Consider the following 143,636-nt stretch of genomic DNA (forward strand, 5'->3'; position numbering starts at 1 on the left):
GTGAGTGGCCTTCGCAGCTCTTGCTCAGGGGTGAGAGCTGCAGGTTCGCTGTAGCACGTGGGTGTCTCCAACCATCAGATGCTTTACAAGAGCCGCCCTAAGGCTTGGTTTACGTGCCTGGTACTGAGGGAAAACCTGTAAGGAACCTGCTGCGATTAGCACCGTTTCTGCACGGGACCAGACGCCCAGCTCCTTGCTGGAGGCGGGCGGAACGCCAGTGCGCGGAACGCTCGGCTCAGCTCCTGTTCCCAGCCGGCAGCGCGGAGGGGACGGCGCAGAGGGACGGACCGGCGCGGGCTGCCGCGCCGCGGTCACGATGTGGAGCCGTGTCCGTGGTTGGGGCGGCGTGGCTGGGGGTTCCTGTCGCTTCGCTGCGCGGCTCCTCACCGGGCCGGCGAGCGGCCGGGAGGCGGCGGGGGTAGCGCGGCAGGAGGGGAGGCCTCACAGGTACCGGTGCCTCCCGTGAATCCTTCACCCAGGGGGAGCGGGCGCTTTGCGGCGCGGGGAGGCGGCAGGGAAAGGCACAGGGTTTGCCCAGCTCCCCGGGGGAAGCTGCTCCTGCTCGCCCCACGTGGGGCCGGCCCGCCCGTCGTGGGTGGGAGTTGCCTCGCCGCGGCCTGTGCCCCGAGGGCAGGTTGCTGCCCTTGGTCTTCGCGTTAAACAGGGGCATCGGGTTCTGCTGAGGCCGGCCCGCCCTGGCCCCGAGTGCCTGGGGATTTAAAGCCCCTTGGGCAGTAAGGAGGCCAAGCCCGAGTCCGTGGGTCCCGCTAGGGCCGGGTGCTCTCGACACCCGTGGGCAGATGCCACCGGGCAAATGAAGTCGGGTGCAGGGGAGGGGCTGGGTTGTGATTTCTCGTTGCTTTCTTTGTTGGCGTCCTGCTCGTCCTTGGGCGGTGTGAAGGGGGTGTGTGTGACCCGAGCGCAGCTGTACAGTGGGTGTATCACAGAGCTGGGCTGCCTCTTAGCAGAGGTTCGTGCCCAAAGCTCTGGCTGAAAGGGGTATTTGGAAGTTCGTTTTCATTTTCTTAAAAGATTTTAATTGCTTTCAAGGAAAAGCCAGTTGTGTGTTTATTTTCTATCTTTCTTTCAGTTTCAAAGCTCAAGAGTTTTTGAAGGAGCTTCACAAAATCACAGAATCGTAGGGGTTGGAAGGGGCCTCGAGATGTCATTGAGTCCAACCCCCCTGCCAAATCAGCTCCCTAGCTCATATTGCACAGATAGGTGTCCAGATAGGTCTTGAATATCTCCAGAGAAGGAGACTCCACAACCCCTCTGGGCAGCCTGTCCCAGTGCTCTGTCACCCTCACTGTGTAAAAGTTCTTCTGCAAAGAGTACTGTGGTAGTCTCATGTATAAAGCAGCTCGGGTTCTTTCCCCACTGTGTTTGCTTTCTGAGGCCAGGCTTCCAGGCAGAAGGCAAAACTGGTGGTAGGTAAAACACAGTTATGCAGATTGCGATCTGCTACTGGCTTAAAATGCTTAAGGTGTGCAGTCTTGCTGGGTTTCTCTGACCCTGTAAGCAAAGATCTCCAAATGGATAAATAGTTTTAAGGAGCATGCAGCCTGAGTTAATGAAAATATCCATGGAGAATAGCTCTGTGTAAAGCAGCCTACTGTCTTCTCAGTTGTATAATTTAAAAACCCACCCTTAGAATTAAGTATTTATTTTGATTCAACATCCTAAAAGAAATTTGATAACTCAAAGGGTTTGTTTTTTTTTTAAAAAAAAGTAGTTGTGGATTTAAAAACTTAAACATTTCATTTCAGAATGTTAAAGAGTTCTTTGAATGCTATGGTAGTTTTTCCAGAGAATGCAGTTCTGTCTGTGTTGCAGCAATATCCTAAGCATTCCCTGGTATCTCTGGCTTCACATCCTCACCTGCACTGTGACAGGTTTAGCACCTTTGTAGTGATGTGGTAAATGAGGTAGAGGAGCTGTTCCAGAGAGAAGAATAACCAAAGTAACTCTTTTCTTGGTCACTGGCTTGTCTTGCGGCAGGATCCATTTCCTCACAAGGCTGCACACATGCTTGGCTGCTGTATTGCAGGACACAGGGAAGGTCTGTGATCCATAGTAGTGCCATAAGTGTAAAACAGTGTGAAGCTAAATATGTGTGTACAGTGTTTTTTCAGAGTGCTCTCTTTGTTGCTCTGCTTTAAGAGTTACAGTGAGTTTTCTACAGTACGAGTACATTTTAAGTATCGGGTACCAGTAGATTCAAACTCATCTGCTACATAATGCACAGAATCACAGAATCATTAAGGATGGAAAAGACCTCCAAGATCATCTAGTTCAACTGTCCCCTGACTACCTATATTACTAACTAAACCATGTTCTCAGGTACCTCATCCAACCTTTCCTTTAACACCCTGAGGGATGGTGACTCCACCACCTCCCTGGGCAATCCGTTCCAATGCTTAACCACTCTTTCTGAGAAGAAATTTCTCCTAATTTCTAACCTGAACCTCCCCTGGTGCCACTTGCAGCCATTCCCTCTTGTCCTGTCACTACTTATCTGCGAGAAGATGCTGACCCCCAGCTCACCACAACCTCCTTTCAGAGCTGTAGAGAGTCTCCCCTGAGCATCCTCTTCTCCAGGCTAAACAGTCCCAGTTCTCTCAGCCACTCCTTGTAATACTGGTGTTCCAGCCCCTTCCCCAGCTTCATTGCCTGTCTCTGGACATGCTCCAGGGCCTTGATGTGTTTCTTGTAGTGAGGGACCCAAAACTGAACACAGTATTGGAGGTTCAGCCTCACCAGAGCTGAGTACAGGGGGATGATCACCTCCCTGGTCCTGCTGGCTGTGCTATTCCTGATACAAGCCAGGATGCTGTTTGCCTTGGCCACCTGGGCACACTGCTGGCTTGTGTTCAGGCGAGTGTCAACCAGCACCCCCAGCTCCTTTTCCTCTGTACAGCTTTCCAGCCACCATGCAGGGATACTTTAAAAGTTTTAAGTTCCAAGATTAAACACAGCTTATTTGTAGAGGAAATAGTTGTATGTGTGACTTTTTATTTTGTGATGAAGAAACCATAAATAACCAAGAGTTTTAGATAGTGCCCTAACCCTTCTCAAAAGTCAGAAGGTACATATTTGACATTCACTTAACAGACTCAGTTTGCACTTAGGTCTAGACAGTTGTAATTAGTGGGTTTTTTGTTAGGCTTACAAAATTCAGCCTATTTGTAACTTCTGATTTTTAATATATTTATTTTTTTAAAAACTTGGTGTATCTTCTAGCAAAACACAGAAACTCTTCAGCACAAGCAGTGTGCTTTCCACTGAAAAAGATGAATCTGCTGCTTCCAAAGACGGCACCACTGAAGTGGCATCGAAGAGTCAGGAGGGTACAGCAGAAACACCAAAGCAGAAGTTGTTAGACATTATTGGCAACATGAAAGTGGAAGTGAGCTACAGGAAGAAACTCCAACAGTTAAAAGCACGTGAGACCAAAAAGCTGGAAGGCCCGGGCAGTGGAGGTAGCGTGTTTCAGAAGACTACAGAAGGCGCCCAGCGGTAAAGTGTAACAAACTTTCCTTAGCCTGTTCTCTCCTCCTTTTTTTTTCTTTCTTCCCCAAATTATTTTCTTTTTTCATTATCTAGGCCAAGATTAAGCATCAAATGCCGTTTCCAAGTGTGGAAGAGAGTCTTATGGGGGAATGTAGCATAGCTGTAGATTGCAGTAGGCCACAGGGGAGAATCTGGATACAAGATGTGTGCCTCCTGCAATAGGTTACCTTTTTCTGCACTGAGACTCTTGAAAGGTGGCACTGGCAGTTGGCTACGGGATGTTATTCTAATGGGAGGGAGGAAATATTGTTCAGATAAAATACAGAAAAGCAGAGGAAAAAGCGGGGGGAGGAGGAAGAAAAAAAAGGCCAAACTCAAAATTAAGAACAGCACCATGATTGTTGAGACACACAGATGATTGCCCCCCGCTCATGTTTATAATCTTGTGGGGTCTCTGCTGCATGTAGTCTTGGGACAGATAAGTACAAAAACTTGTCAGTGTCATTTGGCAACTGATACTTAATGCAACCCAGGGCAGACCTAGCTTTCCCACCTTCACCCAAGCTTGGGATAAAGTGGATCTGTAGCTTCTGAGTTAATAAACAGAAATGTCAATTGAAATATAATATAGCTTGTTTGTTTGTTTGTTTTTATTTCTTCTATTACCATATCTGTTGTGTCTCTTAGAGGCAAGCCTTTAGATCCAGAACTGGTGGAGGCTGCTTCTGCAGTTGCATCTTCTCTACCACACAACAAGAGGCGGACAGAATCAGAACTACTTGCACAACTCAGGCGACATGAAGAAACCACAGATAAACAGAGGAAGGGAGGAACTCTTAACATACGGTCTGTATATTGAATGTTTTTCTCAGCAATGTCCGAAATTCTGGGGTTTGGGGTTTTTTTGGAGGTTTTTTTTGCAGTGTCATCTTGAAGGTGCCTTGGTGTCGGAAAGATGGCTCTACAAGATATGTTTGGACAGGTTATACTTGGAATTAGTGAAAAGTGGGAACATCGTTGGTCCAGTTGTACCAAACTCCCTGAATTTTCCCATCCTCATTCTAAAATGGTTTTGAAGAAATGAAATTGTTTTCCTGCCCAGGATGATTTCTTTCTTGGACAGGCTAGCAAAATAGTAGCTCTGTTTGTTGGTGTGTGTTTTTGGTTGTTGTTGGTTCCCTCCCTGTCCCCCTCCCCCAAGCTTCTGAAATTCTCACACAATGGATGGATTTGTAAATGTTGCAGACGTTCTGTCTGGACTGGTGAATTTTCATGACATCTCTGCAGAATTGACCTAGAGCAGCTCTATTTATAGCCCCACCCTTCCTTTCAAAACTTTCCAGTCAACCCAAGAAACTCATCTCTTGGCTTAACTCGGTTTCCAGTGTGGCTTTCAAACAGATGAGAAACATTTGTCTGGAAACTCACACAGTTGCGCATACCGCTCTTCTGGATTCTGGCTGAAGATGGATTTTTCTTTCCTCTTTTTCTTCAGCTAGTATTCAGATAACTGCTCTGAAAATAAGGCATTAAATCCAGGTGAAATGCTGAACTAAAGAATAAATTGATCTTCCGCAAAACAAGGACATGAAACCTTTATTTGTGGATGTTTGTGGTGTGAACTGCAAGCTGCTTGTTATCTTGGATTGAATTTATTCTGTGAAAATGAATTTGTCCCAAACCAGGATTTAAGTTTGACCCAGTAACTATTTGTAGGTTGCTCTTGAGATCAGTAAAGGGTCTACTTTGTATGGGTATCAGTGAACAGAGTAGCCAACAAATTAATGATGTTTGTGGCTGACGTCCACCCTTTATGCAAGTGAAAACGTGACAGATGCTTACAAATAGATGGAGTTAAATGGTTGCAAATAGATTGGGAAGCAAAGTGCTCAGTGAATAACTTTATTAAACAAAATGCACATTCTTCAGAGGTTGTGAAGGGAAAAATGAGAAACTCTGCAAGTTTCCTTTTTAACCTGTGTTCATGATGCTCTCTACCAAGAGTGGTAATGGTGGTTATGGAGAGCAGAATGAAATTCTCTCTGAACAAGTGAAGTCTGTGCTATGGGAGGAGGGATCATGGCATTAGGTAGTGTGCACAAGCATCTCCAGAGGCTGCATGTGCACTTTGTTTTCATAATGTCCTCTCACCCTGCATACAGAAGATCTCAAGAACTTGACAGTAGCTTATCTCTCCATAAGCTTTTGAAGCCAAAATGAATAGCATTAAAGGTTAGAGGTCTGGCTATTTTATGTAAAACTCATGTGATTTGGCTTTTTTTGTGTGTGTGTGTGTGTGAAGGATTACCAAACCACTAAGATTCTCACATAAGGAAAATAAATAATGAATATTTTATATAAATATTATGTTCATTAAACCACTAATTACCAGCGAGGCTGTTAAATTTCTTGTCACTGAGGTTTTTAGAAAAGGAGAGCACACAAATGTCTTAATAATGGCAATGTCTGTGGGTGGCCAACTTAAAATGTCATTGGAACCTACTTCAGTTCCTGCTAAGATGTTGGAGGACCGTACTGCTGCTGACTGAACTAGTATATGCTGTGGGTAACCTCATATGGACCTGCATCTGTTTCTTAATGTATGCATACTCTTCTCTAAATGTGGTTGGTCTGCCTACAGGATACAAGGTCTTCGTCTCCTCACCACCCTTTGTAGCTTCCATGAAGCACTTTGCCCACCTGTGGCTTGCTAGGAAGAAGGAAGCAATCTAAGGAAGTTATAGTCTAAGCAAAAAGGCTTTTTTCCATTGAAAGGGAGTTTAAATTCTTTAGAAATTTAAAAGCTGAAGTTCCTACAAGTCTTTATAGTTAGTCAGTTGGTTAAGATGTGCTATAACAATATTTTATAACATGCTTGTGGATGGATCCCTATGCTTAGAAAAATGCATTTTCCTCAACCCAAACCAGCCTTTTTGGTTGGTTAGGAATGTTGTAGCTGGCTTGCTCTGATTTGAGTTGGCAAGTTCTACTCCCTGAGGCAGCTTTGTGACCTACCTTACTTCTACCTATATATGTTAATGTTGTTTGTTATATGCTGAAAAGAATCATAGAATAGTTTGAGTTGGAAGGGATCTTTAAGGGCCAGCTAGGCCAACGTCCCTGCAACTGGATCAGGTTGGATGGAGCTCCAAGGGGTAGGAGTAGGGCATGTACCACCTCTCTGGGGAACCTGTTCCAGTGTTTCAGCACCCTGATTGCAAAAAATTTCTTCCTTATACCTAGTATGAATCAGAGACTCTCTTTTGGATTAAGACCATTACCCCTTGTCCTGTTGCAAGAGGTCATGCTAAAAAGTCTATCCTCATCTTTCTTATAACCCTTTTAATGATGGGAAGGCTGCAATGAAGTCTCCCTGGAGCCTTCTCTTCTCCCAGCTGAACAAGCCCAACTCTCTCAGCCTGTGTTCATTGGAGAGGTGCTCCAGCCCTCTGGTCACCTTTGTGGCCCTCCTCTGGGCTCACTCTAACAGCTCCATATCATTCATGCACTGAGGACTGCAGACGTGGATGCAGTACTCCAGATGGGGTCTCATGAGAGTGGAGTAGAGGGGCAGAATTCACCTCCCTCATCCTGCTGGTCACATTTGTTTTGAGGTAGATCATGATACACTTGGCTTTCTGGGCTGTGAGTGCACATTGCTGGCTCGTGTCCAGCTTTTCACCCACCAATATCCCCAAGGGATGCTCTCAATCCCTTCACCTCCAGCCCATTTCGATGTTGGAGTTGGCCCATCCTGCCTTGTTCTTGTTGAACCTCACAATGTTCCTTCCTGTGGGTCCACTTCTTGAGCTTGTCCAGGTCCCCCTGGATGGTATCCTGTCCCCCAGGCATGTCAACCGCACTGCTCAGCTTGGTGGTACCTGCAGATCTGCTGAGGGTGTACTATCTGTGTCATAGCTGAAGATATTAAACAATAAGAATTCTGTTTTCTCCTTAATAGTAAGGTAACAGTTTGAAACTCTTATCAGTGGATGGATTTTCTAGAAATACCAGCAACTCCTGCTGATTTTCACATATGAAAACTTGGTTACTATTAACTTTTCACAGACTGAGATGAAGTTGGTACTTTCAGCTTCCTGATTGTTGTTAAAACTGATTTAAAAAGTCCAGTGGAAGGCATTAAAGTACTTTTAATGTATAGAAAGCAGATGCTTTTATTCGTACACGATTATTTTGTGTTGGTTTGTGTTTGACGATGAGACAATATGGGGAGTGCAACTTCGCATTTCTTTCCCATAAAGTTTTTGCCTTCTACATACTGACACATTTTGAAAGCTGATGTGTATCGAGCACCTCCCCTATGAAGAGAGGCTGAGGGAGCTGGGCTTGTCCAGCCTGGAGAAGAGAAGGCTGTGGGGGGACCTCATTGCAGCCTTCCAGTCCCTGAAAGGAGCAAAGAAACCGGAGGGGAATCAACTTTTTAAAAGGGTAGACACTGGCAGGACAAGGGGGAATGGACTAAAGCTAAAGGAGGGAAGGTTTAGATTAGGTATTAGGGGGAAGTTCTTTACGGAGAGAGTGGTGAGGTGCTGAAACAGGCTGCCCAGAGAGGTGGTGGATGCCCCGTCCCTGGAGGTGTTCAAGGCCAGGTTGGATGGGGCCCTGGGCAACCTTGTGTAGATCCAGGCCTGGAGGTTGGTTGCCCTGCCTGTGGCAGGGGGGTTGGAGCTCTCTGATCCTTGGGGTCTCTTCCAACCCAGACCAGTCTATGATTCTATGATTATTTAAAACTATTAAAAAAATTATACCTTGACAAGCAGTAGAGCTATATAATGCTGAAAACAAATGGGATGCTGCTGCTGAGATTTAGGAGGGTGTGAAATAAATTATACATTGTGTAGGTCTTTTGGTTTGTATTATTTTTACTTCCAGGATTGTGGCATGTCCTCTGGAGGTCACTGTTGCACACAGTCATCTCATTGCCTTGTTTTGTAGACAGCGTAAGGACAGCGTGTTCACTAGGAAGGGAAAATATTAACGATACAGGAATTTATTTTTCTCAGTGTGGGATGAAGTTTCACTGAGTGGAAATTACAACAGTGTTACACCAAAATAGAACCAGCAGCATTGCAGGTTGAAATTTCAGCTCCTGTTTTGGGTGAAGAAAGTAATTGAGGGCTTGGGCTAAACCTTATCCAAAGCTCCTTGGGTATCTCTTTTTACTGTTGTGATTACTCATTGGTGGTCAGGAAGGAGAAAAATTCTACCTCTTCCTGTCTCTGGAAGGTAGAAGTGTCTAGGAGCTTATTTTTTTTGACCATGAGGTAATATGTACTATCTAACCACTATAGGTACACTGGGATTGGAGTATGAATTTGTAATCTGATGTTTTTCATTACAAAAGACACTGGAAATGTCATTTTGGTTTTATCTTTTATTAATACAGGGGCGCTTTTAACAATGAAGGGATGAGTATTGCTGTCAGAAATATAACAACAATGGGGTGCCATTAGGACTTTCCAGTCAGAAGATAATACCATTGATTTGCCTGTTCTGATAGCTTGGTCTCCCAGACTGTCCAGACCTACTGTGCAAAACCACAAGTAAATTAAGGTTGGCTGTGGGAAGAGCTTCCTCAAAGAAGCCTGATCCCCCAGTAGCACGGGAGCGCTCCAGCCTTGTAGGTCGCAGCCAAGCAGTTGGGCTGGGCCGTGTGTGACTGACCTTAGGAATTATATCACCTTGGCCCTCAGAAGTGTGTCAGGCCTCTGACCCAACACCAGTTCAGTAGGTGCTTCATAGAGTAATTTATAGTGTGAGGTGCACAACTGATCTGAGATTGTTTTTTCTTTAAGGTTAAAATGAAGTTACTGAAAACTTCTTTTCAGATGCCTTTCTTTCAGAGTAGGTGCTTGAAGTGCTATACTGGTCTTGGTCTGCCATTTGAAACCACACCAAAGACTGAAGAAAAAATCCTACCCTGTTTCTGTGGCAGTTACCTTTTACAGTTCTCCAGAAGTATTCCTTCCTTGTTAACAAAATCCCTTTTCACTTAACCTACCAAAACCATAGTTTGAACTTCATTCAGATTTTCATGAAGTGGGTAATGCAGTATTTTTGACTTGGTCTAATTTTGGTTGAGACTGTGTTTTTGTCTTAAAACTTAAGCACTGTAAGTCTGGATGACTCTGTGCTACTGGAGGCGGGTGGTGGAGAAGATGATTGCTGTGAGGAAGAATTACCAGCTTGGTCTTTACCAACAAACAAACGTACCAGTTAAGGGGACTAATCAGTGGAGGCAAACTTTTGCCCTTTGCATTCAGAATGGGTTGCAAACCACGCTGAAAGAGATCAGAGATTTTGTTCTTCACGTGTGATTTTGGCTACAGAACGACAAAGGAAGATGTGGTCTGTTAATGCTGTAATATGATAACGCAACACAACAGATTGTAGTGGATCAGGAAAGGTGACCTAGTTATTAGGGTGGCATGTTTGACCCATGTCAGGCTTGCTTTAGTTCTACAGCAACACAGTGTTGGTTCCTGTCCAAAAGCCCTGGTGATTTTTATCTCCCTGTTTCAATGTATTCCTTGTGTCCAGAGAAATTCCTCATTTACTTACTCAGTATGCACCTGGAACGCTCTGTGAATATTGGTATGCAGATATATGAAAACTTTCTTTAGTTGAAAGCTAAATAATTTAAAAGAAAATATTAATAGGCTAAAATAGCACTTTTCATTTAGTCTGTATAGAATGTAACAACTGAGTGGGTTTAAAAAGTAATACTTGAATGTTTGTGAACTTAAAAAATGGGTGTATTTTATGACACATCTCTCAATAATTCTGTCTTATTGTGGCTTTTGAAACCAATTGAGAGTAGAGTTCCTGGTTAATACATGTGACAGACTTTCTTGCCTTGTCTATTTGTTTGAGTTCTTACATTCTTATTTTTAATTTCAGCAACGTTATTTCAGAAATGGCATTTAAGAGGCAGTCCCCAGCTCAGAGAGGTGTGAGGATATCCAGTCTCATTTCCTTGGAGCTGGACGAGGATGGTCAAAGAACCAAGCGTGAAAGATTTTCAGCTCAGTCTTTTGAATCCAAAAGGTATTTTTGTTGTGTTTCCTTCCAACAGGAGTGTGCAAAAAAGGAACTAATAGATAATACTTTAAAATGTAGCCATTCATACTCATGTTACCATAATAATTCAGAGCTTAAAGAAAAGTATTTTTTGAGAAAAGTGCTTTTAGCATTGAATGTGAGAACACATTAGTTAGTGTTAAACAGCTAATCAAGTAATGTGCACTTTTCTAATATTTAATATTAGATAATTAAAAATACTTAGTGCTAAAATGTGATTGTATTTGTTTTAACTAGTTTAAATTATTCTTGCTTATGCATAATACGATTTTATATCACTGTCTTAACTTTTGGGGAAATGGAGATTTTGAAGGCTTACTAAATGTTCCACGCTTAGAAAAGCTGCATCCAATCTACTGGTGTTTTAAGGAGATTTGTGAAGTGGGGTTTTTTTTAGTCTTTACCACCGTGTTGCAACTGAGAAGTCATTGTGTAATTGATTTCTCTATTGTCTGTGACATTATAGTCTATGAAATTGACTTTATAATTTACATGATTATTTCACTATACTCCTTAAATTTATCTTGCTGATGGTTTATGTGGACAGTGATTTATGTGGCAAAAAAAGATGGTTTATGTGGCCTTAATGAACTTTTCCCATTGAAATCTGTGCTTCTTGCTTGTGGTCTCTTGATTTTTTCATGGAACTTCATCGTCACATACCTTCTCAGTATATTAATTCTTTCTCTAGCAGCTGCATTTTAGTTAAGATTAACTTATCTAATCATTCATTTAATCTTCAAATGAATCTCCTTGGGGTTAGGGGCTGGAAGTCGAGGGAATAATTTGTGTTTAGATAGATAATGCTGAAGACACAATTTTGGTAACTAAAAAAAAGCACAATTTTATGGGTGAGCAGATAGCCAATATTCTGCCCTCTTTGGTCGTGGCATCACAGGATGTTAGGTGTTGGAAGGGACCTTTAATAGTTATCTAGTCCAACCCCCTGCACTAAGCAGGGACACCTTTAGATCAGGTTGCTCAAAGCTCCGTCAAGCCTGGCCTTGAATGTCTCCAGGAATGGGGCCTCCACCTCCTCCCTGGGCAACCTGTGCCAGTGAAAAAACTCAAAAGAAGTGGCTGTAGCCACTCTGTGGAAGAAATTCCCCTGCATGCTGAAATGCTTCAGAGTAACGTCCTTGTTCTTGGACTACAGTTAAGGTGTGTTAAGGAAGTGTCTCCTGGACCTTTTCAATGATAGAAGGCTGGTAAGCAGCGTTTTCCTGATGCAGAGCTCATAGGGCGTGCCAGAGTGTCTTCTTGTAATGGGAGTTGAAGGGAAGAAGTGAAACAAGGTTCTAGACCAAGCCCTCCTGACTTAGGTATTCCTGACCTGGTATTTTCACTTGCCTATAAGCTGCTGGTTTGAGGAGCAAGGGAATTGATTTCATTATCAGTTGCTGAATAGCTCTGTAGATATTTTTAATCTGGGGATAAATGCTGGACAGAGTTGGTAGTCACATGAAAGTAATTTTGTTATTAGGCTATGAGTCTTCACTGACTATGAGAAATACTTTCAAGTGTTAGATTAAAAGTTTTCCAAAGTTTGAAAGAATGTAACTAATTCTATTTAGATATATACATTGAAAACCTGTAAAAAGGAAAGTGAATTTTGCTGGTCTTTGAAAAATTTCTAAAACTTCTGATACCTGGGAAAGCTGCCTTTCCCTCTCTGTGTAATGAAACTGTACTTAGCATATAACTTAAGGAACAGTATCTTAAAATAATCTAAAATCCAGGTAATGAGCAAACGGTCTCTAGTTTCAGTCCTAAATTTCCTCCTGCATCCCTGGAAATCTAATAGATATATATTGATAATATGAAAAGAATGGGTTAGAAAGAATATAAAAGCATAAATAGAGTTAGTCGATTCCAATTAAATGAGTGGTGTTGCTTTATAGTAGTTTGAACTAGTCATTTTAAAGTAAATGTTCTTCCAAGTCATGCTTGTACCTTTGGCCAATGTTATTGGGAGTTACACAAAGAGAGGAAAATACAATCCTAAATCAACATTCTTTTAAGGCTCTGTAATTAGATTGTTCTGTGCTGAAATAGATTCAGGGTAGTTACATCAGTAAAATGTAATATGACAAGTTTGCAGAAGTAGTTGGCGGCCATCTGAAATCTGTGGTAAATCCAGAGAGGTGAAATTTTAAGGTCAAGAAAGGCAAGTATTGCCAGCATAACAGTAATAACACAAAGTAGAAACCATTGGCATTTCAGTGGAAACATTGAAGATTGTATGATTAAAAGAATCATTTGTTCTAAAGTTCAGTGTGTTTTACAGTAAAGACATTGGGGTTTTGTTTCCATTTATATGAAGAATTGTTTTGATTACATGTTGAACTCTTGGATTTAAAACCTTTTTTTATTATAGGCTTATGCTAAAGATAAACAAGATTAAAATAGAAGGTCAGAGTGAAATAGTTCTATATTCGGAAGAGAGCATCAGGGTGATGCTTTTTAAAATATATCATACAGATATTCTTTGAGTGTTTGCCATATGGCAGAGAAGGTGGCTGTGTAATCTTCCAAAAAGGCTATTTATGTCATAGAGCAGGAATTGTTTGATTTAGCTGTTGCCTTTTCTCTTCCTGGATTGTGCAATATTTTTTACAGGGGAAAAAACCCAAATCACCACGTTCACTTTTTAGTTGCAACTTTGTAAAAGTGCTTGAGTACTGTGGTTTGATACTGTTTGGATTTGTTCGGATTCTTAAATATTTCAGTAGCAAATGACTCCAAAACCAATGTTGGAGTTATGCTCGTTCTTTCACACGGAAGTGTTCTGGGAAGGTGTGTTACAGACAAATAATAAAATCATAAATGCTTTCTCTGTTTAAAAGCTGAAGATTTGGTGAGAGTGGCTATCTTTCTTTTTTTCTTTTTTTTTTCTTTTCCCCTCCAGAGATCTGTTAGTTCATGAGAATATTTTGTGCTTTTAAATGAGTTATCTGGCAATGCTGTGAAGTGTTGTGAAATACTAAATATCGTTTTTCTTTTTTTGTTTATAGAAGTCTCAAAGTAGGAAAAAGGCTTAATATATTCACTAAGGCTTCTACAGAAACTGAAAACGCAGTGGAAGCAGGTCAGTGGAAATTCAGTAATGAAAAAAATGTAGTGAAGCCAAGTTCTGAATTTTTAGAGTATCAAGAAGTTCACTGTTGCAGAGACATGACCTGTTAACTTCCTGCTTTCAGACCTATTAAAAAGTGAATAGTTTAATGCAATTCTGATTTTTACTAAGCAAAACTTCCATGCAGTGTAATAGATAAATGTTTTCTATACTAGTCAGGACCCTGAGTTACTGAACTTGAAGAGTAAAACTGGCTTTTTGTCACTAAGGCCAGTCGTCTCTGAGTGTATAACCAGCTTGGAGAATGGGTATGTTGGCTCCAGCAGCTTATTTGGTCAAGTTGCAAACTTGCTGAATTCTTTTTATGGCAAAGAAACAGAAGGCTGTGATCCCAGGGAAACAAGTGTGCTCTACAGGTGACTAAGCATAAGCAGGTTAGAAAAAAAACAAGACCACACATTCCATTGCTGTGTGGTCTGCTCTTGTTTAGTGTTGCATATGTAGCTTTCAAGGTCCTGTAAGTGGCTGACAAACAGTGTCAGGATCTTGTAAAGCTCTTCATGTATGTTTAGGATCATAGAATGGTTTGAGTTGGAAGGGATCTTTAGAGGTTGTCTAGTCCAACTCCCCCTGCAACTAGATCAAGTTGCTCAGAGCGCCATCCAACCTGACCTTGAATGTCTCCAGGGATGGATCATCTACCAGCTCTCTCAGCTTGTGTTCACAGGAGAGGTGCTCCAGCCCTCTGATCACCTTCGTGGCCCCCCTCTGGACTCCCTCCAACAGTTCCATGTCAACCACACTGCTAGGCTTGGTGATGTCTGGAGATTTGCTGAGGGTGCACTCAGTTCTACCGTCCATGTCATTGATGAAGACCTTGAACTGTACTGGTCCCAGTATGGACCCCTGAGTGACACCGGTGGTTCACTGCTCTCCATCCTGACATTGACCTGTTGACCACTCCTCTCTGAACACAAGCATCCAGCCAGTTCTTTACCCACCAAATACACATTCCCAAACTCATGTAAGATAAAACCAAAGAACAATGGCAGAACAGGTGTGACCCACATTCACATTCGCTGAATGACACAGCTCTACAGAGACAGTCTCAATGCCATGTAACGGGGGTTAGCTGCCCCGCATGAAGACTGAGCGTTACCACAGACTGGAATTTGGCTAAGAGTGTGTGCATATGGACCAGTCATTTAAAGAACTCCCTCGCTTTTCTTTCTGAACAGCAAAACTCTGCATTGTTACTGCTGATTTAGAATTAATAATATATTAATACAGTGATTTCCCTAAGCTGTTCTGAGACCCTTCGGGGGAAAAAAGGCTTTATTCCAGTGTAGTGACTTAGGAACAGCTGCAGAAGAAATAGCACTCCTCTATGATGTCTTAGAAAAGGATAGGTGTTTGTTTCCATATCAAGAGTAGAAGAGTTAGTTTTTTGCCAGACTCACTTGAAACTGCAGGGAGAAATTAATTTGCTTCCAGAATTTCTTTAGCAAAAAGTCAGATAGTGCTACTTGTGTTTTTTCAAGGAGCTGTGAACTCTCTGAATGCAGCCACCTCTGTGGTAGGATATGCAACCTGCTTATGAGTATGGAATTCAATTTGCTGTTTCTAAGAATGACTGTTTCCTGAAATTTGGTCCATGTTACATATAAAACCATGATATCATAATAAACCAGTGCTCATTTTTGCCTATCTTGACAAATGTCAGTTTCAAGTAACTGGTGTTTGAGTTGAATCAGATCTACTGGGGTAAATGTGAGAACGTAACCTTTCTCTTTCACATGAGCACAATGCCGACATAACGGCCCATCATAGGCACCCTAGATAAAATATAAGATAGACTATTTTTTTAAACACAAGACTGGAATGTGCACAAATTGTGTAAGAGAGCACATAGATTTTATTTGACTTGTAATTAAATATTAAGAAATAAGCTTCGTTCAGCTTTTGATGTATTGTTTCCATGTTTGATTGCAGGTAGCCTTAAGGAAAGCCACAATATACTCTAAGCCAGGAAGCTTATTACTTGGCTTACTGACTAAGCCTGATGACAAAATGTATTTTTTTCATTATTCTTGGGAAATACCAGTGTGGTATTTGATACCTTGATTAACTTGCTTTCACTTTGTTGGCTCACATTAAAGGAGATAATGAGTTAAAATATTGTTTGTACATGACAGAAAAGCAAGTTGCATTATGTAGCGAATATTTATTTTGAAAACCTGAGTGCGAACTGGAGAATAAACTGGCCCCCTGATTGATAACTGTTAACATAAAGTATCAGTCATTGTTACTGTAAAATAGCATTATTTTCTGTTTCACGGTGTTGAAAATGTTTATCACCTTTACTACAAGCTTGTTAAAAATAGTGTCTGCTCTCTTCTAGTAGAAGATTTATTAATAACTCATTATTAGAAGCTATTCTTTTAAGATGTGAACAATAATTTAATGCTGGTATGATTTCTTATGCTGTCTTTTATCTGTCTTTTATTCCTGCCTCCAGCCCTCAATTCAGAGTGGGTAGCTAGGGAATAGAGTTCCCTGCTAAGAAAGAAACAATTTGAAAAAGTATCTTCTGATTTAACACAAAAACTGAAAACACTTTTCAGTAGGTAAAAAATACTGTTTGCCCTTTCTTCTTGGTTTTTCTTAAAGGGAAGGAGAATTGAATTTTAAGCCAGTGAGCCAAAGCTGAAATGATATCTTAGTTTCAAATACTTTCAGTTGTGAGTAATAAAATAATAGCCAATTGGCCAGGATCCACTTCAAATGGAGTGTGATATTTGAATTCACATCAAGATCTCAGCCCCATGGAGCTTAGGGGTGAACTGATAACCGGGGAAGACAAGAAAACAAAGGGGAGCCCGATTTACGCCAGCTCATGAGACTGCAGCCCAAGGCACTCCCAGGGTTCCTCCCTGTCCTGTGGTAACAGCTTGTTCCCTTCCCTTCAGTGATGCGGTTCAGTCTGGGCTCATGACCAGTTCTCCTGGGTGGAGGGGCAGGAACTCCGTGAGAGTAATTCTGCCACTATATGAGTGCATGTTGATTAAAAAAAATACATCATTACATGCATTAGGAAAGATTAATCCCTGAAAGGGCTGTATGACATTGGGAGAAGAATAGGAAATCAGGATTTCTCAAGCCCAAGACATAAAAACTGTGACACTTAACGAGGGTTAGGGAAGAATTGCCATTGCTTGTAGATAGAGTTGTCTCCGTGAAGTAGAGTACAGTTGTGAAGTACCTGAAAACTCCTGTGGTACGTAAGACTCCTTCAGCAGAGCACAGCAGCCAAGTTCAGAGTTTTTCATAGGCAGTTTTTGAAAGATGAAAAAAAGATTGGAAAAATTAAATTCCTGCTGTGCATGGAAATAAACTGTCCCCTAGGACTTCAGAATACAATTTCATGTATTCTGACATTTGAGACTTTAATGGACTTTGATTTCATCAGCGAATTCTCACTTGAGAGAGGTGATGCTGGCATCTAAGGTAAAAAAATCTGCACAGCTGGAAGCATTAGTCTCTGTAAAGGGTAACGTTAAATGGCTTTGTTTTAGCTAGTGAGAAATGTGTGGTGTGCTGACAGATCTTTGCAAAATTACTTTTTCAGTGTCCTCGCCAACAATTTGGGATGTGGAATTTGCGAAGCAGATTGCTGCAGTAACCGCGCAGCCTCCCCGGAACGGTTTTGAGGAGATGATCCAGTGGACAAAAGAAGGAATAATGTGGGAGTTCCCAATCGACAATGAAGCTGGTATGTGCACTGTTAACTTTTATTATCTGTCTGTATTTATCTTTTTTGAATTAGAACATGTTATGACCTTTGGATGTTTTAACGTAGTGTTTGAGCTGAGTCATGCATGTGATAGTAAACAAATAGAACTTTCCAAGTGTCCCAAGTCAAAGCTGCTTCAGGTGACCTCATTCTGGCATTCTTCAGGTGAAGTCCTGCAGGTGGTGTGGCTGATGGTGGTTGTCAAAAAGGGGGGAGAGCTCCCTCAGCCATGATAGTTTTACACCAAAAGGCCATTCACGTCTATTACATAATACCTTTTACTATGTAACTTCTTTAAAGAAGCTTCTAGCAGAGTGTGAGGAATCTCCGAACTGACATGTGTGTTTTATAATGCTGATTCTGCTATTTGGTGTGGCTCGCAGACTGAGAGGCTAGCTGGATCCTCATCAGCTGTCTGCCAGTTCCATATCTGCACTGGCCAAGAGTTATGCAGTTGTTTGCGCCCTTTGTTCTAACTGTGTCATAAGAAAGAACAGTCACGACATTCACTCATTCACTCTGGGCATCTATCTGAGCTAGACATCTTTGTGCATTGTGTTTATTTTTATTACCATTTAAAAAACCCCCAACCAGCTCTGAGTGAAGTTAAGCCAGCAGATAGAGAGGGTGAATGTTAAGGAAGGGAAGGAGAACTACACAAAGCAAGTGTACGCTTTAGGAATGGGGACTTCATAACTTCAAGGAGAGTTTGGCTGTGGGGTTTTGTTTTTTGGGGTTGGGGTTTTTTTTCAAAGACTTTAAAGACATCAAACAGAAATACTTAACTGCTTTAGAATGATTCAGTCACTGAAAGCAAAACAGGTTAGCATCTGAAGCTGGGAGTCTTTGAAAATCCGTCCTATACCGAGTTGCAAATTGCATAATGTCGCTCATTGTTTCTTAATGTTTATTCTCATCCTATTTTGGCAGTTTCTTCACAGAATTTAATCACTGCTCTCAGAATTGATTTGTTCCATCATGTAGAAATCCCAAGTATGTTCTAGTCGTGTTTTTGCAAGCTTAAAACCACTGCAGCCAATGGTTTTTCTGTTGTTGTAATGTGGCTGGAACCCTGCTGTCTGGGGCCCTAAGTGGACCAGGCGGCTTTGGCGGCCAGTGTTTGTTGCAGCAATGTGGCCGGAACCACGATGTCTGAGGTAGGGTGGCAAATGGACAAAGAGTCTTTACATATACTTGAACGAGAATCTTTACTGTTTTGTCCACAAATACTAGTCATGTGGAAAATTCCAGTGGAGCGTTCCAAAATCTATCACCTCTCAGGTTGAAATATCAAGTCAGTTAATTCCATCCTATCAGCTGCCAGCCGCAAGCTGTTAATCAGGTCAGGTATGTCAAAGCACAGTTAAAAGCTTGAGAAACCTTGCTCCAATTACTTCAACACACTGTACTTTCAGCAGCCCTGCAAAAGGAAGATGCCCCTTCTAGATGTTTGTTTTAGAGTTTGTAAGTCTTCTCTCTCAATAGGACATTACCTCAGCTTGTTCTACGGCAAGAAATGTGTGGGTTTTCTTTTACACCACATGCACGTGGCTTTAAAAACATACATGTAATTAAATTCTGTATTTTGAAAGCACATATACTCAACTTTAAGACCTGTTAATCTTTTAAATATAAAAAGGACCGATAAGAAGTGTGTTTCTTGGCTCCAGAGCATCTCTGGTGGTCTTGTTGGAGCCCTTTACCAAGGCGCTGTGCTCTGCTTTGAAGCACTGGGGCAAAGCTGCGGGTTTTGGGGTTTGTTGGTTGGGGTTTTTTTTTTAACTTTCTCTGGCTCTGATGCAAACATCTGGAGATGTAGCTAGCTGTACTGCCTTGCTGCAGTGGCCAGTAGCAGTCTTGCCCCCACCGGTGTCCTGGTGTCTGCTCCTGCCTGCATGTCCTTTCCATTCTCTGATGCAGCTGAAATCAGGCAGAAAACTACCTTGTTTTTTCCCTCCATCTTTGTGGCCTCTGATTAATTTTTACCAGATTAGCAAACCATTAGTATAGCTTGCATAACTGTTCTCTCTCCTCCTCCTCTTTGCTTGCCTCTTCCAGTAGCTTTAGATCTGCTCCATGACTTGCAGTAGCAAAAAGTTGGGCAAAAAACTGGTATCTGCCCCTTTTTAAAATTATTTCTATGCATTTTATGCTATAAAGCCTCGGATCCTGAAGAGTGCAGTTGTTAAAGACAGTGCAGATTCTTGGTGCTACTTCTGCTTTAGCACCTCGTTCTGAGCAGTGAGCTCATTCCAAGCTGAGCACCATGCTTCTGGTCGGCTAGAAATTGTCAGGGAAGAAGTGATATCCTTAATGGAAGTCTCAAAATTGTTGCCTCAGTTGCCCCTGAGGGTCTGGAGGGGAAGAGTTGTGGCTGTTTTGCCAAGATGTTCTTTGCAGCAGAGAAGCATTGACTGAGTTTTCCAGGAGAGGTGGCAAATGTTACATGGTAGTTTAAGGTTATTTTACTGATTCTGGGTCTATTCTAGGGACCTACTTTAAGGACATGATTTTTCTCCTAAAAATCCTAGAAACAGAATGGTTTGAGTTGGAAGGGGCCTTTAAAGATCACCTGTCCAAGAGCCCTGCCTGGGCAGGGATGTTTTTAACTACATCAGGTTGCCTTCTCATCTTTTACTAGATCAGGATACTTGGTCCTTGTTATGTACTACAAGCATGTCAGCAAGATTCCCTATAAGGATGGACACCAGCATTTGAGATGTCATCCCTAAGTTGTAACCTCTTGGAAGGGTCAGTGTTTTTAGATAGAGAAATTTCCTCAGACTCCATTTCGTCGTACAAAGGGAATTGGAAATAGAGTATTCAGAGTGGGTAACTTCTTGCTTTGGGCTTGATTAAGAAAATTTTCTCCTTTGGTCTCCCACCATCCATGTTCTTTAAAATTAGATTTCAGAGGACAGTGCAAAAGAGGCTGTGGGACAGGCCTCTTCTTCCCCACCCCCAGCAAGCCATAACTCCTGCTGCATGGGGAGTTGTACAGTCAAGTCTCATCTAATGAGTAACCACCAAAGGTCTCATTCTCTGGTGCTTTGGGCAGTTGTGGTCTCTTTGTGATGCACACTTTACCTTTTGAGAACTGAAATATGTGTCCTAACTGAAAGTTTTGAACTTAGCGCTTCACCCTCAAGCCATATATCATGTCTTAGGCAAATGGGACATCAAAATACATGATGTAAAAGTTCCTTCTTACCTGAATGTTCATGTGAGACTACAAATGGTTTAATTTCTTTGGGGTTAAAGACAATAAATGGAGAAATTAATAATTAACCGTGTTCTCTATCCCCTAAAGAAGACCATCCAAAAGGCAAGATTTTACTGACAGTGTTACTCAGATTTTTTCATTACTGGGTTCATTGCTTTGTTTTTCCTGAATTTTTGTGACCAGCAGAAGTATGGAAATCTGGAAAGGATGTTAGCTTGCAAAAGCAACCAGCAGCATCTAGGAACGGTGAAATTCTACCATAGTTGTTGTGGGTGCCATGGTAAAAGGATCATCCCTGAGCTTCTCTAACTGGATGTAGGTTTCCAAGCACAGTAGAAATACACCTTCTGAAGATGATGTGACTTTTTTTTTTTTTCTTCTAACATAAAGGAAAAAGAAGGGAGCTGATGGTGAAGGAATTGTGCTTTGTTTTTCAAGGTGCAAGACTCTACACTTGCTTTTATTAAAGATTCTCAGAGTGTTAGGAAAACAGTTTTCCTGTGGCAGTTTGATAGCAATAGGATGTTAAACCATGGCTCGCAGTAAACATGCAAGTGTGTGTTGGTGGTTAGTAGCATTAGGTGCTGCAGGAGATTGCCTTGTTTGTTCAAGAGTAGCTTTTATGCTTTAAACCTCCACAGAATTTAGGAAATTGGTGATTTCTTAAGGAACTTGTTAAGAAAGTGCCCAAAATCTAAAAGGTAGTACCTGTGATGAATCAAAACTTTCATATATTGAACAAATAGGTTTAAGCAGGAAGATTATTTTTTTCTCCAATTATTTTTTCCCTGGCATCAGCTTTCAGTGAGATTACCAGCCTGAAAGTTGATTTAAATATTAGATATATACTTATAAATGAGAGCACAAAATGGAAGTAGTATGGTGCACAGGACTATGACATATGCTGACATTTTTTATGTGGAGGGAGAAATTAATGTCTTAAAACTCTGCAGTTTCTTCCACTTCTGTGTTGGTTGGCTTAACTGCAAAAGTATTAAACGACACAGAACCAATACTTTTACTAATGTCAGGTTTATTTGCAAGATACATCCTTTTTTTTTACTTGTTAAATTTGCAGATTCTCTGTTACATTGGGATAATCACTTTATCTTTTTGTGTGTCTCCCCTGTTAGGGATGGAGGATGATGCTGAATTTTATGAACATATCTTTCTGGAGAAGCACCTCGAAGGCTTCCCCAAGCAAGGACCTATTCGCCACTTCATGGAACTAGTCATCTGTGGGCTATCGAAAAACCCATACCTCAGTGTGAAACAGAAGGTTGAACATATTGAGTGGTTTCAGAATTATTTTGAGGAAAAGAAGGAATATCTTCAAGAGATTTGAGAGGGTGCTTAATCTTGAAATGAAGAATCATTATGTCAAAATTGATTTCTTACAATGGTAATACTCTCAGTGCGCAGTAATTGTATGACTCCAAAGTTGTATTTTAAATAATAAACTGAAAGGCCATACAGTCATCTGTGTATGTCCATGTGTACCTAGATGGTTTTTAACAACAAAAGAAGGAATAGAAAAGAGTGGCTTTTGTATAACGTGCGGTTAAAACTTCATTTATCAGAATCGTTCTTTTAAATTTGAAAAGTAATCCTTTGACCATACAAAATACTCGGTCTGATTCCACTTCCTACACCTTTCACGCTTGGTGAGTATCTTGACAGGTTTGCTCACCTTTCCCATTCTGGAAAACTTGCACTGCTTTCAGTTTTAGAAACTCCTGCTACAGCTCTAATTGTCAAAAGCTGTTACCGAGATAGTAGCAGTTCATTTTGCTGATGTGTTAAATACACAGGTGTTGGTGTGGTATTAACCCTTTCTAACCTCCTCTCACCAATCACTTTTGTTGGTTCATTTTAAAATTTTTGATAACACCCAAGTCGTTTGAAGTAAGTGGTTGTTAGTTCATCTGCTCAGTGAAAGGTCATCATGTTCTAAAACATGTGCACAGCATCGTACCGGTGAGCTGTATGGAATGGTACCAGAAGTCTCTCCTGCCAGATGTTCATCCATTCTGAAGTGTTTGACCAACTGCTCGTCAGTATTTGTTGTTCAAAAATGCCTCTGGTTGTCGAGTAAGCCATAGAGCTCTGTTCAGTCAGAGCAAGCAGCTGTGTGATTACTGCTGTGTTGGGGGCTGAGGCCTTGCTTCCCCAGTCTGCAGGGCTGGGAAGGGGACTTGTCCTGGCTGGCAAGGAGAGTTGTCGCCTGCAGATTGCTGTCATGTGATGCCTCTCCTGGTCTCTAGATGGTCTTTATTCTGATTAAATGTGCCTGATCCTTTGTCTTCATGAAGCAATCGCAGTTGCTTAAGCAATGATTCAGTGTTTCATTGAGAATCCTGGGTTATGTCTTGCTGCTTGTCCAGGACATTGCCAGTTGCATATTGTATTCCTCCTTGTTCTTTCGTGGTCACTCCAATCACTTCAGCAGATACCAGCTCCCCTATAAGAGGAGGAAGTTAACAAGTGAAGGCTGCTTATACAAACCGATTTTTGAATCAGAATGTCAAGAAAGCAAATGAAAAGTAAGAGTTGGCCTTTTCTCTGTGGGGTAGGAGTTGCTGTGTTCTGCTCATCCGCAGTACGTGTGTTTGTCTGGCACAGGGCAGGACTCAGGCCTCAGGAAGGGAAAAGCATCTCTTTGACTTTCTAGCCGTGGGAACAGCAGGGTTCAAATTCTGCAGAAATTTTCAGAGACTTCATGGCTTTGGAAGGGGAGACACTGAGAATTGTATCACAGTCTCTCCATTTAGTATTAGGATAGGTTTAATTTTCAGCTCAACTCCCAGATATGTCTTAACTTCAAAACTCCCGAATTTCCATCGAGCTCTGGTGCACAGGCTGCACGCTGCTCTCCTTCAAATCTTTTATAAAGCAATGTATGGTGACTTTGAACTCACCAAGGGCTTTTAGAAATATCTCTTCTGCATATTTGCAGCTAACCTGCATTTTTATGTGAAAGGCAGGACACCTGGGAGCTCAGCTCTGGCTGGAAGAGGTTTGGGAGCTTTTGCTGTCTATGAAGGTGCTGAATTTCACTGCGCTGGGAGCAAGGCGAATGTTAGTGTTTAAACAGATGCATTAGGAGGTCGGTACTTGGACAAGCTCTTAACAAGAGCTCTTGGTGCTTAGGATCTTTGGAAAGCTGTAGTAATTCCTACTTAGGTGCTTAAATATAGATTTGAGAGTTAATACTAGGCAACAGGATTTGAATAATCAGACCTAGCTGGGCATGTGTATGGATGCTTACTGGGACTGCTGGAGGCATGTTTAGAGCCCAAGTGGCAGGCTTTTATGTTTGAGGGGGCGTGGTGGTGGTGGTGTTCTTGAATGTAGGCTTCTTGGTGGTCCCAGGGTTTGCAGGCATTGAAAACAGTGCTTATGAATTAGTCAGAAGCATAAAAATTGTCCCTTTGCAGCCCAAAGTATAAGAGCCACCTGCTGCTCTTTGGCCAGTGTTGTAGCTGGTGATTCCCACTTGGATTTTTCTTATGACGGCTGGTTTTCTCCCCCTCTTGTAACTGGTCAGGTGGTATTGCCTGTAATTTAATGGACTCTGCGTTAGACAAATATTAAAAGAAATCAAATATACATTTGTCCCAGGCAAAACAGTGTTTATTACATTCTGGGGTCTCAAATTTCCTTCTTTATGCACAAAACATAGGTGTCTCTGCTCATCTTATACCCCTGTGACATCCACATCAGAAATTTTTCTGGCTTTGGGGGAGTCTGAGGCAGTTGATGCAACCCTGAGAAGAGAGGGGAGATGGAGCAGACTGACCTGGGGCTGTAATTGCAGGGAATATTGTCTATGTGTGATTTTTAACTGTCTTGTTTCTCTTCTGGAGCAGCTACAGCAGGTATGTAGCAGAAGGAGAATGTCTTGTAGAGTGGAGGTTGCTGAGGCACTGCAGAGTTGTGTACAGAGGCTCACTGTTGGTGATAGAGGTAGTTGATGGCACTGTGAATGGTGGTCGTGTCTTCCCCAGCTTGGCTGCTACACTGTGAAGAAGTCCAGTTCCTTTTCCCTTTTTCTGCTTCCTAAGGGCCAATCTTGCCCCACCAATGGTCAAACTGATTATTGAAGTTAAGTTAAATCCAAATCACTTGCTCACAGCCAGGTTTAAACATGGCTCCATGTGTCTCCTTTCTAACTGGACAGGTCAGAAATTAGGCTGGAAAACCCCCCAGACTTCTCAGGGATGGTCCCTTGCCCCAAGAGTCAGTAGGGTGTAAACCCCATGAAGGGCTGAACAATTATATTAACACAGGGGGGTCTCAGTGGGGTCTAAATGCCAGTCCCTTGGTTTGTACGCCAGCCCAAACCTTGTCTCTGATACCTGGTGACACTCTCAGATGTTTCAAAGCTCTTTGACATGAATGATTTGCTAGAAATCAGACTTGATGAAGCCCTTCCCTTCCTCACCTCCTTTATGGAGCAAGCATAAGTGTTCAGTCCCCAGCACTGCATTAGCAGAAAGCTGGAGGAGTGATTGTGTGGTTTGGTTGCAAGACCAATTGTGCTGGGATTTCAGCTCTTGGTGTTAACCCCTGCCAAGGGATTAGACAATGATGCTGAGGCAGTGTGCCTAACGGTGGGGTGCGTGTGTGTTGTACTCCTTGAACACTCCCCAAGCACTGGAAGGCAGGGAGCAGTGGCTTAATGTAACCCTTCTTCAGGGCAACTGTAGGGTCTTGCATCTAGGGAAGAACAACCTCAAGTACCAGCATAGGTTGGGGACTGGCCTGTTGGAGAGCAGCGTAGGTGAGAGGGTCCTGGGGGACAACAGGATGACCATGAGCCAGGGATATGCCTTCCTGGCTGAGAAAGTCAATATCATCCTGGGGTGTACAAGAAGGCGTGTGCTTAGTAGATCAAGAGAGGTCCTTCTCCTCCTCTACTCTGCCCTAGTGAGACCCCACCTGGAATATTATGTCCAGTTCTGGGCCCCTCACCTCAAGGAGGACACAGAACCCTTTGAAAGAGGCCAGCACAGGGCCACCAAGATGATGGAGTGGAACACCTTCCTTATGAGGAGAGGCTGAGGGAGCTGGGCCTCTTTAGCTTGGTCCTTATTAATGTTTGTAAATATGTAAAGGGTGAGAGTCAGTAGGATGGAGGCAGACTCTTCTCAGTGATGGCCAGTGATAGGACAAGGGGCAACGGGTGCAAGCTGGAGCACAGGAAGTTCCATGTGAATATAAGGAGAAACCTTTTCAGTGTGAGGGTGACAGAGCACTGGCTGGCACAGGCTGCCCAGAGATTGTGGAGTCTCCTTCCCTGGAGACATTCAAAACCTGCCTGGACCCGTTCCTGTGTGATTTAGTCTGTGTGATCCTGCTCTGGCAGAGGGGTTGGACTAGGTGATCTTTCGAGGTCCCTTCCAACTCCTCATGTTCTGTGATTCTGTAATTCTGACCCCACAGAGGAGTTAAAATGATGGAGTGATTAAGGAAGAAAATCTTGTGCATGTTCCCAAACTGCAGGCAGTTTTTTGCTTAAAGTGTGTATTTTTAGATGAAAAGAGTTAAAGGACTCCTGGAGTGCTGCTCAGGTCCATTTCCTTCCAGCACTTACAGAGATAATGAAATTCAGGCATGAAAGTAGCTCCTCATCAAAAGTTTGGGCTTTGATGAAAAACGTGAAGGATCCTGGCATTTAAGAGAGAGGGATCCATGGTTGCTTTCAGAGTGGATTTCAATGAAGTACTCTCATTTTGGTGTGCTGGCTTTGGCAAGGTAGAGTTAATTTTCTTCATAATACAGCTAGTATGGGGCTGTGCCTTGGATTTGTGCTGGAAATGGTGTTGATAATGCAGAGATGTTTTTGTTATTGCTGAGCAGCGCTTACACAGAGCCAAGCAGGGACTTTCCTGCTCCTCTCCCCACCCCACTAGCAAGGAGGTTGGGGCTGAACAAGGAGTTGGCAGGGGACACAGCCAGGACAGCTGACCCCAAATGACCACAGGGATATTCTGTGCCACATGACATCATGCTTAATATATAAATCTGGGGGAAGGAGGAAAAGGTGGGGTGTTCAGAGTGACGGTGTTTGTTTTCCCAAGTCACCATGTGATGGGAGCCCTGCTTTCCTGGAGATCGCTGAACACCTGCCTGCCCATGGGAAGTGCTGAATGAATTCCATGTCTTGCTTTTGCTTGCGTGTGCGGCTGTTGCTTTTCCTCCCAGGCCTGTCTTTATCTCAACTCATGGGTTCTCTCACCTTTACTCTTTTGATTTTCTCCTCCACCCTGCTGAGGGGGGAGCGAGTGACTGGCTGCGTGGTGCTCAGCTGCTGGCTGGGGTGAAACCACGTTGGTGAGGGTCACTTAATTAAACAGTGATTGTGGATGCAGAACAGTGAATTCAGAGCCCCCAGGGCCTGGTTTTCACCCCGGGTGCACCTGCCTCGGAAAGTCTGGGTGCTGCTGGGACCATGTCCCGCAGGACCCGGCGAGGGTGTAAATCCCACCTGGCTCTGGAGGTGGCATTCTGGTCTCATGATCTCCACAAGGTGTCAGTGTAGATTTATTGGATTAGATATAAAAATCTGTGTGCTGGTTCCCCGGCAGATTAAAGAAAAAGCTGTTTTAGAGCTGCACAATAGGTTTGATTGTGCTCTGGAATGTGTCGCCCATGGAGGAGCCATGTGGCGAGCGCTGATGCCCCGGGAGGGGTGTGAGTGACACCCTGAAATTGGAGCTGAGCTCCTGGCAATAAAGGGCAATTAATGCTTTGCTCGTATCAAGGTGCTGTTACCACCTTGGGAACGAGTTGCACATGTGTGATGTGCAGTATTGCACTTGTGCAATAAAGGGCTCTATCTTTTACTCAAAGAAAAGCTGGAAGCCTGACAACGAGCTAGAAGGGCCAGCCTGGGTGGCAGGAAGGATCTGAGGGCAATTTGGATCAAGTCAAGTACAGAAGCAGCTTAGCTGCTGGCAGGGGGTATCCAAAGCTTACTTTGTTTCTTTAAATACCAAAAGTAATCCTGCAAGGTTGAGTAATGGGACCCTGCAAAGAAACCAGGAGGGACATAGTGTTCAACCCAAGGAGCTTCACCTTTTAGCTCTTTTGGACAGCAGTCCCTGCCTGTCAGAGAAACTTGTCAATAGCGTGGAAGAAGATGCTCTGAAGCACTGGCAGTGGGTGGTGGAGATGCTGACCCAAGCCCAGGCCTGGCCCTGTGCAGGTTGGAGGCTCCCCAGCGAGGCTGAGCTTCTCTGTACCCTTGCACTGCCTTGCTTCTCATCGCTGGGCCAGCTGAGGTTCCTCTGGGCCACTGGCTGCTGCCACCATGGCAGTGTGGACAGCAGCCACGGGGGTGTTTCATAGCCAGCTTCCTTCCCCCGCTCCCTTTCAGCCCCTGCTATTTAGCCCCATGTTCCCAATAAAAGCCAAATGCAACGCAGGACACCCCCGTCCCAGCTGTCCTTGCAGCTGGGGCTGTGGTCCCCCCGCCTCAGAGTGCTGGTCTGGCGTGGGTGGCCCTGCTCCCACGGCCGTGCTCGAGAGTGCCGCGGGTGCTGGAGGGATGATTCATTTATGGTACCCGGTGCTGCACCCTGTCACCCGCGAGGGAGGGGAGGGAGCGAAAGGTGATGGTATTTGTCAGCGGTGGCAGAAATAGCCACGTTTCGGATTTCGCTGGGGAAGTGGGAAGGCAGGGAGGGACAGCAGACCAATGCCGTGCTCAGCCCCGTTCCCAGGCCTGCCTCGAAGCTGGGAGGGAAAAGCAATGCCCTGTACTCTTTAGCGGTTGCCCATGTAAATGTGCCTGGGTGGATCCCAGCTGTTCCTCCGTGTTTGGGTGTGTAGATCAGCTAGATTTGGGGATGGAAACTCCCTCTTCCCTTGGTGCGTTGCATACCGGCTGACCCTGGGGACAGATGAGAAGACTTTCTGGGGTCAAGGGGTGCATGTTTTTCAGCCCTCCTTGCCATGGCAGCTGATGGGCTTCGCTTGACTGGTGGCCACGCTAGAAACTTATTTTTCTGCTGGCAAAGGGGTTTTTCCTGCTCAAAGGCTGGACTCTGCCAGCACGCTTGCCACTGGTGCAGGCCAGTGGCTGGGATGTGCTCCTGGGCTGCCCCAGGCAGGGAATGCTCTGCAAAGCCAGTTTTCAAAAGTAAGGGATAATCTTATCTTTAAAGCTGTGGGTTTGTTTTTGGGTTTTTTTTTAAATAAAATGAATCCTGATGCCCAGGATGCTACACAGCCACACTGGATAAGGGAAAAGGTGCAAACAAAACAGCTGCCCGTATTTAAGGGCAAAGCTGTGAGCTTGTTCCTCAGGTTAGCGATTACCCCCTGAAATCAATGGGGTTGCTCAAGCAAATTGCCTTTTTGGATCTAGGAAGGCTTTACTGTGAACTCGCCCTAAGCCTCCCTGGTGAGGAGATGTTTGCTTAGGGCTTTCCGAGGGGAAAATGAAACTGGAGGCACATACCAACCAGCTGCTCTGAAAAACCACCCGGTCCCTTAGGCCAGGGTTGATTCCCGTATCTGTGTTAGATACGACAATCGTACCACAGCAGCAAATGCAAAATTGTTTTATAAAACTGGATTTTGTGGAGCTGGATTTGTAAACCCACCAGGTATGGGGCAAAAAAAAAAAGGGGGAAAATAAAGCATGAATACCTTGATTTTAGCTCAATTTTAAGCTGAAACTAAATGTTTCAGCAGCATTGTTGTGTTTTGCTTAAAAGGCCTTGGGATCGTTGAGTTTAAATTTCTGGGAAACATTGCTCTAATTAAATTATTAGAAGTTACTTCTTCCTCCATCCCCCCCAAGCAACTTAATAATGCAAATTTTTGCAAAGGGATAGTAACAAGCAGCTGAGAGGGATGAAGGCTGCCTAAAGCCACTCAAGATATGCCCATGGCAGTGGGGAGGAGTGGGAGATTCCCAGTGCACACAGAGGCCAGCTGTCCTACCCGCTGTGAAGTTTCCACTTTGCCTTCTCCCAGATCTGCAATACCTCCTGTTAGCACCTTCTGCAGATGTTTTAAAAGCGACTGGTGAGCTTCCCTGCTGTGGGGAGCTGCTCAGCTTCTATCCTCCCCCTCCATGGAGAAAAGACCCTCACCTGAGGAGCATTTGCAAGAGTGGAAAGTGAAGTTAAGACTCCTTTCCCTATCTAGTAGTTTTTAAAGGTGTGGTGAAGCAAGCTTTGTGGTTTTTAGGTGCATGCCATGCCTCTTCTGCCTGCCCAGAGCCTGGTGCTGCTGGTTGTATCTGACTTGCAGGAGCAGTGGAGGCCTAACCCTGTGCACTGACTTCAGTGGGAGCTTTGCCATTGATGTTACTGTTCCCAGCACCAACGCTCACATGAGGCAAGGCCGGTACCCTCGTTTGGGGTGTCAGGCTGGAGGCTTCATGGCTATCTGCCAGATGTTGGAGGGGATGTGCATCAGCTCCCCGGGTACGTGTGTACCATACAGTTGGTTTGGTTTCAGCATAACCGCCGCCCGAGGCAGTTTTTCTGCACTGTGATGATAATAGGACTGACCAAGACTGTAGCTAAAGCACCCAACCCTGATATTTTGCCAATGTGAACCCAGGGGCAGGGAATGGACACTTTTCCAAAGCTTCACCCTGTGCTGGGTTGCACCCTGTTTTGTTTTCTGTGTGGAAAAGTGATGGCAGAGAGGGGAGGGTAACAGGCCTTGTGCTTTGGAAGGGGCCTGTTTCAGTTTGGCACTGGGCAGTAAATCAGGTGGGCTTGGGTAGGTTGATGCCCTTCCCGCAGTCTTCTCCGGTCCTCAAGCCACAGCATATCCAGCTGCTCTCACTGGTTCAAGGCTGTAGCTCCTGTGGCTCCTCAAGCCCCAGATTTCACAAAATTTTAAAAGAAATCTGGGTTTCTGTCTTGACAGTGGTGCTGTTTGGAGGTTGGAAGGGGCCGTGTGAGACTTGTTCCCAATTGACAGCCATTGATGATAACTTCTTGTCTCATTTTCTGTAGCACATCCCCCAAATGGGCATTTACTCAGATGCCAGCACAGGAAGCAGACAGCTTTCACCTGTCTGATCACCACCTCTGAAAAGTTTTAACTACACCATGGTGCGTGTGGGGACTCTGCATCCCTCCCCAAGCCCTCCTGCCATCTCCTTTGGTTGCCAAAGTGCTGTGTCACTAATAGGAGCAGGTTTGGGCATGGACAAGGAGGCAAAAGCTGGAGCTAGTGGCTGGTCAGGGAGCACTAGGGGGGATATTCCCACTTTTCTCCAGTATCTCCAATGCCTCAAGACCCAGCAGCATCAGTTCTGACCATCAGCCAGAGCTGAGGGGTGAGTGCTGTGGTTTGCCATCTCACCCAGCCCTGGCAAAAAGGCTGAGACCTGTTAATCACATCTTGTCCCTCCTCCCACTGTGTGGAAATGGAGAAGGGAAAACCTGCTCCTCTCCTGGCTGGGATGGGAAATAGAAGCTGTATTTATTTTCTGCTGCCTCATAGCATGAAGGAGGAGGAGAAAAGAAGATGTGGAAAAGGAGAAAGGAGAGGCTCAAGGGCATGACCATCGATGACCACACTGGGGTCCACCAAAACCTGAAATGGGCACACAAGGTGAGCGGTCTGTGGTGTGGTACCTCTATTTGTAGAGAAAACTTTTGCTGAGTCATAGAGTAACAGTGCAGGGCAAACTGGGAAGGTTATCCAGAGGAAAATCTGTCCCATCCTTCTTTGTGTCACGGGTGTTTCTGGATGCTATTTGTATAATGTATTGATATTATTATTATTATTATTAGCCCAGTTCTTCCCAGCCAGAGAAGGCCGCTTAAGCCACTGCTCAGTAGAGAAATGGCATTAAGCTGAGAAAAAAAGAGGGAAACCCCCGAGTTCAATTTTCTTCCTTTCATAATTTTACCATTCTTACTGAAGTGGGGGCTGAGATTTCCTGCAAGGCTGACCTGAATGAGAGCTGGACAGGCCAGTTAAAAAAGACAAGGAAGGGGCAGAGATAGGGAAGTGAGGCTGGATTAGTGTTTGCCAAATAAAAACCCCATGGACAAAACACCAGCAGTTTTTGTCAGGGTGGTGGGTGCTGGGGCTGTGGGAGGGGGCAGGCAGCCAGGCGAGGGGGGAAGCTGGCAGAGGGAGCACAGCCCCTGCCTGTCCCTGACTGCAGGGGCTATGTGATGAGCTCTATATAGAGCTTCTTGGAGAAAGAAAAAACAGCCCTTCCACTCAGACTGGATCTGGGTGCCAGGTGGGACACATTACTCCTGGAGAAGGTCACTTGTGGCAGCAGGTCTGGAGGCAGCTCTAGGGTTATGGCCGTGGCTTGCCTCTGTGGTGTGTGGGAATGATGAAAGAGCACCCCACGTGTCCAAGTGTGGCCTGTGGCTGCCAGCATCATGTATCTGAGTCAGGAGGAGTTGTTACTGCTGCAAGAGGAGGTTGAATCAGGTATAACATGTGAACCATGGGAAGAAATTAACATCTTCCCATGGACAATTTCCCCATACTTTTTTTGCTTTCCCTACACTTAAAGAAGAGGAGCTCTGGGACTTAGAACCTTCCACAAGCAATTACCTTGGGCTGTTGGCTCCAAGCCTACCCTATTTTGAGCATAAACTCCCTACTTTGCTGTTGTCTGGTCTAACGGTGTCATGTGGGCTGAGTGTGACCCTGCCCAGGAGTAAATGACCACAGCAGCTGTCAAGTAACTATACTAAAAATTAAACATTGCTGTGAACACGCTTCTCCTCACTCTGCTTCTCATAATTAGGCCAGATAGAGCAGCTACAAATACAAATAGTTCCCTCAGATAGCCTTTGCAGCAGCAGTCCTTTATTACCTTTGGGCTACTACCCTTCTCTGAACCATTTACTAGACCTGCTCACCCCCATAGAGGGTGACACGTGATTTTACTGCACAGAAGCCAAACATAACAAGCCAACAAATAAACCCATGGTATCTGATAATCCAGGTGACGTGGGTGAATCTTCCCTAGAAACTTACAGAAAGGCACTTGAATGCTGGGGGGGCGGGTTGGGAGTGGGTTTGATGGTGACGAGCTGCGAGTGTCAGGTTGCATGCTTTGGCTTTTCGCAGGAATGGAGATAAAGATTTGAGTCCAGGACATCTAGGGCTAAGTTGGTTCAAAGGTCCCTGACAAAGGTTTGTCTATGGGAGGGACGTGCTTCACCCCCTGTTAAAACAGTCCCATGTGGAGATAGCTGCACTGTGCCAAGGTGCTCTTGCTGAGGGTGAGGCAGTGTCCCTGGCATCCTACGCCACCCTAGAGATCCCAAATCCCCTGTGTGAACAAGATCCATCATTTATGGATTGTGAAGTGGGGCAAGGTAACCCTCTAATCCAGTACCATGTAAGGCACAACACTGGGTGGTGTATTCATTTAGAACATTTTTTTTTTTTTATTTCCCCCCCCCAAAAAAATACCCAAGCAAACCAGCCAAACATTTGGGACTTAATTTCCACCAATAGAGTCCACAGCTTCACTGGCTAAGCTGCCGCTGCAGTGGTTTAATTATGCTGATGAAGTCAATGGAGTTACTGTAAACTCAAAAGTTCTACCAGAGTGACTGAATACAAAATTTGGCCTAGTTACCCGAAAGGAGCAGCACTTTGAAGTCTCTGTATGTCTTTAAATAAAATTATTCTCCAGCGGAAGATGCGGAAGCGCAAGGCTCTTCCTCTGAAGCACTACAGCAGTCACTCACTCCCAGTACACTGCTGGAATATTAATACCAAACCCAAATCGTGCCCATGCTTAAGACAGTTAATTGGACTGGCTTTATACCTAAGCCTGCCTGTCGTCGTTAGAGCTATATTGCTGCTGGCTGTGATAACATTTTTATCTGTTAACTTCCAAGCTGCTGCGACTAACACCAGCTACTCATGAAATGAGTCAGCTAACTTTCCTTTTAACCGTTTGTTCTTCTCCCTGAAGGTGTTATGAATGTTTTGGTATGACAAGCTGGTCGACACTCATTCCTTTTAAGCTTATGTAGCAATTTTATTGTCACATATTTATTTTCTAGAAAAAAAAAAAACACAAAACGGGGTCAGAGTTTTGCAGCAGCTGGGGGCAAGGAACAGTTCCAGGCCCAGTGTGAAGACCTGAGGAAAAACAATTGTTTTGATTTATTTAAAAAGCATCTTACAATGGGAATCGGTGTTACAAGAGCCATGTTCTTGCTTCCACAGGAAGAAAATTCTTACAGGCTGTCTGAATTACCCAGAGACTGCCAAGGCAGTTTTATACTTAAATGGGATTATAAGGAAATACATCACAACAGATCATTACTAATCACAATCAATCGGAGTGATTAAAGCTCTGAAACCTCTCCCAAAGTTACGCTGGTGAATAAGAAATTGCATGCAAATGGCACAGTGGTTCTTGATCCCAGACAGACATTGTCCCTCTCATCCCCCTCTTGCCATATGTGCTGGAAGGTTTGCTCTTGAGCCAAGGTCCCAAAAAATGGCTTTTCCATCCCAGGTGAAATCTCCATGGGATGACTGGGGACACTTATCCCAGAGAAAGAATGAACACTGTAACTTGCTGCACCTTAAAAAGATGTTGATTCCTATAGACTAGTCACACCCTTACTCAGGTAGAATATTTTCAGACCAGCTAACTTATCTCTTCGCATGTAAAATGTCTGTGGTATCCTTCTTAACTTCCTGTGCTTAACTGCTGGTGCTATGGTTGCTCTACAAGGCCAAGAAACTGTGCTGTCTCACTTGAGAAATGAACAGACAGCTCCAGCATATATATATATAGAGAGAGATATAGATAGACAGACAGACTGATAGATAGATTATTTTTTTCATATTTCACGAATATTTTGAAGCTTAACAAGTCCCTTGGATTATGCTTCTTCGGTGCTTCAATAACCTCCTGTGAAAATGTTCATAAAGGATTATTCTTCTCTCTGGTCCATGATGATTTACTTACTTCTCCAACTCAATGTTTGCTTCGTGCTGATTATAAGGGCCATAAAGCCATGACGCTGAAACACATCATTTCCAGAAGCTGCTTGCTTTTGTTGCTGGGAGAGAATGAGGAATCACACCCTGGAGGATGCTTCCTGGACAGAGGATGGAACCTGCTTTCCTGGGGCTGCAGAGTAGGGTGACAAGATGCGGCCATGCCTAAAGCACTGTCACCAGCACTGGTGGGAGTGGAAGGTAATGGATGTCCCTGGGGTCTATTCGTGGCTGACAACATAGAATCATAGAATGTGTTTGGTTGGAAGGGACCTTTAAAGGTCATTTAGTCCAACCCCCCTGCAGTAAGCAGGGACACCTCAAGCTAGATCAGGTTTCTCAGAACTTCATAAAACCTGACCTTGAATGTCTCCAGGGATGGGGCCTCCACCACCTCTCTGGGCAACCTGTTCCATTGTCTCTACACTGTCACAGTTGAGAAGTTCTTCCTCAAGTCTAATCTAAACCTACCCTAGTTTAAACCCATTGCCCCTCATCCTATCACTCCATGCTCTTGCAAACAGCCCCTCCCCAGCTTTCCTGTAGGCCCCTTCAGTGGCCTTCCAGCACCTGTAAGGTCTCTACTGAGCCTTCTCTTCTCTAGGCTAAACAAGCTCAACTCTCTCAGCCTGTCTTCACTGGAGAGGTGCTCCAGCCCTCTGATCATCCTTGTGGCCCTCCTCTGGACTTGTTCAGAGACGTCCATGTCCTTCTTTTGTTGAGAGCTCCAGAGCTGGAGGCAGTACTCCAGACAGGGTCTCACCAGAGCAGAGTAGGGGGGGAGAATCATCTCTCTGGCCATGCTTCTTTTGATGCAGCCCAGGATGCAATTGCTTTCTGGACTGTGAGTGCACATTATTGGCTCATGTCCAGCATTTCATCCATCTGTATGTCCCAAGCTCTTTTCTGCAGGGCTGCTCTCTATCACATCATCCCCCAGCCTGTATTGTTAGCAAGGATCGTCCTGACCCAAGTGCAGGACCTTGCATTTGTCTTTATTGAACTTCATGAGGGTTGCATGGGCCCACCTCTCTAGCTTATCCAGGTCTTCTGGATGGCATCTTGTCCCTCTGGCATGTGGACTGCACCACTGAACTTGGTGTCATCTGCAAACTTGCTGAGGGTGCACTCCATCCCAATGTCTATGTCACTAATGAAGATAATAACACCACTGGTCCCATTATGGATCCTTGAGGGATACCACTTGTCACCCCTCTCCATCTGGACATTGAGCCATTGACCATTACCCTCAGGATATGACGATCCAGACAATTCCTTATCCACCAGACAGTCCACCCATCAAATCTGTACTCCTTTAGCTTAGAGAGAAGGATGTTGTGGGGGACGGTGTCAAAGGCCTTGTAGAAATCCAGATAGATGACAACCATTGCTATTCCTTTGTCCACTTATGCAGTCACTCCATTGTAGAAGGGCACTAGGCTGGTCAGGCAGGACTTGTTTCAAATCACCTTCCTGTCCTCCATGTGCTTTAGCATAGCTTCTAGAAGGATCTGTTACATGGTATTTCAGGGCACAGAGGTGAGGCTGACAGGTTGGTAGTTCCCAAGGTCCTCCTTTCTACCCTTTTTAAAGATGGGTGTAATTTTTTTCCTTCTTCCAGTCACCAGGGTCTTCACCTGACTGCCATGAGCATCTGAGGAAGGTCCTTAATACATCTCCTTGGGAGCCCAGAAAGGATGATGTAGTTGGTGGGATGTACCCAAATTTGAGCTCTTTGAAGACAGAAGAGGGCAACAGTTCCTCTATGCTTACTGCATTGGTGTGAACACGGTCTGCACAACAGAAACCATTTATAATATGTTTTATCCTCACCCAAATAATCCAAAATAATAAAAAAAACAAGTCCATGATTGCCCAGCGCCTGCCTACCCGTGCCCCCTGGGAGACTGATGTGAACATCTGCTGCCCACCTCAGCAGGAGGCAGAAGATATGCCTACAGGCTGTGGTGTACGTGCCTGGGAGAGCCACAGCGTAATTGCTGAGTGGTGAATAGCAGTTTATCATGTTCTGGGATCCTTCCCCACATACACCTACTGTGTATGATCCTTTCCTGTTTAGAGGGGAGATTATCTCAGCCCACAAACACCCCCCATAGCAAGATAGCTTTGTGCATCTCTCCTCTGTGTGGCAGAGGTAACGATGAGGATGCCTGATGTAAGGAAACCACCACTGGATCTGTCCTTGGGGCTGCTCAGCTGATGGGCGCCCTTTTTGAGGCCGTCTCTCTCAGCTACTGCAAGGCAGTAAAACCATGTCCGCACCACATCTGCAGCACTGACAGCACCATCAGCTCTGTGGGGTTTTGCAGCTGCTGGAAGAGGAAATTCTGGGAAGAGATGTCAATATCTGCTTTAGGATGCTCCCATGGCATAGCATAACATAGCATAGCATAGCAGGGATGTCCCTCAGAGGCTGGGAGAGGTGACCCAGATCCAGTGCATCATATCTCCCAAAGGGCGTTGCTGCAAAGTGCTGCTTCTTGACGCAATTGCTCCTTAGTGACAGGAATGAGGTAGGTGTGTTTTAATGAAGAGTGGCTTTAGATTCACCGCGAGTCCCTGTGTGGGAGGATTGCACTGCTGTGGGTCAGTGCTGTGGGTGGTTCCCCCCTCTCCTTTGCATGGCCACTGGCCCCAGGCATTGCAAGATCACCCCTGTGGCTCTGGCCAAAAGTCATCAGAAATCTCTCCTTGCTGGTGGTGCCCGTGGTGGTGAAGGAGGCGATGAGCTGGACTGATAATTGTGTCTTCTGTAGAGCAATAGATAAGCAAACATTTGAGGAGGAAGAAACTGGTAAGGGGAGAAGAAGAACCTGTATTTCTCACGGTATCAGGACACTAGTGCTTGACTAACAGGACAGTGTGAGCTGGGACTGTTTCAAACCAGGCTCTTTTGACATGGCAAAAGGACCATCTGAGCTTGGAGGCTGATGATTTCCCTCCTTTTGTAAAAGTCAAAGGGCTGTCTTCCTGGTAGATCTGCTTTGATCTAATACTCACCTGAAAGGAATTGGGAATGCTGCCACAGCACCTAATGCTTTGAGATCCTACAGTTCATCCCTACAAACTTGCACATGGTTCTGTGTGTGCCAGAAATTCAGCTCATGGGATGTTGCAGAGCACTTTCTGCTTTGTTTTTTTTTTTTTTTTTCATAGCCTTTGTAAGAATTCATGATTTTTACCCTCAACTGTTATTTACTGAGTCAACAGGATGCACTTGCAGAGGATATTCATCCCAGGTTACCTGGATGGCTGCCTGAGAGGCTCCATGTTCTCACCTTCATGAGTCCTTGTCCTGTGGTATAATTTCTCTCTGAGAAACCTGGCATCTGACCCTAGCATTGCTCCTCTGTTTCTGTGAACAGTTTTATGGTTTACACATTCGAGACTCTGATCTTCTGCTTTATCTATCTAGGTCACAAATACCACTGAAATGATCCCCTGACTCTGAGCTGACCACAAGATGCTGGGCTCACCAAAAGCAGGCTGGCTCTTCAAAACCTTTCCTGTTGCCCCTTGGTGTGTGGCATCACTTTGTGGTGTTTCAGTTCTAATGGTAAAGAGTCCCATCCACGTTCATGATGATGTTTCTGGCACTGAACACAGCTGTCTTCTGAAAACTCTCTCCAGCTCCCCTTTAGTCTTTCCCTTTCTCACAGTGAGGGTTGTGCATGCTCCACTTCTGGATAGGGACTGGAAGCCCTTGTCTGAAGACTCTTGCAAGAAGGTTTTACTTCTTTTAAGTGACACAGATCCTTGGAGAGCCAGACACTGCTACTGTGTGTTTCTTTCTAGCCTTCAGACATCTTCCCACGCCCTTTTCTGTGAGTTCCTTCTCGGTGCTTCTTGCTGGCATCTCCCTGGCACTTGCTGGCACTGTCAGTTCGTATCCACTTTCTGCACACGTTGCTTTACAGTAGCTCTTTCTACCTTCATGAAAGCACCAAACCCCCCACCTCTTGCCATGGTCAGTGCATTCCCGGGATGCTTTGACGCTCTGGAATCCCCAGTTGCTGCCACGAGTTTCCTGCTTCGCTGGTCACCCTGCCTCCCCACTGCTCTTTGTCCTGCCTCTGCTTCTGATACGAAATCAGCCTTCTCTGCTGGTAGATAAGGTGAGCCCTGCGGCAGAGCAGCTAACGAGGGCATGTCCTTGTTATAATAACAGGTGAATGGAGCAGTCTGAGAGGGGGAAACCTACCTTACCCTGTAGTACCGGTACCAGCTTGCTCCATCTGCAGCTCTTCCAAACAAAAGCATTCTGGTCTCCTAAAGGCCATTGGTAATTCTGACTACAATCCATGCCGGGACAGCAGACTTTAAAGTCCTTATCAGTCTTCTCTCCTCCTCCACTGACAGCAGCCCATTTTCAGGTCAGCATACCAGTTTTTAAGTTGCTATTACCTCTACAACACTGGCCTGCCATTTTATAGTCAATTGTATCAGTAGCAGAGGTTGAACAATGCTCACAGATCACTAATTTATGTAGCTTTTATCAAAGCAAAGGACAAGGATGTCTTTTATTAATACTACTATTATTGCATGATACTGTTGAACATACAATTTCATGTTTAGCTGTGAATTTATTTTACAGAAGAGAAGGTGGTTTGCAGTTCCAGGTGAAGATCTGTCTGGTTAAGGAATGATGTTGTATATAGCATGGCCGCTGCCTTTGATTTCTTCTATGGAATGATGCAATTCGTCTTTGTATAAAGAAAATACCTGTTGTCTCAAGCTTCGCTACTGTTGGATACCTGTAAGTCATCTCAAAACTTAGCAATATGTGAAGGTTTTCCATCCAAAACTGAAGCAACATAACTAGCCAACACGCTGTCTGCGAACACAGAAATGGCCTCAAAAGTATCAGTTGATATTTGACGTAGATTGGATCAAGCATCTGACAGGCCTTAAAAAAAGAAAGGGGGGAGGGGGGCAGTTGATTGACAACTGTGAAGTCAGATTTCTTTTTTTTAAATACTGCTTTGAGGGAGGACTTTCTCGGTCAACATACCGTCAGTGCTGTGACTGTAAAATCTGAGCCAGAGCCAAAGCTTACCAACTCTTGCTCGTTGACGTGCTCCGATATCTGAGTCTGGGAGGGTTGGGATTGCCCTTGGAGAATGAGCATGGGCTATTGAGGCAGCTGCAGAGGAAGGGTGGGTTTTGCAACCAGCTGTAGAAATGTGAAGGCAACCTGTGTCCAGGTCAGTAGCTCCTCTATGCTGATCCCATCAAGTCAAAACAGAGGACCGCTCAGCTCTCCTGGCTTTCAGGTCAGGCTTTGGCTAAGTAAGAGAATTCTCTCTGCCTGTTTTTCTTCCTTAGATACAGATGGAGCCAAAAGTGGTTGGCAAGGACCTAAAAATGGTTTAGATGCCTGAGTCATGGCAGGTGAATCTTACCCACACGTTGAACTGCTAAACGAAGCTGCACACAAGCTCTTAAATGCCTGTCTCCCCAGAAGCCTTGGCCAACACAAAAAAGACTTGAAAGCTGCTCTTCCACCTTACGACTGGGAAGATTGCAGGTACTTTCCCCTTTGCCTGGAGATATTGTTAGAAGGCAACAGAGTCCCGTTTTACTGCCATAACAAGTTAATTAACTCCATTTTCCCCCAGCGAGGCTGAGCAAAGGTTTTGTGGAAGCCACATGCCATATACTGAGAAACAGGGCTTTTCTCCCACGATCTTGCTGCGCCCGTAGTGATACGGCTGGAAAAAGCCGTTGTCTTCTCAAAAGGAAAATCGCATTTCTGAGCTGTTTCCAACGGCCAGGGTTGCTCTTTTGGATTCAAGCTAAACTTGCTGCGTTGGAAGCAATCCCCGTCGCGAGTCGCCTGCTTCCCTCCTGAAGCCCTTGTGAATCATCCATGAGGGAACAGCACGGTGCCGCTACCGTGCTGAGCACAGCAGCTGCCGGGCCGCTCTCCTCGTCTGCTCCAAGACGAGGCCCAACATGAGCATTCCACCGCTTTCATGGGCCCTTCATGCGACTTTGAAAATTTCTGGCCTTCCCTCCCCAAACCCCAGTATTGATTTAAACGAGATACACCACCAAGGTTTTGCAAAAGAGTTTCCAGGGCCTTTCTCACAGTCGGGTTGCCTGCGACGAGAAGCAAATCAGGCAACTTACTCCGTGGCGCAGTCGGCACAGGAATAACACACGTTCCCTTGCCGCTCCTCGCGCTTGGCTCCGCTGGTGCCGATTCAACATCTCGCAGCTTCGGTTCCTGCGAAGCGCTCTCAAAATATTTGTCACAGCCTGCTCTCGCTCGGCACCGGCGGGAGCAGAGCAAGCTGTGCAGCGCCGCATGCCAGCGGGCTCGAGAAGGATCCCTTCTGGACGCCTGTCGCTGCTCTGCTGAGCGCTTACTTCTGCTCTCGCTAAAGCCATCTTCTTGACCTCGCATTTACCTCCATGGCACTTACCCACTTCCTTGCTCAGCTGCAGATCTCTCTGGCTGGCTCAGACATTGCTGCACATGCAGCAATCTGTCAGCTAAACAGTAACCCCGCTGAGGAAGAGACGTGCTGATTTCATCTGACATTGGCACATGAATTTGATTAAAATATCAGAGAAAGAAGCCGTTGACGTAGGTGCTCCTGAAGGCCCGTTTGCACGGCTTCGGAGACGTTACTTGACTAGAGGTTTTTTTCCAGCCATCATAAGAAAATCTTGGGTTTGATGATGGAGGAGGAATCACTACCCATGATATAACAGCAGTGCTTGGGATGACGAGTTGAGTAATCGATGTGCCAGTGCTCCACAGCTGATGTTTTGCAAACCACCCATCTGGCTGCTGAGCTACTCGGGTTGCTGATTTCACAGCACTGGCAACCACCGAGTCTCCTTTCTCACCTGCAGCTGGATCAGGCTGAAAACCAAGGAGTGGGTGAAGGTTGTCCGGGTGACCGCTTCTGCAGGGACCTTCCTCTGGGTTGTGTTAGGCCACAGAGTGCTGTCTTGTCCCTGGAGAAACAAGAATTGAAGGGAAAGATTATAATGCAAACCTGTGATGCTGTATAACTGCAGTCGGGTAAAGACATGTTCCTGAAGATGCTATGTCAGAAAAGCAAGCAAAAATGAAAGCTGTTCTGGTGAGTCACAAATACTTGGCCATCACTGTCTGGAAACTAAAACCTTTGATAACCAATCAGCTACTGAGAAATTTGACATAATCAGTGAGTTTTACACCATCTTGGCTCTCAGCTACCGGATATTGATAGCTTTTATAGGAACATGGTGACATCTTTTTTGGCTTCCTTGTCCTTCCTTGCCTTCTCCTTTTCTTATATCAGCAGTTAGGCCCATAGCTATCTTCCCACCCTTCACAGAGACTGTGAAGCCATAAGACGGCTGTACACCCACTTCATCACTCTTTCTACCTCTCTTCAAGCTGCCAGATATTCAGCACTGGTTGAAGTCGGTGCCTTGGAGGGATGTGGATGATGTAGATACCAACACTGCAAGATAGGAGGTGTAAAATGCAGTTATTGTCCACTGGTCAGTCTCTGGGGTGACAAAACTGGAGACTGTTGGTGACAAACTGAGTCATCTCCACAGCCTTGGGACTCTGGGGAGGGTATGTCCTTTCCTCACCTCTGTGCTTTTTGGCAGGCTGAGGCATAGAGCCTGCCTGGTTTGGGGAACTGATTTTGAGCGGGTCACATGCTGCTGTGCTGGATTTCAAGTGTTGCTGTGGAGGAGATTGTACATCTGCTTCAAAGCCCCAGAGCCCCTCTGCTAACAGGGTGCTGGGGAGGAAGGGTCTAGACAGGGTCAGACTGGTGCCTGTATTGGCACTCATGATTTAGTTCTGATATTAAAAAAACACCTTCATTAGATTCACATGACGGAGCAGCAAAGAAAGTGTCTATTTATGGAGGCTGAGGAGAATCCACAGAGATGTGGGTTGCTGTTATTTGTCTGAATGGCGCCTCCTGACATCACGAGTGGCTGGAAAGGCTTGTTCAGGAGGAACAATGGAGAAGGCAGTGCTGCCTGGCTGTGCTAAAGCCTTAACACAACACTTTCAGCACCTAGAATTGCATTTCTTGACTTTTGTTACAGAAGTCTTATTTTGCAGGTAATTTCACGAGCAGAGAGGGTCTTGTGAGTCTTGTGAGACTCTTGTGAGTCTGAGATGAGAAGTGTGCTCCTTGTTCAGTTGCAAAGTGACTTTTCAACCACACCGTGGCGATTCCTCAGAGTAAGATATGTGTGTGTGTGTGTGTGTGTGTGTGTGTAAGCTGTAAGAAGAGGTTCCACTAAAAAAAAACCCCACCAAAATTAGGAAGGTATCAATTGAAAGCAAGACACACCTGGCAGATCTGGAAAAGTAGTATGCAGTCCTGCTTTTCTGCACCGAATTTCCTGTAGTTTTAAAAATGTAGTTTTGCACCAAAACTGTACCGTGCTCAGGTTTTGAAGAAACCAACATACATTAAAGAATTCTTTAAAAAATATTTTTGTCCCTCGTCCATTTTTTTTTGACTCCTGGGTGCTTCTTCAAATGTGTATCCAAACCCTCGGTGGCCATCATTGCTGGGTCCTACTGGGCAAAACACCAGCAAGAGGTGCCGAGGGTGCTTTGGCATTTATTTATTCAGGTGGGTCAAGGAGGGAGCAGCTAGCTGCCTGATGAACTTCAAAAGCCATCAGTCCCTGGCATCCCTGAGCCCATCAGTGGATGCATTGTGCCTGGCTGTTCAGGACAGAACAATGCTGGAAAGGGCTTCTTTGCTGAGTAACTCCAAATCTCGTGAGGGTTTTTTTTGCAGCACTGCTTGGCTTTTCTGGAAACACTGCAGGGAAGTGCAGCGCAACTTCAGGCATGCCCCAGGGTTGGACCCGATGATCTCTTGAGGTCCCTTCCAACTGCTATGTTTCTATGATTCTATGATTCAAGGGAGAGGAAATGCTGACTGGCTGACACAGAAAGTGAGGCACAGGACCAGCTTTGCTCAACCCAGTGAACTTCACAGCAGCGTAAACTATGGAGAAGTAAATTTACTTCTGACTGCTCCGGAGGCAGGAGCACTGGATCTGTCCTCCCGTTAAACCTCTGCAAGGCACACTGTGGTGGGGACGTGAATGTGGCCAGGGTGAGCCCTTTGGGAGACACCCGCACAGACCTGCCCTGGAGAGCTGCAGAGGGTGCCCATTGCTGCTTGGAGGTACACTCCTTCAGTGCCTTTTAAACAGGTTCTTTGCTTTGCAAAAGCTCCACTTCGGGGTGCTTTGATATATGTCCTCTGTCTTCAGACCCTGGCCAAGTCTTATTTCTCTCCTTGTTTCATGGTCTTTTGCTGCAAGGGGTCTATTTTACCCCTTTGCTTTCTTGCTGGGTTTTCCCTCGTTGTGACTTTGTTTTACACTAGCTCCAGTTTGGGGTGCTTTGATACATGCCCTCTTTCTTCATAACCTGGACAAATCTTACTTCTCTCTGTGTTTCATGCTCACTTTCCTCCTTTCTAGTTTTCCCCTTTCCTTTCTTGCTGTTTTTTTCCCTTGTGACTTCTTTTTGTGATTTCCTTCTCTCTCCCATCCTGTCCTTCTTGCCTTTTTTTCTCTCTGTGCTCCCTCTGGCCCTCCACTGCATTTTTTCTCTCTGTGCTCTCTCTGGCCCTTCATTGCATTTCCCATTCTCCAGCAGCTCTGACACCACTGGAGAGGACAGGGTGTCTCAATGTCTCTGTGCATCAGTGAACTGATCCCTACCCCAGGGACAATCAAGTTGCTGTCTGAGACTTTGTTTTATGTTTGCTTAGGGGTTTGGGGGTTTTTTGTGTGTGTGTGTGTGTGGGGGGGGGTTTGTTTGTTCTTGGGTTTGGTTTTTTTGTTGCAAACTTCTTCACCAGCCAGCAAGGTTGGTAGCCACACTGGAGCAAAGAGTGAAAGTGGGTGGCTGTCAGGGAGCCACTGCTGATTTCTTTGCAGCTGCAGCAGCATTTCTCTAACGTGTGGGTGGATGGATCCGAACAGCCCCACCGTTTACCCCTTTGCACCCAATGCTTTTCTCCACTTCAAGCCCCCTTCTAAATCTCCTCGGAGATGGATGGGATAAGAGAAGCAGTCAACCTTCCTCCTGCCATTTGCCTTCCTATTACCAATCATGCGGCACGAGCTCATCTGATCCCGGTCGAGGTTCACTACCTTGGGGGGGTTGGCAGGCTCAAGTGCAAAATTGAAACTACTGGTTGCTCTTCTTATCTGTGCCTCTGTCTTTAGGCAGAACCTTCTGCTGGGACCTTGCTGGTTTCAGTTTCATCAGTATAATCTCCCCGCAGGCCAGGCGCAAGCAAGGTTTGCAGCACCAGGTCTCACAGCACTTAAACTTTTAACTTACATGGTTGCAGACATTTTTTATGCCCATTTTACAGAGAGGTAAAAGAAACAAACCCAACCCCAAACAAGCAGGGTTACTGTGTTTCACAGGGAGAGCGTGTAGCTGCCTGGGGTCATTGTCCTTCTCCTGTGGACCTTTATGCGGTGGACAGTATTTGTACACGGTAACCCTTACCTATTGAGCATCCTGCCCAAACACTTCCTTCTCTAAGTGTCAGTCACCAGCAGCGCAGGCATACATGCATATATGTCAAAATACTGTCTTAGCGTTGTTGTCTAGCCACGTTTGCATCCATATAAATCTAGTGTAAAATGTATATAACGACACCATGCATATACATTTGTCTAGCTTATGCATAATGCCCTCATTTGTATGTAAATACAGTTGTATACACATATAAATACGCTTTTCAACCCTGACTTCAAGAGTGGAAAAAAACTCCTATTTGTTTTTAAAAGCCAGCCTTTATTATGCCACAGCCTCTGTGCTGATTCTGGCTATACATTATGTTTCTTGTTGATGACAGGTAGCTATCAGTTTTCCAGTGAAACAAAGGCAAAGAAGATGAAATAGTTGTCAAGCGTTGCCTTGTACCAGGCCATGAATTTTTCCTTCCTACAGGCTGAAGAGAAACCACTGAATGATACCGTAACTGTCAAGCGCCCTGTTTTTAGTTTGTTGCTCAAACACAATAAAATTATTTAATATACAAAAGCTATCATGCGAAGCCAGTCAGTTTTTCCTCCAGCAATATATCAAGGGAAACAAGAAATGAGAAACGCACCTGAAAATGTTGAAACATTGACCGTAGGATGTCGGGGAATATTGTAGTAGATCATATTTACAACAAAACAGAAACCCAACACCCTGGAAAACATACACACCACTTGAACTGTGTTTACTTCCAGGCACGTTGGCCTTTGCATAGGGGTGGGCCGGGTGATTCAGCTGAATCTGAAACCTGATAAACTCCTGCCTTCTGTTTTTACATCACAGCCAGTGATTGCACATGACACATTAAAAACAGATATCCCTATGTAGACATTGCCTTTAATATTTAGTGTGTCAGTCCTGGTAAGGATAATTTCTTGGGTTTATTTTACAACGGTCTTTCCCCTATGGATGTGTACACATGGGCGTGAGAGGATCTATGTTCAAATGGAGGTCTTGAGCCTGGACTGTGAGAGAGTCAAGAGATGAATTTGTGTCAAATATTTTCTTCAGCTTACCTTACTTTTCTATTATGGACGTGGCAGCAGGCTGAGGTTCCCAGTAATGTACGCCTCACTTGAGCTTATAGAGTGAGTATGGCTTTGCTCAGATACTAAGAGCCACACTTAGCAGGAATTTGAGCTACATTAATTACACTGACCAGCGAAGTCCCTTTTTTTTTCTTTCCTTTGACTGGAAAAAACATACAAGGGCTTCTGACATGCATAAGGAAATTAAAAATTTAAAGTCTGATTCCTTCAAATAGTGTGACTTAGCAATAGTTTCTGTGAAACCTTGCCCTGAAATCTTAACTATTCACATTTTTGCAGATGGTGAGGATAAATGAGGTATGAACAGTATCAAAGGAAATTGTCCAGTAAATATTTGTGCTATTTTTTTTAAACCAAATCCTTAAAAAAAATTGTTTCTAAGTATTTATTGTGGAATTTTTTTTAGGCCAGGGTGGTCCAACCTCAGCAGCTACTAGATCTTCATGGAGATTTTGGGAGCCCATCCCCACAGCAGCTCCCCCTCCCACTCTGGAGAGCACAACCCCACCTTTGCCCTTTTTGCTGGCTCCCTTTTGCTCCTGGCAGCAGCGCCTGCAGAGCCCTGTGGACAATCTCTGCCACTAAAGCTGCTATAGAGAAATTTGTGATGGAGGAGGTGATGGCCTGTGGGTTGTTGCTGTGAAGTCTGGAGACTCGCTGCTGATGGAGAGAAGGAGGAGGAAGAGGTGGTCATGGCTGTCCTGAGGATGTAGCAACTGTGAGAATCCTGGTTGCAGCAGACTGACTACCCATGGCTGGCAGCAAGAAGGTGAAGGACATGGTGTCTGGATGTTTGAGCAGCTCTCCTGGCATCAACCATGGCTCCCCTTCTCCTCTGAGAAAAAGGGGTGGGCTTCCTGGAGGCTTTCTGAAACTGGAGCTGCACCATTCTGTGTGAGGATCTGGCTGTTCTCAACACTGAAATATGTCCATTGAGGTGGGCAGGCTGCACAGCCAGCATTTCCAAAGCTCTCCTGGGCCAAATTTCAGCCACAAAGACATAAATCCGGAAGGGCCTTCTTGCATTTAGGATTTTCACCTGTGGGTTGCAGGAGGAGGAGCTGATGGGGCAACTTCAAATCCCATGCCAGCAAGTGACCTGAATTGTTTTAAGCTTAAGGACTGGCATTTGGTAGACCTGGCTTCAAAAATCTGTCTATGTTTGTGTCCTCTGTAAGTTCCTCTGCATATTTTGCGAGTCCACGGGTGGCCCAATTTCCCCACTGCAAAGTAGGACTAAATAATTTCCCCTTTGTTTTTGCCACCTCTCCACAGTGCCTGGTTAGCCTGATAATTCTGACGCTGTGTGGCATGGCCTCTTTCTTATTGATGAGCTCAGGAGGGCTGCAGACCTCCTGAGGTGTAGAGGTGTCATCATAAAATAGATACGAAGAAATAACACGAAAGTTTGTGCCAGGCAAGACTGAGTGTCACTTGCTTTGCTCAAGCAAGTTGTCTCTTGAGGTCAGCATCATCCTGGCTTGCACCAAGCTACCAGACACTTCTGGAGTCTCAAAAATCCTGGGGACACGATGGCAGGGGACTCGTTGATTCTACATTTTCCACACATTATGAAATGGGATGCGTGGGATTTGCCGGCCTGAAGGTAGCTGGGTGAAAGTGAGTGTGAACTTCTTGGAGAGCCTGGCATCTCAGTCAGCTCTGCTGTCTGGGGTGGTGAATCACCCATGGGGTTGTTTGTGTGTGTGTTTCCCTCCACTGACTGCAGAGGGACCCTAAATATGACACCCACATCTCCCTGGTCCAAGTGGCCCTCCACCTGCATAGGGGTGCTGCTGGGGGAGGCGAGAGACGAAGGGCAGGTTGGAAAACCAGTGGGAGCATTAGCACCACTAAATCCTTGTGAGTGATTAGCAGATCCTTATATTCCCTCCACGTTCCTGTGGTTGATGGGGAAGAGATGTGCACTCCCACGAGGTAATGCACAGCAGTGAAATTAAGCTCCTCCTCTGAAAGGTGCTCCAGAGGGGTTTGGGAGAGCTTCAGGCACCTTGAACTCCCTCAGCTAGGCAACGTGAATTGTCCCTCCACCCAGGACATATCCAAACCCTGCTGTGTAGGGAGTCTCTCAGAGACCCCAGGTTAGGAGGGGATGTGATTGAAGTGCCATGCCACCCCTCTGGTACCCAAGGCTCCTCAGAAACGCAGACTGCAAACCAAAGTCAATCCCTTCTGAGAGACGTGGGAGGAAACTGGAGGTGCTGAACTCCCCCATCCTTCCTCAGAAAATAAGCTTTCTCCCATCTCTCATGATACCAGGTGCAAAGTGGTATTTCGTCGTTGCTTTTGTTCTGTCGAAATGTTTGTACTCTCACCGTGCACATACACGTAGAAAAAAGGAGCTGTACATAGAGTGCGAGCGCTTTCAACTTCACCCAATCTCCTGCTGAATTTGATCAAAACTTCAGAGAGTGCATTATACAGACAGTAGTAAAAAGACAGTATGGATCCTTTATTTTGGCTGCCTCAAACCCAGAATATGAATATAAGGCTATGCTTTATTCCAGTGATGATAAAAGGCAATCTTCGGGTCTTTAATTTGAAAAAAATAATACAAGTTGATGCTAAGGATGATAGGAGATATTGTATTGTAGAGGAGTAGAAAACTGGAGCAGGAGTAGGAGTAGAGAAATGAAAAGGTGGAGTGTAGGAGGAGGGCCGTGGGAGTAGAAAATGAATTGTGGTGCATCCATCAGCATTTCGGCATTGTGGGAGATGAGATAAACTTAACGCTGTCATTTGTAGATGCAGTAGATTTCTTTTTTGTACTGAACCATCACTGTGCTGAGCTGGTTTAGGAGGAGGAAGCCCCCCTTCAGCAGCCAAATGGGTGGTTTTGTTCACGTCAGTGTGTCCTAAGGGTGGCCAGTATTGTTGGGGTGCAGCGGGAGAGCAGTGCAGGTGAGATGACAGCACGCAGCTCCCCAGATTGTGGGGGACTCTTGTATTGTGGATGGCACGCGTGTCACTCGGTTGCTTTGACTCTAGAATTGGTTGACGTGAAAGGATTCAGTACCCAAATATTCAACAGAGAGAAGAAATCCTATGAGGAGAGGAGAGGCTCACGTGAGGGCGGATGGGGGCCTTGCAGAAGGACTCACTCACTCAGGCGGTTCTGCTGAAGTCAGAGCAGGTTGCCTGGATTACTCATCCCAGGAAAGTGCTCAGAATCGTCTCATCAGCCTTTGTCCTTCCTCCAACCCTTGGCAGACCCGGGCACAGCCGATAGCATGCAGTAGTCAAAACCCCCACAGCAGAGCTAAGCTAAGCTCTGCCTGTTGCGTTGTGAGTCACAGGGCCCCGCTTGCCGAGCGAATGCAGCATTCTGAAGGCTCTTGTTGTACGGGGCTCTACCTCCACGTCCCTCACCCCTCGCTGCAAACTGCTCCCTGCATTCACCACTCAGTTCTGAGCTGTGAGAACATCAGTGACACGGGGCACAAATGTGGCAGAGCCCCGCCAAGAAGGTGAGGTCATCAACGGCATGTGGGTCCGAGAAAGGGCAGTACAACCCTCATCCTGCAGAACAAACTGGGCTGATCGACGAAAACACCAGGACTCTCTAAATCCCCCAGCAGTAGCTTTCTTCCCATTTTTCAGCATTGGCATCTGAAAAAGGAAAGTTTCTTCCCTCCCCCGCCCCCCCCCCCCCCCCCAACATCTCCGTATACCGACAGCGGTCAGGGAATAACATCTCTACTTTTGACAAAATAAAAAAAGCAAGAGGTTCAAGACTTAAAAAAAGACCTTAGAAGAAAGCCTGGGCAATAAATCAATTTCTTCTAGTGGGATGGGTGCCAGGCTGGCTCTTAGATGTTTGGGGTTTTTTTCAGACCCCAAGGAAAGAAAAAGAAACCATTTCAGGGTTCTTGGGCACTTCTTTTGTTTTGGCTCCCATTTAAACACATCCATTTGCTGGGTGTCCCTGGCTGCTTCTCACCATTATATAATCTCTGCTTCTCCAAGGCAGGGTGCTCACCCTTATTGCAGGGCAACTACTGTAGCCGAGTTGTGTAATGCTGCTGGATAAAGCTGTTCCAAGCTGAAACGTGGCATGCAAGTTATTAGGTTGAATGGGGACTATTTTGCTGTCTCTCTCTCTCTTTTTTTTTTTTTAAACTGAAAATAAAAAGAGATTTTCTAAAATCCGTAGGCTAAACTATATAAACTTGTGGGTTGAATCCTTTGCAGGATTCGGGAAAGGTAAAATTACTTAAAAGCAAAGCAACGCTGAAATTTGACGAGCGGCCAACCTACAGTAAGGTATAATCACCTTTGGCATTTGAGAAAATAAACACGACAGGAACAGTGATCTAAACTTTGGTCAGTTACTATGCGCTTATGGGTACGTTGCACTAACTGTATAGTTCAGTGTTGCTGCACGTCTTAAAAGCAAGTGCTTTCATAAGAGATAGCATGTGTGTATAGGCATATGTGTGATCTGTCCCTAAATTCCATGCTGTGGGCCTAAGTCCAGTTTTCTACTCTCTCCCCTTCCTTCTTGTTACTCATTTTCAGAAAATATTTTTCTAGGGAGAATGAAGCCCATTTAAGTAACGTTAATGCTCTCTGCCCGGACGTGAAGAGGTGGGGAGTGCAACAGGTCTGCAGGCTCCGAGGGGACAGTTAGCTGCTCTGGTGGTTCTCTGACAGCCAGCATCGAATGCCGTGGCTGGTGGCGAGTTTTGGGACTTACCATGCCCGAACCCTGGTTTTCAAAAGCACTCCTCCTACTGAAAACAAAACTGAAAAATTTTCTGAAAAGGGAGAAAATTTTGAAAAAAATAGGATTTGCCTGTTGGAACAAGGTGTTGAGTTGTGCCCCATCCCTGGGATCACTTCCCTAGCTTAAGCAAACGTCTTCCTTTTAATTTAAACAGAATAACAGGGCTGTGCTGTATCTCTCTGTGTTTTTATGGGCTCGGGGCAGAGGTGGCACGTCCTGGAACTGCTGCCTCTGTGGAAGGGGGGGAACAGGAGCCTTACTAAATTTGATGGCCTTGGGGTTTGCCGGGAAAAATACAAGCTATGTTTAATAGCTGACTTAAAACGAAGCTGTTCCGAGCGCCCGTGCCCGCCCGCGGAATAAAACACCAGCTCACGGTATGAAAACACGCTCGGGCGAAGGGAGGTTTATCACTTCGGGAGGCGCAGGCACTTTCTGGCGAGGAGCCGGCCTGGAGAGAGGGAGGGAAGGAGGGAGTGAGGGAAGGAGGGAGGCAGGCAGGGCAGCTGTCGCAGCCCCCGGTCCCGTCTGCCCTCCCACTCCCCCCCGGCGCGGGGTCTGTCAGGGACCCCCGGGGCGGACAGACGGGCGGCAGCGACGGTCCCCACGGAGCCAGCGCCTCCGGGCTGCTGCTGGGCGCAGGGAGTCGACCGGACCTCCACCCCCCACCGCGCACCCAGCCTCCCCGCTGCGGCCGGGGCATGCCCCCAGACCCCGCCGATCTCCCGTAGCGGCAGGCGCCGGGGCGGTCGGTGCGGCCGGTGGGACCCAAGCAGGAACACCCGCAGGGGTGTTTTCTGTGGCAATCCCCAGGCAGCTCGCCGTGCGAGCAGAGTTACTTCCTTCGCACCCCGGCGGGCCACGGGAGCTTCGGCACCGCCCGCGCAGCCCCTCCGCGGCGCAGAGCCCAGGTCTGCGGGGTGCACCGCCGGCCGCCCGCCGCTTCTCACCCCCCCCTCCGCCGCCGGAAAACAAAAACCACCCAGAAACAGCACGGGGGCACCGGCACCCTCCTGCCAAACCGGCCCCGCGGCGGGAGGCGGGCGGGCGGCGCGGCGCTGCCATTGGCGCGGGGCGGGCCGTCCCTCCCCGCCGGGAGGAGGAGGAGGAAGGCTGGAGGCGGGACCGTGCGGGGCGGTCGCTCCAGTCGGTACGCGCCGGGCGGTCGGGTTGCTGCCGTTGCTGCCGCCGCGGAGGACGGGGAGTCGGGAACCGGGAGGGTCGGCGGGGCCGGAGCCGCGAAGGGAGTTGGCGGCCGCGCCGTCGGGGCCGCGCCGGTGCGCGCCCGAAGCCTGCATGGGGCGGCGGCGCTGAGCCCAGCCGCCCCGCTGCTGCTGCCGCTGCCGCCGCGCTCCCGCCCCGGCCCCGCCATGGCCGAGGCACCGCAGCTGGTGGACATCGACCCCGACTTCGAACCGCTGCCGCGGCCCCGCTCCTGCACCTGGCCCTTGCCGCGGCCGGAGTTCAACCCCCCAAGCTCGGCCACCTCCAGCCCGGCGCCGTCGTGCGGCGGGCAGCCCGAGGGGGCGGCCGGAGCCGCTGCCGGGACTGGTGCCGCCGCCTCCGGAGCGCTCGGCGCCGACTTCATCAGCAACCTCAGTCTGCTAGAGGAGAGCGAGGACTTCGCGCCTCTGCCCCCCGCTGCCGCCCCTCCGGAGGCGGCCGCCTGCCGCTGCGGGGACTTCCCGGCACCCGAGGCCGGCTGCCGCCTCCACCCGCCGGGACCGCCGCCGGTGCCGCCCGTACCGCCGCCCGTGGCCGGTCTGTCGCCGGGCCCCGTGGCCGGGCAGCCCCGCAAGAGCAGTTCGTCGCGCCGCAACGCCTGGGGCAACCTGTCCTACGCGGACCTCATCACTGAGGCCATCGAGAGCTCCCCCGAGAAGCGGCTCACCCTCTCTCAGATCTACGAATGGATGGTCAAGAGCGTCCCCTACTTCAAGGATAAGGGCGACAGCAACAGCTCGGCCGGCTGGAAGGTGAGAGAAGCGGGGTGGTGGTGGGGACCCCGGCAGAAGGGGGTCCCGGGAGGCTCTGAGGGCTGCGGGAGCCGTGCTCGGCGCTGCACACGCTGCCGCCCGGACCGGGAGCCGCGTCGCTGCCAGCGGCTGGGCACGCTGCCCTGCCCCGGGCCGCCCGCTGCCCGCCGCGCAGTTCGCAGCGCTCCGGCTCCGTGCTTTCTTCTCTCTTTTTTTTTTTTTTTTTTAAATCCCTTACAATGTTACTTTTTCCACCCTTCCTACGGGAAAAATCCTAAGGGGGTGGGGAGTTTTCTGCCCTCCCCCCGGTGGGGCGCAGGAGGGGCCGGGGCCGCCCCCGCTTCTCCGCCTTCCCCCCCCCCCCCCCCCCCTTCCCGCCCCCCCTTCGCCCTGCCCCGCCGAAAGCAAAAGTTCACGTCGTGTCACGGCGCCGTCCCCAGGCAAACCCGGCGGGAGCGCCGCCGCTCCCGCACTCACGGGGCGCCCGGCCGGGATGGGGGTTCAGTATTTGTGTTGTGAGGGTGGGAGGCACCTCCGCGTCCCCTGGGGCTGCCCGGCCCCGGAGGTGGGGGGGCGGGGAGGGTGCCGGCAGACGCCCCGGCGCGGAGGGGTTTGCCGTCGGGCGGCGGAGAGGGGGCTGAAGCAGACAGGGATGGGGAAAGAGCGGAGGCAGGACAAGGGTTGCAGAAATGCCGTGCGTTTAATGAGTAAGCCGCTGCGTTTGTCTCGATGGCTTTGTGAAACTTGGGCTGCCGGAGCGTCTTTGTCCGAAGAAGTAGTAGGACAAGCGTTTCTCCTGCAGCCGCAGCAGTAACCTGGGGGAGGAGGGGGGGGGGATTTGTGTTCAGCCCCTCGCGGGCTGAAGCCGAGCGGCCGTTGCTGTTCAGAGCTGCTCCAGCAAGCCGGAGCAGAGCCCCGTCCCCAAGTCCCCGGGGAGGGGGTCCCACGGGCACTGGCCGCTCTGCCCGGGCAGGTGGCCCTGAGCCTGGCATTGCTTTGCATACGGAGGCCGTGTGGCTGCGCTGTCCCTTGCTTGCTGCGCTGGTGGCTGCAGGAGGCCCGCGGCATCTGTCCTCCAGCTGTGCATCCCCGTGGGTGTCCAGTGCTTAATTCTGCTGCCATCAAACCCTCTTCATCCGTGGGCTCCGTCGAGAAAGCATCACCCCTGCTTGTGGCGGAGGTAGAGTGCATAGTTTCGTGACACTGTTGCGTGAGAGAGCGCTGTCAGAGTGAGTTTTAGCTGCCTGCGTAAAGGCAGAGCCTCCTCCGCCCTGCGAGGGATTAAATGATGGCAATAAATGCATGAGGTGCACGTACCTAGCTCCATATCAGCATGTCCTGGTGTGCTTGTGACTTTGGCCCAGCTGGGGCCAGCCAAACTCTTTGCTTCACTTTCTAGTATCTGTATTATTCGCCTTTTCAAAAAAAGGGCATCCACTCGAATTGTGTATTTATGGGTTTTTAACTGCCCAGCTAGGAATGTTTGTTACATCAGCTTTCTATAAAATTTGTCTTTAGAAGTAAGTAACATCCTGCCGAGGAAATGCAGATTAATCTTAAACTAGTTTTTAGCTGAAGGCTTTTAAGGCTTTTAAAAGTAATTTATTAGTTTCTTTCGATGTGTTTGACTAAAAAATTAAAAGGATAATTGTCTGAAGACATCTTTCATGAAAGCCCTTAATAGAAGCGAAGTGATTGATAGCTGACAACTTTTAAATAAGGTAACTTGTCACTTCAGAGCGCTGGGATTTTTCCAGAGGTATTTTGGTTTCCTTAAAAAAAAAAAAAAAAAAAAAAAAGAGTAAGATGCGTCCATTCCAGAATGAGTTAGAAGAGAGCTGAAAAACCAAACCAACCAAAATAAAATCAAAGCAAAGAGCTCCCAAATTCAAGCAAGAAAGTAAGAAGCTCTGCTGAGCTGCGCAACTTTACTAGGTGCTTCCTATTTTATTGCCGCTCTTCCCGTGGTGCCTCAGCAAGTAAGAAGCCATGCACTCCTCCTTCCCACAGCGTCAGCTCTCCCTATGCCCACACACCTCCGCTGTGGCAGGGACACAGCCGTTACCAGTACGGGGTGCTTTTTTGGCTGTGGTCCCCTCTGGTAGAGGTGCAGTAGGTACCCTGCCGCTGCTAGCGGGTAAACACACACGCAGTCTCCTACCGTAATTAAGTAGTTACTGTGTTCCGCGTTGGATGCGTGCTGCCCTAATCCTTGCCTGGCTGCTCGGCCAGCTGCGTGCGCTTGCAGGTTTTAACCACTTCAGCCGGATGAACGCAGCCTTCCTGAGACACCTTTTCAGGCTGAATTACCGCCAGCCCCTCCGTTTCACTGCTCTCGCTGATCTGGTCGAGGCGTGCAGCCCGTTTGCCTCGATTTATCACCATTTACCTACAGCTCAGCTTGAGGATGGGGTTGGGTTTATTTTTCAGTTTGGGGATGTGTGTGTGGGGGGAACTCTTGGTTTGTTGGTGCTCTGGGAGCCGTAGGTGTGGGCGCGGGGCTGGGAGCGAAGCGTGCGTCAGCCAGGGCCCTGGCCGAGGAGCATCGCTCTGGCTGTGAGCACGCGTTAGCGGCGGGTTTTTCTGCTGACAGAGGGAGCGCGGGTTCGCGTTAGAGGCTGGCACTGACTTAAAGCCAGGAGTACATCGTGGGTGGGTGTTTGCCGTCTGAGAAAGAGAGGGTGGGGTTTTTCTTTCCCCTTTAAAAGCTTCAAGACGCTCCACCTTGATGGAGCTTGCGTATTTGTGAGTGCAAGCAAGGCATCTTTCCAATTATACGCAAAATCTGTGAAATGCAGAAGAAACTAAAAAGAACGTGCCCTTTCTGCACAGGGTTTCCCAGCCAGAAGACAAGGGGTGACTGCTCTACGGCTTGGGAATGTGTACTGCCCCGATTGAATATCTGATGCTGAGCTGCTTTTTTTCATTTTTCACTGAACAGAAAAGTTCAACACTGTCAACGTTATCCATTAGGAGCTCAAAATAGCATCCAAGTTCTGAATAAAAGCATTCACATAAAAATGGCTTTCTAAGTAAGAGTAGAAGCTAAAGGTAGTAACATAAAATTGTTAATAGTGGTGTATTAAACTAGGTAAAATTGTTCTCAGTTGTGCATACAAAGCAGTTTATTCCAGCCTTTCCTAGCACAATCTCTGCTTTATAAATAACCCCTGCTCCCTTGAACTCCAAGGGAGCAAAGTCTGTCCAACCCCCCCGTGCAGTGGCTACCTTGAATGAAGCGCCTGGGACGGGCTCTGCCAGACCTGCTGTGTTACTGACTCTGAACAAGTGCCGGTAGTGACTGGCGTTGCTCAGAGAAAGCTGAAGCAAGAACAAGATCTGTTTCAGAGATAACAGAGAAGTTATGAAAGCTGCATGGAAGAATGAAACTTTTCTCCTAGTAGTGGTCAAGTGAAAGCAATGCTTGGTTTTAGTGTGCTAGTGGGAGATGTGGGGCTCAAGACAGTCTGTAGTCCTCCAAGAACTTCAGTGCAGCTTGTAGATAACTTTTCCTTTACTCAAATCTGATAGCATTTTGGCCAACTGTAAAATATAAAACATCTCTGTGATGTGCATATTTCATTATGTCTTTGTTTTATGGCAAAACTGTTGAGATTTGTCATGAAGGAGCTATCGAAGTTAAGCTTCCTGGAATGATCTCATCCTTTTAAGCCTGCTTTTGAAAATGGGTTCAAATCAAAACCTGTAATTTTCCTTAAAACAGAGTTTTTGGCAGCACTCATCTGCAGGTAGGTGGGTTGTTTATTTTTCATGGTGGCAGGTGTTAAGGTCACATGGGTATTTACACCTCCTCGACTTCTAGTCCCAAGGAAACTTGATCGCCTACATTTATTTGTTGCCGTCAGCCAAGGACTGAGAATAGATGGTACCTAGCTGCAGAAGGATGAATGGATGTAATCCTGAAAGCCCGAGGACAAACCAGGCATGGGACAAGTGCTTTGGGTGGTCTTATCGGAGGAATACTCTGTGGTCATGATTTTGTTGTGTAGGGAATGCAAAATACATCCTGCGTTGTGGTGTCTTTGATTCGAGAGCCACAGGTTGTATGAAGTGTTTGAAAGACGTTGGGAAATCGAGAATAATCTTCATGGAAGGTGCCCAGAGCTTTTGATTCTAGATTAGTGAGCAATGTAAATCGTGGAAACTTATAGTATTCATTTAAAGTGAAACGAGTACATCTGCGTGAGGTTTTCATCGTACATTTCCTTTTCTACATGGAGATGACACAACCGAAGATCTCCTTGGAGGATTGCTGTGTGTTCCTGCAACGCTGGTTGAATACCTGTAGGCATTTACCTCTGTCCCTTCCCCAGGTGATTTGTGGACCCCCTAGCATATCGCATTAGACATCCATACAGCACAGGTGGGTGTACAGAAGTGTTCGTGTTTGGTTTTCTGCCTCTGGAGTCCTCCAAGGTAGATGCGGTGGCAGTCGTACCTTCTAACACGTGGTGCTAGTAATGGCCTCGGCAGCTGGAAGCTGTAGGTGAATCCGCTTTATCACATCGCCAGGTCGCAGTGGAGTCCCGTTCAGACAAGCAGCCAGACCAGCCCCAGCCTCCGTGCACCCCGCTGTGAGTTTTGCTATTCAGTGGCTCCTGTGTTCTTGCTCACCGCCACTAAAACGTCCTTTTGCAGCAGCCAGCATTGTCTGTCCGTGAGTCACCAGCTTGTGTTTCGCTTAGTAAGCGAGAGGCATTCAGGTATGAAAGTTCAGCTTCATCTTTGCAGGTGCAAGGTGCTTTCCTCCCCTGCGCCGGCGTAACTCAGGGCAAAGCTGTATTGCAATACCTGGTTCCTTTTAAACTTAACTTTGTTTCTCCTTTTATGCCTGCCCTTTTGACCTCAGCCCTTGATTGGAGCACCAAAAAAAAAAAAAAGCCCATTCTGGCCTTAAACCTGTGTGTTCCTGACCAGCTTTCTGGGGCTGCGTGCAAACTTCCCTTGCCCCATCCCATGGCGCAGCAGGCAGGATGCGGCTGGGAGGGACTGTGCTGTCTTCTCAGCATCCAGGATGCTCTACGTGCACCCAATGGCTTGTCTTGCCCAGTGTGATGTGTCCCTGCATTCGTGAGTGGTCTTGAGCTTTGCAGCAGGACCTTGAATGGTGTGTTGGAAATACTCTTAGTTCTCTTCGCCCATTCTCTGTTTGCTGTGATCTCTGTTCGGTTAATTGTATAATTATAGGCGAGATTAAACAGCAAAACAAAATGCCTGAGTGGCTTTGTATACAGACTTAATGAACTAAACCTCCCATAAGCGCTGATTTTTTATTTTATTTTTTATTTTTTTAAGAATCTCAATATAAAAATGAGGTAACTTCTTGCTCTGCCACCGTATTCCTTATGCCACAGCTGCTTCCTTAGTATCATTATTTTTGTGTCACTTAGGCTGTTTCACAAGTTGTCAGTGAAATCGGTGGTTTAGGGAACTGGGGATTTTGCTGCCTGTGATGGAAAGGGGAAGCAGTGTGATACAAGGGGATAAAGATATTTAGGTAAGGTATGTGAGTTTTGGTTTGGGTTTGCTTTGGTTTGTTTTGGTTTGGGTTTTTAATACCATGATCAACAATAAAATAGGTGATATTTTTGGTGGTTTAGTTCTGTTTTTGTTTTTGTTTTGTTTTATTTTTTTTTAAGTAAGACTCCAGAAATGATGTTACTCTTGAGATGTTTGCTCAGACTTTTTTTTTTTTCCCTTTCCAGTTTCCAAAGCATAATACTCTGCAAATATATGCTCCTCTGTTGACACAACTGGTGAATATTTTGTAAAGCGAGTGCTTGGCTTTTGGAACAAAAATGCTGATACATTTTGGAGCCACAGATTTGTGAAATACCTAGGGCTGTGGCTACGGAGATTTGACCTTCAGCCCTTTCTGTTTTGTTGGTGTTTGAAAGGAGGATTTCAGACAGAAATGATTTTATAACCTTGAGCGATGACTATGGGTATCCTCCTTGCGAAGACACAAGGAGGATACCCAGTATTGTTTTCCTTTTTCAGAAATATTTACTTTAGTGTCAACTGTTGTGAAAAAAGAACTTCAGATTCACTGCTGCGGGCTGCAGCTAGTCGGGGTTAAGCACACGGTAGGGCAGTCTGATATTTTAATGGGCTTTGTAGCAATTTTGTTTGCAAGTCTAGATGCCAAAATGAGGTTTAAATATTGGGGAAACGCAGCTCTTGATAATGATAGGCTGCACTTCAGAAATGAAGTGCGCTGGGAAGAGTCACGTTTGGAAGAACGGCATCTCTGCTGCTCCATAGAGAGCTTCAGCATGAATGAAACTGATCTCTGAGGACAAGTGCTTGTCACACTTAAGTATTATTTCCAAATATACTCAGTAAATGTTACTAATCTGTGTTCATCATGACTCTACTGTGGTTCGTGATGTGCAGAAGTCTTAAGTGAGCAGAGCAGCAGCTGCATCACAAAGTTTCTCGAGAGGTCTCCATTCTTAACGCAGGAGGTGGAGCAGTAAAACAGAACAATGTCAGCTGCTCTTGCTGGATTGGTGATCATCTGCTAAAAACTTTGTTTGGCCTTGTGCTAGATTTCCACAGCGGATAACGGCCTTTACCAGATCACTCAAAATAATACCTAAAAGGAGGCAAATGCATTTCGTTTTGATGCATTTCTGCAGTAAATGGTAAAGGTTTAGCAAAGCTTTGCTTTGTGGTATGTGGCACCAGAAGGGGTGAGGTTTAAAAATGTAGTCACTGAAAACCTCCTGGGACTCCGACAGCTGCCGCATCGGACAGAGTTTGGGAATTTGCTGGCGGAGCGGAGGGCAGCACTCAATTTGCTCAGACAACTTACTGTTGTTAAAGGCATCTTGCATCATTGCACAGTATCAATGATGTTATAGTTCTGTTTGAAAATACATCTTATTCTAGAGTTAATTAAACTTAAAGGTACAAGTCTTCTCTTGTTCTAGCCTTAGAAACCTAATTTTTGGGAATGCTAGGAATCCTTGCAGCTGGAAGTGCGTTCAGTCCCGGCGCCGCTTCAAGCCAGCGTGCCAGGGATAACTGTGACTGCATTTCTAAGCAGCCCGTGTTTCTCCCAGTGCTTTGCTGGTGTGGTGACTGCAGTCCAGACTCACGTTGGTGTGAACATGTGGGGCTCCTTTTTTCCTTCTTTCAAGGCTGGTTTTGTTGCGTAGCTCTGAGGGGTGTAGGTTCTGAAGCCTGGCATGAGTGTACTTGAGAGAACCTACTGTGTACGTGTGTGACACTGTCTCTGAAATAATAATAGCAAAAAGAAAAAGGTTTCAAGCAGAGGTGTCCTTAATCCATAGTATATGCCAACTAAATTATGTCTCCTAGCTATGCTTTGTAATATGTAAGAGCTCTTATTTAATTAGCATGTTCATTTGTTTTTTTTTAAATACTGTTCAGAGGCCACTTCGTGCCTGGCCTCCGAGCTTCTCCTCCGTCAGGATGTGAGGAGGTGAAGTAGCTGCCCTCTGCTTCTTGGGTGTTTTAGTTGGTAGGCAAATGAAATCAGGTGCAGAAATCAGGATAGTAACCCTTTTATTTGTTGTTGTTTAAATGAAATGAGTGATGTGCATACCTGAAGGAGCCATGCAGCCTTTGTGCTCTTCATGGAAACTGCAGTTTCTGGGAAAGTTGAAGGCTCACAGTGGTCAGGCTAGTCTGCAGCCAGTTACCCGTGCAGCGGGGCATCGCTCTCTTGCTCTGTTGTTGGTGTTGCAGAGGAGGAGGGCAGCACATGAGCAGAAGTGCTCTATCTGTCTGGGCCCTACCCTGCTGCTCTTTGCCTGGTGCTGGTCTTAAATCTCCGTGCTGGAGCTGGCTGTGAGTGGATGGGCAGCAGCCGCTACGTGCCGGCTGTGTCCCTGGCTGCCCCTTCTGCTGGCAGATCTGGCTTCTGGGGAATCCCTGTTCCCGCTGATGGTCTCTCCTTTAATGCTGCAGTTATATGTGCCTGCTGGTGTAGGCAGAACTTGTGGCTGGGTGGTTTTTAAATATTTTTTTTAATATGCTGAGCTATTTAAATTTATACAGCTTAATACAAGTTTGAGTTGTTTGCCATTTGTTTGGGTTTTTTTCTTTTCTTTTTTTTTGCTTTTTGGCAGTTGCCGTGAGTGGGCAGCAGAGGGTCTTTGATTTTTGCCTTTCTCTGTTTGTTTGTTTGTTTTGTTTTGAAAGGGAAGCTCTGGATCACTGGGATGCAGGCATTTAGTTTGTAGAAGAAAATTGGAGTGAAAAATGCATGCTTCATCCCCCTCCTCCCCTTCCTAAAGAAGGGCTGAGTGTGTAGTTCAGAATACCGACTCTAATCGTCCAAATACTGTTGGCAGCGTTGCTTGCAGTGAGAGGGTAGCAACTTCTCCAGTTTTCTTGTGCTTAGGTCCAGAAGCTGTGACGTGGGCGGAGTTTCACTTACCCATCACTGACTTTTCAAACTATGCAGTTAGATAAGGCTGAAGCAACTTGCTATAAATGTGGTGACTTGTTAGACCACATTTATTGTGCAAATGAGCTTACGTCCTGCAAGATCAGCAGAAACTCTTCATGTTTGCCTGGATGGAAATTAATTAAAATTTGGCGACTGAAATTAAAGGCATGGATTTGTTGCCCGTTGTGTTACACGAAGCTGCCTTTCAGTTCCCACAGTGGGAATTAGTGCAGTTGCAGATGTTTTTTTTGGCATGTGTGAGTTTCAAGTCCGAGTTGGTGCTGGGCTCTGGCATCTGTAGCCTTCTCAGATTTAGGCAAAACTTGTTTCACTTTGTCTGCTGCCCTTTAAAATACATTAAATGTATTTGAAGCCGCTAGCAGGAGTAAGGCAACTTAACGATCCAAAAATACAGTGTTGTGGTGGTGGAAGCTGATTTGCTTGTAGCTTGCATTTGCTTAAAACTGATTCAAGTTAATCTACTAATTTGAATGTAATTGTTAGAATAAAAAAAAAAAAGTACCTATGCCATACGTATCTTGGATATATATCCAGATTTAAATTTTGATTGCCAAAAGCATACTTACAGACTGAGAGATCTTTAGTGTTTGCCAACTTAATTATATCTTATAGCGATGCTTTGCAATATATAGAAACTCCTAATTAGATATTCAAAAAATGAAGATGCTGTTATTCAGAGATGCTTCATAGCAGGCCTCCGCAGTTCTCCCCTGTCAGGACGTGAAAGGATTGTGTGCTCTGTGCTCCTGCTCACTGTTTCTCTTTCCAAAAATACTCCCTTCCAATGTGAGCCTTCAAACTGAATGTAATTGTTTGCAACCCCCACCACCCCTTCTCCCATAAAACCTGGCTCTGAAGGCATGCTGGTGTCGCACCGAGGGAAGAGGGATTATTCCCACTGTTGGCTCCCCTCTGGAAATGCGTGATTAGCAGGTGTAATTTGTAATTGTTTGATTAGTCCCCTGTCCTTTCCTTGCCCTGTTATCCCCAGTGTTGCCGTGGGAGGCTCCAGCATTGGGGTGCTGCGGGACCGGGGCGAAGGCTGCTCCCAGCTGCGCCTCCAACAGCAGTTCTCCAGGATGCTGTCTCCTCTTGGAAGGCGTGAAGAGGTGGGGAGGCATGAGCAGAAATCTGGAGCCTGGCTTCTGCCCGGGCACTGGCAGGGTGCCCCTGTGCAGGTTTCTCGGGGTGTTGGAGGTGTGACCCAGTGGCTGCTCTGCGTTGGGGTCCTGCTGCAACGCTGCTGTCTGCTGGGCCGGTCTGTGGGTACTTCTGTCTGCTGCTCAGGTGTGGGGCATGTCCAGGAAAGGAATCCCATTTTCTCTTACAGGTTTAAATACAGGGATGCACCGCGTAGGCTGTTGAGGTGCATCCCTTGGCCGGGCTGCTGATGTCATTCTTCCTCCGCAGGGTGTTTCAGCCTGTCCAGGGGTTTGATGCAGGGGAAGCAATGCTTGTGCAACTGAGGGATTCACAGTGGAAGTGTTGTCCGTAGATAAGTGTTTAAGGATTAGTTTATTTAATGCTATTGCTAATTTTTATTTCTATTTTTTAAATGAGTTTTGTGGTGATTCTGAGGAAGGTTGAGCTGCCAGAGCCAGATCTGGTTCAGGTATTTGCAGTCGCTGTTTTCACCTGTCACCACCGCTGCGCTTGTCCTACTTCAGCCCTGCCTCTCCAAGCTGAGCACCGCCTGGCTGATGGATCCGCAGCTCAAACCAGGAGCTATTTGAAATTCAGGGTGAAGGTACAGCCTCATGCTTGATCTGATCAAATTGTGTTATATAATTCAGGCATAAATAAAAAAAGCACCTCATATTTTTATCTAGCTAGATATATTTAGATCTTAATTATTATTTCGAAAGCCATAGTGCAGGAAGCAACACCAAAAAACTAACTTATTTGCATGTTTAACTCGGAGCAGCTTCACTTTTTCATAGTCATTACAGTACCTTGGCCCTGCCCTCCTTGGGCTGATATTAAGGCAGAGCTGGAAGGTACTTCTGCCTCTTAAATGCAGGTGGAATGATGCTTAGACACCTCGGAGGGGGGTGGAGAGGGCTAATCCAGGAGCTTTCTCTTCCGACTCAAATTGGGGAATTAAATTCTTGTGCTTTATTTCCTCATTTTCCTTGATGAATATACACAGCATCTGAGTAGAACACTGGTGTTGGATCTTTATGGCTGAGGATTTGCCTTTGCTGCAAGAGCTGGGATTTCTCCTACCACTGAGTGAACATATATTCTAGCTGGTGGAGTATTAATGCTGGTCTAGGGTCTGGCTCCTGGGGCTATTGGTGTGTGGTGCCTTTATCCACAAAGGAAGTAAATGCCAGAAATGTCACCTTGAAATAAAAAAGAGGACGTGAATTTGATTGCAGCCAGTTGAAATTTAAGAGAATAAAAGAAAATAAAGAGACGCTATCTTAATGCAGGCTTTCCATGCTTGTTAGGAAACCTGAGTCGCTGTTGGATAATCCAGTTTGTTCAGTCTATGAAAACTTGATACTGCAGTCTTGCCTATTTCTCCTTTACAGTTCTGTGGCAATGACATAGTAATAAGTATTAAGGGAGAAACCATAATCTTCTCGGCTTGCAGTCCAAGCCAACACTAGTCATTCCCTGATGCTATGAAGTCATCCTTTGCTTTGAGGTTTCTAACTAAGACTTCTCTCCAAATGTCTGCTCTGGGTGAGCGGTAAGTGGCAGTAGCGAGGGAGTCCTGGCACCTTCCCGCTGCCCCTGACCCCTCTTCAAGACCATCCTCCTGTGGCTGAGGAGACCAGTTCTGCAGAGTCTGCCCCATCCTTGGACAGCAATTCTTCCTTCCCTGTTGTGGAGCTGTGGAATAAAAATGAAGATGTAAATGAATTTGCAATGATTGCACAACCCGGTTATGCAACGAGGCTGACGTGGTAGCGTATACGTATGTAGAAAACGCCTTTTTGAAGAGATGACATTGAGCACAGTTTCACCACCTTCTCCCCAAAGATGAGGGTACATGCGTTGCTGGGTACATGCGTTGCTGGCTCCATGCTTGGTTGGTTAACCTGGGCATTAAGGCACACCAAATAGACAGCTTCTGTTGACCAAGGATTACTGTTGATGGTGGGGGGGTAAAAAAAAAAAGGAGATTGTTTAGCTTGGAGCCTGGAGTCAAGGCAACTAATGTTACAGTAGTTATTCCTGGGGTCGTATCCTGCACTGTAGTGAGTTTTTGTTCTGTCAGCATCATCTAAAACGTCTTTTACATGTGTTGGCTTTTTTGTTTAGTTTTTTTTTTTTTTGGTTTTGTTTCTTTAGATGAGCAATGGAGTTTCAGTTGGAAGTACCATGTGCTAGTCCAGCAGGTCCCTGAGCAAGTGCTCAGTGTTCCTTGCAGTGGGTAACCCAGTTCCCTACCCAGTTCCTTACTTCCTGTAGTTTCTCTGGAAAAAGCTGTGTGGCACCATTGACTCCTGTCTTTTGTGTGAAGGATGGGTGTCACGGTGCTCTAACTGCATTTTTGGGGCATGCTGAATGGGAAGGCTGCCTTGACACTGAATGTGATGCAGCCATTTAATTTTTTTTCGGCCAGTTCCCTGGTGAGGTGCCCTGTAGGATGTGGGGCCTGGTGGCCAGTGCCTCCTGGGAAGCCCAGGTGAGGTGAACCTCACTGAGGAGGTGTTTTCTGGCTAACCGTGTCCTCTGTGGACTTGAGTGAGTTGGAGGGCGGTGACTGGGGTTGGAGGTGGTTCCTTTGGCGGATGTTATTACCAGGCAGCGACTTGTGTCCTTCTTGGACTTAACTGCTGATGCCTTGGGGCAGGGAATAGACTTCCTGAGGTCCCTTCCATGGTGTCAACTGAGCAGATTTACATTCAGCTACTGGGCCTGTGGGAAGTTGCTCTCCCAGCTGAGGTGTGCTGTCTCTAGAAACTGAGTCTGTCCCATGTCTCCAGAAGTGTCTGGTGCTGTCATTAACATGATGTGCTGTGGCTCTTGGCCTGACTTTGGCTGGTACTTTTCTACTGATGTGTGGGAAAATAAAACCCTTTTGTCCCTCAGTTGCCTCCCTTCTTGCTTCTGCATCAAATTGTGGTTGGTAGGAGAAAAAAAATGATGATATCAGTGTACGTAATGCGTATTGCTGGTTTAAAGAAAAATTCTGCGCAGTAAGCAAGTAGACTGACCTGATGACTCCTGATGACAACTGCTTAGTTTAAGTTAACATTCAGAATATTTTTATCCTAGTTTACTCCTTAGAGGCTAATAGAGTGCTGCTAGAGTAATTTTCAGATGAATCATGCCATCTGCCATGCATGCTTTGCTGTTTCAGCAGTAGGGGAGGAGAGTGAATATATACATACAGCAGTCCCAAACAGAACGTTTGCATTCACTGTCAAACTCATTTGTTTAGGCTTTTTTCCTTTTCTTTCTTCCCCTAGCAGTCAATTTATATTTCTTGCTTTGGTTATCGGTCTTAACATGTGGCTCCAGTGCTGATATTACTCTGCTGGGTTGTCAGCGTCAAACTTTGTGGAGGCTCACGAGGCACGCTTGGTCTTCTGGCCTGCTAGGGAGTCAGAGCAGAGCATTGCAAAAGCCCTGTTTTGAAAACACAGATCAAATGTTGACCCTTGGAATTGACAAACTGAGCCAGCTGTAATTTGCATTCTCCCCACCCCCCCTTCAAAAAAACCCCAGTAAAAAGTTGTAGATAAATGAAACTGGAGCAGTGTGGAGGGAAAGGTCATTTATGGAGTGAGTTCTGTGGAGCTGATGTTCAAGATTTGTTCTTCCTGGAGCTCTCCTGAGCCAGGGGAGGAGCTCTTACCTGTGGGAAAGAGCAAGCTGCCATTTGAAACATAAAGTTCACAACCACAGTGGAGTGTTGGACGTGTTGTGTCCCATCTTGTGCTTTCTCCAGAAGCAATTATTTGGGAGACTAGCCAATCTGTTAGTAAGGTTCATGAGTTTGGATTTGGGTTTGGAGAGGGCTGGAATCATAATCTTGAGGAGTCTGTACTTCAGCCCCATCCCATCTTTGAGAACAGGCTATGATATTAGATAATGCTTTAATTATTACCAAGCAGAGTTAAGTTCTTCTGTTCTAATATATTTAACATCTTCCCTTGCTGCTTGTCCTAAAGATCTAATTTTCTCATAAACTCATTTGGCTGGCGAACTGTTGCACCGAAAAGTACTAATAGATTTTGGGCTTTGTTCTCGTCTTTAAGCTCTTTATGAGAATTTTATCTCATGTGCTTGGTTTTACTGCCCTGAAAAACCATATTTGAAGAAACTGAGAACAGAATATTAATGTGTGGAGCAATTAAACTGTTTTCCTTCCTTTTCATGCATTTTACCCCCACCCCTCAAGGGAATGATATATCTGGTAAACTCCAGAATTCATTATGTGAGGTCAGTTGAAGGCCTGAACAATAGCATGCTCTCTTTTCAGGCAAAAAAGACAATTTCTAAATGCCAGGAATTAAAACCAAAGACTGCTTGCCTATGAAGAGGAGTTGTTGCACCAGATATTGAGCTGACATGCAGGCAGATCTCTGCTACCCTTAGATGAGGATTAGTTTATGCCCTGAAGCAAATGGGTTATTAACTCTTGTAATTTTATTTTAGCATGTTTAACAGCAGATACTGTTGTTTATAAAACCTGTTTAATCCCTTTTTAATCACTGCATGTTATTTTCCAATAGTTATCCTGCAGCCATGGGTTCCAATGGTTAGTTATTTACTGAGCGTAACGTGGCCTTTTCTCTTTATGTGGTGGTTTTTTTTTTTTTGTTGTTTTTTCCCAAAGTCATTCTTTAATGCCTGTTACCTTCTACTCACTCTTCATTCCCCAACTCTTCCAATACCTGCAGCAGCCCCTTGGTTTTGCCCTGTCCTCTTTGGACTCTCTCTGCTACATCCTCATTTCCTTTTGCTTTTCCCTGGCTGCTGCTGTTGCTGATGTGAAACACCAGAAGATAATCCTGGTAGATTTTTATTAGCTTGGGCTTTGCCCTGTACCTCAAGGCATTTATTGATAAATAGGGGCCTTGTATTATGTGATGTATGAACAGGAACATGTGACTGCCCTCTGCATTGGATTTTGAGAACGTAGGGAAAAGCAGTGATGATGGTGTGTTGTCATGATGCTCTTAAAGGAGGCAGTGCCTTTTCTTAGCACCATGGGTACCGTGGGGTGAAGGCTGGCAAGCTTTCGGGAGTGGAGGAGGTTCTTCATATGTGAAATAAAAGCCATTGACTTGAAAACTATGTACAGCTGAGAAGAAATATTTTCATTTTCAAAGATGATCAGACCAAAAGCATCATTGGTAGGTGGAGGTATGAGTGCCTCTCCCAAGGGATAGATGGAAGCTGTTGGAGCTTGAAGAGATCAATGAGAGGGAAGAAAGAGAGCAACCCATCCTAGTTATTGGCATCATTGCTTGATCTTTTCCCATCTATTCCTGGGGCAAGAGCTGGCATTTGCTGTGTTTTTTCACTGCCAGCCAGCAGCTGTGCCATGTAGTGCAGATACCCAGCAGTCAAACTGCTGCTGTAGCCTGACCTTTGGGAATGTCTTAATTTTCTAGTTATAATCTGGATTGAGACAGAGGTAAGAAATATTTACACCGAAAATCACACTAGGTTAGGTGTCTTTATTTAGGCACATTGTGTAAAAGTAGCAGCAAACGATGTTTACAGTATGCCTCCTACCAAGGTCTTTGGGCCTTTCACATTATGCCATCTGTGACCCAGGGCTGTGCCGTGGCTGAGGAGATTTATTGAGGTAGAAGTTTCCAAACCACTCCAGTTGTTCTGCTGAACAACAGGGTTTAGTAACACACCAGCTGAATTTGCAGCTGTGGCCCAGGGCTGCGTTTCGTTTTCACGAGCCAGCTTTCGGGGCAGCATCCCTGCAGTGGCCTGGCGGCTGCTGTGCCTGCCCAACGGCAGCGTGCCGGCTTCACGGAGGAGCTTGCTGTGCTGCCCGTGCTATACTTTTGGGGTGACTGACTCAAGTCCTGTCTCCCGTTCTCTCTTGGAAGTCAAGGAAACAGAATTTGGCTCTTCTGGACTATGCTTGGATACACGTGGATGGCCCATCTGCACAGGATGAGGGGGTGGAGAGCCTCAAGCCTTTCGACTTTGGCAGCCACTGTGCCAGGATCTTTCAGCATCTTGCAAAAATATGTCCTCTGTGTACCAGTCACTGGGACACAGTGTAGCAACGCTGCCTTGCACGTGGGGTAATTTTATGCTCTGTCAAGTGTGTGTCTGGAAAAAAAAAAAGATATATATATATATACACACACACCCTATAAACTACTTTCCAATGCAGTGTGAAGATGAGGAATGAGAATAAGAAAGTGATAACATTTATGTCTTTTGGGCTGTAGGAACTTTGCCTCTTGGCTCTAATTAAGCCAGTGTTTTGCCCATGATTCCTCCCCCCTCATGTTGGGAGATTTCTATTACAAGACGTTTTGCCATCGGGGCAGGATGGCATAAAGTGAATACCTGACTGACTTGAAATAATTTGATTAGTGTGTCTTTCTCTGGGAGAATCCCTTGCTCAGGCCTATCCCACGGATAAATGAATCATGCGAAGGAGAAATTGAAATTGTCAACCGAGGCTCTGAGTTTGTTGCTGTTAAGTGACTGTTAAATGAGCTTTGCTGTAGGAAACGTGTGTTTTCCTGGAAATGTCTTTAATGTGGTCTGAATTATACTGAAATGTGAAACTTCTTTCCAAATCTAAGACCCGCCCCCCCCCCCCCCCCACCGGAGGGCAAAATATGCTTTTATTATCAGAAACTTGTGATCTGGTTTATTGCTTGTCCTCCTGATTTGCTAAAGTACCTTTTACACTGAGCTTTATTACATGAGGAATAGAAATAGAGTAGCAAAACGTTATCTGTACTGACCGGAATATTCCCTCTGCCCATTAACACCTTTTTCCCCCCCGCCATGTAAATACCACATTAACGTTCACATAGCACCAGAAGAAGAGTAGGCCTCGTTTACCTTCTAATATTTGACTTTTCATTTTGTACTGGCAGCCTAAGGATCAAGCGTGTAATTGCTGATGGGAACAGGTTGTGCGAGAGTCGGATGAGGTTCTGAGGTTCCTCTGTAGCAAGGAAGCTTCAAAGAAAGAAAGAGGTTTCTCTTTTGTCCCTGACTGGTTAGCCCGTGTGTAGACCACAGTCTTGAACTCAGCATGAGGTTGCCTGAAGTTAGAAAGCCTAATGGTTGCCTTTAGTTAAGCCCAGTGGTTCCTTTCCCTGTGTTGACTTTTGTGATTCAAAGTAGCTCTTGGTGTTGCAAGAAGAGCCCTTGGGTAAGGGGAGGAGGGAGAGAAGACGGCTAGATATGAAGAGGGTTAGAAGAGGGTTACATAGTCTGCTTTTAGCTTAGGAGGCTGGTCTGGTTGGGATAGGTAGCTGGTGGAGGAGAGTAGGTGCCTGGTCTAACTGTTCACAACTTCGTCAGGCATGGCGAATAACTCCCTAGAAATGAGGCAGCCCTCAGGAACAGCCCCAGAAGTCCTTTTAGCTCAAGATATGGGTTGCCATCAGTTCAGGGAAAAGGCCAAGGGACAGTCATATTCAAGCCAGCAGTTCTGAGCGCATAGCACTAAGAAGGTATCTCAAACAATGTTGTTTCCAGCTCCTTGAAGGACAGACCCAGTTTGCCTGGCCATGCAGATGCTGAGAGTTTAGGAACTTCTGGGTTTCTCTCTATACGAGCTGTATTTTGGCCAGTTGATTTGGAAACCAAACTCTAGGCATCTTCTGGTCCATCCTGCTGTGACTGAAGGACTGGGAAAAGGTTCTTTAAGAAGGATTAAAAAAGCAAAAATCTCCTGGTCTGTAGAGAAGTCACAGATGTCACAGGCAATAGTAGCATCAGTCTGGTCCTCCAAGGAGGTGGAAAGGTGACTGTCTTACACGGGGTTTAACTGGTGCCTGACTCCCTGCTTGCCAGCACTGGGAACTCTTAACTCTGGTCTCTTGAAGACTGAGCACCACTGCACAGGTCACACATAGTATATGATTTTGTGGGGTTTTTGTTTATTTGTTTATTCAGACAAGTAATGTAACTTCCATGCATGGGCAGCCTGAGAGGGCTCTCCGGTTTTTGGAAGTCAGACAGGGGATGTGGAGCAGTATGCCACACATCCCAGTTGCCTATGATGAAATATGCTCTTTGAGCCAGAGGTGGCTGTGACGTCTGTCAGTCTCAGGCTCATCTGCTCCCAGGACAGACGTAAGAAATATCTCAAGTGCAAGTTGTTTTGTGCTTCCTAGAAAGTCTGCAAAGGTTTCGATATAGGGACAAAGGCTGTAACATGCCGGTAACCTCAGTGGGTTTGCAGAGAAATTTCCTCATATTTGGGAGTAGTAGTGTTTTAAAAATCAAAGCAAACAAATGTGTTTTGGTTGTGGTGTTTATAAGAAAAGGCGAGAGAGGAAATGAGAAGGCTTTGAAATGTGACTTAAATCGGGAGTGCCACCAGTTGTTGTGCTTGTCTCGTTTTTTGCTTTGTAAAATCCTGGTTTCTCTTGCTGAGGCTGAGAAAAGGAATTATCTCAAAAGATACACAACCTGCTACGTAATGGAAGGGTTTGTTATGGAGAAAAGTGGCAGCATTATTTTGCTTTGTAAAATCGCGCTTTCTCTTACTGAGGCTTAGAAAAGGAATATCTTAAAGATACACAACCATCAACGTCATGGAAGGGTTTGTTGTGGAGAAAAACAGCAGCATGAAAACTCTATAGGATTTCCTATTAGTTCAAAAAAGACAGTCTTTGTTTGGAAGCATGAACTCAACAACACTGTAAATGAGATGAGAATAAAAGACACAGAATTAAATGCATGAGATAAAAAGAGCAAGCTACAATTAAAAAGGAAGATGAATTTGGAGGTTGGACTTGATGATCTCTGGAGGTGTCTTCCAACCCTTACAATTCTGTGAATCTGTGAATTGTATTTATGAAAATGTCTATTCCCATGAAGAAAATGAAAATAATAAAGAGTCAAAGGAAGAGCTTGTGTACTTCAAAGCTTGTCTGCTTTTTCCAACTTTGTCCAGTGCAGGGTATGACGTCTGTCTGTAAGTTTTGTCTTTAGACATAGATATTATTTTTTGTGATCTTTGGGTCAGAAGGAAGAGGGTTTTTTTGCTGGTATAGGATAGAAAAGAACTGACTTTTACTTCCCAAAGCAGTGGTGTGTAATGTCACTGAATGAATCTCTTCACATCACAGGTCAAAATGATAATAAATAAATAAATAACCCCCAGAAATTTTAAATGAACCATTCTTTCCATGCTTTTTTTTTTTTAAGGTTGGAAATGCAAATTGTGAGAGGGATTAAAAATTATAAATGTAGCAGTAGGATATTTATAAATCCTAATTTCTTGCCATTCCAGATCCTCTGTACTTGTGCTTCCCTGTAGTGTTGTCATCAAAATTGTTTTGATTTGTAAAGCTTTTTTTGAAGCGTAGCTCTGATGTGAAATGTGGCCCCAAAATGATGGAAATTTTACTCACTTTAGAAAAAAAACCTTTAATGAGTCACAAGGCAGTAATGAATCCAGCTTCTATGCTCATCACTGTAATATTCATTATTATGGCTAACTGCCATAAAGCAAATGAAAAAAAAGAAAGTTCAGTTCAAGAGAGATAAGGCCTTGCTTGGGACCTCCTGTTTTGTTCCTGGTGGGTAGCAACTTGCTGGCCAGTCCAAGCTCTGTCGTGGACCTGGTAGACGTCCCAAGAGATGGGCTGAAGGGTTCTGTGGGGTTTGGGTGGTATGTACTGGGGACTTGAAGTATTTTGGAGGAAGAGGGGTGTCTGTAAAAGGTAAAGGAGTGAAAGTGGTTGAGTTGGAAAGGGGGGTGCAGACTGTGGAGCTGAGGTTCTACCCATGGGAAGCTGTGTGGGACACAGGTGGGAGTGTGGATTCCTGGGAAGCGAGGAAACTTGTTGTTCCTGCACAGCTTTAGTCTATGAACTTTTCACATGCCAGTATTTTCATTTATTTTGACATGTATTTGTATTGAAGACAACAGAGAGGAACAACTGCAAGCAAAGGCAAGCCTGAATATATAGAAAACCTCCACAAAACAGTCCAAAGCCTAGAATGGCCCCAGAGGAGAGGGGGTTTTGGTGTCCCCACTGACAGTGGTGGGGCAGCTGAGAAGGACCATGGACCAAAGAAGGGGGCTGGAGCTGCATGGGGACGGGTCGAGGAACCTGGAGCCGAGTCTGGGACTGTGAGTCAAAGTCCCATGACTCCATTGCAAGACCATCAGTCCTTTTAAGTAGCTGCCTTAAGGCCTGCCAAGAATTAGGGCTGATGGATAGCACCAGAACAGAACTCATATTATTCGGGGTTTAAGGCTAGAAAGCAATGGGTTGGAAACCGGCGCTACAGTGTGTCTCACAGGCAAACTCTGGCACTGTAAAAACATGCATGGGAAGAAGTCGTCTGTTCTGCTGCAGTTGTATCTGGGTCCTGACCACTGTTACCAAAGAATCTTGAGGTTTTAAAGGTCATGATAAATTTGAGTTACTGAAGTGTGTGTAAAAAACTGCAGGAAGGGTATGTGAGAAATGAAATCTCGTTTGTACATGTAAACTGTGTGATAAAGAACAGCAGTCAAGAGGCATGACTTTAAATACACTTTGTACTTTTATCGGCATTTTTTTGCCAGTATTAGACTTTCGGTCATAAATAGCTTAGTAGTTATTAATTACCGGTATATTAGCGGTAGTACTCTGGGAATCAACATTTGCTTTTCATCCTCCAGTCCAAAGCATTAGTTTGCAATTTGTTATTCCACATATAATGCAGAAAAATGTGGGTTTTGTTTTTTTTTTTTTTCTCCTGCAATGACGTAGTGGAGAAATCTTGTAATCTCAATACATTTTATTTTAATTCCAAGAATTTTGCATTCTTCAGGAAGTCTGATGCCAGTTACTGTATATTTCAGATATGCAGAGTCATAGAGCTTGCAGTTCTTTGAAACAGATATTTCCCCTGGAAACAATCAGGGCTGGCTTTGTGATATTCACTCCCTTTTTTTTTCCTTTCCTTTCACAGTTTGCATAAATACTGGTCTATCTGTGTTTTCTACTAACTTAGGTATTTTTCTCTCTTTTTAAAATGTATGCTACTTATGACTTTTCTATAAAACAAGCTGCTATTTTTTTCCTCTCTCTTGTTCTACCTTATTATTCTGTCGGTTTAAGTCTTCTATGTATATGGGCCACTGTGTATAAAAATATAAGCACTATAAATGGGAGCTTGAAATAGCCACTTTAATATGTCGAAGTCCATAAAAATAACGATGCTTAATTTCTTCCACTTGTTATGGTTCTTTCAGTTGGCAAATGGTGTAAGGACAGATTGCACCCTGCTTGCAATACTCCTGCTGTTGGGTATTTCTGTGTTAGGTAAAGGATGAGCATTTTGGGGATGCCAGTGTTTCACCTGTCTCTTGATGCTTTTCAGCAGTACAATTTGTGTGGTTTGTGCGTGGTGTTTGGGCAGACCAACCAGAAGCAGGATGCTGTTCGCTTGCTGGTAGTGCACGAAGCAAGAGGATAGCACCTCTCTTCTGGAGATTACAACTGGAGGTTCTGAGTGTACAAAAGCATAACTGGGCAGAGGTGAGCACTGGGACCTGAGTAAAAGGCAGGCAGCAAGAGTGCAGGGGAGGTTAGAGCCTAGACCTTTACCTCAGCTCCAGGCAACCCGGTGTTTACAGGAGCAAAGTGGTGGAATCTGTTTGGCAAAGAGACTATTTGTAACAAATTTCATATTCTTTGGCTGTTTGTGCAGTCATTTTCTCATCTGTATTTTTTCCTAAGGTATTGTTTTTGCAGACTGTATTGAAAACATGTTGCTTTTTCTTTTCTAATTTGATTGTAATAAGGGCTTTGTTAATCAAAAATAAGTGCAATAAGAGAGAATGACTTGGTTATTTTTACATTTTCCTGTTTAAAAAAAAAGGCAAAAAAAAAAAAAGCAAAGCCTCAGTAAGTGAGCCACAATGAGCCGTGATGTATTTCCTCCATCAGGATGGAAAATAAGCCATTTATTATTTCAGCTCTGACTCACAGTGAACCTGCTGACACTGAGACATTTTATAATCATAAGGAACAGGTTAGGGCAGTAACTTGGACGCCAGGCTGGGGATTACCTACTTATTACAGTGTTTTACAACCTGGATGCTTTAGGTTTTCTGGCAGAATGTCCTAAACCTCACACTAAACACCACGTTGTTATTGTACAATTACTGCTTGCAGGTCTTGCTGTAGGTGGTGCCAGCTAGACAGATGCCTTCATTATAATTATCCTTTTTACTATATATAAAGATTTCATCCCTTTAATCCATGTAAATTTTACTGCTCTTGAAAGTGACACTAATAGTTATACTTTTCGCCCTTCCTCCTTGTCCTGTGTTGTTCCCAAACAGACCAGGGCTGGGCTTGCTCAATACAGAAATGGGAGATTTCCAAGGAGAACCTGGGTTCTGCGGGAATGATGACTCAGTAGGCAGCGCTGGTGGTCATTGCATAGTCCCCCGACAACAGTCTGCAAGAACAGCAGTGCTAACTCCAGTGCCTTGGCCAAACTCCAGCTGAATAATTACTTTCTGCCTGCCTCAAATTCCTCTGCAGCTTCAGCTGGAGAAGTTGAGCTTAGTTTCCCATTTTATAAACAATCCTGTAGTGCTCAAGCAGTGGCTGCTTCGTCACACCGTGGGGGTAACTATATTTTGACATCATGGGAATGACTTTACCTCACACTTCTGTGTATAGCCTGGGAAATGCTCTGGTGCGTTTCTGGATGGTGAGCCCTGGGTTTCATTCTTTGCATTTGTGAAAGCATCTGTCCCATTGTGTTCAGCACTTTTATAAAACAACTTCAAAACACATGGTCTGGGAGTAAAAATAACCAGAGTTTGAGTGTTGTCTTGGCCAAGCCAACTCCTAAAATGCCCCTGTTACTATGAAATGTGTGAGAGATCATGTTGTGCTGTACTCAGTAGCAGCCTGTGAATACCATTGCATTTACTGATAAATGAGGACACCTGTGAAATTCATGGTCTTTTGATAGCTAAATGTTGAAAGATGACTGGGAAAGGGATCTTCATTAGAGGATAAGCTAAGATGACTCTTCCCATGTAGTAATTTAAGCATAGTAGGTGATCTCTTGCTCTTTGATAAGCAGCACAGTGGGCAACCTGTGACTGGATGTCTCTAGTCTACTCAAAACTGCAGCTCCATGTATATAGTGAATCAGAGAAGTAGGAAGGTAAGTCAGGAAATCACGTCTACTTTGAGAGTGCCTTCAAAATTAAGAGCATAGCCAGTGCTCTGACCCGGGTCTTGGTGGTCAGACAACATCATCCCACCATGTTGGGAGGAAGGCTGGCTTGCTCCAGTGTGTGCTGCAATCCCCTTCCATAAGTGGGGGCTTTGCCAATATTTCATTGCTCTTCCCTGTAACAGTATTGACTCGAGGCTGGGTGCTACCTGGGGAGTAGGTGACAGGCATTCCAAGAGTTTGGGTTTTGCTGGTCAGTTGGTTTAATCTGGTATCTGGCTAATGCGTTCCTTGAGCAGTGTAGCAGAAAGACTTGATTTTTGTCAGTGGGTGACAAGTGGAATGTGATTCAGGTGTGCCCTTACCCATTTACTGAGAAGAAATGGACTGCAGGTAGAAGAGCTAGTTGACATGGCTGAAGATCTCAGCCCCTTGACTTTGTGCTGAAGCTCGTGTGCACAAAAGCTTGAATTGCTCTCTTGTGAGGAAGATGTTGAGGTTAACCTCAGAGCTAAGCTGATGCCGATATGAGCTGCTGAGGTCATCCGACAAACTGTATAAATTTTTTGCTTGCCAGGTACTGAGTACATGTTTGAGTACAAATAGAAAATCAGGATTCAATGAGATTTCCTATGCATATAAGTACTATCTTTTTGCCATTTATTCTCCTGAAGAAGTTAGGCTTTGCATGATCCACTCTTAAACTGCCCTTTAATTGCTTCATGCCATCTCTTCTTGATGAGGAGTCTACTCATGTTGACTTGAAGCCTGCTACTTACTGACATTCTGCAGTCAACCATCAAATCCTCTATTCAACACACGTTTTACTGTTTTGTCTTTTCCCTCCTTGGGTGCTCAGAAGGTACACCAGTGTTGCAGTATTTGTCTCGCATATTGGATATATGCAATAGTGGATATTTAAGAGTCAAAATAATTGGTTGCTTAACCAATGCAGGTTGCCCACTTAGCTGTGCAGGGTAATTTGAGCAAGGCATCAAAAAGACTGCTTGGTAGGTTTCCACAGAACATTCTGCTTGCCAGTTTGGTTTGAAATAATCTATAGGGAGTATGTGGTACTTAATGCATTGTCAAAATCAGGATAGAAGAAAACACATGTATTAAAACTTAGGAGAGAGAGTCTGATACCTTCAGGCTCCTTGGAAATGGCAAAATGGGAGATACATGCAGTTCATCATAGTAGCCCAGGAACTTTCACTAGCTGTGTTGAAGGTCTCATGTGTAGGAATGTGCAGCAGTTGAGGGCAGAGACTTCCTGAGGAAGAAAAAAAAAATCAAATTGTGACCAGGCAGTTTTCTTAATAAGTAAATGTTAATGCCAGATTTCGTAGCTTATTGTATGATAGAGGAGACAAAGTTATCAGTCTCTTTGCTTTCCTTCTTTTCTTTTTTTTTATGGAGGCAGGGCAGCTCTGTCTATGAAGCCTGGTTTTCAGCTGCTTCATAAAAATTCATAGAAGAATAATCTCTGCATATTTGCATGCAGAAGAAACTGAAGTCTGCAACCAGTACAGTTCTCAAATTGTCCAAGGATCCCAAAAGCCTTACCTGGTTTTCCGTAAGCTTGTCAGCTCCCAGTGCCATGGGTTTGTATAGATCTTTCAAGGTGAAGAGGAGATACTAGATTCTAGGCTAAAATACCAGCATACCTAGTCTGAAAAATCACAGTGTAGGAAGAGGTTGTAGGAAGTAGGCACGTTGAAAGGTGGTGTGGGCCTGAAGGGAAAATTTATATTCTAACCCCTTTATTTATCACATGAACCATGGCAGAGGGGTTGGAACTAGATGATCTTTGAGGTCCCATCCAACCCAGACCATTGTATGGTTCTATGATACGTAAAGGTCTTTAACTTTGTCAGGGGTAAAAATTTCTGTAGGTACAAGGAAGAGAAGTTTCTGCTTGACAGTCCCTTTAAACTTCAAAAAAGACAGATGCAAAAAATCATTTATGAAATTGGAAAGATGTTGCTGCACATATGTTGGGAGAAAGTGTTGAGATAAAAAAATGGGGGCAACTTAGAGTTGTAAGACTAAATACTAGGTACTTAAAACCAAGTTAGTAAAGAAAAATATAGGGGTTACATCTTCCCTTAGATGCAGAGTGTAGGATAATGAGCAGCTTCATAATCATAAAGCAGGAATGTACTGATGATTAACTCTACTCTACACATGCCAAGCATCTTTCTACTACTACTGTTATTTGATATGATTAGCTTCACACTTACTATGAAAGACTGGTTTGAGGCTAAGAATGAATTAAATCCTACCAGCCCCATCTTCCCATCAGTTCGCAAAGCTAGAGTTGTATGAAGCTGAAGTACATGGGCCTTTCTCAAGCCATTTGATTAACGTTAAGAAATGTTGAGAAACTATAGCTGAACATCTATGTATATTTTACCCTATGTTTCTGGGGAAAACTTTTGAGAGCATTCGTTGACGAAAGTGTGATATTTTGGTTTTTTTCTTCTAAGAATATTAATCTGTTAGAGTACTTCTGCACTTGTCCTACGTAGAGACTGAAAAAGATCTGTGAGCAGTATTTTGGGAGTGCCCATGTGTGGTAGTTATCCCAAATATTTAATAGAAAGAGTCTTCCTAGGAGAATATTATTTTGTCAAAAAGAATGCAGCGAGAGCGCTGGGCTCACAGTGCTGAGAAAACACAAACTATAACATGTCAGAAACCACGGTGTGATTCTTGTTGCTCCTGGGTGTCCACCCACTTCACTTCCTTGAGCTTGCTCTGTGAACCCACCCCTGAATATCCTGCTAAGAAGCCTCTGCGCATCGAGAGGATATCCATGGAAAATTTGTGAAGGCAGCAAAGAAGTCTTAAGCGGTTGCATTACAGGAAGTATTGTATTTAGGTGTGGTTTTGAGTCTTTCAGGGACATGGAAACAATCCTTGTGTGGTGCCTGCACATGGTGGCTTTCTTGGGATGGATGGAACATTGCTTTATGCAACTGTATCACCTAGCCTCCCCATCCTCCCACCTTCCCCCCCCCTTTTTTTTTAATGGCTTGCTCTTCATTCCTACAGCATTCCTATTAACTTTTCCTCTGTTATAAAAAAGACAATCTGGAAAAGCTGCTTCCAGAAGGAGGTTGCCACAGTTGGCGGCATTTTACAAAGCCAGGAGGGAGGAAAAACCTCCCTGTTTCCCCCAACCACCAGCATTTGTGCAAAGTCATAGAGGACTGGAGGCTGCAAAGACCAGCCTGATGCCCAGATAATTTATTTTACTGTTCCTCCACACAGCCCTCTGCTGCATTAGGAGGCCCAGCTTACACTTTGGTGGGAGGAAAGCCCTCTTCAGCAACATCAGTTATCACCCCATCTTCATCAAACCGCAAAAGAAAGTAAAAGAAGAAAGCCTGACTCTCAGTCCTGGTGCTTTTGTCCTATCCCACTGCCCACTTCCCTCAAGACAAAGCAACCACCAGTTTGGTGCTTCCTTCCCTGATGTGGCAGCCTGAAAGTTGTCTGACCATGATTAGGGGTTGCAGTAGGGCAAGGTGGAGGATGAATGGCTTCCATAGAAGGAATGATGTCTGTACAGATGTGGTTAGTTGAATTTGGGTTAGAGAAGATATAGGATGGGCATGCTGGAGTGGGATGTATCTGAGGTGGGTGGAGGATGCCGTGCTGCAGGGAATGGAAAACACCTTTTGGGGCTGTTCTCAGCTTCCCACTTACAAACCTGGTAATGCCACAAGATAAAATTTTGCATACACTATTGGGATACATTAAGCTGGTCCCAGGCAAGTATCAGTCACACATATTTTGCCTGGGCGAGGGTTTGATGGCAGATTTGCTAATTGGATCAGGAAGACTGGGTATGCTTTTCTCTACAGCAACATGTGGGCAAAGCCCTGTGCCTCCCGCTCTCGTGGGTGATTGAACTTGCTGGGTTTTATAGCTTTGAGACTTTGACCTCTATCACATGTATCAGCATGAAAGTGGTGCCAGGCTAGAGCTTCTCAAAGAGGCGTTTATGTGGGGAGGCCAAGTTCAAAATCACCCTTGGAGTCACTGGCTGCAGTCACACGCTAGAGGGGCTGTAAAACATAAGGGAGGCTGTTACCAGTGGTATGAGAATATGCACGGCCAAAGCCCAGTGCTTCTGCTGTGAATGATTTCTGTAAGCAGAGGTTTTTGACTAAAATGGGATAAAGACAAGCAAGAGCTGTGGTTCTATTCCAGTATATACAGATTCCAGTATATTCCAGTATAAACAGATCACAAACTGCTGTTGGCAGAACGGGCAGCTTTTAGGGGACTCTGAAATTCCAATATAAGCATAAATTTAAAACCTGTAAATATATGTCATGAAGTTAGAAATGTGGAAAACAGGATAGACACATGACTGAGTGTTTATGAACATCTATCCCGTCCCAGACCTGCAGCACAGCACGTGATGTTGTTGTTTCTCACAGCAGAAGGTGAAGGGGGAGAGAGAACACGGTCACCAGACAGGAGCGAGCAGAACTTGGTTTAGTGTAATCTGAAATCCTCTCACAAGGATATTTTTAATTTAGAGCACGCAGTACTCTGAATCATCTAAAATAAACGTATGTATTTTTCAAAGATCCTTTTCGGTTTGTTCCTTACTGCACGATTTCTGCCGTAACCAGTGTTTAGCGGTGCTGGAGCCTGCCGCAGCTCTCCTGTGCACCAGAGTCCCCTGGAAGCCGCAAGTCTGCGTTTTAGTTTGGCAGATGCTTTTCTTTAAAGGACTAACTTGTTGCTACTGCTGGAAGTCCTCTTGGGAGCCCGATAAGTCCTTCCTCGACCGGAGGCGGTGCTGACATTTCTCCGCGCTGGAGCAAGACACCCGAACTCCTCTTGCCGCCAGAACGCTGCGGCGCAGAGCCTGCTGCAGGCTGAGCAGAGCCTGCCGCCAGCTCTGCAGCAGCGTGGAGCCAAGCAGAGAGGACTCACAAGTGACAATCCTGAAGATCTTCTGTAAACACAAACGACTTGCAGATGCATACTGCCATGTGCTTTGATACCTTTAAATTGCTACAGAGCAAAATACATTTCTTTCTCCTCTCAGCCCCGTGAAATTTGTAGCCTGGAGAGGCCCGTTGCCGGCCAGGGCAGGGTCCTGGTCTCAGGATCGTTTCCTGTGTGAGTGAACCTCTGCCCTCCAATCTCAGGGCACCATAACTCCATGGCCAGACTGTCACAAGCTCTCTTCCTGCGATTGTTATCCTGACATCTCCTCTCCAGCTTGTTTTACAGCACAATGATAGAGAATGCAGGGAGGAAGGAGCGGGGAGGAGCTCTGGTCGTAAAAAGATTTCTCTCCCTTAGTAGTGCTGTCTGTCCAGGGGAAGCTGTGCCTGGCTTTCTCAACCTCTGGGGAAAGACTGATGTATGGGAGGAGGCAGGCAGTACCCCATGACAGGGGTTTGTCAGGTAGAGCTAGTGGGAACGGACACATTTGATCCATGAGGCCTCATGTCACGACTAAAACCAGTTCACTTGTGTGCAATTACCACGGTCTGCCTGCCTACCATGGTGTACTGCCTGACTGTGGGCAAATGATATTTTAAAAGTGAATTTCAGAACATAAAAATGGCCTTTAGTGAATTAGGCCAAAGATTCTTCTACTCTGTTCTTTTCTTTGCCTGAGACCTATTGTATTTAGACTTCAAGATCAAGGCATGCATCTATCCAGTGAAACACCTTCACATTCGAGCAAGGGCTCTGAATTTATTTTGTGGAAAGAACCGAATTATAACTTAAAGTAGATGGATAGCCAGAAGGTGCTGAATTTTCATGTTACACATGTATCTTCATAATTATTATATTTTCATTTTCTTAATTTGTCATATTAGGTTAAACAACGATTAATGGTGTCACATTGGGCTGCCAAAAGGTGATGTAGTCTTACTGTCATTGGTGTGCATAAAATGTTTGTTAAATTTTAGAAGCTGAGAATCTTCATCAAGAGGGTACTGCTTGCTGATGAAGTTTTCAGTTGTATTTTTGTTGCAAAAAAAGCACAAAAATATTATATAAAAAAGTGAATCCTATTGGCTATCTAAAGAAACCCAAAATAAATGCAGTCTCTGGGTCTCTGGTGTTTTAGAATAACTTTCACTAAAACCTTTATAACTTTCTTAGAAATGATGTCTTGTGAGTATTACCTCAAGTCCTAGAAGCAGGAAGGCAGAATAAGGCTGACTTGCATGTACAGACGTGTCTGTAAATAGCAATAAGCTGTGAATAGGGCTTAAGGAACACTAAAATACTATGGGTTACTTAATTTAAACCTTTGGCTAAATATGAAAATATGATGTACAAAAAGCAATTGAAAACACACACCAGGCAAGAAATATTCTAGAATTTGTGTGTTGGTATGAACCTTAGATGAAAGTAAGGTATTCCTTTGGAAGCAGAGAAGGGGAAAATAAGGTCTTATCAGCTGTTGTGCAATGTGAGTCTGCAGGATGTGTCATCTCAGCATCTAAGAATATATATGCACACACATATAAGGAAATATATTTAAAAAATACGTATGTCTACTCTTTATGTATAAAAAATACTGGTTTGTTGCTCAATTGTGTATGATGTGTTTATATTTAAAAACCCCAACAAACAAACCAAAACCGTGTAGAATGGCCAATACACAAATAATGATGTTGCTTCAAAGGAGGCTGCTTTAATTGAATGCAGCCTTTAGGAGACCTGTAACATCTATGTGCTAAAATCGTGTTTCTGCAGCAGTTCATTTCGTGTCGTGGATGAAGAAGTGGAGGAAATGCGTTGTGTTATTACCTAAAGATTAAGGTGAATCAAACTTGAGACATTTGTCCTGGTGATGAGGTTTGTCAATTTTGTAGTCTTACTACTAAGTTTCCACATTAACAGTTCCTTTTTGAATAGAAACTTTTGTTGCTCTCCTCTTTTCTCTGGGTCATAGTTATTTTCAGTCTCCTGGCACATGGTTTAATAAAGTCCATTTTCATAGGAAGTCCCTGAGTATGCAATACTGTTTGAAGGGTGAGACTTAACCAGCTGTGCTATACAGGGGGTGGTTTTCTGTTCTTATGGGGCTGCCACTGGATTTAATGCAAAACCTGGGAGAACTACATTCAGTAATGTCTACGTAATTAACCTGGCTTTAGTAGCGTGAAAGGAATGCAGATATCCCAGGACGCAATTTCATGCTTAATCTGTTTCCTCTATTCACTTTTTACTTGGTCATTAAGGATGGAAGATATTCTGGAAACGAACAAAAAGTTCATATTCATCAAATTGGAGGGAGGAAGAGGGATTTTCACTGGATCATGGGCCGTAAATAAGGGAACACTATCAATTTTGCAGGCAGAATGATCTGCAGAACCAGAGCAATGTTCACGAGCAGCATTTTAAAGGGAACTTTGTAGGAAACAAAGCTTTGGTGCATGTTACTGTTAGTGAAGCCACTAGCTGTTACATCCAGAAAATGAATACTCTTTTCGATTTTGCCTTTGCATTGTGGTTTTCCAATGCATAAAGAAGAAAGTGTCGTGAAGATAAACCAGTCCTCTCTCCTATGGAAGTCATTGTGGTTTCTCAGCACAATGGGAGGTTAGCACAGAGCAGATCCTTCAATTTTTTTGTCTCCAGATCAAATATGAGGAAGGCTCGTTTCCAGTGTAGTACATGCAGTACATACCCTCCTCAGTCTCTTCTTGTAGCCAGGTTGTCCTGGGCTGTCAGCTTTTTGGGTCACTGACTCCGTAAGCCTCTTGTGCCTGGCACAATGAGGCCTCTTTCTGCTCAAGGTCTCTGGGTGCTACTGCAGTACAAATATTTAATGATAAAACATGCTTATGTCCCGCCAAAAATCTGGCAACATCCTTATCGAGATATTATTAAATTGTCAGTTCAACCATATGCCGAGCATTTTAGGCGAACAAATGTTCGTGCTGGCTCTTGCACAATACGTGCAGGCTCGGAGGGAGACAGGTGGCCATGTTTACACCATTGAGTACTGCCTGGTGCCTTACAAACAAAAAGTTGCATTAAGTGACTCTTGCTTTATAGCAGCTTAAAAATTATGGACTTGATAATGCTTGAGACAATGTTAATTTGATTACACTTAAAACGTTAAGTGTACGTTGGTGGAGCCTGTGTAGTTCCCGTATTAAAGAGGTCTCTCTCTGTCGCCCGTGACAAAGAAATGGGAGAAGTAAATTTATTAGACCCTCCCTGCAAAAAAACCCCAAAAAACAACCCACCTTTGGCAATGAAAGTATGATTTGAAGTTTAAAAGTATTTTTTCCTCCTGAGTAATTAATAGAAAAAGACCTTCGTCCATAAATTTCATTACTTCTAGTGTTTGCCATTGAAAAATAACTTGGGGAAAATCCTGGTGCTTTTTTACACACTCTGTTCTGCCTTTTCATCTGCTTTCTCCGGATGATATCACTTATTATCACACCCTGGTTCTTGGAATACATGAGCTCTAAGATACACCAAGTAATTGTCAACTCTTTCATTTTATCTTCACTTTGTCTCTTTTTTTAGGAGTGAGAAGTGTGAACGTTGTTCTGTTACTGTACTAGCATTTTTTCCCACACTTTCATTCTTGGAAGGTAGCCTCTCTGGCAAAAAATCAAAATAGTCTGATTTTGTGAACATGCTTAGAATTTTCTTTCAGAAATCTGTAGCAATACTTCACAGTCGCAGTTGTGGTTAATCAAAACGATATTTTGATTCATTTTAGTGTTGAAGGGGTTTTTTCCTCTCCTATGGTCTAGCTTTAAAAATAAATTAATAAATTGTTGTGAAAGCTATCTACTATGACAGCTATTTGAATTTCTTTCATTAAGAATTGTATTCCATTTTGGGTGTCTGCTACAGTGCTACAGCTTGTGGGATTTGATTCCTCCTCTTTTTTTCTTTCTCTCTTTTTTCTTTTTCCTTTTTTTTTCTTTTTTTTGGTAAGTGTAGACTTTGTACCAAACTTCTGTAATGATAAATGAGAGAAGAGGGAGATGGTATTTCTTCTTTCTTGTCTGTTGATGGCATTTGAATGCATCAGGAGGTAATGAGCTGAAAGGGAATTAGAATATATACTGAACATTTTCTTCAGAAAAAGAAATGCTTTCAGAATGCTTAATGCAAATGAATTTGAAGGAAGTTGCTGATCTGTCTATATTGATGGATATCACTTTGTAATAATTCTTGTTCTGCCTGTGTAATTTCTTTGGGAGAAAGAAATTCACATGCCAAAAAGAAGCACTTTGCCAATGTCTTGATTATTTTCCTGACCCATATATTACTTGTTCTTCAGTCTTTCTTTTGCCCAGGTGACAGCCTGTGACCATAAAGCTCTATTTCAAAGGGTTGTGTAGCGTACATTGGAGCAGAGTGACATGGCTTTGGAAGGCTTGGATAATGATGAGTCCATTTCCAAGATGGTTTGGGAACATGAGGCCCCTTGTAATTCTCTATTTAAGTATTTGAAAGTCTTCTATGCTTTTCATAAAATACAGAAAGTCCAATTCCTTTGGCATTGCTGTGGGCCAAGTTGTCAAAAGAGCAAAAAGTCCTGTTTGAGGCAGAGTATGTGGCCATCTCTCCTATGGCAGTGCTAGAGACTCCAGAGTATGTAAGACCACCATCAGTAGAGAGAGGCTAAGGGAGAGATCACAGAGTTGCAGGGTGGCTGAGGCAGGAGGGTACCTGTAAGAGATGGTCTGGCCCAGCCCCTTGCTTACAGCTGGATCTGCTAGGGCTGTGCTCAAAACCAGGTCTGGTTGGGTTTTGTGGATCTCCAAAGGTGGAGACTCCACAGCCTCTCTGGGCAGCTTCTGCCACTCTGATCATCGTTGCAGTAAAGGTGGTGGTTCTTAAAGTAGGGAAATGGTGATCCCTAGCTAAAACATGGAATAGTGCCAGGGACATGAAGTACTGTAACAAAAGCAAATGGTCACTTTCAGCTTTGCTAAAGGATCTGAAGCATATTTAAAAAAAAACAGATTGGAGATCACTGTTGAATCTTCAGCCAGAAGCTGCTCTCTCTTTTCACTGTGTCTTCTAGCCATGAGCAAAGCACCTTTGCCATGCTTGTGTCCATTCATGGTGTGATTGCACTCCATATCCCTTAGTGGGCCATGCTGCATCCTGCCTAACCACCTCCTCTCCCGCCCCTCTGTCTGTTGCTTCAGATCTGAGTGTCTCATCTTCACTTTCAGGGCCTCATTTAACCTACTGTTATTTTCCCTTCCACTTTTACTCACTCCTGTGATGTTCACAAAAGCCTCTAGTTTGCGTGTGGTACCTGTCTCCATTGTCTACTTGATGCATCTGTACAAAACCTATTTTGGTGGCCTCTTTTGTTGGAGAGAAACCTTCCACAAAACGGCTTCATTATCATTCAAAAGCCCATTTCAAGTCTTTGTAGTGTTTTAAAGAGCTTGGTAACAGGCTGGGTTGCTGGTGTACTCCTGCTATTGCCCTGCAGATGTTGTATGTTTCCTCCTTGATTATGCTCCCTCCTGTTATGCTGCTCCTGTATCACTGGTTGTCTTTTGCTGTAGTCTCCTACCTCAGGTTGTAACTCCTTGCCCAGGAGGCCACTGGTTTTCTCCCTCTGCAGAAGGCCCACTAGAATGGGATGCAAATCCTGTTGATGGGATAATCCAAACTGCAAGAAAATAGTGGTAGATCTATGATGCAGTGACCTGAATTTTTATCTAGGTGAACTTGGATGAACAGCTCCCTTGTGTAGAGAGCACTGCGATCTGTAAGGTACTCAGGATTAAAGTGAAAATGTGTAAAATTGGCAACAGAAGAAAATCTGGTCTTGTAGAGTGACCCCTCTCAGATGAGGAGTCTGAACTCAAAAATGTTGCAGCCTGGCCTTGGTTTGAGTGGGAAGGGGAATATTTGTGGGGTTGATTTGATCTCTGCAAAGCTGCTCTGGATCAGTTTGGGCAGGATTATTGAGGAAGATCAACCAGATGAAGCCCACAGAAAACAAAATAGAGCAAGGTTGTTTGCTGGGGATTTTGGCATAAAACCATCTTTCTGGTGTACTCCATCCCTGGCTTTTGGGCAAGACTCATCCCACATCATTCTTGTGCTTGTGGGGGCAAGAAGCTACCTGCGGTTGGGCTGGAGGCAGGGAGAAGGAATGAAGTTGCTGACAGGTTGATGTGGTCCTGTTGGCCTCAGTGTCATGACCAGCTGAATTTGGGGAGCATTGATGGTAGCCTGTCTTGTCTGTGGTTGTGTTTGTAATAAAAAGCTCCCACCAGTTGGCATGAATGCGGGACTCTGGTGACTGCTGCAACAGAAGTTTCTAGAAGATGTTTTCTTCCCTTTTGAGAAGTGTAATACAGGTAACATCACTATACAGAGAAAGTGAGTGGTCTTGTCACATTAATATAGAAAATGATTTTTCTTTCTTCCTACTTATAATGTATCATCAATCTGTGGTCTAAAGCACAAATGTGTTCTTGTGTGTGGTGATTGAGATACTACAGAAGTAAATGACACTGAAATTAAATGGATCAATTTAAACTTACCTTTCCAGTTAGATGCAGAAAGTTGTTTCATCACAGGACTGCTTAAGAGTTTTACTAGCAGTACATTTAACTTAAGGTTATCTTAGTAGTCAGACAGACACAGCGACAGCTAAATGTTGCCTTCGAATATCTGAGCTCATTTCAAGTGTCACTCTCCATTGTGAAATGACTTCTGACTGAACTGAGGGTTAGTAGTGCTTTAGCATTAAGATCACTGTTACACTGGTGGCTCTAGAACAGTAGTTTAATATACTTAATGTTTTTAGAAGGTTGGAATTTCTAAGAAATATATGTGCTCCTGTTATTTTTTTGTTCTTGTTGCAATGCCCACAAGGTGATTCTTTTGCTGTCAGAAGCGAAGCGGATAGGAGCTCACATGATTGTCTTCAGCCGCATTATGGACAGGAGGTTTCAGGATGAGTGTGAAGCTACTGGAGCCCTTGTATTTGCATGTGCGTGTATGCTTCAGGGGTCTGTCTGCTGCTTTTCCCCATATCAGAGGAAGCCATCTTCAGTTTAGCAGTTTTTAAGATCATCCAGTTCTGCTGAACTTCAGCCCAAGGTGAGATAGGAAGGGAGCAGTATGCAATAAGGTCTTGATTGCGTTGCCCCTTTCCTTTTTGGCAGGGAACCTTCTTTTCACCTCCCTTGAAATTCAGAGCTTCTGAAGCAGAGTTTGTGTCTCCAAGGGGTCCAGCAGGACTGCAGACTTGTCATTTCATTTTTTATTTGTCAATGAAGGGCCTTTTTCATGCTTCTCTTCAAAGAAAAAATGCCAGGTTAAGTTAGGCTGCTTGTTTATCACTGGCCTTTGAGTCCCTGTTGATTTTCTTGTGTTTATGTAGGTAGCATATTATTCCTTATTTGAACCTTGCAAAGCTGCATGTTTAATTGGTTTTGTTTGTTTGTTTTTCTCATTTAACTTGATTTTTCAAGAAAGAAAAGAGAAGATCTTCTAAGAAAAAAAAAATTGTTTTAATTATGATGGGAAGTTTTGACTACGTTTGTTTGACAGGAATTTGAATTGGTGTGTCATATTGCTTGTCCTGAGTAAGCAGGTTGTTTAATAGATCCAATGAACACTTATTTGGATAGAGCAAGGGTTTGTGGCAGAACTTTGCCCGTGAATTCAAACTTATGTGAATGGTCATCTGCAGATTCTGTCCAGCGACTTGACCCACTCAAAACAAAATTATAACGGATAAATATTAATTCAAACATTCTTATGTGCATCCCTTTTTAAGAGGAATTTATGGTGCAGCTTAAATATGTTGAAGTAACAAAAACTGCATGGGACTACCCAATGCGAATAAACATCTTTAGTCAACGTAAGCTGAATATGATGGAGAGATAGTAAAATGGTCTAACTGTCATTTGGACTAATTGTATGTTGAGAAGAGTGTAGATGGATGCTGTGGTAACACCAGCAGCGTGGTTTTCTTCTGGAAAAATCCAGATGGTAAGTTGGAAGCTTGCACTATGTCAGAGAATGAATAAACTTCAGTGTGTGGCTCTGTAATTATTATAACCAAAAATCTAGGTGTGTACTGTATCTGCTGATGTTGTGAGGTGTTTTTGTGAGGTTGGTTTTTGTTCCTCTTATCACATTCCTTTGGGTTCTACTGAGTATGACCAAACTTAATTAAAGCCCTGATTTCTATGTAATCTCTTAAACTTTAAAAAAACCCAAACCCAACTTTCATTAACTTCATATATAGATGGAAATGTGGAGGGGAGGAAGGGAAAGGGAGGGCACTGTTTTGTCCCCCCCCCCGACTAATGCTGTTAATGTGAAACACCATTATCCCATTCTTGTTTCACTTCTCCTTCCCCCACATCCATATTACATTTTTAAGTCTTTTATGCAAAATACGTCAGGCCAGTTATTTAATCATCTCAACGGAAAAGTTTGGTCTCGATTCAGTACTGAATTTGAAAAAAAACTGTATTAGCTCTTTCATCTCAGGCTGAACTGTTAATGTGTGCCTGTCTCCTACCAGACATCGCTAGCTTTTCATAGTCTTTATGAATAGTGTTTATAAATATGAAGTTGGCCATTTCCAAGGAAGACAAGCTAATTATGAAGTGTTTGTTGAAGGCTCATGGTTCTGTGGATCAGTAATATATTGGCATTTTGAATATATTAAAACAAGGATTCATTTTCTTACTCTTGTTTCAAAATGTCCTGTAATTCCCTATCAGGTCAGTAGCTATTGACAGTAAAAACAAAAAATTACAGTAAACGTGGTTAATGTATGGCTGAGAGAAGTTCTCAAAACCAAACAGAGCCTGGAAAGCAGTGCATCCCAATACCCAGATATCATTTAAAAAAAAGGCAGTAACATCTAACGAACTTTGATTCTGAATCCCCTTAGAAAGGGGGAGGAGGAAGAATAACCTGCAGTTTTTAAATTTCTCTGTCCCTGTTTATTAGTGTAGTCTCAGACATCTATTTCTGCCCTGGCGTCGTCATGGTCCGGTGCTCTCCCAACCGAAGCGTGACGTCTCTCTGTGCCTCAATTCACTGGTACCTGCCCTGGTGCTTTGGGGGGGGTGAGTGTTTTGGAAGGTGGTCCCAGCTCTGCCTCGGCCACCTGCGAGACCCGACCAGTATCCCTGCATCCCTGACCACAGGCAGGATGTTCCTGGCCCTGCTTGATAGGATGGTCCCTCTGCTGCTGCAGCTTGGAGCCCCCTGTAGATAGTGGCCACGCAGTTCCGTGGCTGCCTCAGTGCTCAGGTTCAAGTCCATCGGCAGTGAAATGGCTGGACACTTTGTAGCGTGCTGTTTTCTGGGTTATGAGGCCAGGACGTTGATCTTGGTTGCGTTTCCCCAGTCTCTTGTCTTTAGCAGAAGCTCAGGCTTCAGAGACTTGTGGTTAGCAAGTGTCTCGTGTGTGTGGTGAGGTTGGGACCCTGGGGAGGGCCTGCAGTGCCCTGCTAAGTGAACATCCAGTTTTTGTTTGAATTTAACTCTTATTTTTGGAACCATGGGTGACTTATTCTTGGAACCCCGTTTTTCAGAAACCCATCTGCACACAACGTTGCCAGGATTTCTGGTACAAATATTTTGTCATTTGCTCTTGAGACAATCTGTTGTTTCAGTCCTGGATAAGTTTTGTAATATGTTGCTTGAGATATCATGGAAAAATATCTTAGTGGTTGTGTAATCTTCTAGGTGAAAACACAAGGTTATGATTTTTTTTTAGTGGAAAATTGATTATTTGGTTTTATCACTGGAGAAAATCTCCAAAATCTTTTTAAAGAAAAGAACACCAAGACTGTACTGCACCTATTATTTCCCTTTCTGATGACAGCAGTTGAGTTAGAAATGAGCAACCTTTTCTTTTTCAAGGAATATTTGGAGTTCTCACATTTGTTGCTCATTCTGCTCCATCCGTTCTCACCTATTTCACATGTTCAGAGCATTGTGCCTGGAAGCCTGGGGATTTTTCATATTTTTTTTTACCTCTAGAGACAGAGCTCATTCCCTTCACTCCTACCTCCCTTAGTGTATGCAGAAGATCTTGCCTCTGCTAGACAATGGTATAGCAGAAGAGTGGGTGAGAACATTTCAGAAGCTGGACGTTTGAAAACAAGGCTCTGTCTTTACTTTTGAATGACAGTGCTTATTCTTTACCAGACTTGTGTGATGCTGGACAGATCTCTCCATTGCCCCCATATTTCTGTGTACAGAGGTAGATGGTACTTCAGTGTGGGTTTTTTTAGTAACAAATGGCAGTATGCTGCAAATAATTTTCTTAGGGAACTTAACTGGAATACTCTTGAGTCTTAAAACTGACAGCATTGGGTTGTCAGTGTTGACCCTTCAGGTGTTGCTAACATCATGATCTCCCTTTGTGTGATAATGTAGAGGGCCCAGGAAGATATTGTGGGCTGGTTGCTCATAGTAACACCACAAGTAGTAACATCAAGGAGTAACTGATGAAATTCTATTCACTTTTTTTTTTTTACTTTTGAGTCTTCTGATGCTTGTATCATCCTTCTCCTTCTCTCTTTTTTTTTTTTTTTTTAAATCCCAATGAGTGAAATGGAAAAGTCGCCTAATAAGGGGGATTCCAGGAGAACTGTTTTTTGTCACTGAATGGGAAAGGGGAATAAATACGCTTTCTATGGTTGGTATTGGAGCCCATATGTTTACCTGTCCTCATGGCTCTCTTATTTAATTGGCAGTCTCTGAAAGGAAGACTCTGAAACCTGGCAAACGGTTTAAGATCTCAAATGAATGGAAAAATATTCTCAGTTTTCAAAAATAGCCTTTTGGAGGAGAATCTCATGGAACCTGGAGGCAGGGAGGTCAAAAATGTCTGTTGGCATCTCTGAGGTACTATGGGAGAAAACTCTAATTAAGAGTTAGGTCAGCTTTGTGTGTCTGGGAAATCTGTTGCAGATGACATTGCTAACTGGAAAGAGAGAATGATCTCTTCCCACTCCAAAACTGGAGCATGAGTCGAGTGGATGCCAGGTTTATTTTGGCAGATGCAGCATTGGAGGTGGTGGCTGATGCTAAAGGTGTGCTGAGAAAATCTTCTCTCTGCAATGAGTGGCTTTAAGTTTGAGAAAGCTTTGCATGCTCACAAAATTCATGCAGAGTCCTTACGAATACTGTTCCTTTTGGCACTCACCCTTCTTCCCATTCCTGTAGCTGGGCCTGGGAGCAGGCAAGTTGTCTATCTTGCTTGGCCACTGCCAAGCAATTCTTTCTCTTGGTGCTCTTGCTTGCTCTTGTTTGGCTCTCGGGATATCACGTGCCTGGCAAGCTTTCAAGCGCTGGTAGCTCCCCTGTGCAGGAGAGGTGGGCAGGTTTGACAGCACGTAGCTTTGCTGGTGTGCTTAACTTTCACTTGTCTTCTCCCTGCTAAATAAATAAATAATTGACGCGTGAAGGGGAAAAGCGTGGGAGGAAAAATGTCAGGAAATTCAGAGGTGAAGCTATTTCCTCCCTCAGTAATATTTTTCTTCTGTGTGTTGTTTCTTCTCTTCAAACAATGGGGTGAGTTTGAATCCATTCTTAACTATCAGCCTTGCCATTGTTTATTCATAAATCCTTTCATGTGTGTGACGGACCTCAGGAAAAACCCACACTTCCATTGTGAGACCTCTGGGCAGGCTCTCTGCAGTACAGTGCCAGTACAACAGGGCTCCAAGTCCTCCTTTGGGGTCCCTGTGTGCCAGCAAATTAATATTCATAGTGAAGTAGATAATGTGCGTGATTTGTCGATGTGGGTTGTGAAATGGGATAACTCTAGTGAAGCGTGGTTTGTTTGGGTTTTGTTTTAAAGCAAATAAATAGCCCAGATTCTCAGAATGAGGATTTCTGATGGTAGCTGCTAACAAACACTGTTATGCTTAAGTAATTAACTTTTTGTGTGCACACTTGTATTTGGGGAAAGGGGTGTTTTGCTGAAACAGGTGAAAGTTAGTTTTGTAGTATAAAACAGGAAGCAGATGGGTACTAATTAAAGCCCTGTTGATGATAAAAGGGTGACTGAGCTTTTGAAGCAGCTGCTTTCCTAATTTTATACATAGCTGGTACGTCCTTTATAAAGGAGACGGCCTCCCTACGCTTCATTGTTTTTGTGAAGCTGGAGGAAATGCGTGTGCATGTGCGTGTGTGCTGAGGGATGGCACTTGCTGTTTCTTTCCTTCTCTGTGCTAGAGAAAATGGTGCTCCCCGAAGGTCTGGCCAAGGTGCCAGGCACCTTTTCAGCTCCCTCCTCTTCTCCCTCCACTTTTCCACATAAGCGTAGACACTGGGCTGGTGGGGAGCACCTATCAGCAGCGGTGTTGTAGATAAGGGACAGCAGCTTACTGCACATTGCAGGGTTTCGTGTCTCAACTCACCTAGGAGAAAGTTATTTTTCTTGGCTGTTTTTTATTGCTCTGTTAGGCTTTCACAAAGTGGTTAGAGACTCAACAACCAAAATACCAGTGAGGGTGTCAGCCTCCTCTGTGTGTGACCTGTGATCTTCATTATAGTCTTTAATCTTCCCAAGTTCTCTTTATACTGCCTTTACTGTGTTTTCTCTTATCTTGAGGCTCGTAGGATGGGTAATAAACTCATCTTCCAACAAAGAAAAGAAAAAAATAAGACACAAGCATGTTCTATTGAAATGTAGACAGAGGAAAAATAACAACAAAGCAGAGCAGATCCTTATACAGTAGAATCAGCAATGTTAATTGTAGTATTTTAATGCCCTCAGTGGGTGTTGGGCATAGAGAAATAAATAGTAACTTTGTGTTGACTAAAGTAGCATGTTTTGTCCGTAATGAATATATTGAATCATTGAAACCTTTTTACTGTCAGACTTCGCCACTGGGAATTGGTGTGTTCAGTCCCAGTGGTGGAGATGTCTGTGTTCCAGTAGAAATAAACTAAACTTGGTGTGGGCAGGGGGAGAAAGAGGAGGGGAAAAAATTTGATCATCAGTGGGCTTGAGTCTGGTAACATGCAGATTCAGGGGATGGCAGCTGAGGAGTGGAGGAGTATCTTCTGCATGGGGAAGCTCCAGTTGTATCAGCCACATTTCTCAGTGAGCATCAGGACTGTGTTCACCTGAAGCTCTTGCAGGGATGCTCTCTGGGTGTCTTTTTGAAGAAGCAGCCTTTCAGAAAAAGTGTAGCAGCCGCTGCTCCTACCACCTGGTGTCTTGGAGGAGCCGAATGGCCCAGAGCATCCAGGGAAGAAGCACTCCCCTACTCCTGGCAGCCAAATGGAGAATCACCAGCTCCCAAAGTGGAGGGAAGAATGGCAATGTTGCCTTCTCCATTGGACAGTATGTCTCTTGCAGGATTTTCTTACAACAAAGTCATCTGGGTTGGCTGCATTTCTGGTTATGAAATCAATGGCTTGTGCTGCATTGCTACAACCAGAAGTTTACCAGGTGCCAGAACCTGGTCTGGGAGAGGTTTCCTTCATACACAGACTGTAGGGTTATGAGTCCTCCTCTGCATTGCTAGTTTCATGAATGTTCTGGGTTTTATGACCCCTGAGTGTTTGTCAAGAAGCTGTTGCCTTTTGAGTGTACTTTGGCATTGTAATTGTGTTAATATCCGTTGGCCTTATCCTTTAAATCAGCCTTTTGACAAAGTCTGGGGGCTGGGTTTAATCTGAGGTGATTCTTGCTCTTTTTCTCGAGTCATCAACTTAAAATTATCTATTTTCTTCCTGTGATGCAGGTGTCTTTAAGCCAGGGTTATAGGAAAGCCAGTGCAATCAGAGAGACGACATTGACTGCCACTACCTCCCCTAGCTGCCTTCTGAAGGATTTTAGAATTATTTTGGAGGCTGTAAGCATCTTTGGGCTTGAAGCTGAGAACAGCTATGGTAGAAAAATGTGAGTTTGCTAATAGACTTGATTAAAAAAGAAAAAAAGAAAAAAAATCTGTATGGTTAAGGTGGTTTGAGAAGTGGGCACCTTCTGTGGCAGTGCAGAGGAGTCATGCAAGCTGATGCAAAGGTTTTGATGCGCCCATAACTGTGCCAAGAAGCAAGCTCTTTGTCACTGCTGCTCTCTGGTGAGTTCTTTCTTAGGGTGAAAGGGTCTTAAGCCTGCTTTAAGCATGTTTCTGTGGCTTCGATAGCCATCCATTCTGTATAGAAATCGCTGCAGCTGAGGGATTTGTATGAGCCACAGACCTCTCTGCAGTTGTCCTTTGGGGTGAATGTGTATCTTAATGCTTTGGTTTATCACTCTCAATCTTGAATGTTATCATGGTTGCATGCTTCACACAAAAATAGACAAGAATAGGTGAGAATGGCTTAAATAAATAAGTATATAACCTTTTCTGTTTAAAATGTAACCTATTTAAAAAGCTGTATAACATAGAGATTGGTATTTTGGTGTTCAAAATTACTCAGCTACTTCTGTCCTTGGAACATCAGTCAAATGTGTTGAAGGTATTTGTTGAATACATGTGTGTGATGGCTGCTGTTAGGCAAACTTTGAGCAAGATAACTCTGGGCTCCCTTATCACCTTCCCCAGAGGTGTCTGGCATTGATGGAAGTATGCAGCAGTGGAGGAGAGGGTGAGGGGGTCTTGAAATAATTGGCAGAGAAGGAAAAAGGAGGATTGAGCCCGTGTCCATTTTACTGGTCTCCATTATTTGAGCCTGACGTTTCTTAAGTGGTAAAGGCCTGTACTTAGCTGAGACCTTGGGAATTTCATTAAAAGGAGCAAGTAAGGGGATGCTAGACTCTGGTAAAACACTAATTGGTGCCTAGATATGTTTAAGGTACTAGGTCCAGATCCTTCACTCACTGCGCAAAGCTGAGTTTTAGAAGTACCTTTTAGATAGAGCCAGTCTTGGAAGTAATGTTCTCCTTTCCTTCAGCTCCCTCTCCTTCCTAGGAAAATGAGAAACGTGTAGTTAAACCACAGCAGTTGTTAATTGTAGTCTTTTTAAGAGATACAAAATTAATCTTGCAGCAAACTACAACTAGCTGGTAAATATTGAGGTCTGCCCTGTGGGCAGATGATTATTGTTATCTTCTCTGATTTTCTTTTATTCTGGGGGGAGATAGGGAGTAAGGGAAGAGGAGACTCTGGAGAAAGGGTAGGGTATGTAAGCTTTCCCATTATTATTTAAAGGCCGTGAAGAAGATAGATTCAGTACTGCTCAAGTGTAAAAGCATATAAACTGCTATTAATTGTGTCTACTCTCAACTTCTCCCACTGTTCTTCTGAGGCTTCAGATACCCAACTTGGTCAAGCAGAGGCTCCAGGACAATATTGCTCTACTGGAGATGCTGATTTGTAGCTTTGTCAAGCTGGCATACTTCAAAATAGCAATAGAGAATGGTGATGCATGGTATCAAGCCTGGTATAGATACAGCTGGAAAGAAAAGGGAAAAAATGGACGCATATGGTCCTACCTGTAAGAAAGCTATATATGACCCAATTGTTACTGCCCAGTTGGCAATGATTTGGTTCCATCCAATCCCCATTTGCTGTGTTTCAGGGGCTAATACAGCAACTTTGGAAGTTTATGGCTCAGAAAGTTCCATGACCTCTTCTGATTTAGAGATAAGCAGATCTGCTCTTTTGTGCTTGTCTCTTTGTACTTTTACTTGGAAGTCTGCTGAAAATGTGGGGATGGGGGGAGTCCTGTTGTCGCTGGTTTGCCAGAAATGTTCTGCAGGTAAGTTGGTAAATGTGTTCCACCTCCAAAAGAAGGGTGGTTTTGGATGGCAGTAGTGCACTGAGGTTTGCTTGGGTAGTCCATAGCTATCTGTGGGGATAGGGAATTATCTTGCCAAGAGCTTTGTTTTTGAATCAGAAGTCTGTATTTTCATAGAAAATGAGATCTTTCAAAGTTCATATCAGGGGGATCCGAAACAGGGTGTTTTTAAGTGGGCTCATTCACCCTGCCATTTGAGAACAGAAAGAGTTGGTTATTTGAGCCTGTGTGCTTGCAGGACTCTTAAGACATGAGTATGATTTTATGTCAAAACTGAAGCTCTTAAATTTTGAAGATACATTTTTCACAAGTATGGCCAAAGGGAACATGTAGTGAAACAGTTGTGTTTCTTCCCTCCTATTTATTTGGATTCCAAAGGCTTCTCTAACAGAGGAGAGGTGGAAATTCTGTCACATGAGAATTGGATACTTGAAAGATAATGTCCAAGTTAACCCTTAGGAATGTCCAACTTAACCTTATAGAAAAAAATCCTTGAGAAATTCCTGAAACATAGTCCTGTAATTTCTACTTTGGCACAGAGATTGTTTTGTATGAATACTTTTGGAACAATATCTCTCTTTTCTAATCCAGAGGGCATATTCTTAGGAATCATGGCGGGTTAGTAATCATGTCAACAGCAGACCGTGATCATGATGGGGAGTGGGGATAGCAGGTAGTTCAAAGTCTCTTCTCTAACTCTTTGCCTTAGTGTCAGGGTGAAGGTAGGCAAACAGTGCCTTGCTGGGGCTTTGCCTCTTCCAGCTGTGTTACCTGCAATCCCTGGGTGTGTGTGAGCTGACTCCAGCAGAGCTTTGTTGGTTTTCCTATGATTACAAAACCAACCTTCAGCAGATACGGTCACTTTATTTTTTGGCCTTTTTTTTTTTTCCCTTTTCTTTTTAAATGCCCTGTTTCTTGCCCCTTTTTGTTTGTGTCTTGTTCTAACCGTGCTTGTGAGACAATTATAGCATTGTTTACAGGTTGCAAAGTGAAGTAAAATTATGAATTATCTTCTTTGCTGCTGTAAGTCAGCAGCAGAGAGGAAGAAACTTGAAAATACTGAATATGCAGCATATTGCTGCGTCGGCACTTAATGTTATTACAGTGTGATATAACTTAAAATATTGCTTATTTCCTCTTTGCTTTTCAAAACAACTTGAAGCATGTTGTGACCAGGACCTAAACAGTAACTGAAAAAGTAAACCCAAACATTTTAACAGAGAAAAGCATGGCTTGCCAAATACTGTGTGGAATTTATGACTATGTAAATAATCAATATACAAAATACTTGAAAACACGTTGACTTTCCAGGGGAAGACTTTAATTTCCTTTTAAACCAAGATGAACATGTGGAAACATTCCCTGTAATATCTTCAAACTTGAAAATAATAATAAAACAATCAAGAACCACAAGAGCCTCAGTGTCCACTGGAGTTTAACAAATCTGTGGACACAGCCCCCTGAATGTGTCCATGATATATTATTATAAAAATTGACAAACAAGCTTGTCTTGATAAATAACACTGGAAAACAAGCTTCAGTAAGCATGCTTGCTTTTTTCTGTTTCATCCTTGTTTTCAGAGAGGCCCTTATGTGATCCACAGAATAAATAACGCGTCTTGATAGCTATTGCAAATGACAGCTCCTACTGCTGACATTCCTGCTATTTTTAATCTGATGTAAGTTTGTGTCCTGTGATTTTTATTATTATTATTTTGAAACGCATGCTCAACTCTGACCTAGGGAGCTGATTCTCTCAAGAAAAGAGCTTGCACATCTTTAGAGCTGTGAAGGGGGCTGTATTGTCTGAACATTTGCAAGAGGGAAAACTAAACTGCAGTACTTAAAAGAAGCAAAGGTGGTCAGGAGATGGCAAATACTAAGCAAGTCTGTGCGAAGAGTCCTAAGATTTTCTTGTTGCAGCCCTTTGAATTGATTAGGGCATTTAGGTTAATGTCTCAGCTTTGCTTTTGCTGTAGCAGCTTTAGCGCATGCCTGGGAAAAGCTAAAGGAGAGCTCCTCTGCCTTCCAAGTCATTGGGCAAAGGCACTGGGGGGATGGGAGATCCATGACAACATTTGTGATTGGAATTTGGATGTTGCAGTCCTTAAATCTGAATAACTAGCCAGGCAGGCTTAGGCTGCCCAGTTACCCATGAGCTTTTCATTGAAGGAGGATGTATGTGATGATGGTAATGTTTACCCCAAGGGAGTTTACCTCTCCCAGGAGGAGAGAGCCTAATCCAAAAATTGGTAAGAACTTTCTGAGTTTGTGGGATTAGTGAAGGGGGTAGAAGATTTTTAAAAAAACAGTGTTTTTCCTTCTGAACTGATTAGGGTGATGGAGGTGTCCCTGGGACATCTGTCCCATCTGAGAGTCTCCAGTTCACCAGACCCTCCTTGGGACTGGGAGAATGAGTGAGGTCTGCTTCAAACTGCATGGTTAGGCCAGTCTCCTTGTGTATATCAAATAGAGAGAAATAATAATGAGGGGAGATTAATTAGACCTAAATAGCAGGAGAAAAATAGCACCCCAAATTCCTTAACAAAACTTATTTTTGCCTACCAGCATCCCACTCTGGGAGCTGTCTTAGTTGGTATCCTGTATGGTCCTGCAACTTTCTAGCAGCAGGTGTGTATTTAAAAGATCCCAAGCCACAATGGTGTGGCTTATTTTACTTTTTATTGTCCTCATTATAATATTTTGATGTTTGGGAATTGTGATGAATGCTGATGCTCTTGGGCTTTACTTTGCTACTTCTATTTTTGTCACTAAAAGTATACGCTTTCTTGTCCTTTTTACTTTCTTGTTTGGGAAGGAGGAAAGCAAGTAAATACAGAGCTGATGGTTTAAGTCAGTTGCCAAATGACGTTCTATGGGAATGTGGACTTGCCAGTATGTAGATTGTAAATAGTCCTTTGATTTAATAAGGGTCTGTTAAGTACAGAGCACAGCCTACAGAAGTGAGGGAATAGGAATGCTTCCAAAACTGGTGTGAGGGAAGAAATTGCACTTTAGATTTCCCTCCTTTCTGTGCCCAGCTTGTGCTGAGAAATAGTACTCTGTCTCCCATAGCCTACTTAAAATTGTGTGCGTGTCTGAGGGTAACTTGGTTCGGAGCTGGCGCTACACATTTTGCAAGATTGGGTGACTGTGGCTTTATAATGCTGAGCAGATGTCATAAAAGCCAGAGAGTGATGAGCGCCAGCGTTTCTTGAAACTGCAGCCCGGAGAACGTCACGGAAAGCAGCGTTTGAGAGGAAGATGCTGGCATGAACAGTGCAACCCTCTGAGTCCCCAGACCCTCTTGCGAGAAAATAAACTAAAAACCCTTTAAATTTAAACCGCACCTCAGGTGAAAGAGGGTGGCTGCAATTGGCCAGACAGTGAAGGGGGGCAATGCACACTGGAACATAGCTCCAGGCTATAATGAAATTTGGATGAGGGTTTTTTTTGTGGGCATTGTAGTAGTAAAACATGTTACATAAAATCTACTAGGCTGTGGGAGCGAGCTTGAATTGGGGAGAGCTCTTGCAAAGAAGAGTGTGCTGGTGGTCTGGCATGGTTCTGTGGTGGGGGTAAAAGTACCAAGGCAAACCGTGTTTGAAGAAGTTGAGTAGAAACACAATGCCTAATACATGGGCTGCCCATTTAGGATGCACAAAAAGGGGTAATTGGAGTTTGGTACTCGGTTCTTGTAACTTTGGAAAGAAAAAAACCCAAAATGAACAAGTATGAAAAACAACACAAAGAACAATGAACAAGTATTGACTGACTGCATACGGCAGTATTGTTTATCTGTGTGTTTGCAGATGATGCAGTAGTTTAAAGAGAACTTAAATCTTGCCCTGTTTAAGCTATTTTAAGAAGTGCTTAAAAAGTCTATGTTTTTTGATAATATTTTGTTAACAAGATATTTTGTTTTTAGATGTGAGACAGATACAGGGAGAATTGGCTAGAGGAAGAATAAATAGTAAAAATGCCTTCATACACCGGACGATACTCATGTACCGAAGAAAGTGAAGGAAAGAGAAATGTCCCTGTCGTCTTTCCTCAGTTTCTCTTGGTTACTACAGCAACATCAGATATTTACAGCTTTAGGTGAAATCCAGAGGGTGGTTGTTATTTTTAAGCTGACACTGTCCCCTTACAAATGTGAATCCTTCAGCATCTTTTCCACTAGTTGCAGTAAAGAACCTCCGAAGATGCACTGAATTAACCAAAAAACCCCACCCCAACAAACCCAGACCTGCTCAACTCTTTTATTTTCCTTTTTGTACTTTTGGGGATGATACTAAAATTTTGTTAGCCTATCCTTGCTCTTGCTGTAGTCAAAATAAAGATCAAACGCGTAGTGAGATGTAGTGCTAGATACCGTTCAGCCTGTAAATGGAAAGCTTTTGCCCTTCTTTTTACAAGATGTGCAGCTTCCTTCAGCCAGGGATTTCCTGTGGGGCACAGCTAACCCTGCTGCAAAGGAAGCTCGCTGCTTTCATTGACTTTGTTTCTGAAAAAACTGTTATTCAGTGACACCCAAGTCCGGAGAATTTGGCTCCTTTGCGTGCTAAAGGAAAAGGCTGCTGCTGCTGTGCTGGTACAAGTAAAACAAGTAGATGTGATTTATTTTTTTTTTCTTCTACTCAGTCAACCCAATTTTTTACCTTGCTGAGTCTGTATATCCCTCTTGGTATGTTGCCCCTTGAGGTAAGAAATGCAGACAGACTGAATAGCTTTTCTGCAGACAAGCAAGCATCTATACTTGTCATCTGCCCTGTTGGGATGAGTTTGTGAGTTGTGGGAGCTGTGGGCACAGTGCTGCAGCTGTGCTTGGCTCCGTCCAAGGATTTGTGGCTGTAAACTGGCAGCTGCTCCTTCTCGGTGTCCATAAGGAGAGATCCAGGCAGTGGGTGTTGTTGCAGGTGAAATAAGTCCTTGAGCCTCTTCAGCCATGGCTGCCTATGGGCAGCATGGTGAATGGGGCAAGTGTCGTAAACTTAGCCCATGTCTCTGGAGCTTCCTGCTTTCATAGAATCATAGAATGGTCTGGGTTGGAAGGGACCCCAAGGATCATAGAGTTCCAACCCCCTGCCACAGACAGGGCCACCAACCTCCAGGCCTGGATCTACACAAGGTTGCCCAGGGCCCCATCCAACCTGGCCTTGAACACCTCCAGTGACAGGGCATCCACCACCTAAAAAAAAACCCCAACTGCATCTTTGATTTCCCAGCCTCAATTTTAACTTAGTTTCACTGCTGTGGGTAGCCTGTTGCTTGTAAATCCATCAGGTCGTGACAATTGTTCTGACCCTTTACATTATCAGTGATGTGGTGAAAACAAATAGTCTTGAGCTGTGTGGCTCCCTAGTAGAGCATCCAACTGAAAACAAACATTTAGGGTTAGATTCTGTGCCTTTACATAGGCAAGTGGCACATGACTTGCTTTGGTCTTTATGCAGAGCTTTTAGCATGTAAAGCTTATGTAATTTCTCAGGCCCAGACCTTTCAAACTGTTTCACCTTGTTATAGCTTTTAGGGTAACTGTATCTGGTTTGCTTTTCTATTCTTTTTCTCTCTTTTTTTTTTTTTTTTTCTTTTTAAATTCTTGGAAGGCTTCTGTGTGTCCACGAATGCTCATGCAAAAAATGAGCCCTGTTTGCAGACTATGATATTTCTTACCTCTGTGGTTTACACTCAGACTTTGGCCTAATTCTCACTTTACTGCTTCTTAATGGTGAGAACCGTGTTTCTAGAGCTCCTTTTAAGATTATCTGCTGGTCTAATTGGTATTGATACACTTAGCATGTATACACATTTGTAGCTCTTCATTAGAGCTAACGACCGTCAATGGAAGGCATCTTAGTTTTAGAAAGAAAAAAGAAGGGGGGAAGCTTTCTCTAAACAGTGCTGTAGTCTTTGTGATGAATTGGGTGTAGCTGTGGAGAATGGCAGAGGTGAAACAGGCTGTCTGTTAAACAGGAAATGAGTGATTAACATTTTTTGTCCTACTGATCATAATTATTCCCACTGGCTGAAAAAAGATAAACACCCCTTAGTCTCTCTTTACTATAGTCACAGGATAAAATTCTAAGCTTATTAGTCACTTTGGCATTGTGTGGATGAACTGCTACTTTATTACTCCAATTTTTAAATTTATTTATTTTAATAAACTTTAATGAATCGTCTTCCTTGCAGTAACCTGCTTGCACTCTGCATTCAAGAACAGTGTTGCCACTACCGCTGCTGCGGTGCCTGTGTCCCCTCTACAGTTGCATTCCTGGTTCTTGCATTAGACCCATGGGTGAATCGGTGAGAGCGCTACCTGCCCGCCGCGGATTGCAGCAGCCTTCCACACAGTTTATTACGCTACAGACAGTTTAAATGGCTTTAATCCCTTTGATGAGCTCGCATTAGTGGTGGTGTGTGGTGCTAATCTTGGCTGCAGTGTCGATTAGTGGGGCATCAGCGTATGTGCAGGCGTTTTCTGCCTTACCTTTCTCAAACAAAACATATTTTTCTTGTATGTGTGACAGCTTAAAATCTGTGGGACTGTTTTGAAAGACATTAATTACATCCCTGACCTCTGATGGTTTATAAATGGAATCCTTTATCAGCTTGTCCATGATAGCAACAGGGACTGATGCAGGGCACCCAGGTTATGCATGCATCTCTTGCGTTGCTGTTTTTGAGTTACTGATGTAACTGCGTGGGAAGGCCAGAGGTCCGAGAGTGCTTAGAGGGGAGGAGAAGGGGCCCCAGTTATCAGGGCATCCTGATTTTGAAATGGTCCTCTTCAGTGAGGCCTTAGTGTTGGCCTCCTGTGTTACTGGTCAACTTGGGAAAGGCTTCTTCATCATAAAACTACATATACAAACGTGTGTATATATATACGTATGTAAAACATATATATATGTGGAAAACAGAAAATTGGGTTGTTTTGGGTTGCTTTTTTTTTTACAAATACAGTATCCTTATATCTGTCAAACATTTGTTTTCCATCTGTTAGAACAGTGAACTTAGAGTTTTGCAAGGGTAGTATTAGAATTTGGATCACCAGTTGTCCCTGCTAGCTTTGATTTTTTTTTTTTTTCTTTTTAAATCTGGATATATATGTCTTCCCTTATTTTCTATACTTCACAACTTTTGTTTCACCCTGATGGCTATTTGCCCCTCTTTTTTTTTTTTCTTTTTTTTTTTTTTTTTTTTCTTTTGGTAATAATACTATGCTTCCTTCTTAATTTTGCCTTTCTTTCACCCCTGAAAACCTAGACAAACCTGTTTGCTTCCTTGGCTTCCCAGATGACTTTACCAAAGAGGGAGAAAGTTCCATTTGACAAATCCCTTTTTAAAAATCTCACAATTTTCATATGCATCTTCATCTGTTGTTTTTCCTAATCAGTGTCACTTAGTTTCCTCGGCTTTGAAATGCTAGCAAATGTTTATATATTTGGTCTATGCTCTGTCGCTATTATATCATGCCTGTATTACAGTTATAGAAATAAATGTAGCTATAAACCAGAATATTGGCACTAATGTAGGTGAATGTTAACCTGATTTTGGTTCTGACTCTCTCTTGGGTGGTCATAAGAAATTTTGGATGGGGTCATCACATGTGGAAGAGTACCCAGGGGTGTGCTTGTCCTGTGTGTATCTGTCTCATACTATGCTTTACCACCTTCGTGTTTTTTAAGCTCATTCTTTGAATGCCCATGTAGGGAAAGTAGGCAGGTGTTCTCATTAGAAATGTCCAAACTGCCATTATGGAAAAGAGATTGAAAGGAGTCTGCCTGGAGTGAAGAGGAGGGTTATCTGGGGATAGCAATTGGGAATTACTCAGACACATGTCAGTGGAGTTGCTAGTTCTGACATGTGAGTTTTCATAGCCAAGTCCCTTCAACATCAGTGTCTAGAGCTGTGTTTGTATTTCTGCTACTACGTACCATGTTTGAGTGGTTGTAAAACCCCACCCTGGTCTCTGGTGCCCCATGGCTGCAGGATGCAACCTGGAGGATCACCAAGCTCCTTTGGTGTCTGCAGTTTTTCAGTCTTATACAGCTATGAGAAGGAAATGTAGGAGAGTATAAATCTGTGGAGTTCACTGCAAGACTTAGATAAATGCCAACAATGTGTGGTCACAGGAGACCCATCTCTGTGCAGATGTGTATAGTGACCATATAGTGATAACGTATATTCTGTCCCAGTCTTGTACATTCATGCATGGAACAAGGGATGCATTGCTGAAATCTTATCAAATGAAACAGTCAATGAAAGTATCTCTGTGTTTGGAGATGTTACTTCATGGGTGGTGGTCTGGGAAAGACTCTTGCTATGCCACCATCAGTAATGAAAAGCAGAGAAACAGTGCGAGGTCCCTCTAATAAGATTGAAGTGTTTCTGTGCTGTTTCCAGCTGACACTTCTTAACCATTTTTGTCCTGTGCTGTTATACAAAGTCAAACAAAAGCACCCCCCAAGAACAAAGGACTCAAAAAAGCATGACCTGTTTGGGAGGAAATCCTGCCCTTCTACCTTCATGCAGCTGCAGGTGGCAAATTGCCAGCATCTGCTAAATATGACTCTTTGACCTGGGGCCAAGTTGACATGCTTTCTTGTCCATGCTCTTACCTGACAACGGAGAAGATTCCTGAGCTGTAATCAAAGAATGCTACAGTTGGGTGGCAAAGGATAGCTATTTCACTAGCATTTGAAGATTCTGATACCACAGCCAGATGTGTGTTTGTGTTGGTGAATATTCGTATCAGGAACCTTTCTGAGAAAGAAATGTGGCTAATGCTGTTTTATGAATAAGTGTGGACTACCTGTTGACCAAACACTTTTGTGTGTCCAACACTAGCTCTGAGGTAACCCCAAGCTCCCTATGCAGCATCTGCATCTAAAATTCTTGTATCTCACAGTCATGAGATAAGACAAACAGTGTTGCCTTACACCAGAGTGCTGTACTACAGGCAGCTCTGGTACATCTGGAGTTATTAGTGTTCTCTTTCTTCCTTAGTGTCTTCACCCAGCCTCTGCAAACTTAGCAGGATGGTTGGAAACCACAGTAAAGTGGGTACAGGCAGTGAAACTGTTCCAAGCAGATCTGCTTGTTTTACCAGGCATGGTGTAGCTCAGCCTTGGACAGATCCTGCATGGTACCTCTTGTTATGTTTAGTCCGTGCTGCTGGTGTTTGCCTGTTAATGCTCAAGGAACTCTGAGCAAGTGTGGTGATGAACTTCTTGTCCTTTGTGTACTTTCCTAGGATGTTGTTTTATGACTTTGTTTTAGTGGTGTTTGCCACTGAGGCTCCAAGAGGAGTGTGATTTAATCCTCCAGACCTGCTGTAAGGTCCCTATGCACAGCCCTTGAGAGGCAGGTCTGATGTTCTCTTTAACAAACATGGGGTCTTCCCTTTTCTGCTGAAAAGCTTTTGGTTTGGTGCTCGCTCCACAGAGGGACTATGCTAGTTCTGTATCTTCCTGCAAGCTGACAGTAATGTGACACGCTAACACCACTGGCTCATGTACCAACCACCAGTGATCACAGCAGACACCTCTCAACAGCGATGACATTAGTTGATGGGTCTCTGAACTTCTCTCCTACCCCAGTCCTTGAGCCCAACTTTCTTGTCAGACACGTTCTTTTTGCGGTTATCATAGAGGGTCAAAGCAAAAGTACTCTTGAATGTCCTATTTCTGAAAGTTTCTCTCCAGCTTCCCAATCTGTTTCAGATTTTGTTTGGAAAGATGTGAGACCAACAGTTGGATACTGTTCCCTGATCTGTATTTGCAGCCATTTCAGCTGATAGTAGTGCCAGCTGACTAGCAACGTTTGTAGCCTGTCCCCTTGGATGAGGTATAGGAAGCAATGGACTGCTGAGAAGTCCTCTGAAAGACAAATTGCTAGGCACTAATTAGACTTACCTCTGTGGACCTGTGTATTGTGGAAGCAGTCTTGCTTTTACGGCCTCCTGCATTGTTACAGCTGTGTTGGCCTCCAGATGCCAAGTCTTTCTGCCTTAGTGACTAGAGAATCTCTTCTCTGAGATGCATGCTCTATTGCAGTACCATCAGCATACACACTGTGATAGAAGGTCCACTTGTTCTTGTAAAATGTATGGACTGTTGCATCCATTCCCTTTGGGTGGCTATCACAGCACTATGATCAAATGGGTGTGTGAGGGTGGTAGCAGCCATGGGTAGTCATAGGTGTTTTTACAAGGTTTGGGTCTTGCAGCTCCCCAGATACTCGCAGATCTGCAATTACATCCTGTTTGGGGAGGTTTGCAATAGGACTAAATAGGACCAGTGCTTTGCTTCCCTTTCTCTTGCATGCTCCAGGGGCTGGGTTGGAGGGAAGTTGGCCAGCATGACTGTATGGCTTCTCTTCAGTAAGTACAGACCTACAGTGTTGTCAGGATTAACAAGGCAACTGTGTTTCCAGGTGGTTCTTTTTAATAAAACAGCAAAACAATTTGCTGAAAAAATAATTAAATACATAAAGTGTAGTTGTAATATTGGCATGATTTATTTATATTTTTTTAGCATCTAATCAGGTTAAACTTAAGTTGCATGTTTTAGTATGAGTATCCCTTGAGTTTAAATGCTGTATTAGATATCAGCTGAGCTACTTGCACCCAGGGATTAAATGTCTGAGACATTTATTTCTTGAATTATTCAAAACTGTAAAGCAGTTTGAGGTTTTTTTGTTGCTTAGAAGAGGAGCAAGCAGGATGTTCTCGCAGCAGCGCAGTGCTGCTGTAGGAAGTGTTGGAAATGAAGCTGAATGCTATACATGCATAGATTCAAATGAATTGTTTTCTTGGCTTTGTGAGTTTTATTAGCTGATGTGTGCTCATCACATCGCATTTAGCCCATACTAGCTTTGCATATTTTGGCTCTTGGTGAGTAATGATAAGCCTATCCACAGTTCTCTGTCTGCATGCTGAATTATGGCATGAAATCAATTCGCAGACCAAACAGGAGAGGAGGAGGATCTCTGTGCTTTATCTCCCAAGACGGAAACTCAATCCCAGGAAACACCCCACAGGTGGCAGCAGCCCTGCTGCCGTCCTCACGAGGCTTTGATAAAATTCCAACTCGGATGCTCTCAGAGTGATCTGGCGTGTGTTGTTGCTGCACGGAAACCCGCCTCAGAACGCAGCTGCTTGCCTTTTGTGTCACTCAGGCCAGGTTTTGGGAGGCTTTGCTTCGAAGTCCTGCTGAAAGCAGCGTTTGGAGGAGTCCCGCAGCGTGACGGGGCCTGTGGTGCCGCCGAGCGCCCCGGCCACTGACAGCCTCACGGCTCTTCCGGCTGCCAAGATCCACTGCTGAAACTATACTTTTTTTATCAGGTCATGTTTGCGTCTGGCAAAGATTTGTAGACACAACATCATTAACAGCAGTGCATATTTTCACAAGATTTACCTCTTCAACACTTTTTTCCAAGTTAGTAAATCATAGCTTCTTTAATGTCCTGCTGGCTGCGTGAAAAACAGGAATTTATGTAACAAGCTCTGGGCCACAAACCTTTTCCTGTTAGGAAAAATTTTTTTTCTCATTGCTGGCAGAGCTAGGAGACAGCTCTGTTACTCAAAGAGCGACCTCAGATGTCCTCGGTACAATAATACCAGATTATAACATTTTTGATGACTAAGGAATAGCAGTGATTTCTTAAATATTTAACACTTCTGTTGCAGACAAGAGGGGATTGTGCCTTTAGCATGGTATTTTCTCCCCCTGATGTTTTGTGTGTTTGATATGCCTATTTTGATAGTAAACAGTAAGCCTGAGCCAACTGGGTGCGTTTACAAAATACAATTATAAATAAATAAATAAATAAATGAACTGGCACAGGAGGTTTTTTAATCAGCAGATGTGCAGAACAACTTTCTTGCAACATTTCTAGAGCTGGACTTGGGTCAGCTTGGGGATTCAGCTGTGGCTCTGGAGTGAAAACCACGGGCTGTGTCGGCTGGCCTCACAAGGCTTCTCAGGCAGCCCCTGGGGCTGTGGGCAGGTCCTAAGATGGATTTTCAGGCTTAAACGGCAAATAAAATTTCAAGGCCTTTCCTAACAACGTGTAGCTCAATAGAGGATGAGATTTTGATTGCAGGGTTAGCTGCAGTGAGGAGATACTGCCCTTCATTAATTAGTTAATATGAGACATTGGATTCCTTTAAAAATTGAGTAAAGAAATGCTCAAATTATCATTGGTGTTTATTTAACTGGGATAAAATGTTGAAGATGATTCTTTGTAGGGAAAGGAGAGGTTGGAAAGGCTTCTGAGATTAGGCACATAGTTTGCCTCCTTGCTATGCTGGTTGAACAGCAAGCTGCTATGAGGCCATGTTCTGCCACCTTCTGCTGTCAGAGTGCCTTGTGCCCCTGTTTGGAGTGAAGCTGCACTCCTGCAGGTTTAGTCTCAGTACGTGGTTGCCTGTGAGGTGTTACCACGAAAATGATTAGAGGGCTGGAGCACCTCTCCTATGAAGACAGGCTGAGAGTTAGGCTTGTTCAGCCTGGAGAAGAGAAGGCTCTGGGAAGACCTTATAGCAGCCTTCTAGTACCTGAAGGGACCTTCAAGAAAGCTGGGGAGGGGCTTTTTAGAAGGGCATGTAGTAGTGATAGGACGAGGTGGAATGGTTTTAAATTGGAAGGGGGTAGATTTAGATTGGATATTAGGAAGAAATTCTTCACTATGAGGGTGGTGAGACACTGGAACAGGTTTTCCAGGTGTAGTTTTGCCTGGCTGGGTTCTGGTGGAGGAGGGGGGCTGCAGGGGTGGCTTCTGCAAGAAGCAGCCAGGAGCTCTCTGCATGCTGGAGAGAGTAAACACCAGCTGGCTCAGGACTGGAGTCATCATTGACCAAGATCGAGCCAAACAGTGACGGTCATAGTGCCTCTGGGAATCACACTTAAGAAGAAAAAAACCCGCAAGCAGATGTTTTTTGACACCAGAGAAGGGAGTGAGAAGATGTAAGAAGCTCTGCAGACACTGAGGCCAGGGAAGGGGGGGGAGGAGGTGCCTCAGGTGCTAGAGAGAAAGATGCCCCTGCAGCCCGTGGAGAAACCCATTGTGGGGCAGGTGTCCCCCTGCAGCCCATGGAAAAGGCCAAGACCCCACCTGCAGCCCGTGGAAAGGCCCCATGCTGGAGCAGGTGCAAATGTACAGAAGATGCTGTGATCCACATTGGAGCAAGCCTCTGCCAGTACTTGCAGCCTGTGGAGAGAGACAGAGACACAGATATGAGCAAGAGGGAAAGGGATCCATGCTGGAGCAGGGGAAAGGCGTGAGGAATGCCCCCCTCCCCAGCTAAGAAGGAAACCAACTCGTGAGGAACTGACCGAAACCCCCATTCCCCCATTCCCTGCCCCTCCCCTGCCACAATGGGGGGAAGAAGGGAGCAAAATCATGACTCAAGTGAAGTCTGCTAAGAAGGGAGGGGTGGGGGGAGGTGCTTTAAGATCTGGTCACACTTCTCACTACCCGACTCTGGTCTCACTGGGTGTGCAGTGCAGTGTAATAAATTAGAGAATTTTCTTTCCTTTATTCCATCTTGAGTCTGTTTTGCCCGTGCCGCTGATTGCAGAATGATCTCTCCCTGTCCTTATCTCGACTCCTGAGCCTCTCAATATATATTTTCTCCCCAGTCCAGCTGAAAAGAGGAGTGATAGAGCAGCTTTGGTAGGCATCTGGCCTCCAGCTAGGGTCAAACCACCACACCAGGGAGATGATGGATGCCCCTGGAGGTGTTCAAGGCCAGGTTAGATGGGACCTTGAGCAGCCTGGTCTACTGAGAGCTGTCCCTGCCCATGGCACGGGGGTTGGAACTTGGTGATATTTAAGGTCCCTTCCAGCCCTAATCATTCTGTGATTCTATGATTCTTGCTGCCTTCATCTGCTGGAGGGCTCCTCTTTGATCCTAAAGTAGCCATTCGTGTTGATCTCTGCAGGTGGACAGGCCTGCTTTGGCCAGTTGACTTTCTATGGTCCACTCTGTGTCATGGCCTTTGCAGGGAATTTGAACTTCTTGTCTCTGATTTGAGCCAGATCCCATGAGTTGACTGTTTTCACCTGGCATGCCTCCTTAATGGTCTTCACTCCTTTTCTTCTGTTGTCTGGATATATAGGCAGTGGGGAAAGATGTGCATCTTTGAAAAAGCAGATGTACACAGGAGGACAGGTAGAGAAGGTGAAGGAAGCCATTTCTTAAGATGCATCTGTCACACTCAGCACTCTGTGTTGGGAAGTTCAGAGAAAGAGCAGCCAGACACCAGAGTAGTGGCCACACTTCATCCTCTGGTTTGCCTCATGAGGCACGTGAATCCCCATGAGCTGTATAATCCTCTTGGTTTGGTGCTGTGGTGGGTCTTGGGGGTCAGGTTAAAAACTTAAGAGGAGATAGATGGGAGGAAAACAGGAAAGCCAGAATACAGGTCTTGTAGGTCTGGTGACCATTTAGTGTTTTGAGATTACTGGCCTGCTGGTAGATCAGCCTTACTCCTGATTTCTAGAAACAGTCTTTCCAGTGTTGCCTTCCTGCCTCACCTCCATCCAATATTTTTTTAGACAGCCTACTAAAAATGACTGAATAGAATTTCTCTGCCATTGAAGTTTAATCTCTGGCTTACCCCCTTCATGTGTTATTTTGTGGTACCCTCCTACTTGTTTAGTATGAATTGCAGCCCTAGTGCAGACTGTGGGTCCCCACGTAGGCTGTGCTACTGTCCTACCCTCCTATCAACATGTATGTCTGCCCATTTCAGCGCTCTTTGAGCTTGTGGCCTTTTGTTAGCAGTTATGTCAAAATATAGGACAGCTTTTCTGGTGATACAATGTTCTTTATTTGTGCCTAGCAAAAAATTACATGAGAAAAAAATGTTTATCTACAGCTTGGTAATTCTAAGGGTAGTCTCTTGTTAAGAGGTCAATCCATGGGCTTGGATTTTGCATTTTTGGGATTTTTTTCCTTTATTTAAAACATTAAACATTACTCGTGACTGGATAATGAAAAGCTTCAGCACCTCTGGTCAATCTTGGCACAAATTATTTTGCACTCTCAGGTGTTAGAAGGGTAGGTTTTGCATGTTAAAATGTTGATATTGAGAGAGATAGATGGTTTAAAGTCTTCAGTTTTAAGTGCAATTTTTTCTATGTTGTTTGTATTCCTTTCTCCCTTATGATTTCTTAGGCAATTTGTGATGTTTATTTGTAATAAATTAGAAAATAATTCACAGCTGTTTTTCTATATGTGTTTTCTCACGTAACACGAGTAACACAAAGCTCAACAATGTTCAGTGACAGTACTCACAGGTTGGCATGTTGGCAGGGTTTGTGGATGTGCATGATGAGCTGCCATTATAAGGACCATAGAACAGGATCTAACAATCCTGAACTTCATTGTTAATTATAATAATGATTATGATGATAATCCCTAAATGCAGTCAGCTTCAGCTTGTTAGGATGAAGCTGATAATGAGATTTTCAGTCGTCTCTTTTGACTTCTGATGTATTTTGTCTTCTTTATAAGGAATTTGTATTTCCAAACAGCTCCTTCATTGTTTTATTTAACTTTTTTATAATGTCAGATGTGATCAGGCCACGTGACAGACAAACTGACTCTCTGCAAGCTCGTTTCAGCTAGTTCTGAGTGGTGACAAAAGATGTTTCTAGACTTTTCCCATTTCATGGTTACTCCATGTTTTCTAACAAAATGAGAATAAGTTTGCAAAGACACATATTAGTACACTGTAAAAGAAGCAAGTTTTCTCCATTACTTACATGTTTCTTTGTTTTTCAGAATTCAATCCGTCACAACCTGTCTCTGCACAGCAAGTTTATTAGAGTGCAGAATGAGGGAACAGGGAAGAGTTCCTGGTGGATGCTCAATCCTGAAGGAGGGAAGAGTGGCAAGTCTCCTAGGAGGCGAGCAGCATCCATGGATAACAACAGCAAGTTTGCCAAAAGCAGAGGCAGAGCTGCCAAGAAAAAAGCATCCCTTCAGTCTGGTCAAGAGGGAAATGGTGACAGCCCCGGATCGCAATTCTCAAAGTGGCCTGCAAGCCCCAGCTCTCACAGTAACGACGACTTCGATAACTGGAGTACATTTCGACCCAGAACTAGCTCTAATGCTAGTACAATTAGTGGAAGACTTTCTCCTATTTTGCCAGAGCAAGATGATCTTGGAGATGGAGACGTGCACTCCATGGTATACCCACCACCAGCCTCCAAAATGACTTCTACTCTACCCAGCCTTTCAGAGATGAGTAATTCTGAGAACATGGAAAATCTTTTGGATAATCTTAATCTCCTGTCACCTAATACGTTAATGACTGTATCAACTCAGTCTTCATCTGCTACCCTGATGCAGCAAACGCCAGGTTACTCGTTCGCATCCTCGACCACAAGTATAGGTTCACCAAATCCAGACTACAGGAAATTCACGTATGCTCAAGCTAGCATGAACTCTTTGCCCCAGATTCCTATGCAGACTCTTCAAGACAGTAAATCAAGCTATGGATCGATGAACCAATATAACTGTCCTGCAGGACTTCTGAAGGAGTTACTGACTTCCGATTCTCCGCCGCACAATGATATCTTGGCACCAGTAGACACTGGTATTTCCCAGGCTGGTGGCAGGGCCCTGGGCCAAAGTGTGCTGATGGTCGCTAATTCGGTGATGCCAACTTATGGCAGTCAACCGCCCCACAACAAAATGATGAACCCCAATGCCCGCCCTCATCAAGGACATAACCAGCCAACACCTGCAGTTAATGGCCGTGCCTTGTCACACACAGTGAACACCATGTCACACACTTCAGGTCTAAATCGCTTGTCCACAGTGAAGACTTCGTTACAAGTGCCTATGAGTCACCCGATGCAGATGAATGCTATGAACCCGTACGCCCCTGTTAACAGTTGCAATGGCTACGGAAGGGTGGGAATTGTTTCCCTCCACCAGGAGAAGCTTCCCAGTGACTTAGACGACATGTTAATTGAGCGGTTGGACTGTGACATGGAGTCAATTATCCGTAATGACCTTATGGATGGAGAAACTTTAGATTTTAACTTTGACAGTGTATTACCTAACCAAAGTTTTCAGCACAGCGTAAAGACAACCACACACAGTTGGGTGTCAGGCTAGGATGTAGTAGGAGGTAAGCTGTGCTTTTTATAATAAATCTGAAAAACAACTAAAGGGAAAAAAAATCTCAAAATACTTAAAATCTGGTTGGCCTTCTGTGTTGGCATGTGAAGTGCCTCTGTACGCTCAGTCACTTTCCAGTCTTTTATTAGTTTGTAATTCCAGTTTGCACCGGTGCATTAGGATTGCCATGTACCAACTTTGGTGACTTCATGTAGAGCACTAATGTTTTACCATTAATATGTTAAACAAAAAACTTGCTGGTAACTAGCAATTAATTCCCCCCTCCCCCCCATTTAAGTTGTTTTAAAGCTAGTTTGAGTATATTTTAACAGATTTAATCTTTTGGTGTGAATGTTAATTTGTTCTTTTTGTTGTTTTTGTTTTTGTTTTTCCTTCCTAGGCTACGGTTAAATTCTCCAGACTTGTCTGACAGCAGGAACTGAGAAAAGCAGTACAAAGATGTCCTTCACCTTCCTTTTTAATTTTCTTGACAATGCTGTGCGCATGCACTAGCTTTTTTTTTGGGGGGGGTCTTTTTTTTTTTCCTCCTTCCTTTCGTCAGAGTTGGCAGCAGACAGAGTATTTTCCTGTACAGGATGTTTGCCCAAGGTTTGCAGGTTATGTGCTGCTGTAGATAAGAACTGTGCCATTGGAAATTTCATTACTCTGAAGTGCCAAATTCACTACACCATATAATCACAGCAAAGACTCTTACATCATGTTGTGCTTTCGGTTTTGTACAGTATGATCTGTAGAAGAAGAATTGTTTTTTAAGCATATCTGTTTTGTTCCAAGAAAAGTTTATAAACTTTTGTAAGAATACTGTGATGATCTCATGCCCTAAGTAAGTTTAACCTTCCTTGATGTTACCTGTGTTCTTATGAATTGAGATAACTGTGGACTTGCCTGGCAGCAGTATGAACTGCATTATTTTACTCAAAATTACCACACATTTCATATGGGAACAGAATAGCCTGTTAAATATGACCCTACTAAACTCACTGACTATTCAGAGCAAACAGTAGGTTAAATGCCATTTGATAAGTTACCTGTATTCATGTAAATTTATGCAAGAATATATCTGGATTTCATTGACAGACTAATGACTTTATTGTTGGACTTAAGATAATTTTTGGAATACTTTCCAAGCTATTTTTCTTATAATTAAAGTCTACTTTTGTTACATAGGCAACTTAAAAAAAAATATCTGAGATCTGGCAGCATTCATAACCTCTTCATTTTGTACAGTATTTTAACTGGATTAAGTACATGGTTTTTATAAATTTCCCTAGCATCTGGGAGTGCTAATAAATGAAAAGCTTAATAAGTATCTTGAATACAAAACATTTCTGTCCCTATTTTTTGTTGTGTGATGTATAAATATAGACAACTTTGTTTAGGAAATATTTAATCAGTTTTATATATGCATTTTTAGAAATGTCATCTGCTTCTACTATCATTTTACTCTGACTACCACAAAGTGTTAAGTATTCATTGTTAGACGCTTGTACAATGCTTCACATTTATATTTATTTCACAGAGGTCTCATAATGTTTGTGCACTCAAGGGCAGGACCTTTTGGAGGAAATCCGTAATTTTAGAAAAATAGAAGACAAAATTTTTGTTTGTCTTAATTATCTCTAGTTTTAGGGTCTGTCAGTGTTTCTGTTATAATGCAGTATGTTTGAAGAGTCAAAAAGTGCTTCTTTTCACTGGGAGGCTAAAACTTTTGTGACAACCCCCCCCCCTTACAGGGCAAAACAATAATTTTTTTTAAAAAATAAGAAAGATAAAGTAAGTGACAAAGTTACACAAATGCACAAGCTTTAGGGGAGGGGAAAGATTTAACGATAGAGACCTTTTTCCTGTGGAAAAACCTGCTCTTGTCAGAGTAGGCACATTAACAACTACCTGAGCATTTTCAGGATTGGGTCTTGGGTAGGTAATTTCTGATTTTTTGTCATTGCACGATGGAGCTTTCATGGATATGTGGATAACCGGCCTCACCTGTCTCTTCACTGGTTTCTACACACCATTTGTGTGTTACAGAAATCCGTGGAGCATTTTTATGCAATGACAGGATGAACGGTTCTTGTGCTAGGGCTGCCTGTTGTGAAGAAGGGGAGAAATAAATATTTTTTCCACTGGTTTTTGTTTTGTCTACGTAGCCCACAACTGGAAAATGTTCTAAGTGAAACATATCTTCCCTGTAGCGATGGCGTGCAGTAGAGAAAGAAATAGGATGTGCTAAGAAAATGAAGTTTAGTAACAAGCCATATATTTAATGATCCTGTTATGACTTTCCTAAGGCTCTGCAATGTACTTACTGATGTGCTAGCATTTAGCTCCCTGTTGGGCTTAAATCACTGCTAATTACAGCTGGTCCTACTTTTTTAGATATCCTATTACGGTTGTCAGCAATTCCAAAGGCTGATGTTAAACTGTCCTGTGGTACAGGATCTCCCCCAGCATGAAATCAGTCTTTGAACTTCTGTTGAGCAAAATGGAACTTTCTTAGTGCCGAAGCCTCAACGAAGCCGCCTGCTTTTCCAGGCAGGCACCACTGGTAACATCTCCACTGCCATGCTCATCGTCTCCAAGGCATGATGGTAAATCCTGCCAGTGGAGCAAGTGGAGGGCTTGCATGTGGGTTTGTGAAGATCCTTCTTTCTGCTGTATGTGCTGATGGGCATAGGCCAAAGCAGCCCTAAAATTCACCTCCGCATGCAAAGCAAGCAGCACATAATGCTATACTTCATGGGGTTGCAGCTGAACATGCTACACTTAACATTATACCTCCTGTTTAGCACTTAATGCTACTGGATAACTTCCTGTATACAGGCATTTTCTTTATTTCTGTTTATAACCATGAATTACATAAATGTAGCCGTTCCTTAATTACAGCAGTCTGTAGGAAGCCCCTTTTAATTATTGTGAGAAAACAATTGTAGCTAATCAGAGGTTTGGGCCGTGCGGTCTATTTTTCTTTTTTCTTTTTTTGTTTCTTTCTTTCTGTGGTGCCATTCTAATACTTTGCAACTGTAGTTCTGGAATACTGTGAAGTCTGGTGAAGGGGCGTGTTGTCCGCCTTGAAAACAAACATTATGTGACCTCTAGTAATAAAATCTTTTTTCAGTAAAAGTACAGAGTTTCTGGAGTAACTTAGTTTGTCAGAATTGTTGTAAATGATTGGTTTGTGAATTGTGCAGATGATCTTACCTATGCAGCCTTGTTTTTGACTTTTCTCTGGTTTGTACTGTTATTAAAAGTTTATTGTATTATAGAGCTGTTCAGATATTTTAAATATAAAGATGTATTGTTTCCATAATATAGCTATATGATATATGTTTAGGTAGTAGATGCATTAATTGGAAAGCTCTGCTTTGATAAACTGACAATTTGCCTACATTTATAAGCAAAATTCATATTGCTTATTATTGGCTTAAGTCAACAGAGCATCCCTAAGAAGAGAAGTTAAAATTGGACCAATTATAAAACAGTATAAAATTTGCACTTGTTAAACCACTGGATGTATGTTAGTACTTTTTTTTTATTTTTTTACTGATTTGAAATTCATATTTTCATTACAAAATTGCTAGGATCCTTAATTTATGACTGATTTTAAATAAGGTATTCTCATTATTATTATTATTTTGGTAATCATAATGTAAAATGCAGCATGGTTTATGCAAGCAAAAAGCAAATTACTCGGCATTAAAACTGGCCTCCTTTTTTGAGGGTGTTCCACAAACCAGCAATATTGTGAGAGATCGGCATGTACATACCGCTAGTTCTCCTTGCGAGTGGTGTGACAGCTCTTCACCGCTTCACTGCTCTGACTTAGTCACATTGCAGAATTAAAATTCATATGTGGATATTTTCAGAAAAAAAGTGCCTGATGTACTTCTACAGACACATGAGAACAATCCCTGACAGTTTGTTGTATAAAGCCATAAATGTATATAAATTATGTTTAAAAGGTTTTGTGTCTTTTCTTGTATATGGAGAATGAGATTTGTACCAGGATTCTACTTGTGATTAGTAATCCTTCTACTCAAACGTTGTCGTAATCACTTTCCTTACCGCGTAATCTTTTTAATGATGATGATGGTGATCCCATTTGGACAATCCTGATGGCATTAGCAATTTTATACGGAAAAATACCTCATGGTACCAAGTCTTGCCTGGCAAGATGATACCATATTAACGAGCAAACACTAACTGCAGAATAGTTAACAAATTTTCCATTACTTGGTATAAAGGAATTTCTCTCTCGGCATTGCTTCTGGAATTGGAATTGTAGCAGGTACAGGAACCTAACAGGGCTGCGTTACCAGTGTTTTATCACAACATAGTGTGCTAAAAGTAACTTGTTTACAAGTCTTTGAGACTAAACGCAAGAAGAATCCATGCCTGACTCTTGGGGCTCGCGAGAGATCTTTGTGTAGAGATGCTTTGTTACTGGAACCTGCATTAGGCAGCATCAGACCGTGTTGCCGGTGCTTCAACAAGCCTAGTTCAGAGAAAATTACAAAAAAAAAAAGTCATTAAATCCTTTCAGAATGGGTATTTGTAAGTATAAGCTCTTAATAAAATTGCTATGACATGAGACGGTAATTAGTGTATCAGAATGTTATGTAATACATTGTTAAAGAAGAAAAAAAATGGAGCGCTAACATCCATCAAACTGCAGGAAAGAATTAGTCTTTTAGTCCAAATTACACGTTAGATCCTAATGCTATTATATGTGGGAGAGAGCCGGCTCTGGAGAGGCATTCTTCTCTTCCCTCTGCTCCCTCCGCTAAAGTGAGATGGTTCATGGAGTCCTCCTGGCCCCTTCTTCCCTTGTTTTCACCTCCTGCCTTCCTCTGCCCCTCCTGCCTTCCTTCGTACGGACCTTTTCTTGTTCTTTGCCAGACGTTTGGGTTACGTAGGCCAACCCGCACCCTTCTGTTCCTTTCGCCACCACACTTTATGCAGCGGTGACGGGACTGCTACTGTGAGTAGAGAAAGCAGGAATGTCTACAATTTTTTTAACTTTTAAATTTTATTATTATTTTTTTTTTTAAATTTAGAACGTGTTTCAAAACAGAGCTGGAAGAAAGGAGGAGAGGCTGCCAAAACAGACAGCCAATAACACCCACGCCATGGTAGTCTTGTGAGGCCCAGAACCCTGCACGCCTGCAGGTGGGGAGGGAGAAGGGTGGCAGAGAGTAGGCTTTTAATGAATTGCTGGCAAAAATGCCAGCTTGATCTTAAAGTGAGCGGAGGTAGACCTAGGGAGCATGAAAGAATGCAAGAGTATTGTTGCACGTGAAAACAGGAGTATTTAAAGTTGTGTGAAAAATAACTTTTCCCTCATGCTTTGCAATTCCATCTTTATTTTAGCTCTGCCCTTTTTTCTTTGGTGTACGTTTTGGAAGGATTTTTTTGCATGTTAGGGGAGGCTGAGGAAAATTTTCACTAATGTTTTGAAAAGCCTGGAAATGTCTGGAATGGGAGGGTTGTAAGATCCAAAGATCACAAAGCTGCTGTTGGAAAGGATGCACATCTAATTGGTACATGAGTAGTTACTGCTGTCGGGAGAGATAGTCAAAGCTTGTCTCTTGGGAAGGGACTGGCTAGCAATTTATGCCAATCTGGCAACAAGGGATTTGAATCTGCTGATCAAGCACAGAAACCTCAAAGCATCCTTTTGCTCTGAGTCAGTTCTGCATCAATGTAATAAACATGTTTTTGTGCCGAAACATCAGCTATTATGTCAATTGATAAGCCAATTAAACGTGCAAATAGCGTTAGATGCTGTGGCTGTTTCTCGTGCAGCTGGTGTGCAAAGATGGATTTTTGCACTGAGCAGCGCCTGTGGTCATGCCCACTGCTGGAATTGCATGCAAATCCCTGTTCATTACTTGGTGATGTTTTGCCTGGGGTAATGTTCTGGCATGTGCCAAAATGATAGCTAAAATGAGGAGGCAGGAACAGCGCCCCATCTTATTCTATGTTTTTCGACTCGCTGTTGGACCCTGGGGCACTCAGAAATTTTGCATGTATGTTTTGCGAGTAAACTTCTTGTGTGGGTGTTTATCACTGAGATGATGGGAAAAGGGGCGAGGGCTTCATGCAGTACAACTGGAGGAGCACTGCGGGAAGCTTCTGGTGCGTGTAATAGGGGCTGCAGAGTGCAGACTCTGACAAGGAGCTTGTTCATAACTTGGACAACATTTTGCATCCTTGCTCATTGATAGTTGCTCTTGCCATCCTTACATAAAGAGACCTTTCCAAGCACTTGCATTCCCTTCTCAGCACCTTAGAGTCACACTACCTGGGCAGGCAACTGCCCAGAGCTATCACAAAAGTTTTACTGGGTTTTCAAGGAGCTGTGGAGTTTGTTAGGAATGTCTAAATTGTCTCTGAAATATCCAATCAACTTCAATTTTGCTGAAGTCAGAAGAGTTCATGGAAAAGCCCGTTATAGAAGCACATGCATATGTATTGGAAAGGGAGGGGGGGATCAGAAATTCTGCAGGTTTAATGAGCTGTTTCTGGGATGGTGAAGTGGGGCGAGTGGTTTCTTCAAAGATCAAAGGAGAGTGGATTTCTCTAGGTAAGGGCTCAGTCTAGCAAGAGAAGGGCTTCTTTTCTATTAAATTTCAAAGTTGTGTCCAGTAGCAGCCTCTGGTGGCACGACATCCTGGGCTGATAGTTGCTTGGAAATTTTTGACCAGGTGAAAACAAATGATGAGCTGTGAAACCCTGTGAGAGCTGGAGTCTCATTTCAGGAGTCCAAATAAGTTACCACTTCCTGCTCCTCCCTTTCTTACCCCTTCACCCCATCAATTCACAGTACTTGAGAAGAGTGCTACTGTATGGTGCTTTTTTTGTTGTTTTTTTTTTCTAATCTTTCTACCCTGCTCAGCGGAGTTGGGCTAGGTGAGGCATTGTGTTCTCTTTTCTGCCCAGTGATGATGGCTGCATTATGGAAGGCAGTTCTTTCCCTTCTCCTCCTCCCTCAGCCTGTAAAGCAGATCTCTCAACACCAAAGCTGATTCACTCCATGAATGACTCCAGGAGCCCTTTGAGGTGGGAAAGGGCTTCAGCCTGTGGCTCTCCTGCCGGGGTGCTTCTAAACTGAAAATAGCCTGGGGGTGGCAGAGGAAATCCTGGGGAAGAGGCTTGTTTTGGGGCCATGCAGCTACTTTACCAGTGACCCACTCCCACCCCACCTTGGTGTCCTTTAACGTTTGCACTGAGCCTTGTTTGTCTGTGCTTTCAGAGGAAGGCATTCTGAGCAGGGTTTCCACACCCCAGATGAGTTACTCTGCTGCAAGCAAATTCTGCTGATATGAGCCTGTGTCTCTGGAAAATTATTTTCAGCATAAAAAGTGCAGCCCTCTGGTTTATAGTCTCCTTGAGCAGCTGGCTGTCTTCATCTCAGTGGTCCTGGTGTGTTAGGTACAGCCAGCCAAGTACCTGCTGGTAACAGCAATGTACCAGGCAGATGGGGCTGGTATTTACTCAAAAAATAACACTGAAGAATAATGTTCACTGTAATTATATTGAATATACTGGACTCCAACACAACTGCTAGGGGACACATTGCTTGAATAGGAGTTTGTGACAGATAAGTTAGAAAAATGGTGATGCTGGTCTTTGCAATAGGTCCTAGTGTGCTCACTGGAGCTGGGTTTGACTGCAATGTGGGGTAGCTTCACAGAACTTGTAACTCAGACTGGGGGAAACAGTGGCTGTGTTCCTGCTGGAGGGAGCTGGGCTTCACCAATGTGGCTAAGTCAGCAAGCATGAGGACACAGGTAATCATTGTGACCTGTTTGGATTTTCAGTGGCTCCAGAAATTTTCTTCACTGAAGTTCCTGAGACAACCAGGATGTTGTGGAGGTCCTCTCGGTGCCCTCACTGCTTTAAAGTGCTGGCCATCTGTGTGCAAGTAGTACTTAGCTTTTACTAGCTAGGGAAGCTGCCACTGACTCCCCTCCGGGGACGGTGCTGTTCAGTGAGTTTGAACAACAACCAGCAGAAGCAGTTGATGGCCTAAATCACTGAGTGCATCATTATACAGAATAATGAAATGTCTGGCTGTGCCAAGAGCAGAAGGGTTTAAACATATTTTATGACTAGTTGATAAACCAGCAGATACAATTAAATGGTGATAAATGGGAAAAATGCACAAGGGAGAAGGGAAAAGTGAGTTGAGTGCATATACATTCATAACAAACTGTGGATGAGGTCCTGACACCATGAGAAATATCTTGGAAGGATTTCTTGCAAGTCTCAGCTCAATATTATCTGTGGATGAAAAGACACAATAGATGTAGGAGAAGAGAATGGCAAATCTCTGTTGTGCTACTACTTGCATGCAAAATGCACCCATCTTGTCAGTGTTGTGTGCTGTTTGGTCTTCAAGGAGGGTATTGCAGGGTGCAAAGAGCCAGGAGCTGAGACTAAACAGAAGAAGGAATGAGGGAGGGTGGGTACAGATGGGTGAGATGATAGAGGTTTGTAAAATTGTGGATGCTGTGGAGGAGATGAATAGAAAAATGATTAATCAGTGATCCTTGTGACACAATTAGAGGGACCCAATGAAATGATCAGGCAGCAGGTTTAAAACAAACAAGAGGAAGTACTTTTTCACACAGTACACAATTAAAATTTGGATCTCATTGCCACAGGATGTTGTGGAGGCCAAAAGTAGAAATGGATTCAAAAAAGAATTGTAAGGGTTTACAGAAGATCTGTCCATCAGTGGCTGTTAAATACAATGGTTCAGATGCAGCCTCTAGCTCCAGGAAGTCTCTAAATGGCCATTTGCTGGAAGCTTGGAGTATGTACCAGGGAAGGGATTACTCAGTCCATGGCCTGTTCTTCACCCACTTTTCTCCTATGCATCCACTGCTGGCCACTATCAGGGATGAGACACTGGTATAAGTGGACCTTAGATCTGACCTTAGAAGGGTGTCTCCATATTATTAGTTCTGCTGGGAATAGGTACAACCAGAAACATCTACCTAACACACTTCTGTGGGGAGGTTCCAGACATCTGTTTATCCCTTTCCAGGTTTCTGGCATTGGTCATGGACTCGCTGTATCTGTGCTGGGAGTCCTACTCGACACCTTTTACTGGGAGGCATCAACTGAGGTTATGTTCTCACTGATGTTAAAATGCAAAATAGCTGGTTAAAGTTGTAAGCTTTTAGGGCAGAAAAAAATGTTCAAGGATGACAGAGCAGAAAGAAACAAAATTTCAGTTCTTCCCAAGCAGCTCTATGGAGGCTGTGCTCAGGGCAGAGAAAAGACAAGAGTGTTGAAAATTCACAGATTCACAGAATCGTAGGGGTTGGAAGGGACCTCCAGAGATCATTTGGTCTAACTTCCCCTGCCAAAGCAGGTTCCCTAGGACAGCTCACACAGATAGGCATCCAGATGGGTCTTGAATATCTCCAGAGAAGGAGACTCCACAACCCACCCTGGGCAGCCTGTTCCAGTGCTCTGTCACCCTCACTGTGAAAAAGTTCTTTCACATATTGGTGTGAACTTACAATGCTCCAATTTGTGGCTATTGCCCCTTGTCCTGTCTCCACAGACCCCTGAGAAGAGGTTGGCCATTTTCCTCTGTCTCCCACACTTCAGATATTTATAAACATTAATCAGATCCCAAAATCCCAGCCTCTCTTCCACACCCATGGCTGGAATGCTGCTTTTTTTTGCCTTTGTTGGCAGGTAAGGGGTTAATGTAATTCATGTGGACATGTACAAGCCTTGCAAAGATAGTCAACAGTGATACCGGACAGTGAGCCTAGCAGAACCAGTCTAGAAGCAATGGTATGTCAGTGGTAGTAGCTTCTCTAGTCCTGACAGCTGAGGTCAGCCAAAAGAGAAATGAGTATGAAATATGCAGTTTTATCTCTTTCTAAATATTTTAATGATGTAGAATGACATTCTAGTGGAGGACAGATCAGCATTTTCTTGCGAGAGGCATAGTTTTGAGCTCTTTCCTTTGTATGTTAACAGAATTGCACCAGGCTTGTTAATTCACTGTAGCTGATTAAGACATGCTGACCTAAAGATGCAAGGAAAGGTAAAGCTCGTTATCCTGCCTGTAGCTGAGACAGCCCATTGTTAAGACTTCATGTGAAGAGACACTGAGTAGACGTTGCAACCGAGTCTTGAATGCCAGCAGCTATAAATACTGGGTGAGAGCGAATTTATGCTGTAGGTCACCAGATGACATGCAGGAAATCACAGGCTTCACTCAAGTGTTGAAAATATAATGCTAATGGACTACCATATGCATTGCAAACGTAGCTTGCTTTCCTTAGATCTATGTCCAAAGCTGCTTTCTCTGTGAAGCTTTGAAATGGGAAGTCTGATCAATGCCGACTCTTCTCAAAACATTCAAAAAGAATTTTTAAGAAAGCTGTCACCTCTGTATGTTCTCCTTCAGGAACCAGTGGTTATTTTTCCTAAATTTCCACCATTAAAAGAAAATGGAGATATCTAAACCTCCATAAATGCAACCTGTGAGTTGTTTAAATTAACTTACAACAGTAAGTTCACTTCAGCTGATGGAAGTCTGGCTTTTGAGTGTATTTAAGATTGAATAATAGAGAACAATGCATTTTATAAAGCACAGGTGAGGGTTCATCATCATGCAGATCCATTCCCTGTCTTTTCTCACCCATATTCTCCTTGGCAATAGGTTTGGCAAACGTATAGTGACACCAAAGTCAGGGATGCAATGTCAGAAACTGGGCATCCAGAGCTCCCTCCTGTTTATGTTGGCATCTGTTATTATTTAGCAGCTTCTCCTTTGCTCACTTTTATTAGTAGGCTTCACAAGGTGTGAAGCACTTTCCGAACATGATGAAAATATTTCTGCTCTGAAAAAACCTGCAGCAGACCATTTGTAGCAAGCAATAGCTTTGTATGACTCCTTTGGAGGCAGCTACGTCTCTAAATAAAGTTCCCTACTTTGTCCTGAACTTTGTTCTGGCTGTATTAGCAGCCATTAGCAACATGAAGATGCATTGGGGTCATTAGGAGAGCTTCGGAAAGCTCTCTGCTACCCACTCTGGAAGGTGTACAGATACTTTGAGGCTACTAAAACTGCAAAGTGAAACACGTGAGCCTGCTCTCTCTGAGTAAACTTAATTTGGAGGTGGTTTATATCAACTTTTTTTCTTTTTCCACCCTCATGTGCCATGATCTGGTGGTATTTACACAGTTCATTACTGTGGCTCTGTAGAGATGCAGTAACTTCCTTCAAGCAGAAGTTACGACTCCTTGCACCTTTGGCTGTGTAAAGGGAACTCACAACCCAGCTGAGTGTGACAGCTCCCTTATTCACTGCATTTCTGTGCACCCTGAGGAAGGCCTCGTAATTCCCTGATTTCGGAGGCAATTGCACACCAACATTACAGTTACCTTTCATGCATTAGCTAACTGAGTGATGATACAAAGCTATTTCTGGCAGCCACAGGGATGAAATCGGGCTGGCAGATGTGCTGTTGCGGGGTCTCAGGCAGGCAGCCCCACTTGCTTGGCGCTTCTGGTGCTGCTGTGCTAATTTGCTGGAATGTGACTGCTACCCACGGTGCAAGGGGAGATCGTGAACCCTGGCAAATGAAGGCTTGCCCAGCCAACTGCCAAAGCCTTGGCTGCCCCCAGCTCTGGAGGCCGCTCCACTTAGATTAGTTGCTGCTCCAATGCAAGCGCTCAGGAGCTGCCCGCCAAGAGGCCTGTGCCCTCCCTGCTGATAGCTGCATGAAGGGAGTGGGCCTTGCGGGGCAGGCGATGGCATTGATTCTCCTTTTTTCTTTTTAAGGATTTCATTTACTTGGTTGGAAGACGCTCATCAGAGGCAGTAGGTAGGATGCTCTGTGGCTCTGAGTGTTCAGGTTCTCAGGGACGCTGGTGGTGCAGATGCAATAAATCATGCTCAGCAGCTGTGAGAGCAGCCTCTAACTTCAGTGGCACTAGAAACCATGGGAAGACAGCAGCAGTGTTTCACCAGGGTGCTCTCTATCTGTTGAAAAAATGACCCACTTCTCCAGGTGACTAATTTTTTTAGGGGAGTGCTATTCTTAAAAATTTAAAACTATGGGGTATTTTTTAAGGTGAAGATGCATTTGCCATGTGTGAAAATTATTTGCTTCTTGCTCTGATATATTGCTAGGAACAGGCTTAATGAGACATAAATCTTTATTCCTGCATACTCTTTTGGGTTACAGACAATTCTGAACCACATTTTAGCTATCTAGTGGAACAAGGCACATCTTAGTTTTTAGGTTTGTGTGGAGAAATGGTTGCCTTGCTTTTAGAATGACACAGTCTGAAAGAATCCAAATAATGTGGAGTGCACAAGTGTCCTTGACACATGACGGAAATCAAGGGGAGCTAAGCTTCTAGGTACTGTCTTTTTGTTCCTGTGGTCCCCCTGTGGTCCTCCACTCTTTGAACAAGTGGAGACGAGAGGTAAAGGCTGGGTGGAGAAACAAATGGGAAAGGGCAGACTCAGTTGCTGGTCAGTGCAGAACAGAGAGAGTTAAGAAGAGTTACCAGGCATGTGAACCCATGTTTGGGCAAGGCGTCCCTGGTACTGTGGTGCAGAAAGTCAGCAGAAATTGCTTGGGCAGCATGGCCTCAGACACACATCCAGGCAAAGTAGCTTGTCGGCCACTATGTCCCATGTGGCAGTGTGTGTTCTTTATGACAAAGCTGACAAAGTACCCAAAACAATGAGCTTTGTGGAAGCATTTGTAGCTGAACGAATACCTGTGTAATATTAAGGAGTGTATTAACAGTCCTGTATAAAATGAATGGTGTAGACTACACATGGAGAGTATTTGGCCACCTGGCTGCTGGGAGGCTTGGATTCCCATCTCCTCGAGGAGTCATTCATGGTACCGTTGTGGCTGATCAGGTCATTGTTGGTCACTGGAAGAGTTTGACCAGTAGAATCAAAATGAAGCAGATGGCAAAGGAAATGGAGATGATTCAGAACTGAAAGGAGGGCTTGAAAGTCAAGATGTTGCCTGAATCCCTAGGGCTACAAGAATATTTCTCAGGTTTTGTTTCCAAGACATCAAATCTGTTCTCAGATTTTGCTAAATAGGTCTTTGCTTGTTATATCGCCTTCTAATCTAGCACCTACTCACAGGATCAGGGTGAAGCAGATGAATTTGTGGTGTCTAGGGAGACAGTCTCAAGAAAATGGTGGGTGCAGGCACCCCTCAAAGACCTTTTGTCAAGGCTGTGTGGGGCTGATTTTCTGCCAGTCTTCATGGAAACTGGAACTGGGATTAATGCAGCCAAGTGCTGAGTTTTGGGATGAAACTATTAGTGATCTGTGCAAACTGGCACTCACCTGCAAAAACAAACACCTGAGACACACCTTGCAGCTCCAGCCAAACCCAGTGCTTTCTGTGGCTCCATGCATTAGTGACTGCAGAGCTTAAGAGACTGGCTACTTGTCGGAGCTTTTGCTGACCATGCAGGACAGCTGCTGAGGGAAACAGCTCAGGGAGCTGATTCAGCCAAAACATAACTTGCCAGAGAAGAGATCCTGGGAATTAAGGAGCTGGAGAAGAGCCGCTGTGGCTAAGAGATGGAGCTATGCTAGGTCAGCACTTCCTCCAAACCAAGGCACAGAGAAACCCAGGCATTACTATCCAGCCTAAAAGGCAGGTGCTGAGGCCTACACCAGTGACTGTACTCATGAGCATGAGAGTGAGCCCTGGGCAAACAAGGACAGTTTTACTGCTGTGAGAACCCCAAAGGACCATGCTTTACCTGTTACTTTGCCCATGCCTGCCACCTTTTTTACCTTCTGCAAAGCCAGATCTATTTGATTGATGTAACATTGAACAGTGCTCCTGGTACAGAAGCTCTGTTGTCATTTCTTCCTTTTATCCTATTACCAACTTATTTTGCTTGAGAGTGACCTGACTGGAAGGTAAATAAAGGTTGAAGCTAAAACTTTAAACTGGAGCAGAGTTGTGGATTTAGCAGCTTAATTTTGGTAATGAATGCAGTCAGCCCTACATAACTTGGGGTCTAAACTTACTCATGGCATGGAAACTCCCTAGTGTTTCTTCTTCCAATACTGGTCAGAGATGTCTAGCCCAGTTTATGGTGCTAGGCACGACATTCTCATTTGTTTGAGAGACTTCATGACACTTCACGTGCCCTCTCCACCAGCCCTCTCACCCTGTGAGTGCTCTAGTCCACAGTTTAACCCTCTAGAGAAATTAGTAGAAACCATGAAGTGTCCAAGTGTTTCTTTGCAGTATAGAATGATTTCTAGAAGGCTCTTTACCTTTAGACATGGATGGATCTATGCAAAATTGGACTATCCATACATATGGATACATACAATAGGATGCTCACATTTAATCCCAGCTCCTCATAATGCTTTTTGATAAAAAGTCTGCTTGGAGAAGACTGAGGCTTTTTCCTGCTCCTGTTCCTTCTCCACCACATTTTTAGACCGTGAAGCATTGTTACTTTTTTTGGAACCCATGGTTGGTGTGCAGTGGAATTCAACTTCTCTTTATTATGGTCAAGCACTCCACAACCAGGTGTAGCAGGCTGCTGTTTCCAGGCTAACAACCTGTTCAAACATGACTTTGTGATAAGGCATGAGCATGCCAATAACACATGTTACTTGGAATAGGTCACTGTTGGGATATTTTGCCGTGCTTTTATTAAACTGGCTGATGTCCTCAGTTTGAACTGTCTGGTTCTAACAATAAAACTCAGCAGCTGTGAAGTCTATCGGGTGCTGAGGGACCTTTGAGCATGGGTTAAGCCCAATGTCTTTAGGTCTGAGATGTTCAGCTTTGGACACTTCATGCTATAAAACTGCATTTGTTGGAAAATGTAAGCTGCTATATCCACAAATGGTTTCCAGTGATAAGGTCTTAGCTTCATCATTTCTTTAGCTTCCAGCCAGCTTACTCTCGAGTGAAATTGGCTGGTAAAAGGGAAAATTTAAAAAATTACTCTAGAGCTTCTACACTGTGTCCCCTGAAGTCATGGGGATACCTACATATTTCACAAGAGATTGTAGGGTCTTAGTTAATGATAGCTCCTGTATGCTTTCAGTTCTTCAAATGAAAACTCATGTGTATGCCTATATGTTGCTCCTACAGAGACCACTTACTTATGCTAGAGGTTCCCTCTCACCTCCATGTTCACAGTAGAGAGGAGGTCACTGTGTACAAGTGCCTTGCAGAGGAGATCTGAAGGAGCACTTTGGCCATTCTCTGATATTTCTGAGGAGATGTGTTGATATATGTGGCAGGTGTTTGAGCTAACTTCAAATTTGGGGCTCAGAGCAAACACACAGAAAAAAGAAGTGCCTGAAAAACTCCTCAACGTGCAACAGAGTAATTTTTTGTCACCTGGCAAAATGCAGAAAGCAACCAGACATTCTCTATTCTGAGCAACTTAGTAACACTATCCTCTCTCCCTGTGGTAGCTCGACCATTTGTTAACGGGTTGGATTCTTGTTTGGCAGCTGTTCTGATTTGGTATAACAGTGCCCCAACAAATCTGAGCTATGTGCTGCGTTGAAGAACAGATTTCACTTGGTGGTTTGAAAATAGCCATGCCACTTTCTATTTCTTTTCCCATTGCTTTATTATCTAGGGCTGCCAAGACAGTGGGAGTCCCAAACCCAAGCTAGCACAGACAGGTTAAACTGATTGTTTGCTTCTTGGTCACACACAGGACTGCAATAGCCTTTGGCTGAGTTTCAGAAACCAAAAAGGTGTGCAATTCAGAGGCAGCTCCACCCCAGCCAGAGATCAGGGAATTATTCTCCCTAATTTACAATAGCAAGTGTTCCCTCCCACAAAGTTGCAACACAAGATGTGAACTGGCCTAGCTAACTACTGCTTTTCATTCAGCTTCTGATTTGCACCAAGGCGGAACCTGGAGAGCAGAAAAACAAGTGACTGGTGTGAATGTTTTTATTAGAGATGTTAGGCTGGCCTTTGTAGGCATCTTCCTAAAAAATCTCAGGAGCATGGACAAATCAAGAAGAATGCTGGCAAGCCCTCACATCTAGTTACTAAGCCTAAACTGTCAGGGTTTGCAAAAGAATTTAAATGGTCTTTTTTTATACATTTTTGCCGTTGCTCCTGCCTCTCTGGGTTGAGAGAAATGGATTGTTCCTTCCCAGGGGATCAATAAATGCTGTCAGCAAACCTTTTTCTTATACTGTATGTTGGCAAACTGATGAGTCCTCACTATGGCAGACTTCTAGGTAGAAACTGCTACTGGTCGAAAGCAAAGGTCTGCTTGATGAAAAAAGACCCCAACCACCTAGATCCAAGTGTACTGGAGCAAACAGCTTGCTCATTGCTTATCAAGATCTGTGCATGCATGTAAAAACTGTATACATACGCACATGTGTTAGACACATATATTTCCATACGTGTACGCAAGTATACATACAATGCTTATTTAAGACTGCATAGCATAGCCATTGTTACATGACAGTAGGCGGTGAACAATGACTCATGGTGTAAATGAATAGAGTTGCTCATGTGAAGAATTCAAGCTGCCTTGCGAGAAATTCAGCCAAGCGTAAATTGGTGTAAGGCCAGAAGAAAGCACAGCAACAATACTGCCTGACCACCTGTGTAACACAGGCCATGGGACTTGTCACTGCAGGAGTGCACCTTCTTACCCTGACTTAGATGCCATTGCTGAAGGAAAATCTGTGCTATCTCATAGTACGTTGTCACAGTGCTGACAAAAGTTATGGTGTGACTTCGTAAGTTCTCTCCCTCCCAACTTCAGATCTCTATAAAGTGGTATCTAGGTTCAAACTTGCTTCCCTCCAGTCCAGATTCTCTCTGGTCCATGAAGAGATACATGTGCTTTTGAGGGATGCTGTATCTCATCCAAAGTCAGACGTCTAAAATGGGTGTAAATGAACTACATCCTGTAAGACCCTATTTTTGTCCATGGATTATAAAGGGAGTCTGAAGTAACCAACACTGCTGAAGATGCTGCACCAGTTACCCAACCTCGTCCTTCAGCCTTTGAAGAGAGTGTCATGTTAGGACATCAGTTTAATTTGATAGGATTTATTTTCTGTAAATTCATGTTGCTTATCATTAACTCTATAATTCTACATCATTTTGAATCCTTTTGTCAATTACTTTGCTATCTTATTAGGGTCAGTATCAGACTGATAGAATGGGGCTGAGCTATTTATTTACCCTTTAGCCTGGTGTACTAACATGACATTACAGTTTGTCCATGCTCTTCTTCTTTTTCCAATGTTCTTCCACCCATGAGTGCTGAGCAGTTTTGAATTACGATGCTCCTCTGTCTTCAGCTTTCTAGCACAGCCCTAATATTCTGAGTGGACTCACTTGAAAGTTATGGGATGAAGAAGTCAGAAACATAAGCATTGGGACTATCTTGATTATCTTACTCCACAAACATCTCTGTTGCTTAAGAGTTGTAGTGTTAAGGGTTTTCTTCCTCTGGAAACACAAAAATGTTTGGGATGGGAGCAGTGATTTCAAGAAAAGTTGTTGTCTGTCTGCAGAGCCATAAAGATAACTAGTTTTGACAAAATTTAAGCTGTGTGAAATGTCTGTGCTATTAAATCCTGAGATAGTGGCTCCTAAATTGTGGTTTGTGGATCCTAATGATCTCTGAGGCCATGCTAAGTACCCTATATATTTCACACCAGATTTTCCAGATGCGATGTGTTGTCTTGTATGGGGAAGATGCTATGATGTAAATGTGCATACTGGGAGTAGCCCACCTTCTTCAGCCCCTTTGAACATTGACCCTTCACTTCTTGGCACAATCTGCCATCGTGCAAAGGATCACCGCAAACAACTTTGTTTTCTGACATACCTCTCAGACCATCAGATATGATGGGCTCTGTTACTACACTCCTGATGGTTCTGAATGGTCCATGGGAAAAAAAATGTCCTGGGAACTAGGTGAGTGGAAGAGCTGCTTGGTGGTTATCCTAGGATCTGTGAATGATCTTTTGAGAGGAATGTTGAGTGTCCTTAGCTTTTTGCAGCCCAGAGACTTCTGAAAAACAGGCCTGATTATCACAGAACAGTCTCTTAGAGGCACCAAAAAGCTTTGCTGTAAAAAGAGGGTGTGGACCAAGATATACTGCTAGATTTTTTGAGACATAATTAAGAGGCCGTCTACAATGTAAACAGTCCCAATGAAGTTGTCAGAGTCACTGCCAGAAGCTAGATAGTGAAAGCCTACTTACGTTCTGTTAGCCCACTGACTACATTAGTTTATGGTTTTGAAGTTAAATCCTTTGCAAATGATTTAATGATGTTGTGGATAGTGGCTTTTTTGTTGTGCCTTTGGGTTATAAGGGTGTATCAGTCTAAAAAGATTTTGGAGACAAAGAAATAAACCTATAGACAGGTCTGACTGGTTGATCTTGGAGGCAGCACAACTATCTAAACGAAAAATATCCTTCTAAGGATATTTTATGATGGAAATAGAGTTGTTTAGTGGGAGGAAATGGATATTATCCGGTGAAAGCTATTGCCAAGGTCCTTCCATTATTCACAGAATCAACATATTCCTAGCTCTCAGGAGAGGTGCTCCACCAAGCAGGGCTATGATTTAGGAGCTATTTCTCTGAGAACAATAGGAAATTCAGCAATGATGAGAAATCTGTAGAAGGAATGTAATATTTGCTCTTCAGGATAGTTGTTTGTGAACAGTTTGGGTGCTCTCTGTGGGAGGCTCCAGGCGTGTCTCTGCTGGCAGGATCCAAAGCTCCTGTCACCTACGCAGCAGGGTTCTCTTGCCACCTAGGGACTCCAAGTCCTGGGGGAAGCCACTCAAGTCAGACCTGTGCTGTTTGTGTGGATCAGGTGGACCATTCCCTCAGTTCAGCAGAGAGATGGAGGAGGAGCAGAGAGAGCCTACTAGTCCGGAGTAAGGACTCACACCACCTGGACCACTTCCAGCTCACGATGTATATTGTTGATTGCCACACTGGTGTCCCAAAGCAGTACATTTAAGCTCTGATGGAGAGATGATGGAAAAAGCAAACCAGTCAATGGAAAGGGCTCTAAGAATCTGCTTTGAAAATCCTGTTGGTGTCTGGCATCTAAGGAGAGCTTTCCTTCACTCAAAGGGGGGCTTAAGACTACCTTGGTGCTGATTTTCAAATAGAGTAGCTACTAATAGTGTGTGTTAGGAGAGGTGGAATGAAAAAATAAATCAAGCTGAAACACACAAACCTTTTAAAAACTGAGGGCTTGCTGGTGCACACAACTGCTGTGAATTTTGTACTGCCTGTAGATCAGAACAGGAAGCAAGGCTTTGAGAGCTTTTGTCAGAAAACCTCAAAGCTTTTGATGGTATTATAAATGTCAAGTATATTTTAAAAAGGAGGAAAGTACCAGACTGTGTTCTGTACAAGACAATAGGGACTTTATAATATTACAGGAAGCTGCATGTGAAAATTACAGAGAAGTTAAGGTCTGTGGTATTAATGCACTGTAATAACTGAGCTCTCAACACATCCAGTTTATCCCTCTGTCAGTATATTCCAAGGCACATGAAGTATCACACTGGCTGAACTGTGGAGTGTGAACATGTCATTTTAAAAGCACTTAAAGAGAATTTTTTCCCCAAGTTCCGGTCCTCCTAAGTGAAAAGGCTAAAATAAAATAATCAAAACCAAGCTCTTATGCTTGATCACACACGTTGATCAGTAGAGAGCATTGTCTTTAGCTGCTGGTTTTGAAAAAATTCAGAGAAACAGCAATCTTAGGGAGATGGAGAGTGGGAAGGTAGACTATATCTGGAGCCTGCACAAGAGGTGAACTAGTAATTGTTCATAACTCAGAGATGTTTGAAATAAGCAAGGAAGTAAAAACTTCTACCTCAGGCCTGGATATGTGCTGAGCATAATAAGCTAAGATGACAATATGCTTGGACGTACTGCAGGAAGCTCAGAAAGAGAAGTGACCCTGAAAACACTTCAGCAATCTGCCACTCCTTTGTTGCTGGCCTTGTACCAACCATCTATGATTCTGTCTTGGCTGAACTGAAGCAGAACCTATTATAATCCACCCAAGACTAAATTGTCTGTAGATAATTGGACAGTGGAGAAACTGAATTATAAAGTACAAATGTATCCACAAGAGAGTATAAGAAACACATTAAGGAGTCCTGAACGAGGGTTCTGTCTACCTTATTCAGCTGCCTTTTAAGAGCTTTTTTTTTTTTTTTTGGTTGTTCTTTGTTTCTTACCATAGATCGTTGCAGGGAAGATTTCTGAGCTGATAATACACATGGTCTGAAAACACCACGTTAAACCTTTCAGAATTTTTTTCTATTTTATACAAGTAGGCCAATGTTGGCTGTGTATAAAGATGGATATGTGAAATTTAAAAAAATATTCCGGTTGTCTTTGTACTGAGAGAGAGAATAACAACTGCTATGGACTATCAGAACCCACTGGGGCTATTTCTAGGCTTTATTTTCTTGCTCTGAAATATTTATGCAGTCTAATGAGTAGTGAGTCAAGAAGGTATCCTGTAAACTTAAGGTACATCTTGCCAATGTTCTAAAAATATTAATGAGCTCAAGAAGAAACACCCCTTTGTCACCTTTTTCAAGTATTATCCTTTCCCACTAGCCCTGCTAGAACATGCCAAATCTCCCAGATCAGTAAGTATGAGAACAGTAGATAAAATTTGCTAAATTAATGGTGAGCACAAGGCTGAATTGCTTAGAGCTGCCTTGTATTCTCGTTACAGGGATAAACACCAGCCTTCATGGCAGGCTGTAGCATGGCTCAGGACACACAGAGATCCTTTTCCTTGTATGGAGATTGTTTCTGAGCATTAACTTTTGACCTATCACATCCCTCTTTGGAAAAGAGTCATGGTGGACATCTCTTTCATGGACTTGATTATTGGCTCTGCTCCTTGGACACTTGTCTGTCCCCTAAGGGACTGAAGCAATGCCCAGAAGGGGACTGACACCTTCTCAAAGCTTGCTGTCTCTGCATGTATTTGTGATAAATTATAGTGCCAATCTTCCCAGGTCTAACTCAAAACCTACTGCAGCCAGAGGCAAAGCTATGAGCTAGTGGGCCTATTCCTGCAACTAAGCTGAAGCACTGGTATGATGGGTCAGGATCCAGTGGCCGGGCACAGACATATCAGAGGGAGGTTCCTGCAGGTCAGTAAGGATGGGACTCTGCAGGAGTAAAAGGGTAATTTAGTTTGGTGCAAATTCAAATTCAGTTCCCAGCTGATGCCAGGGGGACTTGACCGTATGCACATTGTACGTGCATGTGTAAGCGCTTCTCTGAAATTTCTCTTTTGTTGGTGGGGGAGGAAGAACAGAGAAAATTAAAAGGAGCATAATTTAAAGAAAGTATTTTGAAGCATTATAAAACTAGCCTTCTTGTAAATCCAAGAAGTTAAACTTCACAGATATATTTTGATGATTTACACTTCTGGAATGAGATTTATCATGTCAGTGACTTGTGCTTGCTTAGTATTACTTTCCAAACTGTGCTGAAGTTCTGTATCTGTAGGTTTTATTAGTCAGATCAAATTCCTGGTGCCTGGAGTAGGATTTGTGTAGGCAAGGAACAAGGAAGATTGAAGGCTGGGTCATCATTATTATTTCAGGTCTGCTTTCATGCCTTCAGAGGTCGTAAAAATCATCCCTTGCTGCAGATATTATTTTTCACACACTAAAAAGAAAGATTGGAGTACATATTCTTTTTTTTTTTTGTTGTGCACTTGGTGAAAAACTTTCAGGAAGTATATTTCCCTTTCTCAAAACAAAAACATGGGGTGATTGAAATGCAGGGAATCATTTTCATATTGTTCATTTCCCACTGCAGCTCAAACAGATGGCACTTTGGAATTCCCCAGATCACAAAGGTTTTGATAATGTTAAAGATACGCTCAAGATCCAGTCATCCTTGAGTTAAAAGGATGCAAACTGTGTCTAGGAAACATGGCATTTCCATAGGAGATTTGAATTGGTTTGCTTTTGTAGTGCTGCTGCAAAACAGGCACACAGAACCACCTCACAAGCAAAACAGAAGCATCAAAAAGACAATATACTTTCCTTCCTGAGGCAGATATTTCAGGAGTTGTGGAAACACAGCTTCCTGTGTTCTCACACGGATTTAGATAATGAAACTCTTGACTGATTCAGGAAGAATAGAGCATTGCACAGTTGCTTGAAAACATTACTATGTTATTGTACAACGTGCCGTAACATTAAACTGCCAGCTGTAGTGAAATCTTCTGTGTACATGTCCTCAAAAACAATCACAACTCCCAGGCTGCAACTGGTCTTTCCACAAGGTACTAAGGCTGGGATGGGAGGAGCTGGAGGAGTGGAAGATGGGGGGGGGGAAAGAAGAAAAAGTTGTAGGAATAATGAACATAAAGAGGTTAGAAATGGCCGGTTCATTTCTATTCTTTTAAAGATGTGATTATAGGTGGGGCTGGTAGCTTTGATTATCATTAAAGTCATGTGATACCGAGCAGCTCACTACTCTGTTTTGAATTATTACTCATGTTCTTAAAGCTCAACTATCTAAGCTGAAATTTTCAACACGGTGTGCTGTCATACGGTAGGTGTAATAGGCAAATGAGACCAAAATAGCTTTCCCTTCCCCATCTCCCATCAAGATAAAGTAAAAATAAAAATAAAACATGACTTTTGTGATTTTTAGTTCCTTTTTTTTTAATGCTCTCATTTCCATCTTTCCCTCTGTTCTGTAGCAGAGATTCAAAATGCTTTTCTATCAAAGGTGGCTCTTTTCCATCCCTGTGAAAAGTCTCTTGAGGCTTGATCAAGTAATAAGCCCCATGAAATCAGCATTGTGCAAAAATTCGAGGTAGAAATTTGCAGGTATTTATAGAGTTCAAATCTCCTGAATATATCTTCCTAATTGGCCATCTTCCAGCCCTGGAAATGTCCTCATGTGCACGCTCCATCCCTGCCAAACATCTTAGTTTATCGTGAGTTGGAAAACAACTCCCATAACTATGTCTTGAACTGCGCTGGGAGCAGCTGGAAGTGAGAATGGGATAGAGAACGGATCTCCTGTTCAAGAGCTTTTCCTGATGAGTTCCAGTAGTATGGAGAAGAAATCTGTCATCCAAATATGGGGAGGGGAGCATAAAATAAAGACCTCAGTAGGTTAAAGTAACAGGAGGGGAGAGAAGCAGTGTTGGGAGTTGAACTGGGGAGAAATTTGGTTTAGGTAGATGAGGATACTAGCAAAAAGGGATGCGGATGGGGAGGCACCTGGGGTCAGATATGTAGCTGAAGAAAAGGGGAGATTGTGACTGACTGAACAAGGAAAACTGGAAACAAGGAAGGGAGAGAGATAGTGTGGAAAACAGATTAGGACCATTGGGACGCAGAGCCATGAACTGGGTAAATGAGCATGATGTAGTTTGAGCCAGGAATAAGGAAGATAGGCAGGGAGAGAGGCATTTTGAAAGGATTTGGAAGAAATATTGGGCAACATATTCACACTCCCCTTCAAACCACGAATTCCTGAATTTTATCAGCTCTCTTGCTACTGGCAGGTAATTTCTGTGCTATCCCCCCTCTGCATGCTTCCACTCTGCCACAGTTCTTTTAAACCAGGCTTATGCAGTTCAAAAGGAAGGAAAGTTCTACACAATTTCAGGCTTCTGTTATCTTGAATTCCAAGTGATAATGCTGTTATCTGAAAGCTCATGGTGTACAGTTCTCTGCCCAGCATATGCTATACAGTACAGAGATGGGTACAAATTTCTCCAAATTGTCTTCAGTCCAAAAGCAAGACGAAGTGAGAGGCTAATGCAATAAAAAGGAGTGGGAAAGTACATGGCAGCAGTGATGGTGGAGGTTGCACAGGCCAAGTTTGTGTTGTAGGCATAGACAAGCAAATATCTTTTTTTTCCCCTCCCTCCTGAGTTTCTGCAACCCTTTTTATCCCTGTGAGGCAAAGCTGGAAGCACCAAAGAGCACTCACAGAACAGCCATGAGTCCTGGGTCAGGGCAGAACTTAAAACTCGATGTTTGAGGTCTATTTTTTGCGCTGGCGCGAGAGAAATGTGTCCAAGGTTGGATGTGTTCTTCCCCACATGAAGAAGGCTGAGAACCTTTTCTCTTCAGGCAGGAGCCTGACCTGGGAAATGTTAGTTCCTTCTCAGATCCCGATGAAAGATCCACTGAAGATGTATGCTGTGCTGCCTCACTGCAAAATAGCCATCAGGCCTGAGATAGCTTTCGGATAAACAATTTGTCCTGTCTTTGAGGGCATTACTGTGTCATTTTTCTACCTGAACAGAAACAAGACCTTGCTGAAAAACAGCTATTGAACTCAGTTAATGGCAAAATCATGGAACTTTAAAGCAATTACAATCAAAAGATTGCCTCTGAACAAGCCAGCCAAGGTAAGGTAAGGCTTCACCCATGATTTTCTGGTGGGAATATGAGTCTATGGAGGATGGGGTACCCCTGGTTTTACTAGGGGTCTCTGCTAGCTAATTCTGCTGCAGAATGCGGGTCCTTGTTTAAATTTTCTTCGCCCATTTCCTTTTTCTCAGTTCAACAGAATTAGAACTGATGTGTAAAGTGCTTATATTACTAGGAACAACAGTAGGAAACCCTTTGTTAACCTTAATTTCCCATCTAATATTTCTCTGCAGCGTCAGCCAGTCTCCAAGGAGATAGGGCTGTTGACAATAACTCCAAATTGCAATGTAACTCTCAGATTGTGCAGCTTCTAAAGAGCAATTTGTTAATTTTGTCCCTGCTCATTTGTTGGTGTTTTTTTTCCTTTTGTCCAGAGATGGTTTGCTCTCCAGAACTTCGCACATCTCCTGGATGTGAAGTAAATGACAGACCTCAGTTTTTCGGCTAAGAAAGGATCTATTTCTATCAAGGGCTGAATCTAGCTAGTTGCTGAGGTCCTACAGCTGCAAAACACTGATAATACTGCACTTTTTAGGAAGTCAAGAAATGAGAGCACTCGGTGCCATAGGAGTTACATAATTAGTTGCAGGATCTAGACTTTGTCTTTTAAGATGAAATCATTAGATATGCAGAAACACTACTTGCCAGCATGAAAACCTGAAGGTGCCCAGCATGATACACGGTCCCATTTCTCTAAGACATGGAGGTGGGTTGAGACTCCACGTTGCTCTATGCAGTGTCCCCAGCATAAGTGCAGATATTTTCTATCTGTGACAGCCCCTTGATAATTACAATACAAACTGTTTGTCAGTTTTGCTGTTTTACACAGTCCTGTTGATGAAGGAACCTCAACAGACCATGAAGGAAAAGTTCGACTCAACAGCAGCTTTTCTAAATGTATTTAGTTTGACAGTTGTAATCTTCCAACAGACCCTGTGTCGCTTTGCTCACCATCTTTCTCTGCTATCTGTGGTGTTTGCTCTTGATTCAATGATATGTAATAATGCTGAGTAGATTGATCAAGGCATCACTCTCCAGAGCTGTTGGTGTGACTTTTGTTCTCCTGGCAGGAGAGAGTGGCAAGACTTTGAAACTATCCTATGTATTTTTCAGTCAGGAATGGTAAGAAGGTGGTCTGCTCAAGATGTTTCACCCATTGCTGGAGTATGAAAGCAAAGGGGAGGCCCAGAGTAAGAACAGGTCTTACCTCTGTGGCTGAAGAGTTTCTCCACCCCTTGGAAAGGCAGCAGGTGAAAGAGGAGTAAAGCACAGGTGTAAGTTGTCATTCAAGCTCCATCCAACTCTATGAAAAAAATGTAACTTTCCAGGAGCCACATTTTATGTGAATAACATGCTCAGGTTTAGCATTTTGGTATTTTAGCTGCACTTAGCCATTAAGTAGATTTATGAAGTCTGGAAAATTCAAACATAGGTTTTGGAACATCAACATACTCTTGACAAGGAGAAATAAAATACATAAGAACATGAAAAGAAAAAGATGTAAAGTAAGGAACAAAACAAGGTTGAAATACTCCTTTGCTTCACTTCTGAAGGAAAAAAAAATGAGGCAATTCATAGAAACAGTGACTCAGAGCAGTAATGATTAGTGAAAGAAATAATTAGTTTATGATTAGCCTTTTTTCCTGTGTGTTCTCATGTTTGGGTAAAGCATATTGTTCTTACAAATGTTGAGCGGACATTTATCACATCCTCTGTCATAATTATTAGTGACAAGTCAAGTCTGAAGGAAAACAAATGAAAAAAGTAAGTGTTTATCTCACTGTGAATTCTTTCTGATAATGTCTCCTGAAATACTTTCCATCTTGTACTTGCGGGAACTGAAGGAGCTTTTTGGCCCTGAGATGTGCTGGATGTATTACCAATTTTAACCAAAAAGTGCATCCTCTTTAACTCCTCTAATGGTATAAGAAAGAGGCCAGTTACATTCCTGGGAACTTTGCACTTCTATTGTTCTTACACATTTTGGAGATTTGAATTGTACTTTGTTGAAATGTACAAAGCATCCATTTAGTCCCTCTGATCTGCTTGTAAATCACTCAAAAGTGTTTCCAACTTTTTTAGTGGGACTGTTAAGCCCAGGATGAGTTTCCTCTCAGTATGGACTAGTTTGCCAGAAGGAGAAAACTAAGAGAGGAGCTAGGATTCCCTCTGATGTGTCCCTCTGTGGGACCAGCATTTTGAGGAGTATCCCGTTGTCCCAAAATGTGTGAAGAGTTGAAGCCTCTGGTACTGCTGCTCATTCAGAGCCTTTCCTACTAGTGGTGCGTGGATCTCGGCTCTCAGCCAGGGTAAAACCACAATTGGGTATCAGCAGAGGGAGAAAACAAATCTGCTCAACAGAGAACAGAATTAATGTTGTTACCATGTGTTTGTTCCCAGTGACTTGGCTGGACTAAGGCAAAGAGGGCATAAAGGGGAGACCTTCAGAAAAGCCTTGTAATGGTCTCTCCTTTTGGCCCTTGAGGTAAAAGGCTCATGGAGTTCAGGAACAGCTTTATCCTAAGGATCCTGAACTGATCCTTCATTTCTGAAGCCAGTTGGCTCTGGGACAACCAGGATCTCACAGAAAAGGGCTCCAAAGTTGCCTGAAAGAGAGCTGCTTGTTTTTCTTAATGTTTAGATAAAATGTCTGAGGATTATTTTTATTCCCTGTAAGGAATTTGTACCTAAGGTACGGGCTGAATCAACGCTTCCCATGAGTTAAAGAAATGCAGTACGTGAGCATTGTGTACTGTGTTCCATAATGAGGAGTGGACTTGGTCGCTCTTCATGCTGGTTTGTGAGAACCACCCGAGACTACTGTGCAGGGCACTGGGACACTGCAGGTGTTTGATTTCAGGGAGATTAGATGAGTTCAAGGTGATCATCTGAGTCCTTGGGCTTTCATTACCTCTTCATTGCAGGGTGGCTCTCTAGAACATGCCTGCTGGACTTGAGGAATACAGAGACCCAGGGAAGAGGAAGTGATTTCAGGGGAACAGCTCATGGTTTGGATAATGAACCTCACTGACAGGCTGCTAAAGGCAGCCTGCTTTGATGGAGGAAGCATAATTTCACCATCAGGCCCAAGAAAACTGCTTTTCACCTACAAAATGTAGCAAAAAAAGGAGAGTTATCTTTATCTGCTTTGAAACCTAACAATCAACATGAAGCAAATGACCACATCAATGTATTTATATGGCAATTGCTCTAAAGCCAAGTGCCTCAAACTCAGATTTAAAAATCTGAGGAACTTGGTTTAGACTACTGTTGAGTGTACCAATGGTAAAAAAAGGTCTCTTTTTTAACCAATTCTTCTCTCTGGAGCATAACAGAAATGTCCTTGATGACCTTTTAGACTCCAGCAATGTTGACTTCTAGACACCTTGTTATGAGGTGGAGTTGTTGATAGGAATGTTGGGAGCCTGAGTGTAAAGTCTGAAATTTCAGGGAAATCAAGCCTACACTGCAAGCCTGTGATTTAGATGTCAGTTAGAGCAGGTTAGGTAGACACTACATACCTAGCACATGAACATAAAATCTAAGTCCTACCCAGCACAGTGACGGGCTATTGTGTAGCAGCAGGTTTGAGGAGGTCAGATAGCCTGTGGGTGATTGTTCTTGAACACTGTAACAGGTCTGTGGTAAAAGGAGCCACGTCTGGGACTCAGTTGCTTGTCTTGCTGCCTTGCAGCCTCTGTATAACCCTATCCGTAACATCAATCTCTGGTTTGGAGGAGGCACTGGTTTGCAGGAATTTATTGCCAGTAGCATGCAGAAGCAGTGGGAACATTATTGGGGTGGGTTTCAATATCTTTTTTTGCATGCTGAGTTTTTTTTTTCCCTGAAATTTCTTGAGACCTTGCTTGAGAGCAGCTCAGAGGTTCCTCCCCCTGCATTCATTTGCTCTCGCATTCAGCATCTTGAAGGTGTATTTATGTGACTGGTCATGCAGCTTTGCCAAGGCAAGGCCAGGAGCTGTCTCTGGCCCATACAGAAGCTGATGGGGAATCACAGAATCACAGAATCGTAGGGGTAGGAAGGGACCTCCAGAGATCATCGAGTCCAACCCCCCTGCCAAAGCAGGTTTCTTAGGACATATTGCATATGTAGGCATCCAGATAGGTCTTGAATATCTCCAGAGGAGACTCCACAACCCCCCTGGGCAGCCTGTCCCAGTGCTCTGTCACCCTCACTGTGGAAAGGTTCTTCCACATATTGGTGCGGAACTTTCTGTGTTCCAACTTGAAGACATTGCCCCTTGTTCTGCCTCCACAGAACTGGGGAAATGTATGGATGCACCCCTGGATGACGGTAGGTAAAAGGACCCTCAAGGCTGTCAGCCAGCAGTTAGAGACAGGTGCCAACCAAACTCCCAAGCAATCATATGTACATGGGGATAACAGAGTTTGAGCATGAACCTTTAGTCTTTAGAAGCCAGTTGCTTGCTTTTGGAGATGTTTCTACAGGAGATGAATTGAATTGGGAAAAGGAGGCAAAGTCTTGTGGTTTTAGGCCACAACCGTTCTGTTAAAAATCGGGGAGAGAAACTATTTGATGGTGAACTACTTGAGGCTGAAATAAAAGAAATGTGGGGAGCAACAAATTTGGCCGTAACAGTGAATGATCCTCTGTGAATCTGCGGCATTGCACCAGTTTGAAATAGATAGACCTGTATTTCAGGTCTTAAATGACATAATGGCCCTTAATCAGACAACTTTCCTGAAGTGAATGAACTGAGATTACTTTCAGGTCACACTGCTTTCTTTATAATTTTCCAGTCCTTGCTGAGCTGAAACTACAGTAAGAAATATTTTTTTCACTTGGTATTTCAGTATTTCCCTCCTGGTCTGAGCAGAGGAAGCAGAGAAGAATGGGAAAACAAATAAAATCAACTAAGTTTTTCTGGAGGATCAAAAGAGTTCAATTTGAGTTTTTGGCCAGAAGTTTGAATTGCTTTTTATTTTCTATGAGTTTATTTTCCTTCCACCCTGGCTCTGAACACTGTGTACTTTCAAGATAACATTGTTCAAAATCCTATGAAATTTACACATAAGCCGTCTTAAATGAAAGGGAATATTTAAGTTTGGAGATAGTTGTAGAGTGTCATGATCTAATTACAATAGTATTTTTGAAGGATAACAAGCGTCAAAAGAAATAAACTGGATGTTATGGAAAATAAAAGTAGGGCCAAGATTCTAAGGCTAGCCAGAGAAATTAAACACTGAGGCTTTTCCTTTGGAAGGTTTTAAATCAATTTAGTGTTGGTGAAAAGTGCCATATTCATAGCAGAGGAAAATGATGCCTTTTAGTGATTTACAGGCGAGGCTGGCATGCGCCAGTGGCAGCATCTCCTCTTCAGACTATGGCTGTACTTTGACACTCAGCTGAACTGACCACCAGGAAAAGCAG

At 44.0% G+C, this 143,636-nt stretch overlaps 2 protein-coding genes across 2 annotated transcripts; both read left to right on the forward strand.

The window, feature by feature from the left end:
- Nucleotides 1–293: 293 nt before the first annotated feature.
- MRPS31 (mitochondrial ribosomal protein S31) lies at nt 294–22,258 on the forward strand. The gene is made up of 7 exons (XM_084277468.1): nt 294–447; nt 3,241–3,516; nt 4,198–4,356; nt 10,432–10,578; nt 13,626–13,699; nt 17,316–17,459; nt 21,837–22,258. The coding sequence occupies exons 1-7, from the start codon at nt 317–319 to the stop codon at nt 22,046–22,048; spliced, it is 1,143 nt and encodes a 380-aa protein (XP_084133594.1). The 5' UTR covers nt 294–316; the 3' UTR covers nt 22,049–22,258.
- A 30,176-nt stretch (nt 22,259–52,434) lies between these two features.
- FOXO1 (forkhead box O1) lies at nt 52,435–114,254 on the forward strand (the record flags this gene model as incomplete). Its single annotated transcript, XM_084268672.1, has 3 exons — nt 52,435–53,040; nt 112,386–113,742; nt 114,133–114,254. The coding sequence occupies 2 exons, from the start codon at nt 52,435–52,437 to the stop codon at nt 113,727–113,729; spliced, it is 1,950 nt and encodes a 649-aa protein (XP_084124798.1). The 3' UTR covers nt 113,730–113,742; nt 114,133–114,254.
- Between the last annotated feature and the right edge of the window lie 29,382 nt (nt 114,255–143,636).

The sequence above is a fragment of the Gallinula chloropus genome (genome assembly GCF_964237585.1).
Source record: "Gallinula chloropus genome assembly, chromosome: 1".
NCBI lineage: Eukaryota > Metazoa > Chordata > Aves > Gruiformes > Rallidae > Gallinula > Gallinula chloropus.

Bases quoted from the DNA above. Each gene is read 5' to 3' on its own strand.
- MRPS31 (XM_084277468.1), top strand. From the start codon at position 317: ATGTGGAGCCGTGTCCGTGGTTGGGGCGGCGTGGCTGGGGGTTCCTGT. The intron at 4,357-10,431 runs GTCTGTATATTG...TTTTAATTTCAG, and splicing joins GGAGGAACTCTTAACATACG to CAACGTTATTTCAGAAATGG. The intron at 13,700-17,315 runs GTCAGTGGAAAT...TTACTTTTTCAG, and splicing joins TGAAAACGCAGTGGAAGCAG to TGTCCTCGCCAACAATTTGG.